General features: G+C 45.3%; 3 protein-coding genes across 3 annotated transcripts; 1 reads left to right on the top strand and 2 right to left on the bottom strand.

Annotated features, from left to right (window-relative positions):
- Nucleotides 1-1,529: 1,529 nt before the first annotated feature.
- Nucleotides 1,530-57,322, bottom strand: TGM6 (transglutaminase 6). The gene is made up of 13 exons (XM_033185908.1): nt 57,223-57,322; nt 43,613-43,786; nt 42,803-43,045; nt 41,631-41,749; nt 40,223-40,351; nt 38,534-38,711; nt 37,835-37,973; nt 34,816-34,919; nt 34,492-34,734; nt 17,810-18,151; nt 4,220-4,374; nt 3,793-3,926; nt 1,530-2,852 (listed from the first exon to the last, which is right to left on the bottom strand). Exons 1-13 carry the CDS (start codon nt 57,227-57,229, stop codon nt 2,699-2,701), a joined length of 2,121 nt encoding a protein of 706 aa, XP_033041799.1. The 5' UTR covers nt 57,230-57,322; the 3' UTR covers nt 1,530-2,698.
- A 38,911-nt stretch (nt 57,323-96,233) lies between these two features.
- On the bottom strand, nt 96,234-143,614 carry TGM3 (transglutaminase 3). Its single transcript, XM_033185910.1, has 13 exons — nt 143,512-143,614; nt 128,265-128,438; nt 127,672-127,911; nt 126,969-127,087; nt 124,737-124,865; nt 120,537-120,714; nt 120,297-120,432; nt 111,395-111,498; nt 109,289-109,534; nt 105,339-105,647; nt 102,092-102,249; nt 97,422-97,555; nt 96,234-96,979 (listed from the first exon to the last, which is right to left on the bottom strand). The coding sequence occupies exons 1-13, from the start codon at nt 143,516-143,518 to the stop codon at nt 96,832-96,834; spliced, it is 2,082 nt and encodes a 693-aa protein (XP_033041801.1). The 5' UTR covers nt 143,519-143,614; the 3' UTR covers nt 96,234-96,831.
- On the top strand, nt 129,758-131,082 carry LOC117068560 (60S ribosomal protein L3). Its single transcript, XM_033185911.1, has one exon. It carries the CDS (start codon nt 129,788-129,790, stop codon nt 130,997-130,999), a length of 1,212 nt encoding a protein of 403 aa, XP_033041802.1. The 5' UTR covers nt 129,758-129,787; the 3' UTR covers nt 131,000-131,082.
- Nucleotides 143,615-144,179: the final 565 nt, after the last annotated feature.

The following is a 144,179-nucleotide window of genomic DNA, read 5'->3' on the forward strand; positions in this document are numbered from 1 at the left end:
AGGGGGACTCAATGGAAGCAGGAGTCCTGAACCTCAGTAAAGCCCTGTTGCTGGTGTCCTTCTAAGTGCCCCATGGCCAGCCAACTCTAAGGCTTTTCTCAGTCTTGATCTACCTGTTCTGCCTTTCCTCTGTTAAGGGCATGGTCAGGGTGTTGCCCTACCAGCTGAAAGGTATTCTCTACCTGCACATTTTTCTTAGTAATTTCCAAAACCACTTTCCCACTCACACTCTCCCTTGGACTTCTAAGCTGTCTTCTGTTAATTTCTCCACCTCTCCCACTCACAAGCAGGGCTTTCTCATTGGCTGTTGAGGCAGCTTCTGCTTTCCACTGGGGCTGGAGTAACCAGTGAGGCCAGTTTTGTCCCATCAAAGTGCTAGTTGAAGGCGCCAAGGGCAAGAGCATTGTACTGGAAACAGAGCTATGTGGCAGGTGGCCCTCACCACCTTCAGCTACGTTCCCCTCCCTAAACACCTACAAGGGGACTTCAAAAGATGCATGGAAAAGTAACGTTAAAACATAAACATAAAAAGTAGAAACTTTATTTCTCAACATGAGCTCTGTCAAGTTAAAGATATTTTTGTAAACAATAATACCTGCCATTTAGTCCATCCCTAAAGAACTGAGGGTCCAAGGGATTTAACCATGTTAACACAGTCTTTTTTTTTTTTTTTTTTTTAATACAATTAACTGAAGAGAAATGGGCACCTTTAAAGATTTTGTTTTTAAGATTAGGAAACAGGCCGGGCACAGTGGCTCATGCCTGTAATCCCAACACTTTGGGAGGCCGAGACAGGAGGATCACTTGAGGTCAGGAGTTTGAGACGTGCCTGACCAATCCTGTCTCTACTAAAAATGCAAAAATTAGCTGGGCATGGTGGCACATGCTTGTAATCCCAGCTATTCAGGAGGCTGAGGAGGGAGAATTGCTTGAACTCAGGAGGCAGAGGTTGTGGTGAACTGAAATTGCACCACTGCACTCCAGCCCGGGTGACAGAGCAAGACTCTGTCTCAAAAAAAAAAAAAAAAAAAGAGATTAGGAAATAAAAGAAGTCAGATGGAGCCAAATCAGGACAGTCTGGTAGATGCTTAATGAATTCCAGTCAACACTCTCACAAAATTGCCTTTGTTTGATGAGAGGAATGAGCAGGAGCACTATTGTAGTGGAGAAGGATTCTCTGGTGAAGCTTTTCTGGGGCTTTTTCTGAAAGCTTCAGCTAACTTTATCAAAACACTCATAATAAGCAGGAGTTCTTACTCTTTGGTTCTCCAGAAAGCCAACAAGCAGAATGCTTTGAGCATCCCAAAAAACAGTTTCCATGACCTTTGTGCCTGACCAGTCCACTTTTTTTTTTTTTTTTTGAGGCAGTCTTGCTCTGTTGCCCAGGCTGGAGTGCAGTGGTGCAATCTCAGTTCACTGCAAGCTTCACCTCCTGGGTTCAAGTGATTCTCCTGCCTTAGCCTTCTGAGTAGCTGGGATTACACACCAAAACGCTTGGCTAATTTTTGTATTTTTAGTAGAGATGGGGTTTCACCATGTTGGCCAGGCAGGTCTCGATCTCCTGACCTCAAGTGATCCACCCACCTCAACCTCCCAAAGTGCTGGGATTACAGGTGTGAGCCACCACACCCGGCCGGCCGGTCCACTGTTGCTTTGACTGAACCACTTCCCCCTCCTGGTAGCCATTCCTTCGACTGTGCTTTGTCTTCAGGACTGTATTGGTAAAGCCACGTTCCATCCTGTTACAATTCTTTGAAGAAATGCTTCGGGATTTTGATCCCTTGTTTACAATTTCCACGGAAGGCTCTGTTCGTGTTTGCAGCTGATCTGGGGGCAATAGTTTTGGCACCCATTGAATGAAGCATTTTCTCAACTTTAATTGTTCAGTCAGAATTGTGTAAGCTGAGCCCGGTGAGGTGTTGGCTGTTGTTTGTGCTGTTAGTCACTGGCCCTCTTCAGATTTGGAGCTGCAGATTTTAGGGGAATGCAATCCAGTTTGGGCCCTTCCTTTATCTTCTTAGATTATCCCAGGCAGCAGTCACGCCTCAGATCCTGGGCTTGTGTCTTCACTGAGGGAAAATCTCCCTTTGCTTAAAATCTAATGCTTTTTAGGATAGGGACTTAGGAGGTATAAATGGCACACACACGGGCCTCAACTCTGCCTCTAGCTCACTCTGTGACCTCAATAAGTTTCCTTCTTCTCTGTAATGGGAGTGTTGAGGGATGGTTAGGTTCCAGCTCTTACACTTTTGGGTTCTCTGTCAGGACTGTGGGGAGGATCCTTGGCTCTTGATGTGGCCAGGACATTTGAGAAGCAAGGAGAGTCCAAGGGTCAGCCAGGGTGACGGTGAGCTGGCAGGGCGGAGTACGGCAGAACTGAGTGGGCCAGGGTTACTGTGATGCTTGGTTCTGTCAGCCTCCCAGCTATGGGGATGAGACATGAAGGTTGGAGAGGCTCCCTAGGTTCTTGCATCATCTATGGTTGTCCAAAAGTTTAAGGATTACTGAGTGCAACACTTCATTTTATAGAAGAGTAAACTGAGGCCCAGGAGGAGAAGGAACTTGCCTAAATTTACCAAGTAGGGCAGAGGTTGAAGCAGGATTAACTGAGGTCCCCTGGCTCCCATGTGGAAGAGACAAAGAATGGGCAGGAGGCAGACAGGGGCCAAATTGCCCCCTCTCAGTCTCTCATGATCCATCACTCGGCAGTGGCCACATGGATGATCACAAAACCCTTGATGTCCGGGAAGTGAGGGCTTACAAGGTCCACCTGCAACTGCCTTGGGCCACTCTTGGAGGGGGTGATGTCAAACTGGACTGAGGCCTTCTCCTGAGGCTCCAGGGTGGGCACGCTAGAGGAAAAGGAGGTAAGAAAGGCAGACTGTCAGTCCTCTTGCCATTCTGAGTCTGGCCTGCCAATCCATGGCTCCCCAAACTCCTCAGGATCAAGTTCACCTTGTGGCTTGACATACAAGACTTATCAACATGTTTCCAGGCCAGGTGCGGTGGCTCACTCCTGTAATCCCAGCACTTTGGGAGGCCGAGGCAGGTGGATCACCTGAGGTCAGGAGTACGAGACCAGCCTGACTAACATGGTGAAATCCCATCTCTACTAAAATACAAAAATTAGCTGGGAGTGGTGGTGCACACCTGTAATCCCAGCTACTCAGGAAGTCGAGACAGGAGAATTGCTTGAATCTGGGAGGGGGAGGTTGCAGTGAGCTGAGATTGCACCATTACACTCCAGCCTGGGCAACAGAGTGAGACTCTGTCTCAAAAACAAACAAACAAACAAACAAAAGCCACAAAAAAAATGTTTCCAATTTAATTTTCTCTTCTACCACCTGCACTCTTCCCATCCAGCCAGGCTAGTTTTCTGTCTGTGCCCTGAACTTCCCTCCTCTGGGCTTTCATCGGCTCTGTTCCTCCCACCTAGGATATTCCAATCCACCCAAGGCCCAAATCAAGTTCTCTTCTTCCAGGAGACCTTCCCTGACAACACCAGTGAGAGAAAATGAATGAAAGTGAGTGAATAAGTAAATGGATAAATAAGTGAAAATATGAATGAATTATGTGAGTGAATGACTGAGTGAACGAGTTATATGATTTGAGTAAATGAATCAATGAATGAAGGAATAAATAAGTGAATGCAGGCTGATATGGATAGGCTGTGGGCTGGTTCCTGGGGGGTCCAGAATCTCTCCCACACCCCCTATCCCTGGCAACTTCTCTTTGGCTCATCCATAAGGAAGGGGGCCCCATTCCCTGCCAACCCCCCAGGCTGGCACTTACTCGATGCTGAGCTGTTCCTGGAGAAAGCCGCTGCCCTCCACCATCAGTGCACAGTCCTTCACTCTTTCTAAGAGGGGGTTGACTACTGTCACTTCCACCGTAACTGCCACTCCCACCATGGCTGGGCCCAGAACCTGAAAGGGGACAACACGGATCAGCCATCGTGTCTACCCCTCCTCCCTGCAGGAAATCGATGGTCCTGGCTGAGTTAGAGGATGGATCATTAGTCATGTCCACCCCTGCCTCCGTATACCCCATTACTGAGTGCCACTATTGCATTCATCCCCTTATGTCCAACCCACTCCTCCCACCTTAGAGAGCTAAAGCTGGAGTTAAAGGCACAAAATGCCCAGCTTCTGACACTCTCCGCCAGCTCTGGGGAGTGGGTGCTGCTTGGAACAGCATGGTAGGTGCAGGCTGAGGTCACCTTGATGGTGATGAAGTCCTCTAGAGTAATGTCCTTCTCCACCAGAAGCTTCTCTCCTTTGGTGACGAGGCACATGGCAGCCAACAGGATCTTCTTGTCCTCTGTCAGGTCTTCTTTATACTTAGAGTAAGATATTGTAATTGGGATTCTCTTCTCTGGAAGGGAAAGCAGAGGTGGGAGTTGGGGCTTGGTGTCTTTCTTCAATGGCACTGGGAAGAAGGAAGGGAATGCCCAACTAATAGCTCCTTTCTCTCTGGTCCTTGCAACCATTCTGTGACAGGCTTTATTCTCCTCAGTTCTCAGATGAAGAAACCTAAGGCCCAGAGCGGGTATTTTCTTGTCCAAACTCATATAGGGAGTAAACCAAGAAATTAGGATGAGGTGGGAGTCAAATTCAGGTCAGGGAGCTACCACAATACCAGACTATTTCTCCAAGAGCCCCCAGAGATGTTTCCAAACTTTCCCTACTTATTCCAGATGGAAATCTCTCAGCCCATCAACCATTCATCCCCTCCTTCACTGTTTATTGAGCACCTATTATGTGCTAGGTGTAGAGAAGAGGAAGACCAAAGGCCTGCCTCAATCTTCCAATCCTGTGAGGCCAATTTCCCTACAACTTTTCCAAATGCCCCCCTCCATGAAGGCCCAGTCCCGGTCAGCCCCACCAACTGAGGGAAGTCTTCACTGACGCCTCCAGCCAGTGCTCTCATGCTCTCTGAGCTCCTGTGGTCCTGGCCATGTCTATCTGCCTCTCACCAGTCACAAACATCCTGCCTAGGTGTTCTGTTCTTGTAAGCATGGATCACCACAAACCTCAGTCTTTTTTTTTTGAAGACGGAGTCTTACTCTGTTGCGAGGCTGGAGCGCAGTGGTGGCATGATCTCGGTTCACTGCAACCTCCACCTCCTGAGTTCAAACGATTCTCCTGCCTCAGCCTCCTGAGTAGCTGAGACTACAGGCACATGCCACCACACCCAGCTAATTTTTGTATTCTTAGTAGAGATGGAGCTTCATCACGTTTGCCAGGATGGTCTCAATCTCTTGACCTCATGATCCGCTCACCTTGGCCTCCTAAAGTGCTGGAGTTATAGGTGTTTTTTTTTTTTTTTTTCCTGACTACTATGTATTCTTTCTTTTAGGTTCAATGTGCTCTTTCTGGTTTGCTCTCAGGCCCCCTCATTCCCTATTGTTCTACTCCCACTGCTTCCTTTATTTCTGTTTTCTTCCTGACTCTGAAGGCGTCTGAGTTTTTAACTCATGGAAAAGGTCCTTAAAGGGCTCAACATGGTTCATGCGCTCTGCTACCCCAGGGCTTTGCGTATCATAGATTCTCCTGAATGCCAGTAGGCCGATTCATGTGTTAAAGCATGATTTTTTTTTTTATGGGCTCCCTTAGTTCGGTAGGTCATTACTGGAAGAACTTTATTATAATAACAGTAATAAGTAATAATTATAGGCCAGTGCAGTGACTCACACCTGTAATCCCAGCACTTTGGGAGGCGAAGGTGGGTGGATCACCTGAGGTCAGGAGTCCGAGTCCAGTCTGACCAACATGGAGAAACCCTGTCTCTACTGAAAAAAAATTACAAAATTAGCAGGGCGTGGTGTTGTGTGCCTGTAATCCCATCTACTTGGGAGACTGAGGCAGGAGAATTTCTTGAACCCAGGAGGCGGAGGTTGCAGTGAGCTGAGACTGAGCTCCAACCTGAGCGACAGAGCAAGACTCTGTCTCAAAATAACAATAACAATAACAATAATTATTATAAATATAAAATATTATAAATTATTATTATAAATATAAAATATTATAAATTATTATTATAAATATATTATTATTATATAAAAATAAATAAAATATATTTTTATATAAATATAAAAGCTAACTTTTACTAAGGGAATAAAGTGTACTGCACTTGGAAGTGCTTTCGCAGACTGACTTGTTTAAACCTTACAACAATTCCATGAGCAGGTATTATTATTTTTATTTTATGGATTTATTATTTTATTGATAATATTATTGATAACAATATCAAACAATATCAAAAACACTGATCATAAACATCATAAATTGAATGTTCATCAGGTAGTAGGAATGATGCCAAATACTTTATATACATTATATCATTTACTCCTTGCATGGTGATAGACCATGGTTCTCCAAGTGTGGTCCTGGGACCAGCAGCATCAGCGTCACCTGGTAACTTGTTAAAAATGTAAATTCTCAGTGTCCAGCATGAAGAACCACCATATGCCACCATATGATACACATGAGCAGAACTCTGGGCATCAGCTCAGACCCTGGGAGAAAGGAGGAGAAAAGCTGCCCTTTAAAATGTTTGGATCAGGGCTTCTTGAAGTCCTTTGACTCACAGACTCCACTAACAATCTAATAAAAGCTGAGACTCCTTTCCCTAGAACAATGGTTCTCAATAGCACCGTCACTCAGCTGGACATAACTGACATTTGTAGAATATTGCATCCGACAACAGCAGGATACACATTCTTCTCAATCTCACATGGAGCATTCACAAAAATGGATCACATTCTGTGGCATAAATGACACATTAACAAGTTTAAAATAATAGAAATTACGCAATATATGCCCCCAGAACACAATGAAATCAAACTGGAAATCAACGACAGAGCTGAAAAATCTAAAATAACTAGAGATTAAACAACACACTTCTAGAAGAACACATGGGACACAGAAGAAGTCTCAAGAGAAATTTAAAAGTATTTTGAAGTAAATGAAAATGAAACTACAACTTATCAAAATTTCTGGGCGCATGCCTGTAGTCCCAGTTACTTGGGAGGCTGAGGAGGGAGAATCACCTGAGCCCGGGAAGTTGAGGCTACAGTGAGCCATGATTGTGCCACTGCACCCCAGCCTGGGTGACAGAATGAGACTGTCTGAAAAGCAAAACAAAACAAACACCCCTCCCCCAACACACACATTTGTAGGACGCAGCAAAAGCAGTGCTTAGAGAGAAGTTTATAGTATTAAATACATATGATAGAAAAGAAGAAAGATCTAAAACCAATAATCTAAATTTCTGCTTTAGGAAACTGTAAAAAGGAGAACGTGTTAAACTCATCTTAAGCAGAAGAAAAAAATAATAAAAATTAGAGCAGAAATCAGTAAAATTGAAAATCAGAGATCAATAGAGAAAATCAGCAAAATCAAAAGCTGGTTCTTTGAAAAGATCAATAAAGTCAATAAGCTTATAGCAAGGCTAACTTAGAAAAAAAAGAGAGAAGGCACAAGTTATTAATATGATAAAGGCAAGAGAGGACATCTCTCCAGATCCCATGAACACTAAAAAGATAGTAAAGGTAACAAGTTTGGGGAGTTAGGAAAAAAACAGATAGTAAAGGAATATTATGAACAACTTTATGCCCACAGGTTTGATAACCTAGATGAAAGGGACCAGTTCCTGAAAGAAAAAATCGGCTAAAATTCACATAAGAAGAAAAAGACAACCTGAATAGGCCTATATCTATTAAAAAATTGAATCAGGACTTAATAACCTTCCAAACTAGAATGCATTAAGCCCAGATGGGTTCACTGGTGAAACATACCAAGTATTTAAGAATAAAAAATTATAGCAATTCTCTACAATCTCTTCCAGAAAATGGAAGCAGAGAAATACTTCCTAATTCATTCTATGAGGCCAGCATTACCTTAATGCCAAAAACCAGTCAAAGACATTGCAGAAAAGAAAACTACAGACCAATATGAACATAGATGTAAAAATTCTCAACAAAATATTGGTAAATTGAATCAACAATGTGTAAAAAATTACATGCCATGATCAAGTGGGATTTACTCTAGGCATGTAAGGCTGGGTCAATATTAAAGTTCAATTAATATAGTCCATCAAATCAACAGGAAAAAAATAACATGATCATATCAATAGATGCAGAAAAAGAATTTGATAAAATCCAACACCCATTCCTGATAAAGCTCTTAGCAAACTAGGAATAGAGGAGGAATTTACTCAACTTGATAAAGAATATCTACAAAAAACCTACAGCAAACATTATCCTTTTTTTTTTTTTTTTTTTTGAGACGGAGTCTCGCTCTGTCGCTCAGGCTGGAGTGCAGTGGCCGGATCTCAGCTCACTGCAAGCTCCGCCTCCTGGGCTTACGCCATTCTCCTGCCTCAGCCTCCCAAGTAGCTGGGACTACAGGTGCCCGCCATCTCGCCCGGCTAGTTTTTTGTATTTTTTAGTAGAGACGGGGTTTCACTGTGTTAGCCAGGATGGTCTCGATCTCCTGACCTCGTGATCCGCCCGTCTCGGCCTCCCAAAGTGCTGGGATTACAGGCTTGAGCCACCGCGCCCGGCAGCAAATATTATCCTTAATGGTGAGAAACTGCAAGCTTTCCCATGATGATTAGGAACAAGGCAAGGATGTCCCCTCTTACTATTCCTTGTCAACATCATATTGGGAGTCCTAGCTAATGCAATAAGGTAAAACAAGGAAATAAAATGTATACCGATTGGGAAGGAAGAAATAAAACAGTCTTTGTTCACAAATGATATAATTGTCTATGTAGAAAATCCAAAAGAATTGTCAACCACAACACACAAAAAAATCCTGGAACTAATGAGTGGTTATAGCAAGGTTACAGGGTATAAGATTACTAATATACAGAAGTCAATCACTTTCCTATATACCAGCAATGAACAACTAGAAATTAAAATTAAAAAGATAATACCATTTATGTTAGCACCACCAAAAATGGAAAACGTAGGCATTAATTTAACAAAATATGTATAAGATCTACACAAGAAGAACTGTAAAACTCTGATGAAAGAACTAAATAAATGAAGAGATATTCCATGTTCATGGATAGAAAGGCTCAATATTGTCAAAATGTCAATTTTTCCTAACTTGATCTATAGATTCAAAGCAATCTGAAGAAGTTATTTTGTGGATATTGACAAACTGATTCCAAACTTTATGTGTGGGTGGGAGACAGGAATGAAGAGAAGTTGGATAATGGGTACAAGATAGTTAGAAAGGATAAGTTCTAATATTTCATAATACAGTAGGGAAATTATAGTTAACTGTGATTTGTGGTATATTTCTAAATAGCTAGAATAAACTGTAATGTTTCCAACACAAAAGATACAGATAAATGTATAAGGTGATGGATATTCCAGTTACCCTGATTTGATTGTTACGCATTCTATACATGTATGAAAATATCATGTGTACCCACAAAATATGTACTACTATGATATATCAATTAAGATTTTTTTAAAGATCCATGACATAAAAAAAGTTTATGTCAAGAGGCAAAAGATCCACAGTAGTCAACACAATTGTACAATTGTAAAATATTGAAGGAGAGGAACAAAGTTAGAGGACTGGCACTACCTGACTTCAAGATTTACTATAAAGGTACAGTAATCAAGACAGTGTGGTATTAGTGAAAGAATGGACAAAGACAGGCATACCTTATTTTACTGTGCTTCATTTTATTGTACTTTGCAGATATTGCATTTTTTACAAATTGAAGGTTTGTGGCAACCCTGAGTCAGGCAAGTCTATAAGAGCCATTTTTCCAAGAGCATGTGTTTGCTTCTATGATCAGTGATCTTTTTTTTTTTTTCTCTTTAAGACAAGGTCTTGCTCTGTCACCCAGGCTGTAGGTGCAGTGGTTTGATCATAGCTCACTGCAAACCTCCAACTCCTGGGCTCAAGCAATCCTCCTGCCTCAGCCTTCAAGTAGCTAAGACTATGGGAGCATGCCACCACACCCATCAGATATTTTTTATTTTAATTTTTGTAGAGATGGGGTTTTGCTGTGTTGCCCAAGCTGGTCTCAAACTCCTAGGTTCAAGCAATTCTCTCACTTTGACCTCCAAAAGTGATTGGGATTGGGATTACATATATGAGCCCCTGTGCCCAGCCCTTGATCAGTGATCTTTGATGCTACTATTGTAACTCTTTGCTGGCACCACAAACCATGCCCTATAAGATGTTGAACTTAATTGATAAATGTTGTGTGAGTTCTGACTGCTCCACTCACTGGCCATTTCCCCATCTCTCTCCCTTTCCTCGGGCCTCCCTATTCCCAGATACACAACAATATTTAAATTAGGCCAATTAATAAACCTACAATGGCCTCTAGGTGTTCAAGTTAATGAGAGTTACATGTCTTTCACTTTAAATCAAAAACTAGAAATGATTAAGCTTAGTGAGGAAGGCACATTTCAGAAAGCCAAGATGAGCCAAAAGCTAGGCCTCTTGTGCCAAACAGCAAGGTTTTGAATGCAAGGGAAAGTTCTTGAAGGAAATTAAAAGTGCTACTCTTGAAGGAAACTAAAAGTGACTTAGGAATTATAAGAAAGCAAAATAGCCTTATTGCTAATACGGACAAAGTTTTAGTGATCTCCATATAAGATCACACCAGCCATAACATTCCATTAAGCCAAAGCCTAATCCAGAGCAAGGCCCTAATTCTCTTCAATTCTATAAGGATTGAGAGATTTCACAGAAGACAAGTTTGAAGCTAGCACAGATTGGTTCATAAGGTTTAAGGAAAGAAGTCATCTCTATAACATAAAAGTGCAAGCTGAAGCAACAAGTGCTGATGTAGAAGCCACAGCAAGTTATCCAGACTCTAGCTAAGATCGTTGGTGAAGACAGCTACATAAAACAACAGATTTTCAATGTAGAAAAAATAATTTTATATTGGAAGAAGATGCCATCTAGGACTTTCACAGCTAGACAGAAGTCAATGCCTGGTTTCAAAGCTTCAAAGGACAGGCTGACTCTGTGCATTAAAGAGCTAATGCAGCTGGTGACTTTAAGATGAAGCCAACGCTCATTTACCATTTCTAAATCCTGGGGCCCTTAAGAATTATGCTAAATCTACTTTACCTGTGGTCCATAAAGGAACAACGAAACCAGGATGATAGCACATCTGTTTATAGCATGGTTTACTGAATATTTTAGACCAACTGTTGAGACCTACTGATCAGAAAAGAAGATTCTTGTCAAAGCATTACTGCTCATTGACAATGCACCTAGTCACTCAAGAATTCTGATGGAGGTGTACAATGAGATTAATGTTATTTTCATGTCTGTTAACATAACATCCATTCTGCAGACCATGAATCAAGGAGTAATTTTAACTTTCAAGTCTTTTTATTTAAGAAATACATTTCATAAAGCCATAGCTGCCATAGATAGTGATTCCTCTAATGGCTCTGGGTAAATTCAATTGAAAACCTTCTGGAAAAGATTCACCATTCTAGACACCATTAAGTATATTCATGATTCATGGAAGAAGGTAAAAATATCAACATTAATAGGAGTTGGAAAGAAGTTGATTCCAACTCTTATGGATGACTTTGAGGGATTCAGGATTTCAGTGCAGGAAGTCACTGATGATGTGGTGGAAATAGCAAGAGAATTAGAGTGCAGCCTAAAGATGTGACTAAATTGCTCCATCTGATGGTAAAACTTGAACAGTTGAAGAGTTGCTTCTTTTTTTTTTTTTTTTTTGAGACGGAGTCTTGCTCTGCCGCCCAGGCTGGAGTGCAGTGGCCGGCTCTCAGCTCACTGCAAGCTCCGCCTCCCGGGTTCACGCCATTCTCCTGTCTCAGCCTCCCGAGTAGCTGGGACTACAGGCGCCCGCCTCGTCGCCCGGCTAGTTTTTTGTATTTTTTAGTAGAGACGGGGTTTCACCGTTTTAGCCAGGATAGTCTCGATCTCCTGACCTCGTGATCCGCCCGTCTCGGCCTCCCAAAGTGCTGGGATTACAGGCTTGAGCCACCGCGCCCGGCCCGAAGAGTTGCTTCTTATGTGTGAGCAAAGAAAGTGTTTTTCAAAGATGGAATCTATTCCTGGTGAAGATGCTCTAAACATTGTTGAAACGGCAACAAAAGATTTTGAATGTTTTATAAACTTAGTTGATAAAGCAGTGGCAGGGTTTGAGAGGATTGACTCCAGATTTGAAAGAAGTTCTACTGTGAGTAAAATGCTGTCAAACACCATCACATACTACAGAGAAATCCTTCGTGAAAGGAAGAAAGAACTTCATTGTTGTCTTATTTTAAGAAATTGCCACAACCACCCCAACCTTTGGCAACCACTACCCTGATCAGTTAGTAGTCATCAACATTGAGGCAAGACCTTCCACCAGCAAAAATATTATAACTCAGTGAAGGTTCAGATTGTTAGCTTTTTTTTTTTTTTTGAGAAAGAGTCCCCCTTTGTTAACCAGGCTGGAGTGCAGTGGCAGGATCTCAGCTCACTGCAGCCTTGACCTCCTGGGCTCAAGTGAGCCTCTCGCCTCGCTTCTGAGTAGCTGAGACAACAGATGTATACCACCATGCCTGGCTAATTTTTTTGTTTTCTTTCTTTCTTTTTTTTTGTAGAGATGGGGTTTCACCATGTTGCCCAGGCTGGTCTTGAGCTCTTGAGCTCAAGTGATCCTTCTGCCTCAGCCTCCCAAAGTGCTGGGATTACAGGTATGCACCACCTGTGCCTGGCCCCAATTGTTAGCATTTGATAGCCATAAAGTATTTTAAAATAAAGGTCTACACTATTTTTTTAAAGGAATAGTGCTATTGCACACTTTATAGACTACAGTATAATATAAACATAACTTTTATATGCTCTGGGAAACGAAAACATTTGTGTGACTTGCTTTATTGCAATATTCCTATTATTGTGGTGGTCTGGAACCAAACCCGCAATATCTCTGAGTTATGTCTGTGGATCAATAGAATAGAAGAGAGTTCAGAAATAGACCTGCACAAATATAGTCAGTTGATCTTTGACAAAGTAGCAAAGGAAATACAATGGAGAAAAGATAGTCAACAAATGGTGCTGAAGCAACTGGATATCCACACGGGGAAAAGAAAATCTAGAGAAAGGCCTTACATTCTTTACAAAATTTACTAAACTGAATCATTGACCTAAATGTAAAATGCAAAACTACAGAACTCTTAAAGATAACATGGGAGAAAAATCTAGATGACCTGAGATTGGTAATAATTTTTTTTGAGATGGAGTCTTGCTCTATTGCCCAGGTTGGAGTGCAGTGCACATGATTTTGGCTCACTGCAAACTCCACCTCCTGGGTTCAAGCGATTCTCCTGCCTCAGCCTCCCGAGTAGCTGGGATTATAGGCACACCACCATGCCCAGCTAATTTTTGTATTTTTAGTAGAGATGGGGTTTCACCATGTTGGCCAGGCTGGTCTCAACCTCCTGACCTCATGATCCACCTGCTTCAGCCTCCCAAAGTGCTGGGATTACAGGCATGAGCCACCGTGTCCAGCCGGTAATAATTTTTTTGATACAATACCAAAGGCATGATCCATGAAAGAAAAAATTGATAAGTTGGACTTTATTAAAACTAAAATCTTTGCTCTGCAAAAACACTGTGAAGAGACTGAGAAGAGAGGACACAGACTGGGAGAAAATATTTGCAAAAGACATCGGATAAAAGACTGTTACCCAAAATACACAAAGACCTTTCAAAAACCAGCAAGGAGAAAATGAACAACCCAATTAAAACATGGGCAAAAGATCTGTACACCTCACCAAAGAAGAGATACAGATGTCAAATAAGTATATGAAAAGATGCTCAATGTCATATGTCATCAGTGAATAGTAAACTCTGATACACTATTACACACCTATTACAATGTCAATAATCCAAAACACACAACGCCGTCTGCTGGATAGAATAGGGAACAACAGGAATTCTCATATATCCCTGGTAGGAATTCAAAAGGATACAGCTACTTGGGAAGACAGTTTGTCAGTTTCTTACCAAACTAAACATACTCTTACCATAAAATCCAGCAAGTGTGCTCCTTGGTATTTATCTAAAGAATTAAAAATTCGGGCCTGCTGCGGTGGCTCATGCCTGTCATCCCAGCACCTTGGGAGGCTGAGGCAAGTGGATCATAAGGTCAGGAGATCAAGACCATCCTGGCCAACATGCTGAAACCTTGTCTCTACTAAAAATACAAAAATTAGCTAGGTGTGGTGGTGTGTGCCCGTAGTCCCAGCTACTCGGGAGGCTGAGGCAGGAGAATGGCTTGAACCCGGGAGGCAGAGATTGCAGTGACCAAGATTGCGCCACTGCACTTTAGCCTGGTGACAGAGTGAGACTCTGTCTCAAAAAAAAAAAAAAAAAAAAGAATTAAAAACTCAAGCCCACACAAAAACCTGCATAAGGATGTTTACAGCAGCTTTATTCATAATTGCCAAAACTAGGAATCAACCAAGATGTCCTTAAGTAGGTGAATGGATAAACTGTGTACATCCATATAATGGAATACTATTTTGCAATAAGAAGAAATGACCTATCAAGACACAAAAACCATAAGGGATCCTTAAATACATATTGCTAAGTGAAAGAAGCCTGTCTGAAAAAGCCTAATTATACTGTATGATTTCAACTAGATGACATTATGGAACAGGCAAAAGTGTGGAGACACTAAAAAAATCAGTGGTTACTGGGGCTTCAGGCAAGGGAAGGAGGGATGAATAGGTGGAACATGGGAATATTGGAGAGCGGGTGCAACTATTCTGTATGATAGTGGAATATTAGATACATACCATTATACGTTTGTCAAAAGCCACAGAATGCACAACACAGAGTGGACCCTAATGTAAACTATGAATTTTAGTTAATAATACTGTGTCAATATCGGCTCATTAATTGTAACAAATGTACCACACTAAAGCAAGATGTTAATAACAGAAGGAGAGGTGTGGTGGTGGGCAGGGATATGGGAACTCTCTGTACTTCCCACTGAAAGCTTTCTGAAAACCTAAAACTACTTAAAAACCCAATAATTTAAAAAATTATAGATTTTAATAGTCTATCATTTGGCCAAAGAGTTTCACTTTTTTTTTTTTTTTTTTTAGACAGAGTCTTGCTCTGTCACCCAGGCTGGAGTGCAGTGGCGAGATCTCGACTCACTGCAAGCTCCTCCTCCCGGGTTCACGCTATTCTCCTGCCTCAGACTCCCGAGTAGCTGGGACTACAGGCACCCGCCACCACGCCCAGCTAATTTTTTTGTAGTTTTAGTAGAGACAGGGTTTCACCGTGTTAGCCAGGATGGTCTTGATCTCCCAACCTTGTGATCCGCCCGCCTCGGCCTCCCAAAATGCTGGGATTACAGGCATGAGCCACTGTGCCCCGCCCAAGAATTTCACTTTTGTGATATAGTCTAACAAAAGTCCAACATCCAGAGGAAAAAAGATGATTTCTTTTTGCATCAAAATGTTTACTTGCTTGCCTGACACTCTGTAGATAAATTAAACAAAAGTTTAGTTTTATTTTTAATAGCAATAAGCTGATAACTACCTAAAAGAAGAGAAAAGATAGGTCACCATATTATTTATTTAAAGATCTATTAAATTTTATTTAAACATCTATTAAAATGATGTTTGCGAGGAGCTCATAAAAATATTTAAAATACAATGTAATATGAAAAGAGCAGGGCATTAATGACTATTTGCAATCTTTAACTAGAACTGTTGTTCAAAAAGCAAACAGGCATTAAAAATTTGGAAGTAAAATTCATTAACAGTTTGTAGGTGGGTGGCAGAATCATAGGTGATTTTTCTCTTTTGCTTTCCAAATTTTTATGAATATGTATTACTTTTAATATGAAAAAAATTGCTAAAAGCCAGAGGGAAGTGTATGTTAATTAAAATTGTATGATGAAGTGTTATTTTGTGATTTAGACTTTGTGAAAAATAAATGACAAAAAAAGCTAAAAAAGTGTGACACCTCCTTCATACATTTTCACACCCTGTGAAAATCCACAAGCTTCACTTACCAGAAACTGGCCCAGAGCAACAACTTCTTTGTTTAATTGAATCCTTAGAGTTCAGAAAGTATGTGAAAGGAGAGGGAGGCAAAGGAGAGACAGAGATGCAGAGATAGACTGAGAGACAGAGAGAGAGGAGAGATAGAGAGACAGGCGAAAAAGCCAAAAGGACAGAGACAGAGAGAGAGACAGGGAAGGAGAGACAGATGGAGAGGGAGACACAGGCAAAAAGACAGACAGACTAGGAAAAAAGTGCAAGAATAATCAAAGAGGACAGATTTAATAAATCATTCATGAAGTGCTATATGTTCAAGGATCACGAAAAAAATCCTTTAACCTCAGCCTCCTGGGTTCAAGTGAGTCTCCTGCCTCAGCCTCCTGAGTAGCTGGGACTACAGGCGTGTGCCACCACGCCCGGCTAATTTTTTGTATTTTTAGTAGAGACGAGGTTTCACTGTGTTAGCCAGGATGGTTTCGATCTCCTGACCTCGTGATCCACCCGCCTTGGCCTCCGAAAGTGCTGGGATTACAGGCGTGAGCCACCGCGCCTGACCTCGATATATTTTTTAAGAAGCAGTTGGAATAAGGTCAGTTAAAAAAATACAAAAACCTTTAAAAAGACTGAAGCCATTCTCTTCTGCTATGAAATACTAAGGATAAATTTTAGGCAAAGGTACCATTAGGCGTGTTGAGCATATTTGGTGTGGGCTCTGACCATTCCATAACCTGCAGTCAAGCAATTGCATCAGCTGAGTAAATGTGCACTGTGGTCAACATCCCTGGCCTTGAACCCTGGCTTTGCCCCTTCCTGGCCTTGGTCAGGAGTGTGTCTCTCATGCCAGACTGCGTGGATTTGGGTCCTGCAACTATGCACACTGACTGTGTGACTCTGAACTCGTGGTTTCACCGTTCTTGGTGTGAGTCTTCTCCTTTCAAAGATGGAGCTAGCACTAGTACCACGCACAAGGTGGCTGGAGGGATTATGCTGTCGCATGCAGAATTCTTGGGACAGGGCTTGGCACATGTAAGCACTTAATAAACATCTCTGGCCTGGCTCAAGCCTGTCATCCCAGTACTTTGGGAGGCCAAGGCGGACAGATCACTTGAGTCCAGCCGGGGCAACATCGCGAAACCCCTTCTCTACTAAAAATACAAAAATTATCTGGGTGTGGTGGTGCATGCCTGAAGTCCCAGCTACTCAGGAGGCTGAGGCAAGAGAATCCCTTGAATCTGGGAGGTGGAGGTTGCAGTGAGCTAAGATCACACCACTTCACTCCAGCCTGGGTGAGAGAGTAAGACTCTGTCTCAAAAAAAATTGAAAACCAAAACAAAGAAAACCATCTGTTACCAGTCCAGCCCTCTCCCACAGATCATCTGGAGCCAAATGGGCTCCAGAATTTTTTTTTTTGGATGTTAGAAAAGTAATGCATGGCATATTCCATGCATGCTGAAATACCCCCAGCATGTATTTATTTGGTGTGTAAATATTCATTCTAATTAAAACAAATAGAAACTATAAATCACATCTTCATCAGATTGCCACCAGATGCATGTGGACTTGTATTACTGTTATTATTGTTTTGCCCCTCCGAGTCTCAGTTTTCTCATCTGTACAGTGGGGACAAGAGGCAAGGCACTGAGCACAATGCCCAGGAATATCCCCTTTCTTCCTGGGGATGAATGCAGATCCTGGGAAATACCCCCGACCTCCACAACTCTCCTGAAAAAGGAGGTGGCTTGGCCTGATTCCACCAAGCCAGGGTACACTTACCTTCTTGCCGCCCCAGCCTCACGGCGTGGGATTCATGCAGGATCTCTGCCACCGGCTTGCGGGTGTAGAGGATGGTGGCACCGCTCAGGTTGACCCTCACCTGCTGGACCCGGGAGGTGAGGTTGGCCAAGCACAGGGCCAGTCTCAGGTCGTGGCCCAGCATGGGAGGCCCTAGCAGCTTGAACTTGCCAGTGATACTGGGCTTGGTGGCGGGCTCCAGGAGGTCATCATGCCAGTGACAGCGCCCCCCAGCCCTGCGGATCCAGGTTCTCCTTCCAGAGGCTTTCAGGCTGAACAACCTCTTCACCGCCTTGCTATACACCTGCCTCTCTTTCCGGGACCCTGCAGGGCATCACACAACGTTAGCAGCAGGCACCCCCTTGCTCCTTTAATTTACCATGGCTCGTGGAAGCCAAACTGGCAGTTCAAGAGCCATATACACACCGGTGCCACATGCCTTGTGTTTGATTCTCTATGTAAATAAAATTTTAAATCAGTTGCCAACAACTTCAGGTCAGGAAATTTCACATAAAAATGCAAATTTCCAGCTTCTCTGACAGCTGGGTCAAAAGCCTCATATAGTAATGATAGCTAGCACTTTTGCAGATTTGCGATGTGTACTATAGCACTTGGTGCTGTGTTTTTTTTTCTCTAGGAGGTGCTACAGAGGTATTATTATCACCTACATTTAACAGACAAGGAAGCCAAGACACGGAGAAGTAAAGTAACTCCTCAATCACACAGCTTATGTGTTAAGTGAGGGAGCTGGGACTTGAACCAGGCAGTAAAGCTCCAAATTCCATTTATGCTCCCTTACCACTCTCCACATGGCAATAATGGTCTTGAGGCAGGAGGCGGGACTTGACTCCGGAGTTGGGGCTCAAACTCAGGACTAGATTAAAGACTAATGGAAACAGGGAGGAGGCAAAAGCACTTCTCTATAAGACACGCCCACCAGTGCTATGGTAACACCCAGAACTTACTACCCCTTTTCAAGGCAATCACCTGGAAGTTAACACGCTTTTCCTAAAAATTTCTGCATAATCTGCCCCTTAATTTGCACGTAATGGAAACTGAGTGTAAATATGATTACAAAACTGTAGGGTATAACAACTTCATTCTTCTGCATGTGGATATACAGTGGTCCCAACACCATTTGCTGAAAAGACTATTTTCATTCTTTCTCCACTGAATTGTCTTGACACCCTTGTAGAAATCAATTGAACATAATTTTAAGGGCTCATTTTTGGACTCTCAGTTCAATTTCTTTGATCTATATGTCCATTCTCATGCCAATACCACACTGTCTGAGTTTCTATATATTTGTAGTACTTTTTGTCTGTCTGTTTTTGAGACAGGATCTCACTCTGTCACCTATGCTGACATACTGGGATGCTGCTATGCTGGGCATACTGCCTATGTGGTAGCCCTGGCCCACAAGGAGCATCACTTTCGCTGTTGCTGCACACTGCTCCTTTAAGAAAAGTTGCTAATACCACTGGCGCATCCTTGAATTCTTTCCTGGGTGATGCCAGGAACCCTCCTGGGCTAAGCCTGCATGCCCTAAATCAGTCTAGAGTTGAGCAATAGCAGCGCCCCCTAGAGGGAATGTACTCTCTGGTTGTCCATGATCTTCACCCTGTAATTCTCACTCACGAGGTTCTATCTGTGGGGCTCCTGTAGACATGTGAGTTTAGGGCCCCTGATACACCACTTTCCCCGCTGCTAGCACAGACCTCTCTTTTGAGCTCCAGAACAATACGAAGAACTGGACAGCACCCCCTAGGTGTCCCACAGGTGCCTCAAATCCAACCAAACCCACCAACTGCCCAGCATCATTCCTCACCCCAGCCAATGGTGCAGCCATGAGCCCAGGTGTACAAGCCAGAAGCCTGAGGGTGTTCTTGACTCTTCTCTCACCTTCATCACTCACAACAGAGCCCTCCCCAGGTCCTGCTGAGCATCCTCCTTAGGCTCTGGAATCTGTCCTCTTCTCTCATCTCTCTTCCCCCATCAGATCACCATACAAACAACCTCACCATGAGGTCAGCGTGTGAACTTTTATTACTGTTTTCATTACTCTGTCCCTGCAAGCTTCAGTTTTCCTCTCTGTAAAGTGGGGACAAGAGGCCCACAGGCAAGGCACTGAGCATGATAATCAAGAATGTCCCCTCCCTTCCTGGGAATGTAGGATCCATCCCGTTCCAGTTCTGTTTCCACTCTGATGATTCCAAAATCCAATTCTGATGGTTCCCCTTCCCTACCTGAAACCTGTGGCATGTGTTCTTCACACCACTCTCCCCAAAAGGTACCCTGATACTGTTGACCCTGGTCAGATCACTTGGTGATCGCTTGGTGTTGCTGTGGACACCAAGGTTCTTTAACACTCCATGTTTTATTATTAAAATGTATGTGAATTCTGCTACTGCACAATATATTTTTACTATGACAATGTTTCATTTCCCTGCCGAAAAATTTAATGCCACCTTCTCATGGAGGCCTTCTCTGATCACCTGATTTTTTAAACAGCTTTATTGTGATACAATTCCATAACATACAATTCACCCATTTTAAGAGTGCAATTCAATGTTTCTTAGTATGTTCACAGAATTGTGCACCCATCACCACAATCTAATTTTCGAACGTTTTGGTCACTCCCCCTAAAAAAATTCTGTAACCATCAGGAGTCATTTCCCATTCCTCCCCACCCCAACCCCAGCCCTAGGCAACCACTAATTTAATTCATAATTTGCCTATTCTGGACATTTCATATAAAGGGAATCATACAACATGTAGTCTTTTGTGAAATTTTTTCCACTTAACATAATGTTTTCAAGGTTCGTTCATGTCGTAGCATGTATCAGTACTGAATTCCTTTTTATTTCTGACTAGTATTCCATCAGATGGATATACACTTTATTTATCATTGATGGGTACTTGGGCTGTTTCTACCTTTTATCTATTTTAAATAATGTTTCTATAAATATTCATGTAAAGTTTTTGTGTGGGTGTTTGTTTTCATTTCTCTTGGACACGTAGCTGGGAGTGCAATTGCCGGGTCACAGTAACACCATGTTTAACATTTTGAGAAGCTGTCAAAGTGTTTCCCAAAGTGGCTGCGCAATTGCAAACTCCCACCAGCAATGTATGAGTGTTTCAATTTCTCCACATCTTCACCAACACTAATTGTCTGTCTTTTTGATGACAGTAGATCTAGTGGATGTGAAGTGGCATCTCATTGTGGTTTTGACATGCATGTTCCTAATGACTTAATGATGTTAAGCATGTTTTTCTGTGCTTATTGGCCATTTATGTATGGTCCTTGGGGAGATGTTCATTCACATCCTTTGCCATTTTAAAATTGGATTATTTATTTATTTATTTTGTAGAGATGGAGTCTTGCTATGTTGCCCAGCTGGTCTTGAACTCCTAACCTCAAGTGCTCCTCCCGCCTTAGCCTCTCAAGGTGCTAGGATGGGCCAAGCATGGTGACTCATGCCTGTAATCCTAGCACCTTGAGAGGCCAAGGTGGGAGAAGCACTTGGCCTTTCCAGTGCTCTTAAATTATTTTTTTAATGGTTGAGTTGTAAGAGTGACATATATATATATATATAATTTTTTTTTCAAGGTAAGAGTACTTTATCCATTCAATACATGATTTGCAAATATTCTCTCCTGTTCCATGGGCTATCTTTCCACTTTCCTGATGGTACTGTTTGCAGGACAAGTTTTTAACTTTGGTAAAGTCCAATTTTCTCCCTTGTTACTTGTGCTTTTGGTGTTGTATCTGAAAAGTCTTGGTCTAATCCAAGATTATGAAGATTTACTCCTGTTTTCTTCCAAAAATTTTATAGTTTTAGCTCTAACATATAAGTCTATAAAGCATTTTGAGGAATTTTTGTGTATCACATGAGATAGGAGGCCAACTTCATTCTTTTTCTTTTCCTTTTTAAAATTTTTCATGTGATCAGTGAGGTATAACAACTTCATTCTTTTGCATGTGGATATACAGTGGTCCCAACACCATTTGCTAAAAAGACTATTCTTATTCTTTCTCCATTGAATTGTCTTGACACTCTTGTAGAATCAATTGAACATAATTTTAAGGGCTTATTTTTGGACTCTCAGTTCAATTTCTTTGATCTATATGTCCATTCTCATGCCAGTATCACACTGTCTGGGTTACTATATATTTGTTGTAATTTTGTTTGTCTGTTTATTTTTGAGACAGAATCTCACTCTGCCACCCAGGCTGGAGTACAGTGGTACAATCATGGCTCATTGCAACCTCAACCTTCCAGGCTCAAGCAATCCTCCCACCTCAGCCTCCTGAGTAGCTGGTAGCCATGCCACCACAATCTGCTAATTTAAAAAATTTTTTTGTAGAGATGAGGTCTTCCATGTTGCCCAGCTGGCCTGAAAGGAGATTTCCTGACCTGGAGGGAGTCTCCTGACTTAGCCTCCTAAAGTGCTGGGATCACAGACATAAGCCACCATGCCTGGTTGCAGTAAGTTTTGAATTTGGGAAGTATGAGCCCTCCAACTTCTTTTTCAAGACTGTTTGGGCTATTTGGAGTCCCCTTGCATTTCCAAATGAATTTAATGATCAGGTTGCTAATTTTGGGAAAAAAACTCAGCTGTAATTTTGATAGGATTTTGTTGAGTCTGTAGATCAATTTTGAGAGTCTTGCAATTTTAACAATATAAACCCTTTCAATCCATGAAAATGGGATGCCTTTTCATTTATTTATATCATTAATTTCTTTCAACAATGTTTTGTAGTTTTAGCATACAAGTCTTGCTCTTCTTTTGTTGAATTTATTCCTAAGTATTTTATTCTTTTTGATACTATTGTAAATGGATTTATTTTCTTAATTTCATTTTTGGATTATTCATTGCTAGTATCTAGAAACATGATTAATTTTTGTATATTGATCTTGTGTTCTGCAAACTTGCTGAACTTGTTTATCATTTCTAATAGCTTTTTAATGGATTCCTTAGGATTTTATATATACAAGATTATGTTGTGTGCAAATAGAAATAGTTTTATATCTTTCTAATTTGGAAATTTCTCTATTTCCATTTCTTCTTTCTCTCCCTCCCTCCCTCCCTTCTTTTCTCTTCTTCATATTTTAAAAATTGTGATAAAATACACAACATAAAATTTACCGTCTTAACCATTTTTAATTGTACACTTCTGTGTCACTAAGTACATTCTTATTGTTGTGTAACCATCACTGCCATCTATCCAGAGCTCTTTTCATCTTGATTGAAACTCTGTACCTGTTAAACAATAATGCCCATTCTCCCCAGATCTTAGCCCCTGACAACCACCATCCTACTTTCTGTCTCTATGAGTCTGGCTAATCTAAGTACTTCATAGATATAAGCAGCATCATAGAATATTTGTTCTTTTATGTCTGGTTTATTTCACTTAGCATAATGTCCTCAAGTTTCATCTGTGTTCCAGCATTTGTTGATATTTTCTTTCTTTTTAAGGCTAAATAATATTCCATTGTATGTATATACCACATTTTGTTTGTTCATTCATTCAATGATGGACACTTGGGTTGCTTTCATCTTTTGGCCATTTTGATGAGATCGGGCGCATTCAGGGTGGTATAGCCGTAGATATTTTGGCTACTTTGAATAATGCTGCTCTGAACATGGGTGTACAAATGTCTCTTCAAGGTCCTGCTTTCAATTCTTTTGGGTATATACCCAGAAGTTGAATTGCTGTATTGTATGATAATTCTATTTTTGATATTCTGAGAAATAGCCATATTATTTTCCACAGTGGCAGCACCATTTTACATTCTCAACTCCCACCAATTCCACTCTCTCCACATTCCTTCTAACACTTTTTTATTTGATAGTAGCCATCTTAGTAGGTATGAGGTGGTATCTCATTGCAGATTTAATTTGCATTTCCCTAAAGATTAGTGATTTTGAACATCTTTTTATGTGTTTATTGGACATTTGTATATCTTCTCTGGAGAATGGCTACTCAAGCCCTTTGCCTATTTTTTAATTAAGCTATTTGGTTTTTGTTGTTGAGTTATAGGAGTTTTTAATATATTCTGGATAGTAGTCCCCTATCAGAAATATCATTTGCAAATATTTCCTCTCATTCTCTGAATTGCCTTTTCATTCTCTTGAATGTATCCTTTGATGAACTGACATTTTAAATTTTGATGTAGTCCAATTTATATATTTTTTGTTGTTGCCTATGCTTTTGGCAACATATTCAAGACATCAGTGCCAAATCCAACATCATGAAATTTTTCTCCTATGTTTTTTTCTAAGAGTTTTATAATTTTAGCTCTCACGTTTAGACCTTTGATCCATTTTCAGTTAATTTTTCTTTTCTTTTCTTTTTTTTTTGAGACGGAGTCTCGCTCTGTCACCCGGACTGGAGTGCAGTGGCCGGATCTCAGCTCACTGCAAGCTCCGCCTCCCGGGTTTACGCCATTCTCCTGCCTCAGCCTCCCGAGTAGCTGGGACTACAGGCGCCAGCCACCTCGCCCGGCTAGCTTTTTGTATTTTTTAGTAGAGACGGGGTTTCACCGTGTTAGCCAGGATGGTCTCGAACTCCTGACCTCATGATCCGCCCGTCTCGGCCTCCCAAAGTGCTGGGATTACAGGCTTGAGCCACCGCGCCCGGCCCAGTTAATTTTTCTATATAATGCAAGAGTCTAACTTCATTCAGTCTTTTGCACATAGATATACAGTTTTCCCAACACAATTTTAAAAAAGATATCTATTTCTTTTTCTTGCTTAATTTCCTTGGTTAGCACTTCCATCAAAATAATGAATCAATGTGGCAAAAAAGGACATCTTGGTCTTGCCCTGCTTTTGGGGTGCAAGTGTTCAACCTTTCACTATTAAATATCATTTTAGCTGTGGCTTTTTTATGGGTGACTACGTCTATTCTTAATTTGCTGAATGTTTTTTCTTTTTAATCATAAAGGGGTATGAGAATTTGTCAAATGCTTTTTCTGCATCTATTGAGATGATCGTGTGGTTTTGTCCTTTTTTCTATTGATACAGTGTATTATATTAGCTGATTTTCAATGTTAAACCCATTTTGCATTCCTGGGATAAATCCCACTTACTCATAGCATATAATCTTTTTTATATGTTGCTGAATTCAGTTTATCAGTCAACTGAATTCATTTCATATTCATGAATTTTTGCTTTCATTATTGATTTTTGCTTTCACATTCATAAGGGAGATAGATATATAGTTTTCTTTTCTTCTGATGTTGTCATCTGGTTTTGGTATCAGGATAATACTGACTTCATAGAATGAGTTGAGAGGTATTCCCTCATTTTCTAATTTTTGGAATAATTCATGAATAATTGACATTAGTTCTTTTAATATTTGGTAGAATTCACCAGTGACATAATCTGGGCCTGATTATTTCTTTGTGGGAAGTTTTCATATTAGTAGTTCAATATGAACTGTTACTAGTTCTTTACTTGTTGTGAATCTATTCAGATTTTCTACTTCTTTTTGAGATAGTTTTGGTAAGTTGTGTCTTTCTAGAAATTTACCCATTTAATCTAAAGTTATCTAATATGTTGTCATACAGTTGCTCATAGCATCCCCTAATAAACTGTCATTAATTATAGCAATTCTGACTCCAAATGTGTGGGGGGTTTTCACACTAACCAGTTCTCCAACTCTCTGGGCACCAACTGGGTCTCCTTCCATTCCATTCCATTCCATTCCATTCCATTCCATTCACTAACTACCTGGAGTTAGCATCAGACTCCACAGGTTTAAAGGCTCATTCCCACAAGACTGAGACTTCAGATTCCAGTCACAAGTATTGGTTACCCAGGGTTACTCACACTTCTGTCTAACTTTGCTACAGGTTTGGGGTTATCACAACTGCCCACAGCCTTAGGTTTGATAATTTGTTAGAGTGGTTCACATAACTCAGAAAAACAGTTCAGAGTTTCATTACATAGGCATGACTGATTAAATCATAGGCCTTTGGTGATTAACTCAATCTTCAGCCTCTCTCCCCTCCCTGGAGGTCAGAGGTGGGGTTTAAAGTCCCAAATCCCTAATCATGTCTTGATTTTTCAGGCAACCAGCCCCATGCTGAAAGTGATCTAGGTGCACCTAGTCATCTCACTAACATAACTATAGCTGATGCTCTTCTCATTCTGAAGACGATGATAACCAAATACTTTTCTTTAAAAACCACACTCTTTATAATTCTTTTCATTTTTGTAGGGTTGGTAGTGATGTCCTCTCTAATTTTAGTAATTTGATTCTTCGCTTGGTCTAGCTAAAGGTTTATCAATTTTGTCAATCTTTTCAAAGAATCAACTGGTTTTGTTGATTTTCTTTAATGATTTTTCTGCTCTTTATTTCATTTACATTTATTTCCACTTTAATCTTTCTTGTTTTCTCTTTCCGCTTTTTTTTTTTTTTTTTTTTTTTTGAGGCGGAGTCTCGCTCTGTCGCCCAGACTGGAGTGCAGTGGCACAATCTCGGCTCACTGCAAGCTCCGCCTCCTGGGTTCACCCCATTCTCCTGCCTCAGCCTCCCGAGTAGCTGGGACTACAGGCGCCCGCCACCTCGCCCGGCTAGTTTTTTGTATTTTTAGTAGAGACGGGGTTTCACCATGCTAGCCAGGATGGTCTCGATCTCCTGACCTCGTGATCCGCCCGTCTCGGCCTCCCAAAGTGCTGGGATTACAGGCTTGAGCCACCGCGCCCGGCCCTCTTTCTGCTTTTTTAGGGGTTTACTTTGCTCTTCTTTTTCTAGGTTTTTTTGTTTGTTTGTTTTTTGTTTTTTTTTTTAGACAGAGTCATTTTTTTTTTTTGTGGCCCAGGCTGGAGTGCAGGGGCCTGATTTAGGCTCACTGCAACCTCCACCTCCCGGGTTCAAGTGATTCTCCTGTCTCAGCCTCCTGAGTAGCTGGGACTACAGGTGTATGCCCCCATACCCAAATAATTTTTGCATTTTTAGTAGAGACAGGGTTTCCTAATGTTGGCCAGGCTAGTCTCGAACTCCTGACCTCAGGTAATCTGCTCACCTCAGTCTCCCAAAGTGCTGGGATTATAGGTGTGAGCCACTGCACCCAGCCATTTTTCTAGGTTTTTAAGGTAGAAGATTAGGCTATTGGTTTGAAATCTTTCTTCTTTAACATAGGTTTTTATGGCTATAAATTTCCCTCTGTGTACTGCTTTAGCTGCATCTTATAAATTTTGGCATATTGTGTTTTCATTTTCTTTCACTGCAAAGTATTTTCTAATTTGACTTGTGATTTTTCCTTTGGCTCATTGGATATTTAGATGTATGTGTTGTTTAATTTTCACATATTATAAATGTATCAAATTATCTTCTGATACTGATTTCTAATTGAATTCTATTGCAATAAGATTATACACTTTGTATGATTTCAATCTTCTTAAGTTTAAGGAGGCTTATTTTATGGCTGAGCATATGATCAATTCTAGATAATGCTACTCTTGTACTTTCCAAGAATGTGTATACGTTGCTACTATAATGTGGAATCTTCTATAGGTGTCTGTTAGTGTCCACCTGATTTTAAATGACAAATGCTCGCGTCCTCTCAACCAGTCCCTAAACTCTTTCCCTTCTTTATTTTCCCCCAGAATACTTATCACTATCTGAAATACTAGTCGTTTTACTTATTTGTTTACTTTTACCTGCCCCACTAGAATGTCAGCTCCTTTAAGATAAAGATCATATGCATTTTGCTCACTGGTTGGCTGGCGCCTGGTAAATGCTCAATAAACACATGCTAATAGAAAACAATGTGAAAATGTGGCTTACATGTCCTGTAGCTTCACATAAGCCAGTCCTACAATCAACAAAGCAAGGCCCTTCTTGATACAGCTCAAACTCCTTATGACATTAAAAGCCCTTCATATGTTGTTGGCCCCAATTCATTCATTCCATGGATCTGTACTGAGCACTTACTATGCAGTTGATGCTGCTGTAGGGGTTGGGGATAAAGCAGTGAACAAAACAGTCAGGCTCCCCGCCATCCTAGAACTCTCAAGTTCTAGGTAGACAATAAAGATTCAAGCAAACATCAAGTTGTGATATGTGCTTAGAAGGAAGTCAGTAGGGTGCTGAGACCCCTGGCCAGGCAAAAGTTTGGGGTGAAGTCAGCAGGTCCTTCCCAGGCAAAGAAAGCGTCTTGTGCCAAGTCCTTCAGGTATAAAAGAGCTGCTAATGACCTTTCCCTCTTGCTGTTACCTGAACAAGCACCGTCCTCCCTGCTGCTGTAACCTGATCATTCTGTACCTCGGCAGCCTGACCTTATCACACTGCATTGGGGTTATCTGCTTTCCTGTGCTTCCTGTCCACCCTCCCACCTGGTATTTGGGGGTGCCCACTAAATGCAAGAAGGGAGGGAGAGAGAAAGGCACAGTAGAAAGGCAGAGAGCAGAATGGCTGGGAGACAGACAGAGAGTGTGGAAGGAGAGTGTCCTGGGCTGGTCACAGGGTCTCTGCATCAACCTCTCAGCAGCTGTAGCCCCACAGCCACTGCACTCACTATTTCCTGTCTGCTTGGCCAGCCAGGCCCTGGGCAGCAAGTGCTTGGTCTTCCCACACAGGCTGCAGTGGGTTGAACAGTGTCCTCCTCAACAATATGCCCAAGTCCTAACTCCTGGTATGTGTGAATATAATCTGTGAATAGGATTTTTGAAGATATAATTCAAGATCTTGGCCGGGCGCGGTGGCTCAAGCCTGTAATCCCAGCACTTTGGGAGGCCGAGACGGGCGGATCACAAGGTCAGGAGATCGAGACCATCCTGGCTAACACGGTGAAACCCCATCTCTACTAAAAAAAATACAAAAACTAGCCGGGCGAGGTGGCGGGCGCCTGTAGTCCCAGCTACTTAGGAGGCTGAGGCAGGAGAATGGCGTAAACCGGGAGGTGGAGCTTGCAGTGAGCTGAGATCCGGCCACTGCACTCCAGCCTGGGAGACAGAGCCAGACTCCGTCTGAAAAAAAAAAAAAAAAAAAAAAAAAAAAAAAGATCTTGGGATAAGATCATCCTGGATTTAGGGTAGGTTCTAAATCCAATGACTTTTGTCCTTGTAAGAGAAAGGAGATAGGAATTTGAAACACATAGGAGGAAAGAAGGCCATGAGAAGGTGGAGGCAGAGATTGGAGTGATGTGACTACAGGCCAAGGAATGCCTGAGCCACCAGAAGTTAGAAGAGTCAAGGAAAGACTCTCTCCTAGAGCCTCTGGATGGAGCATGGCCCAGCCAGCACCTTGATTTTGGACTTCTGGCCTCCAGACTGTGAGATAATAAATTTCTGATGTTTTAAGCCACCCAAGTTTGTGGTAATTTATTATGGCAGGCCCAGGAAACTAATACACAGGACCAGAAGCTGATGGCTGGACAGGTGCACCAGTCTTGCTTCCCTGTTGGCTGCTGGTACCAGCCTTACCAACTGAGATCTTGGCTTTGTATTTTCTTTGCTTGGAAGGTTCATTCTCTGTTTGCTTAGTCTCCAGGCTATCTTAGGAGTATGGGCAAAGCACATTTTACCCAGGGGCTCTGAATCTTTGTGCTCTAGCATGTGTCCTGGTTCCACAGACAGAGCAAGGGCTCATGACTCAGAGAGGCACAAGCCCCTGTCATTTCATCTATAGAATACTGCTCATGCAAGTCAAGGATGTCTTGGCTTCCATGAGCAGTATTGCCCAGCATGAGTCTGGAATTCGGCTGGACCCTGTCTTCCTGGAATGCCTTCTCAACCTTTCATCTCCTGGCTGAATCTTACTCCCTTCAGCATTCCCTCCCATAGGCTGCTTTTCCTGATACCTTCTACCCTGGCCGAGTTAGAGACTCCTCCTCTCTGATCCTTTAGCCTCTGGACACCCCAGTACAGTGGCAGTCACTCTGAACTGTTCTGTGTTGTCAGCTCACCATGTGGTGTGTTCTCTGGGGACCTCTCTTTGTCCCCTTGCCTCTGAAACATGCCTGGCACTCAGGAGGCTCTCTACTTTGAGAGCACAAAAAGCCTAGCATGGTGTATGGCACACCGAGGCCACTCAGTGAAGAGGGGCAGTCTAGCATAGCGGGGAGGGCAGAGGCCCTGAGACTAGACTGCCTCGTTAGAACTCCAGCTCTTCTGGGCTCTGAAAACTTGGAGAAGTTACTTAACCTCCCTGTGCCTCAGTTTGATTATCCATAAAATGACTTTATTTTATTTTTTGAGATGGAGTCTCGCTCTGTAGGCTGGGGTGTAGTGACGTAATCTTGGCTCACTGCAACCGCCGCCTCCTGAGATCAAGCAATTCTCTTGCTTCAGCTTCCTGAGCAGCTGGGACTACAGGCAACGACCACCGCGCCCTGCTAATTTTTGTATTTTTAATAGAGATGGGATTTCGCCATGTTAGCTAGGCTAGTCTTGAACTCCTGACCTCAGGTGATCTGCCCACTGTGACTTCCCAAAGTGCTGGGATTACAGGTGTGAGCCACCATGCCTGGTTCACAAAATGATTTTAAAATAAATATTAAGGCCGGGTGTGGTGGCTCAAGCCTGTAATCCCAGCACTTTGGGAGGCCGAGATGGGCGGATCATGAGGTCAGGAGATCAAGACCAGCCTGGCTAACACGGTGAAACCCCGTCTGTACTAAAAAATACAAAAAAAAAAAAAAAAAAAAAAACTAGCTGGGCAAGGTGGCGGGTGCCTGTAGCTCCAGGTACTTGGGAGGCTGACGCAGGAGAATGGTATAAACCTGGGAGGTGGAGCTTGTAGCGAGCTGAGATCTGGCCACTGTACTCCAGCCTCGGCGGCAGAGCAAGACTCCGTTTCAAAAAAACAATTAAAAAAATAAAATAAAATAAAATAAATATTAAATGAACTAATGCATGGACATTGCTTGCCATTGTGCTTAGCAAGTTCTAGGTACTATTATTATTATTTTTGTTAACCTAGAGGTGAAATCACATTGCCCACAGTAGGCAGTCAATAAACAGTAAACAATAGTATAATTAAACAGTGGTAGTGCAGTGCAGAGTGAGGAGCATGGGCTCTGGATTCTGCAGGGGAGTTCTCCCTTACTAGCTATCTTCTCTGGCTGGGTCAACTTGCCTCTCTGTGTCTCTGTCTTCTCCTCTGTAAAATAAACGCTGTATCCGTGTCTCACTTAAAAGCTCATGGTAAGGGCTTTGTAAACATTTGTTACATAAAATAACTACATAAGTTGTGAAAATGGCCAGCCCACAGCAGGCGCTCAGTGACAGTGATTGCCGTCACTGTCATCATGTAACAGGATGTTAATTTCTCCTGTGGCTTTTTTTTTTGAGATGGAGTTTTGCTCTTGTTGCCCAGGCTGTAGTGCAGTGGCATGATCTTGGCTAACTGCAGCCTCCGCCCCCCAGGTTCAAGCGATTCTCCTGCCTCAGCCTCCCAAGTAGCTGGGACTACAGGCATGCGCCACCATGCCCGGCTAATTTTGTATTTTTAGTAGAGATGGGGTTTCGCCATGTTGGCCAGGCTGGTCTAGAACTCCGGACCTCAGGTGATCTGCCTGCCTCGGCCTCCCAAAGTGCTGGGATTACAGGTGCGAGCCACTGCACCCAGCTGATCATGGTTAAATCTTAGGACAAAAGACCCACAGATCCCATGTTTTTTTGTTTTGTTTTGTTTGTTTGTTTTGTTTTTTTTTCTTGAGACAGGGTCTCACTGTGTTGCTCAGGCTGGAGTGCAGTGACACAATCTTGTCTCACTGCAACCTCCGCTTCCCAGAATCAAGCGATCCTTCCACTGGAGCCTCCTGAGTAGCTGGGACTACAGGCACATACCACCATGCCTAGCTAATTCTTTTGTATTTTTTGTAGAGATGGGGTTTTGCCATGTTGCCCAGGCTAGACCCCACGTTCTAAGTTCCAGAAGCTCCCAGCAGAAGGGACCCAGCCATCAATCTGTAGGTCTTATCAGAGAGGTGCCAGCTCAGAAGAGGCCTTATCACATACTACCCTCATCCATAGCCCACCCCAAGACAGTAAGAAGATGGCTAAAGTGGAAGATGTCTTTGACAGTCCAGAAAGTGCCATGTTCCTGGAGAGAGGAGCTAAAGTGTGAGTTGGGGGTGTGTGTAGGTGTTTAAAAGAATGTGTTAAGGGGCCGGGCGCAGTGGCTCATGCCTGTAATCCCAGCACTTTGGGAGGCCGAGATGGGCGGATCACGAGGTCAGGAGATCGAGACCATCCTGGCTAACACGGTGAAACCCCGTCTCTACTAAAAAAATACAAAAAACTAGCCGGGCGAGATGGCGGCGCCTGTAGTCCCAGCTACTCAGGAGGCTGAGGCAGGAGAATGGCATAAACCCGGGAGGCGGAGCTTGCAGTGAGCTGAGATCCGGCCACTGCACTCCAGCCTGGGCGACAGAGTGAGACTCTGTCCCAAAAAAGAAAAAAAAAAGAATGTGTTAAGATTTGGGGGTATCTTCAGCAAGAAATGACTGGCTGATCAAGATTGGGGGTGCCTACAGAAAGGGAAGTTGGTATTCCCCTCCCTGTGGGAGATCTGTTCATCCCGTCTTACTTACTAAGCTGTGTACTACCTGAGCAGGGAGAAGAGAACTGAAGAGAGACAGCAGGTGGGAGACAGCCAGTCAAGACTGCTCCTCCTACCCACAAGTGTCAGGTTTCAGTTCCCAGCCTTGGAGTGGGAGACAGTGGAAGTTAGGGTGGGGCACCACAGCCGAGGTTTCTGTAAAACCTCGGCAGAACTTGGGGACAAAAGTCACCATGCATCAGAAAGAAGCTGTGTTGAAAAGGCCCAAATAGCACAAGAAATCAGCAGTGTCTACAGGAACAGCACAGAAATTAGCCTTGATGGCAGCAGGTTGTGATGGAGCCACCATCTGTCCTCAGCAAGCATAGATAGGAAACTAGGGCAGCAGTACCCGCCCACTTAGCCGGCACTGAATCCTCACCCAGTTAAGACAAAGGCATCTGCTCTCTTCTCTCCTCTTTTCCTCCCCCTTAGCCTAACAGTGCTCTCAGCATTGGTAGCACACTAGAGACCACCTGGGAGCTTTAAAAAGTCCCGATGCCAGAACCACATCCTGTAGAGACTATGATTCAATTAGTCAGGGGTGCAATCTGGACTGCTGAGGTAGATTAAAAATGGCCATAATGCCTTGCAACTTCCCACCCCTTGAATCTGGGTTGGGCTCATGAATTGCTTTGACTAATAGAATGTGGCAGAAGTGACATGGTGCACATTCTGAGCCAGGCCTCTAGAAACTTCACAGCTTCATCTCTCACCTTCTGGGAATGTTGCTGCTATTGGGACAACAGCAAGGGCTGGCCTGTTGGGACAAGAGAGGCCAAGTGGGAACACAGACCCAGCCATCTCAGCAGTCCCATGTGACAGACATATGTGAGATCCCAGCCAACACCACCTGGAGATGAACCATCCCAGCTGAGCACAGCCCAAATTGCTGACCCACAGAATTGACCAAATAAGTAATTATTGTTTAAGATACATAACTGAAACAGCTCCCTGGATAATTCAAATGTGCAACCAGGGGTCGGGTGCAGTGGCTCACATCTGTAATCCCAGCACTTTGGTAGGCCGAGGTGGGCAGATCACCTGAGGTCAGGAGTTCAAGGGCAGCCTGGCCAACATGGTGAAACCCCATCTCTACTAAAAATACAAAAATTAGCCGGGCATGGTGGTCGGCTCCTGTAATCCCAGCTACTCCGGAGGATGAGGCAGGAAAATTGTTTGAACCCAGGAGGCAGAGGTTGCAGTGAGTTGAGATCACATCATTGCACTCCAGTCTGGGCAACAAGAGTGAGACTCCATCTCAAAGGAAAAAAAATGTGCAACCAGAGCTGTCAAATATGATGCTAGAGAGTAGAAAAGGGAGGTGAGGAGGTGTTCAGAGCAGACTGTGTCTCCTCTTTAGCAACCTTCCAGGGTCATTGCTCTAGCTTGTGCTCAGGGGACAGGAGGAGACAGGGTCTAATTCAAGTTTGAGCTTGAAGTCATAATTACTTGGTGACATGGCTTTAACAAGCAGAAATGGTTGAAAACATGTTAATCAGATCATAACATTGCTAAGGAAACTGTTACACAGTGGGAAAGGGAGATTTTTAAAGTGTATAGTTGGAAGCAGCTGTAAGAAAAAATATAACTGTTTTGTTTTTGTAGCCTAACAAGTAAGGGCTCTTCAATAAACCAGTGGCCATAAATTGGTGTCATGGCACAGGCCCTGGCAGATGCTAAACATGAGATGGTATTATTATTAGTCTGAATTGGGCCTGTGCCATGCATTTGTCCTAGGTGTTCAATAAATAATACCTGCTACTATCATCATTATTACTAGTAGTGATTATTATTGTATGTGAACATACCTAATGCAGTGCCTGGTATATGGCAAGTGTTCAAGGAAATGTAACTATTATTATTACATATAGGAAATCTTCTAAGGCAGAAGAGGTGCTTAGCAAACAGAGCAAGTTATTAATGTAGCCTAAATAAAGGCACTTGGCTCAGAGCACAGAGACAATGTGCATGGAAGCTGCTGTCAGCGTCATACACATGGGGCGGAGCCTGACCCCAGGCTACCTGCAGTGGGATCTCTGCAGCACATGGGCCATCCTGGGGAAGGTAATAAAGGTAATAAAGGCTTCCATGTGGCCCTTACCTTCTGGATACTTGTAGAGGTCAGTGATGTCCACGCGGGAGTTGCTGCCCACCGCCTTGGTGCTGATGCATCTCCCAATCTTCTTCGTGTCCGAGTATACACGCTCTCGGCTCTCATCCTCATGCCATAGCCAGGTGATGTAGTCAGCGTTGACCTCCGCAAACACGAAGGGGCCATCGTGGGCCAGGTGCACATCGCCCTCACGGATGGCGGTGACTGAGGCTGGGCCGCACCGGAACACACCTGGGCAGGAGGGGTGGGCATGAGCAGCATGGGTAAGGGAAAAGCAGAGGTCTGGAACCTATCCCACCCAGTTGAGCATACCTTCACTCTCCTCCTGCGGGGTGGCATCCAGAACCTGCCAGCCATTGTAAGAGGGGCCTAGGTCCTGCCGGGCAAACCAGCTCTCATTCCAGACATGGAAATTCCTGTCACAGAGAGAGGATGGGTGAAGCTGCCTAGAGTGAGGGCATAGGAAGGGAAGATCCTACTGAGAGGCAGGCCCTGGGCTCCCTACTCTGCAAAAGAACTGTGGCTGCATCTTGTGAATCATTCATTCAACCACACTAATGAGCACACGGCATGCATATATGTTTGTATATATGTGTATGTGTGTATACAGATGTGTATGTATATTTATCAAGAACCTGTTGTTCAAGGTACTGTAACTAAGACAGAAGATCCTTACTCTCATGCTGCTCACATTCTAACAAAGGAGACAGGCAAAGCTAAGTCAGCAGATAAAGAAATGCAAGTGACAATAAATATAATGAAGATAAAGAGGAGCTTGAGCTAGAGAACAACCCCTACAGACCTACTCTAGGTAAATGACATTGAAGATGAAACTTAAGTGAGGAAGAATAAGCTATAGGAAGAGTGAAGGTCCTGAGTGAGATGAGAAAAAGCCTAGTGTGTTCAGGGAGCAGAAAGTATTTAAGTATCTCTGGGATATGGCCAGCAGAGAGGGTAGGTAGGGTTCTGATTATGCAGAGCTCTATAGACCCTGGTAATTCCAGCCTTATTTTTAATTCCCTGTGTTAAAGATGAGAATATGAGTAGGAAACATGATATCACTTGCTCAAGGTCTTGCAGAAAGAAAGGAGCAGAGAGAAACCTGATTCCTGCTTTGCCTGTCTTGGCATCTTTACAGCCGGCCTCAGAACTCCTTTGGCAGGCAACTGTCTTTTTTGGGGAAAGTATCTTGATTAGCATTTGGGGATTAAAAGTGGGACCCTGATAACCTGGGTGGTGACAGAGTCCTTAACATCAAAATGAAGTGTCTGTGCTTTCTGCATGAAGAAAAGAGAAGGATGTGAGTATTTTGGGCTTCCAGGGAATGAAGAGAACCAAAAAAGAGGAGAGACCAAGGGGAGCAGAGATGGTCTGAGCTGGAGGCCAGCTTGGGAAGGGTTCCTGGCAGGCTCCCCTGGGGAACAAGGATACAAGGCTCTCTGTGTCTCTGTGTTGTGTTCTTTTCACTGTCTCTCCTAATCTGTATTTTAAAATTTTTATTTATTTATTTATTTTGAGATAGAGTCTCGCTCTGTCCCCTAGGCTGGAGTGCAATGGTGCAATCTCAGCTTACTGCAACCTCTGCTTCCCAGGTTCAAGCAATTCTCACGCCTCACCCTCCCCAGTAGCTGGGATTATAGACGTGTGACACCACACCCGGCTATTTTTTATTTTCCATTTTTAGTACAGATGGGGTTTCACCGTGTTGGCCAGGCTGGTCTCAAACTCCTGACCTCAAGTGATCTGCCAGCCTCGGCTTCCCAAAGTGTTGGCATTACAGGCATGAGCCACCGCGCCTGGCCGTCTCTCCTAATCTTTAGAAAGTTGGCTTTGAGTGGCAGACTTGCACACATGTGAACAGACATTTGAACAAGTTTATTCACTGAAACGTTGTTTGTAAAAACAAACTTATTTTTAACTGAGGCAACTGAAATGTCCATTCATATGCGATGGTTAGATGAACAATGGCTTTTTCATGTAACTGAGAGGCAGACTGGGTTCATACCCTTATGCTTCCATTCACTAGCTGTGTGGCCTTGGATGGGTTACTTAACCTCTCTGTGCTTCAGTTTTATCATCTGCAAAATAGAATCAATGATCTTAACTTATTCACAGGTTGTTTGAAGAAATACATGAGTTAATCTATATACAGCACTTAGAACTAGACCTGGCACAGGCTAGGTGTTTGGTGAGTGTTACGTTATTACTTTAAATATTATGGAAAATAAGGAAAACTTTTTTGTGTATTGATGTGGAATTGTTAAATGTTCCAGCAAGAACAGTATCACATAAAGCTGCCAATACTGTTTAAGTGGGGAAAAGGCAGGGAGGCACTGCAGGTACGGATGTTCTCGTGTCTACAGAGCATCTCTCTGATAGGAGATGTATAGTGATATACAGTGATAGTGTTGCCTCCAGGAGGAGGATGGGGAGGCTGGGGAACTGGGCAAGAGGGAGACATCACTGCAACCCATTTTGTACCTTTTGAATATTAAACCACATAAATGTATTTTCTATTTCAGAAAATTAAGTTAGAATGAATTTTATTTTTGGTTTTTGAGACGGAGTCTCACTCTGTCGCCCAGTCTGGAGTACAGTGGTGTGATCTTGGCTCACAGAGGCAACCTCTGCCTCCCAGGTTCAAGCGATTCTCCTGTCTCAGCCTCCAGAGTAGCTGAGGCTACAGGCGCCTGCCACCACGCCTGGCTAACTTTTGTATTTTTGGTAGGGATGGGGTTTCACTATGTTGACCAGGGTGAAGTGGAATGGGGTGATCTCAGCTCACTGCAACCTCTGCCTCCTGGATTCAAGCAATTCTCCTGCCTGCCTTAGCCTCCCGAGTAGCTGGGACTACGGTCGTGAGCCACCGCGCCCAGCCTAGAATGAATTTTTTAAAGCTTTATGTGAAGAATTTTGTTTTAACTGAAGAAGGAGTCTGTTTCCCACCTGAGACACACAGCACGGAGAACCGCAGCTGATACGGAAGCAGGAGCCTCCTGATCCGATGCGGAAGAGTTACCTGTGCGGATGGAGTTCCCACCCCACCTCAGGAAGCCGCAGATTCCCGGAGAGAAGAACCAGGCGTTCGAGGCAATCAAATCTTGAGGCACCTCCTTACCTCTGAGTCTACATCTCTTGACCTCAGACCTTACATCTTGGAAGAGGTACCACTCTGTCCGCAGGGCGCCTCTCGCTCCCTCCAGAGCCGGCTCAGACTCAGGAGAGCTGGGCTCTGGGCCTGCCGCTCCCTGGTGGTGTTATGGAAGATGAGGCCTTACTCCACCTGCAGGGCTTCCGGAGCCCTTGGGCCTGGACTGGGGGCAGGACCTACCACATGCTGTCTTCTGTCAGGTCCTCCAGGGTCCGCCCGAAGGAGTCCACGTATTTGTCCACACTCAGGTTCTGGTCTGTGTCGTGGGCTGAGTTGAAGTTGGACACCACCCGTGTGGCTATCCCCAAGCACCTGAGGACTGCAGAGCAGAGACTGGGAGGCTCGGAGCAGGCGGGACCCCGGCCCCTGAGGGAGGGGCCTGGCTTCCACAGGTGCCCTGGCTCATTTGTGGCCAAAGCCCTCCGCCCGCCATCTTTGTATGTCTGTCTACTTCGGCAGGTTGCGGGGCTGAGACTCCCATCTCCACTCTCAGAAATGCCACCATCTCCTGCACATTCTCTCAAGGACTTCAGGAGATGCTACTGCCACCTCATGTGAGCAGACAGGCTTTGAGGCTGGCAGGAGCTTGGAAGCCACCTAATAGAGCCCACTCATCTTCCTGAGGGGACTGGAGGCCAAGGGAGCCACAGGGCTCACCCAAAGCACTCAATGAATGAGACAGAGGGAGGTAGGTAACTCCTTCAAAATAAAAGATCAGATGTGAAGGAAATAAATTCTCTGGCTTCTCTCTTCATTAGCCAGACTTGGTTCTCCCCCTCAATGAATCCATCAATGAAGATGGGTTGCAGCATATGCAAATATATGTAAATGAATTTAGATAGAGGAGGCTGGGGGAGGGGCCCTTCTCTCCCAGGGTACCTGTGCACATGACTCCCGCGAAGACCCAGCACTGGCCGTACTTGACGGGCTTGTACCTGCCCTTGAGCCACTTCTGCAGAATGGCCACGCTGCCGCGCCAGTGCAGCGGGCTGGTGCCGCCGCCGTACTTGCCCTGCCACTGTCCTTGCACCACACCTCGGTCATTGTTGCTGTTCACCTGGGCAGAGGAGGGCACGGGTCCACCACCAGACAGGGCTTCCTACCTCAAGAACCGCATCGTGGTAAAATCCTCTCCAACTTTGGACCACCAGGTCAATCGGGGTCACTCTTGCTTTTTAACTGTCTGAAAATTAGGGGCATCTGTGGCCTTAAAATACCTACTTTTTGGTAGCACTTGTCATTTGCAATTATCTTCCATTTGGATACTGCGTTGTAAAAATCATTACAACTTTAGGGCATTTCCTGTGTTAAATGATCTGTTTTGGGGAACTGTTGGCATAATAATTATAGGGACAGCTAACATTTATTCAACGCTTATTGTGTGCCAGACACCACCATGCCAAGAATTTTGTGCACACTATATTAACCTGTTGAAGTTTACAATGTAGGCTTGATTATTATCCTTTTTTTTTTTCAGATGTGAAAACTGAGCTTCAGAAGCATTCAGGGACCTGCCGAAATCACACAGCAAGTTAGTCCAAGTGGTGATCCATGAGTCTAGGACTTGGACTCGGGAGCCTAGAGTTCAGGACTTTCACTGTCCTCAGAGCTGTGATGCTCTGCTGTTTGGGATTGTCACTCATGTTAATTCTCTTTGCTCCAACTGCTCTCTGAGGTCTTGAGGAATTGAGAGTATCAAATAGGAGAAGTATAGCTTTGTGTAATTTTGGAATCTCAGATACCACCCACTGACCTTAATACCTGCATGTGGTAGAGGGAGCTGGTGGGCCCTGCAGACATCTTTTGGGAGGAAACACCATGGCCTGAGGCCTGTGATAGGTTAAAGTTGTCATGCCCCCCATGGAGAGGTGGGTCTACATCCCACTCAACAGGAGGGGTCCTCTTGAGTCTGGGCTGGCCTGTGACTACTTTGACCACTGACTATGGCAGAAGTGACGCTGTGCCAGTTTCCAGGCCTAGGCCTTATAAGACTGGGAGTTTCCACTTCCTCTTTCTTGGAAGGATTGCTTGGGGCAGGGAGGTGGGGGTGGGGGAGCCATTGCTATGCATGAGACTGCCATATTGTGAGGAAGCCCAAGATAGCCACATGGAAAGGCTGTGTGGAAAGAGTGATGACTGGTGAGTCCCAGTTGCTACAGCCACCCCAGCCCAGGGCCTTACATGAGGGTGAGGAAGCCATCCTGGACGTTCCAGTTCCAGGAGACATGACATAGACGACAACCTAGGAATTGCCAACCACCAGAACCAAAGCCCCAGACAGATGTCCTGTCAAACCATCCCAGACATATGCAGCCATTAAGACACCCCCAGAAGAAGCATCTTGGAGCAGAGACAAACCATTCTCATGGCGCCCTGCCCAAATTCCTAGTCTAAAGAACTGTAAGCATAATAAAGGGTTGTTTTACACCACTGAATTTTGGGGTGGTTGGTTGTGCAACAACAGCAAATTAAAACAAGGGGTGATGGGAAGAATCACAGGGTGTGGTCCCAGGGTTGGTTGGGGGATCCTTGAGGAAGTACATGTGCAGGGATGAAGGGGCTTCTCACCATGGCGCTGATGACCCTGGTGACGTAGATGGGGTCGTGGCGGCAGGACACGTCGGTGGCTGGGTTGTTTTGGTGACCGGGGCTTCGATCCAGGATGGAGAGGCAGATGTTCAGGATGTCCTCCTCAAACTGCTCCCCAGAGAGGCTGTGCTTAGAGGCTGTGCTTAGTCACCCATATTCCAGGCCCTCCCACAGCCCTCACCCGGTCAGTCACCCCATCTGTGCAGGGCAGTTTGCTGCCCCTTCCAACCACCAGGGGCAGCACAGAGCAGCCCCTAGTCTTGGAAACCCTTCCTCAGAGAGTCACCTGGGGAATCAGAACCTCAGCCTTAATCATGCCTCTCCCCTGCTCAACAACCTCCCGTGGCTCCCGACTACCCACAGTAAAGTCTGGGCTAAAATCGATGGCTCTTGAGCCACATCTACCTCACTGATATGCTCATTTGGTCTACATGATGTTTTCAAACACATTTGAATTAGTTAACAATATGTAAAAGCTGGGGGATTTTTGCATACACATTTAGGTTTCTGGTCACTGATAATTTGGAAGGTCTGGCAACAAAAACTGGGTGCTGAGTAGTGGCTACCCCTTAGATGGATCCTAAATTCTTCCCTATATCTTCCCTGTCCAGCACACGAATCCCGAATGCTTTAAACCCCTGGCCTGCAGGGCAGTGCGCGACTCCTCAGCCTGACAGTCAAGTCCAATCTTCCTTCTGCTGGGCACCCGGAGCTCAGGCAGACAGAACTCCTCTAGCAGACTCAGGACTCCCTACTTCACACCTCCATGTGGCTCTGCTTCTCTTCCCTATGCCTGGGCAGATCCTGCCTCACTGTAGAGACCCAACCCCAATATCATGCAAGCCTCCACAATGGCCGAGGTGGAGGTTCCTTTCACCCTCTTCTGAACTCCCTTTGCTTCCATCCCTATCATTCTTTTTCCTTCCCCTGGTATTGGAACTACTTATCTAAGCCAGTGGCTCTCAGAGCATGGTCCCAGATCAGCAGCATCAGCATCACCTGGGAACTGGTTAGAAATGCACATTCTCAGGCCCTGCCCAAGACCTACTCAGTGGGCAGCTCTGGGGGTGGGGTCCAGCACGCCATTCCTCCTAGGATTCTGATGTATGCTCGAGTCTGAAAACCACTGATCAGAGCTATTCATTTTTCCACAACAATACTGACCTATTCTGTGTCCATACCATGTCCAAAGCAATTCCCCTTCCCCAGGACACAGTGCGCGCCCTGGCCCAGTGAATAGTAGACAAATGAATGAACGAGTGGATTTTCTCTAGGAGTGAGTACCCCTTGTCCCTCCTGAGAAGAGTGAGCAGACAGAGGGACTCCAGTCCCACCGACCTCCCCATGCCCCAGCCCACGTCCCTGTCTGGCCTGTGCCCCTGGAGACCTGCCCGTAGTTCCAGCCCTGGGCTCGTATGTGCTTCTCCACGCCTCGGAAGATGATGCCGCTGTCGTTGAGCACGTACTCCTGTCTCTCCTCCTCTGAGGCCAGAAACACATCGTCCTCTGAAAAGCAGTCATCAGGCCCGGTGTGGACTGGGGCTCTGGCCTTGCTGGCCTGGGGAAGGGCTGCATCAGGGATCAGCAGCAGGACAGTGCCCGGAGGCTGACTGGGGCAGGAGAGGTCAAGAGGCGGCTTGCGAGCTCCCGTGCTGCCTCCTTGCCAAACTCCATCCCTCCCGGCAAGTCTTTATCCAAGCAGGGACCAATCCCCAAACAGCCCAAGACTGAAGAGTTTTATGGGACCTGACACATTAGCCTCATATTTCTTTTTTCTTTCTTTCTTTCTTTCTTTTTTTTTTGGTTTTCTTTTTTTTTGAGACAGAGTTTTGCTCTTGTTGCCCAAGCTGGAGTGCAATGGCTCAATCTCAGCTTACTGCAACCTCCGCCTCCTGGGTTCAAGAAATTCTGCTACCTCAGCCTCCCGAGTAGCTGGGATTACAGGCATGTGCCACCACACCTGGCTAATTTTGTATTTTTAGTACAGATGGGATTTCTCCATGTTGGTCAGGCTGGTCTTGAACTCCCGACCTCAGGTGATGGCCACTCGCCTCGGCCTCCGAAAGTGCCGGGATTACAGGTGTAAGCCACTAAGCCTGGCCATATTTCTTAAATATTAATTTAGATCCTGGCCACTCCTTACTAAGGCCTTATGATGTATCTCATACGTTACAAGTTTTACCTCTATGGATTTTTACCATAGTCCTAAGAGGTAGGCACTGTTATTTTTCCCGTATTACAGATGAGGAAATGGAGACTGGTAGAGGGGAGCAGCTCAGCAGAGCTGGGACTAAACCAAAGCAATCTGATTCCCAAGTCCTGGCTCTTACCCACCCCTGGGCCTCTCCTGCCCACTGAGTCCTCTGGCACAGGCTTTGAAGCACCTGCTACCAGGTTTCATCTGACCATTGCCTACCTCTGCCTAGGCCAAGTACTTGCCCAGCTCTTGGCATTCACCGTCTTGTCCTTTAACCCACCTCCCAGGCTCCCTCCAAGGGCAGGCCCTCCTCTGAGGATGTCTTTTGGAAACACCTCTACCTTGGACTTGCCCACTCCTACCTGCACACCATGGGTTGAAAAGAAGAACAAACTCGCCCAGCCTCCGGTTGCTATGTTTGCGGTGAGAGGAAAGCCTGATGCTCAGCAGGTAGCGGCCAATGACAGCATTGGGAGGGCTGGCGAGACTGACAGTCAGAGTGTTCTCCATCTGAGCCTCCTTTGCTGCTGTCCAGCCCTCACCCAGCTCCAACTCTGATGTCTGGAACACAGCTTTGGTGTGGAGGGCCTCAGAAGCCTGGGGTCCTGGAGGAGGGGAGAGGGACTCAGGAGACTCTGTCCCTGGGAAACCCAGCTTTAGAGAAGCGAAAAAAGCTACAGGCCTGGAAGCCCCGCGTTCACCCCTGAACTGCTGGGAGGCTTTGGGAGAAGGACCTGACCAAAAGCAAGAAGGCCAGTGGCCGAGTGAGGGTCCACCTCAGCTGCCCTGACACCCCAGCCACTTCCAGGCTAAGGAGAAAGTGACAGCATCCTTTGAAACCAAAGTCTGCCTATGTCGAGCCAGGAAAGGAAAGAAAAGCTTGGGCTTTAAAGTGCTTGATGGTTTTTCATACCCTTCCAGAGCCCTGGGTGTCTGGTACACACAGGGTTCCAGAGACATCATCCCATCCATCCCACTGTCTGCTGGCAGCACCTGCCAACCACCCCCAGAAAGCTGCCACCAGAAGCCTCCAGGGTTCAAGGCTCCATCTACCTACAGGGACTTGCTTCCCCCAGAGCCTGAGCTGCTGACTGCAAGGTCTCAGGTTACTGGGTCATAAGATAGGTCCCTCCAGCTGCGGATGAGAAGGGGGTGCTGGTGAGCCCAGTTACCTGTCTCCACCATGAAGATGAGGGTCTCCTCGCAGTCCGGGGCTCTGCTCAGCTCCAGCGTGAGGCTGAACGACTGGCCCCTGCGAACCACCAGCTCAGGGCAGGGGTACTCCTGGGTGTGGTGGGCAGCGCCATTCCTCGACCACTGCCAGTCCACCTTGGTGACTCTGATCCCTGGGTGGGGAGAGGACAGGGAGATGAGGACACGGCCTTGTGTTTCTCACCCACTCTGGGCTTGTCCTCCCATTCAATCCCAGCCAGTCATTTGTTCATCCAACTGCTATTTATCATATGTCAACAATTCTCTGTTTTTTTTGTTTTCTTTTGTTTTTAACACAGGGTCTCACTCTATCACTCAGGCTGGAGTGCAGTGGTGTGATCTTGGTTCACTGCAACCTCTGCCTCCCGCGTTCAAGCAATTCTTGTGCCTCAGCCTCCTGAGGAGCTGGAACTACAGGTGTACATCACCACACCTGGGTAATTTCTTTGTATATTTTTGGAGAGATGGGGTTTTGCCATGTTGGCCAGGCTGGTCTTGAACTCCTGACCTCAGGTGATCTGCCTGCCTCGGCCTCCCACAGTGCTGGGATTACAGGTGTGAGGCACCATCCCCAGCCTCTTAGTCATTAAGTTCTGTAAAATCACTGCAAAGGTTGAATTAATGAGAACTGACCCATTGCCCTTAGGGAAAATAAATACAGGTTTAGGTTCCTGTGAGCCTCTGGTCCCAACTTATTCATCAATTGATCAGTATATAAGTGTGCGTTTCTGTTTAAAGACACATTATTCAGGCTGGGCGTGGTGACTCACGCCTGTAATCCTAGCACTTTGGGAGGCCGAGGTGGGTGGACTGCCTGAGCTCAGGAGCTCGAGACCACCCTGGGGCCATCATGGTGAAACCTCATCTCTACTAAAATACAAAAAAATGAGCTGGGCGTGGTCGTGGGTGCCCGTAATGTCAGCCACTAGGGAGACTGAGGCAGGAGAATCGCTTGAACCCGGGAGGTGGAAGTTACAGTGAGCTAAGATTGTACCACCGCACTCTAGCCTGGGCCACAGAGCAAGACTCTCCCTCTCAGAAGAAACAAACATTATTTAATATATATTGTTGATTCATTAATATTGAACTTGTGGCCAGCAGCGCTATAGTTCATGCCTGAATGTTCACCTAACACCTATTTTTCATGTAAGGCACATCGCAGCTTTACTGCTCCTGCTTTTCCTGCTTTTCCTGCAGCTTTCCTGGGAACATGAGACAGCACTTTAGTCCTGTGCTCAGCGGACATTTTAAACAGAGAAATCACCAACAAAAAAAGCACAAAAATGCAAAAAAACCCTAGATTTAAATGGACAGACAAAGGTTATTTGTTTATAGTATGAGAGCTGAAACAAGAAGGCAGAATATTGCCTGTTCAGCTTCAGCTGGGAATATGCGTGTCAGGTCAGGTGACAATTTTTCTGCACTCTGCGCATGTCTGTGAATGGCTAAGAAAGTGCAGAGTATAGATTTTGGATTTAAAAATAAATATTAGCAATGTGCATATACAGAATCCACAAGCATTGAGGATTGACTGCATATTCTCTATGCCAGGCTGGTGTCTGGTGCTGAGGATGTAGATGTGGGCTTGCCTTCAATGCATGGTGTGGTGAGACTGTCTGGCTCAATGGTTATGAGCAGGTCGTCTGGGGGCAGCTGATATGGGCTCAGATTCTGACTTGGCCATCTACTGGTTGACCCACCTTCCTTTCTTTGTCTGAAACTGAGTGTCGCTCTGTCACCTAGGCTGGAGTGCAGTGGCGCGATCTCGGCTCGCTGCAATCTCTGCATCCCAGGCTCAAGTGATCCTCTCATCTCCGCCTCCCAAGTAGCTGGGACTGCAGGTACATGCCACCGTACTCAGCTAATTTTTTGTATTTTTGGTAGAGACCAGGTTTCGCCATGTCACTCTGAACTCCTGAACTCAAGCAATCTGCCCACCTTGGCCTCCCAAAGTGCTGGGATTACAGGTGTGACCACTGTTCCTAGCCTGCCTTCTTGACCTCTCTGCCTCTCAGTTCCCTGCTCTGCAGAATGGGAATAATGCCTGTGGCGTGATTGTGAGGATAATGGCCCCTGTCATTTAGAGTCCTCAGAAGATGAGAGCTCAATAAATGTTACTTATTATGTTCCAGGGGTGACACCTAAGTAGGTGAGTCCACGTAACTAATTCTTGCTTTGATACATGCTATCAGGGAGAAGGATGGGAGCTGAAAGAACAGTAATGGAGGGCTTGTCCTGGTCTGAAGCAGGACAAGCAAGGCTTCCTTGAGAAGGCGGAATTGAGGCTGAGTCTTAAATTGGATGGGTATCTCCAGGAAAGAGTTGAGTGATGGATCTAGTCTCAGTCCAAGCATCCTCTTCCTCTATTCAGCATTCATTCATTCAAGTGCTGGGCATTGTGCTGGATGCTACAGACCCAACAGTCCATCAAATACCCTCTGGCCCTGACATCACACAGTTGATAGCCCAGTGGAGAAGACTGGCATTAAGCAGATAGACCTCAAACATTTAGGGCAAGCTTTGAGATGAACCCTACGGGAGAGGCATTGGGAGTCCCAGAGGCATTAGGTGTCACAGAACACCTAAACTAAAGTAGTTACATTAACAAAACTATTCGCCAGAGTACTATAAGCAATAGCTTAAAACTCTAGGATGTGTGCAGCCTTGAGTTCTAGCCAGCAGCTATGGCGCTAGACAGAGAGACAGGAGGGAGCATGGTGACTTCTAAAATTTGAGAGAAAGCAGATGTGTGGGGAAAGCAATGAGGTTGGAGGGGCCCATAGTCGGCAGACCACCAACGCTTGGAGTGGGATGAGAAGTCTGCCTTTTGTCCTAAGGACTGTAGTCAGTCAAATATTGTTTTAAGCAAAGCTGTGATGTAATCAGATTTGCACCTTGGAAAGATCATTCTGGTGCCATGTAGAAGATTAATTAGTGATATCTGGTGAGATGCTTTAGTAAGCAAAGGGATGTTTCATGAAACTGCTGTTTCATCTTGTCAAACATCTGCTCCCAAGCCTCCAATGGATGCCCCATTGTCTATTATGATCTGTCCAAGATCTGACCCCTCCAGCTCACACCCATCCCCTCACAGCTCAGTTACTCTTTGCTCTGGCTGCATCAGACTCTACCTCTGCAACCTCCTGCCCCGACATCCCACACATCTCTTTCCTGTCTTGTGCTTTTCCTAAGGCCCCTCCTGGTTGGGGTGCCTGTGATTGTCCCCTGAGATGTTCCTGCCTCGGCCCTGCCACCAGAGTTCATCTCTCCTTTGTCCAATCAGCTATTAGATTTGGGATAATACAAACAACAATAATAAAATCTTTGTATGTATTCAAGTGCTTATGCCTTCTAACATACACCTAAGGGAGGTACTGTGACCCTTTTCATTTTCTAGATGCCGTCATGCTTACTGGGTTCCCTATTTCGCCTCCCCTGTGCCCCCACCCCCACATGTCCCCAGGGCTCATTCTCAACATGGAAGTCAGAAGGATCCTGTTAAAATCTAAGATCACTTGGTTGCTCTCAAGCTCTCCATTGGTTCCTGTCTGTCTCAGCAGAGTTGAAGTCCTGACAATGACTCTCAAGCCCTTCCAGATTGGGCACTTTGATATCTTTTTGGGCATTCTGTTTCTCTTCCCCTCTTTCATCCCCTTAAGCCACATTGACCTTCTTATTTCTCTTTGAACCTGTGGACAGGCTCCTTCTTCAGGGCTTTTGCACCTGCTGTTCCCTCTACGTGGATTGCTCTCCTTTCAGATTCCTGCAGAACCTACTCCCTTGCCTCCTTCTTCAAATGGCACCTTTTCAGTGGGACCTTCCCTGACCACCCCTTTATAAATTGCAAATCACCCCTACCCTCCTTTTCCACTATTTTCCTCCACGGCACTTACTGACATCTTACGATATATTTTATTTCTTTATTTTAATTGCTTACTTTCCCTTTCAAGAATATCAACGCCATAAGGGCAGGGAGCTGTGTCTGTTTTGTTCATTGATGAATCTTCAGTGCCTGATACATGGAAGGTGCTCAACAAATATTTCTTAAATGTGTTAATGAATGAATGAGGAAACTGAGGTCAAGAGAAGTGAAATAACTTGCCAAAGGGCACACAAACAAGCAAGGGCTGGAGTGGAATCTTCCAGCTGTTGACCACTGGGTCAGTGGTTATACTAGTTTTATTGTGATTGACATAAGAAACAGTTTTAAATGTTCCATACTCCATATACCTGCAAACATATATACATGCACAGATATAAACTGAAACAAAAGTTTCATTACTATTTCCCCTTATTATGAATGATGAACACTGAAATTTATTTTCTTTTCTGTCAAAGCTCTCTAGCCAAAGACCACCAGCAACACATTAGTACAATGAACAGGAAGGGCTCATCGCTCATGGCAATGAGAAAGAATGCTCACCACAAAGAACCACAGAACATCTTGGAAAGAGGATATTAGAGAGGACTTACAGATTGCGACTTGTGTTAGATGGTTTTGGGGAATTTCAGAGAAGCAGGGCTTTGCTCTGGATTGGAGGCTGCTCTTGCAATGAGGCAAGTCTATATCTGAGTATCTTAATAGTCCTACATAGAAGGTGGGAAGAATGAATTGAGGCTAGTGTCATAAGTGATAAAGAAGCAGCCATTATTCATATTAGCCCAGCTTTAGGGCTAATATGTCAGTTAATGGAGACCAGTAAATGGCTTAGACAATGTTCATGTTTTTGTCTGTGTTCACTCATGATTATGAAGTGGTCTTGTTTTTGTCTTGATTCACTACAGTCACAGGATGGCATCTGATCACTTCATCATGTCTTCTGGTAAAGTTTTAATAAGCATTTACATACTTAAGTATGTTTAGTAAAAACTGATTTCCTTTTATTTACTATTTATATTATAGTTAGGATACAATTTTTTAAAAAGTGGCATATAGAGGTAGGTAAGCTGTGTCAATTCAATTTCAGGTTGGTGAAGGGACACTATTAAATATTTGTTATATTGAGAGGGAGGGTATTAGGGACAAAAGAGTTGATGTTTTACTCATCTATTGCTTCTTAACCAATCTGTTTAACCCAGAGTTTAGCTTGGAAAAATGGTAATCATGTTATCCTTCATGGTTTCTGTGGGTCAGGAATTTGGGCAGAGCTCCACTGGCCAGCTCTGAATTGGAGTTGCTTATGCAGTTGCAATCATGTGTTAGCTGCAGCCATACTCATCTGAAGGCTTGACTGAGGCTAGAGAATCCACTTTAAAGGTGACTAACTTACATGGTTGGCAAATTGGTGCTGAATACAGGTTGAAGCACCTTAGTTCCTTTCCATGTGGATTTCTCCATGGGAATGCTTGAGTATCCTCCTGGCATGGTGCTTAGTTTCCCCTCAGCAAGTGACCTGAGACACCATGGTGGAAGATGCAATGGTTTTTATGACATAACCTCAGAAGTTACACAATGTCACCTCCACCTTATCCTATGGGTCAAGGCAGTTACAAAGGCCTACCTAGGTTCAAAGAGAAGAAACATGCCCCATCTCTTGCTGAACATGTACCAATGTCGTGTCCCATTGCAAAAAGAACACTGAGATGAGATGTATACAGATATGACCACCCTGTGAAATATAATCTGCCACAGTTGAGAACCACTGAAGTTGTATCACCAAGTACTCCCCACCCAAGGACGCTTGTCATGCAACTCTTGACTGTATCTTATTTGATGCCAACCATACAGGAAATGTTCAGTAATTGTTGGCTAGACCATTGGATAGGTTTTACTCAATAAAACTTCCTATGAACCAAGTGCTTTTCCAAGTATTTTATAAATATTAGCTCATTTAATCTTAATAAACCATATGAGGGAGGTACTACTGTTAACTCAATGTCACAGATGAGAAAACTGAGGTACAGAGTTACACAATCTGTTTTCTTTTCTTTTTTTTTTTAATTTGAGATAGGGTCTTGCTATGTTGACCAGATTGGTCCCAACTCCTGGCCTCAAGCAATCCTCCCATCTCAGCCTCACAAAGTGCTGGGATTACAGGCATGAGCCACTGCACATGATTCAGAGTTACACAGCCTTCTAAGTGATGGAGCTGGGAATCTGCCTCCTGAGTCTGTGGCTTTTATATCCCCAGGCTATGGTGCCTTTAAGTTTGACTCCATAGGAGTCACAGCCTAGAAGTTCCAGACTATAAAATTCAACATGAGCTTCACCACAGTCATCAGAAGAGTGGCTTGTGTGTGCAAGTGTCTGGACAGGGCTGGTCAAAATGCTTGACTTTTTAAAGATTCCAGCATCTTTGTACAATCTTTTGGTTAATAGCATGTGGCAGACTGCATTTTCCAAAGATGGTTGCAGTAATATCTCCCATCCCACATACTCTTCTTTCAATATGATGTTGATTCTCCTCTCGTTGAGAAGTAGAGTATATATTCCCACCCTCTGGACCTGGAAGACTTGTGGCTGAGACACAGTGACACACTGTGACTTCTAAGGCTAGATTATAAAAGTTAATGCAGCTTCTTTCTAGTTCCCTTGGGTTGCTTGTTATTAGAACCCAGCTACCAAGCAATGAAGAAACCCAAATGGCCCATGGAGAAGCTCACCTGGAGAGCCACCAAGGCTTCCAACCCACAGCCCACTGAGCTCCCAGCTGACAGACGGAACTACTTGGAAGCCATGGGACTGAGCCATCTGGCAAGTGGGTCCTTCAGCCCCCAGGCAAGCTGCCCCAGCTGATGCAGACACAAGCTGTCCCTACTGAGCTCTGCCCAAATTGCAGGTTCGTCAGCAGGAGAATGATTGTTGTCTGAAACCCCTAACTGCTGGGGTGGTTTGCTACATAGCAATTGATAACTGAAACATGGAGAGAGCCAAGATTCTTGTCTAGACCACAACAGCCTCCCAACTGCTCTCCACCTGTGAGCTGTCTAGGCTGGTGCTGTGGTCTCAATACTCAGGCTTGAGATTCATGGAAAAAACTAGTTTTAGCTTAGCGTAGGCTGGAAGCCCCTGCTGACATCATGATATGGGGATAATGACTGAACATGTGGGTAGGAACTCACATGGCTGACACATGTGTCCCAAGATTGGGAGCTCCTACAGCCCCTGTTGTGGTAAGTGAGCAAAGACTGTGCAGGACCAGTGTTCAACAGTGACCCCATGTGGCATGAGCTGGAACAACAGTGCCAGGGGGCTTTCCCATTACCCTTGCCAATTCTCACAACGGAAAGTAGAACCAAAGCTTTCACATCAAGTTAGCCCCAGTCATTCTAGGGCAGGCACAAACCTCTGAAACTCCAAAACTTTGAGCTCAGATGACCTTGGTTTAGTCAGAAAACACAGGCAGGACCCTCTCCCCCAACCAGGCACCTTGTACATAGAATTGTCAAGTCTAATATCAGCAGAGCTGGAAGAGCCATTAGGAGCTCAGGTCTCCATTTACTGACATAGCAACTGAGATCCAGAAGTGGGAAGAAAGGGACTTCTTGCCTGAGGACACACTGGATTTGTAGCCCACAATTCATGTTGCTACTTCCCAAGCAATGTATGTAGGGACAGGCCAGAACAGGATGCTATTTTTTCAGTGGATGAGTCAGAAGCAGGGGATGAGGTTGTTGGGTGGTAATTATCTCAGCCCTGGTATGCCCCAAGGCTGGATACAAGGGGAGTTTGGGATTGGATGAGGACTGCTGGATCCTGGGTCATGGGTTTAAACTCTATGGATCCTGCTCTGGTTTCCCCTCTTCCCTGCCACAGCCCAAAGCAGCTCCCATCACCCTCTGAGGCATCTGCATCCTTATCACAGACAGCCAAGAGGAGATGGTGGGATGAGTCAGAACTGTCATTATCATCACTGTCCTCGAATCTCAGAGACCATCTCTCTCACAACTTCCTGCCCAGGTGCAAATTCCCTTGGCCGAATTCTTGGTGGATACTTGATCATGGTCCCAGCTTGCCATACCTCTGAGAGGTAGCTCACTCACCGCCCAGTGTTAGAAAGTCCTTCCTTCTGCTGAGCCAAGCTTTCTTCTTGCAACTTCTCCTCATTTGTCCCTATTTTCCTCCCTATCACCCCCATAGAACACACTTCTTCCTTTGCTCTTTGATGGGGTTTTACAGAAACATTACCTAGAAATCCCAACCTGCCAGCCCCCGGCCCGTCCCCTGCCCAACTCTACACTCACCCCATAACCCAGGAGGTCGCTGTTATAATCCCTGTGGAATCTGTCCCTGGAGCTGCTGCTTTGGTGATCTAAGTCACCCACACCCATCAGCATCTCACCTCCATGACCTGCCATTTGTGGGATAATGGCCAGGGCTGGGGTCCAAGATTCTGCAGGGGGAACTACTGGTGATTACAGATAAGTTCTGTCCTAGCCAGTGTCCTTCCTGGCCCTCATGGGGACAGTGAGACTGATGGGCATAGGCAGAGGCTCCCAGGTATAGGGCAGCCCAAGGCAAGGAGATAGATGTGCACTTGGGATGGTTTCCAGGCCCCTTGTCAAAATAAACCCAGTATCACCCCTTCCATGTCCTCAGCTCAAATTCTGTTAAGGTGGAGGCTTCTGTCCCTTATCTGTGATCAGGGATGCTGTGTTATAGTTGTTTGCTTGCATATGTCTCTCCCCCACTGGACTGAGAGCTCCATGAAGGCGAAGGCTGAGTATCCTCCTCTCCGGGTTGCTAGAACCTGGCTAAGGGCCCAGGGCATATTAGGTACTCAGTGAATGTTGGTTGGATGAATGGATGAATCTCCTTCCCCATCCCTCGGCTGGGATATGGAAGGGGGAGCTGATGCTCTGCAGTGTCCTGGGTCCGCCCTCGAGAATCAGCACCCACACCCTGTCAGCTGCTCACGCTCCGACAGTCCACACCCCACCCACCCTATAATCCCTCTCTCTCAAGCTGTCACATTCCAAAGCCTGCCTTTCCTTCTTAACTTTTTCCTTCCACAGAGTGTGAAAGAGGAGGGTGTGTGAGGCCTCTGACATGGGCAGGTAGATGGATCACTGACCACCCACCCCCACGCATTGCCTCTCTGGGTCTGTTTTCTTCTCTGTGAAATGACCCAGAAGGACTCTTATGGTTTGGATAGTTTGTGGTTTGCTGAAGCAAGTGCCTCTGATTACCCGCAAGGACCCTTCTCAGCCCTCCTCCCTACAAGACACCTCCCCCCGCACCTCCACCCCCCACCAAGAGTGTGCTGATGTGAAGACTGTCACATCGCCCCTGGGACATGGTTTTCCTGCACTGGTTTTCCCCCTTCTCTGCCACAGCCCAAAGCAGCTCCCATCACCCTCTGAGGCATCTGCATCCTTATCACAGACGTGCAAGAGGAGGTGGGATGAGTCAGAACTGCCATTATCATCATTATCCTCAAATCTCAGAGACCATCTCTCTCACAACTTCCTGCCCAGACACAAATTCCCTTGGCCAAATTCTTGGTGGATACTGGATTATGGTCCCAGCTTGCCATACCTCTGAGAGGTAGCTCACCCACTGCCCAATGGAGGGGATGGGAGAGGTAACATCTGCTTTGAGACTGCTCCAGTTGACAGTGAACCCAAGGCCCTGAGGACAGAATGGGCAGCCTTTTTTCAGCCCCGGGGGCCTTCACCCTTGGGATATGCAGGGTGAACTCCCAGCCCAGGGCTGAAGGCTCGCCAACCCAAGGGCTGAGGCTGTACCCCCTAGGCACAGCGAAAGGATGTGGTAAGAGTGCTCCCTCCACCTGCCTGTTACCCCAAGCCTCATAGCCCCTCCAGCTTGACTGTTCTCCTCCCCTTCTCCCTCTCACCATCTTCTCGGGGCTTCCTTTCACTCTGCACAGCAACTAGGAGCCTGATTTCGGAGGTACACACTTGAGCTCTCATGCAGGCTTTGCCCCTTGTTGGCTGTGTGGCAAGTGAGTGAGCTCTGAAACTTAGTCTCCTGGTGATAATGAGAGTGATGATCGTACCCGCCTCCTCGGGTTGGGAGGATTCACATAGAGTATTTAGACTGATACCAGGCACATACTAGGTTCTCAGGAAATGTGAGTGTTATCATCATTAGTATTTACACAGGACCTCCTGGCTGCCATTCCAGTGCTCTGCCAATTCCTGCCATCCTGAATCATCTCCTTGTTGGCTGTGTGGCCCTGGATCAGTTATTGGGCCTCTCTGAGGATCTGATTTCCTCCTCTGGAACGTGGCAATAATAATATCTTTCTTCTAGGGCTTTGAGGAGGATTAAGTGAATTAGTAATTATAAATAGGGTAGTGATAAAATGCATCACTTAAACCAGGAAATTCTGAGAGTGAAAGCAGAAGCCATTAATAAACATGCTAGGGCAACAGGCTTCCAAAAGGATGAATGTCTCCCTATTCATCGAGTACATAGCCTAGTGCTGGGTCCGCAGTGATGAGCTCTACAAACAGGGATTTTTTTTTTCTTTGAGACGGAGTCTCGCTCTGTCGCCCAGGCTGGAGTGCAGTGGCACGATCTCGGCTCACTGCAAGCTCTGCCTCCCAGGTTCATGCCATTCTCCTGCCTCAGCCTCCCGAGTAGCTTGGACTACAGGCGCCCACCACCATGCCCGGCTAATTTTCTGTATTTTTAGTAGTGATGGAGTTTCACCGTGTTAGCCAGGATGGTCTCAATCTCCTGACCTCGTGATCCGCTTGCCTCAGCCTCCCAAAGTGCTGTGATTACAGGCGTGAGCCACTGCGCCTGGCTTACAAACAGGGATTTTTACATCATCACCTCCTTTCCCCACATCTCCCTCATCACTTTGGTCCTCCTCTCCCCAGTTCCTACATGCACCGGGTTTCTTGTTATTCTCCCCTCTTTGTCTCTTGCTTAAGTGACTGCATGGCCCCAACAGCCTCAGAGTTTTTCAGCTCATCCTGTTCAATCCATCCCATCACTATGGAGAAACTGAGATTCAGAGACGGGAAGGGACTTTCCTGAGTGTCAGCATGTCATTTTCCCTGCTCAATTACCATGGAATCTACAACCATCTTGTAGGCATTCAAGGTCCTTGACAGGCCCTGCCCATCACTTCTGGCCCTCTGACCTCCTCGCCTCCTCCCCATCTCACTTGCTCACCAGCTGGCCCCAGAGCTCCACCTAAGAAAGGGAAGTGTCCATGTGCAGAACATTGCTTCCTGCCCACTTAGCTCTCCACCCATCCCCACCCCAAGGCCTAGCTCATCCATCTTCCTTCTCCTGCCCTTGGGTGACACCAGAGAGCTGAGTGATATAATCCTCCCCAATGCTTTGTCTCAGCCCAGTGGGGTTGAGCCCTGGAAGCTCTGTTGAAGCCAGCAGCATCTCCCAGACTCTGGACTAAGCATAATTGGTTTTTAATGGGCCCCATTATGATCCTATGCTTAGTACGCATCATGGGCACCTGAACTCCATGACTAAATGATTAACTGGGAGTTGCTTGGGGACTTTCTGGGGCCACTGCCCCATTTCCCTTTCCTTCCTGGTATTATTGGAAGCTGCTGGTCTCTCTCTCACCAAGAGGCAGTGACGCATCAACTCCAGCCCAATGTCCCAGCCAGAGCCAGCCTCACACACAGTTTTCCACTCAATTCTTGGAATCTCTGAGCTGAAAGACGATTATAATTTAATCATGGCAAAAGGGTCTCACCTCCTTTGCCAACTGATCAACTGGTACTTGAAGAACTGGGTTGAGCATTCTAGGGCCACATCCAGGCTCCAGAGGGAAGAACTCTGGGGTCAACTAGGGATGCCCACCATGGACGGAGTGAGGGAGGGGGAATAGGAGGAGCTCCAGGAAGATGAATACACTTTCCATCTAGGATCTGATGTCTCAGCCATTCAGGCACAGAGCATGTAGTAGGCATGACCTACTGCTCTGATAAGCAGATCCTCCCAAGAAGCCAAGAGGACCCAGAAGACCCAGGGAATTGAATCCAACCCAACACATAGTCCGTTTACATAGGTATGACAACTTCGATGCTGACATTTCACAGACAGAGAAACAGAGATTCAGAGAGAGGAACCCAGCAAGTTAGTTACAGACCTGACAAAAGGCATCATCATCAACTTTTTTCCTTCCTCAGCAATTAACCTTGGCACTGTTAAGTTTAAGTCTGATAGGTTATCAAAGGCCCAGAGAAGAGGGATCGTCTAGGTGAGCCTTGAGAAGCAGATCTTGGAGGAACAAAGGCAATCCCTTCTGTACCAGGGCCATCAGGGAGGCAACCCCAGCTCTGGAAACAGGCAGTCTGGACTGTGAGCTGGGTTGGCAAGGCCTGGTCTTCAGGAGAACAGACCTATCCTAGGAGCCTGAAGGGCCCAACATGTCCAGCAATGCTGTTAACTGCCAGGAGGAAATATGAAGAGGGAGCTAGACTATGATGAGGAAATTAAAATATCTGCCTTTGAAAGTTAAAAAAAAAATAGTTGATTGATGAAACTGTCACATAATGCTGAACAATTAAAACTGGCAGACACAGACTCAGACAAGCCCCTTGAATACCTGAGTGTAGGACCCCCGATTCTGCTGACTTGCTCATTACTGGGCCCCAGCATCTAACAGAAAATTTCTTGAGGGGGAGTTTGCCGCTCACTATATTGAGGTCATGGGGGACACGTTTTCTTTTTTTCTTTTTCTTCAGACAGGGTCTCACTCTGTTGCCCAGGCTGCAGTGCAGTGGCGCCATCTTGGCTCACTGTAGCCTCGACCCCCTGAGCTCAAGCGATCCTCTCACCTCAGCCTCCCAAGTAGCTGGGACTTCAGGTGTCCACCACCATGCCCAGCTAATTGTTGTATTTTTTTTTGTAGAGATGGGGTTTGCCACATTGCCCAGGCTGGTTTCGAACTCCTGAGCTCCATAATTCCACTCCCAACTCAGCCTCCAAAAATGCTGAGATTAGAGGCGTGAGCCACTGTGCCCGACCCACATTTTCTGAGTCCACTGTTTAAAAGTCCCCACTTGAGATGTGTGGTGGGAGAACAGCACACATGGTCTCACCAACTCCTCACAGCAGGGCTGTGAGATAATTTGCATTATAATCCCCATTACACAGATCAGAAAACAGAGGTACCAAAGGCAAATTTTCTTGCTTAAGGTCATATAGCTCTTCACTTCAGCCAGAGCTGCTCTTGCCAAGTGCTTGGGGTGGGAATCAGGTGAGGATGCAGCCTGTGGGGGCCTCTCACTCCTTCCTACCCAGGCCACAATTCCCAACTATGCCCAGAAAAGTCTCTGGATCCATAGAATGTGCATGGGGTGCAAGAAGATTTTCTTTCTTCTGCCCCTGCCGTCCTGTGCCCGCCTCCTTCAGTCCTGTGAGGCACAGGGGTGAGACCTGGCCCCAGCCCAGAAGACAGCGCTTGAGCCAGCCTCTGCCATGGACTTGCTGGGTGGCCTAGGGCTGGTTTTTTCGTCCTGGGCCTCATGAACACACATGAAGAGTTCATGTGTTCACGGTGGGCCGTCCAGCTATAAAACCCTAACAATCAATGATCAAATGTCATCCCACAGACCCGTGTTTCTTGAAGTCCCTCTCATATGCCCTGGTGCCCCAAGGCCCCAGGCTCTGCCCACTCACCTGCCATGCGATGGCCAGCTGGACTCCTATGTTCCTCCCCACAGTGGTGTGTGCACCGTCAGGGCAATGTGGCGTGTCACAGCAGCCAGCCAGACCAATTTTAACAAGGAAAACCTTGGGACACTCCTAGGCTGGAAAGTCAGAATTCAAAAGAGGAGGCGTGGCCCTCCACCCTAGCAGTGACACCCACGAGACACAAAATCATCCTGTAATTGCACCTAGAGGGGTTCACTGTGGAATTGGCTCCATCCAAGAGATCTTGGAAACATGGAGTTGCAAGTGGGACTGTGGAGAAACTGAGGCTCAGAAAGGTCACAAGGCTGGCAAGAAACAGAACGGGGAAGGAGAGAAGAGTGGGAGGGAACTAGGATTTATGGTTGACTATTCTTAGCCTTCACAACAACCCTCAGATGAGAAAAAGTAGGCCCAGCGCGAGGACCCCAAGGTACATGGTTACACGCTGCAGAGCTGGGTCAGTCTGGGGCTCCCTCTGCCCTCCTGGGTGAGACCAGAAGATTCCTGGGCCTACAGCTCCTCTCTGTTCTGCAGGCATCTAAAGAGGCAGAGGTCCATGATCCTCCTTCAGGGCCACTAGACTCCCCTAGTGGACACTAGATTCTTGAGAGGCGGTAGATAACAAAAAGGGGAGGGCTGGTTCTGATTCAGAAGCTAGGCCCATCTGCCCTGACTTTGTGAGTGGTCTCCAGCCAGGAGCTTAGAGGCCTGGTGGCCATGGGTGTCCTGTGACATTGGGCAAGACCTCTCCCCTCCTGGAACCCTGGTGTTTCTACCTATAAACTAAAGGGACTGGACTCTATTATTCTTCAGGGCCATTCCAGCTCAAAGTCTAAGATTCTGGGCTTGAAGATGCTAGAATTCAAGGCATCTGAAGTCTTTTGTGTAATGAAATAGAGGGGATTTTATTCTCATGGGAGCTGGTGGGGTAGGTTTCTTTTTGCTGGAGAAATGCTTTGATGGATGACTTGGGGCTATCGGAGGCTGGATGTGGCCTGGGCCAGTGAGGAATGGGAAGTGGGAGGGGGTATAATTGAGGGAAAGAGACAAGGAGGAGCAAGGAGACGACTGCTGAGCACAGTATGATGAGGCCGCTCCCTGGGATCACCCCAATATTCAGGAAACTGCATAAAAACCCCAAAGTGTTTGATGTGGTTGGATTTCTTACAGAAAGTGGCAAAGAGGCTGAGTTCTGCTTCCTGGTTTGACGCAGATCAAGCATCTTTAATGGGCTGTCTGCAGGCCCACGTAGCCTTATAATTACTGACATCTGGCACCAGCCCAGGGCAGCTCCTTCCTCAACATCCTGTAGGCTGCTGCTCTGCAGACCCCAGGCCCTGCTGAAGCTGCTTTTCTGCCCATGCAGGGTCAGGCTCCTCCCCACTAATGATGGTCTTATTCAGGGCCCTTTTATCTTTCATCCTGGGCTTGCTTGGACGGGAGCTCCCAGAAGACAGGGCATCAAAATCACTCCCTGCCCTGCTCCTCGCGACCCCAAATAATGATTCATATGCCTCAGTTTTTTTTTGAGACAGGGTCTTGCTCTGTCACCCAGGGTGGAGTGCAGCTCAGTGCAACCTCTGCCTCCCGGGTTCAAGCGATTCTCCTGCCTCAGCCTCCTGAGTATCTGGGACTATAGGCGTGTGCCACCATGCCCTGCTAATTTTTTGTGTATTTAAAGTAGAGACAGTGTTTCACCATGTTGGCCAGGCTGGTCTCAAACTTCTGACCTCAGATGATCTGCCCACCTCAGCCTCCTAAAGTGCTGAGATTACAAGTGTGAGCCACCGCACCTGGCCCATACTCAGTTTAGAAGTGAGCATCATAGCCTGGCAGTAGAGTCCTGGGTTCTGTTATCTCCGGTCCAAACTGGCTGTGTGACCTTCAGCAGGTCGCTTACCTTCTTTGGGCCTTATTGCCTTCATCTGTAAAACAAGGGTGTGAACTAGGTGTTACCAGTTCCAACGTTCTCTGATTCTGATGATCAGGATAGAGATGACAGGAGCCAAAGCCTTGGGCAGCTCAGGGTACCCCAATGCCAGGCATAAAGTGGGTGCTTCACAAATTAAAATCTGTGCCTGGTGCATAATCAGATGCTTTAAAAGCAGTTTAATTGTTCTTCTGGCTATAAAGATAATACACACTCAGGTACAAAAATTCAAGCAATACAGGGAATGAAGAAAGCATACATGCATATTGCTGCATACGCATGGCAATAAATTTACATGAACCGCATCGTACACAGAAGCCGTCTTGTAACCTGTCCTTTTTGCTTGACCAAATATGGTGCTCCCTTTTCTTTTCTTCTCTTTTTTTTTTTTTTTGAGACAGAGTCTCGCTCTGTCACCCAAGCTGGAGTGCCGTGGCTTGATCTCGGCTCACTGCAAGCTCCGCCTCCCGGGGTCACACCGTTCTCCTGCCTCAGCCTCCCGAGTAGCTGGGACTACAGGCCCCCGCCACCATGCCCAGCTAATTTTTTTATTTTTATTTTTAGTAGAGATGGGTTTCACCATAGCCAGGATGCTCTCAATCTCCAGACCTTGTGATCCACCTGCCTTGGCCTCCCAAAGTGCTGGGATTACAGCTTTTTAAATCATAGAGTATAGCTATGCATTGTCATTATTAGACGTCATCTCTTGTGTGAATTTACATAATTTTACTAACCCCTCTTAAATTTACAGGAATTTAGGTCATTTCTACTTTTTTGTCCTTATAAAGAAATATAACTTTTTGCATGTATTTTTGTGTGCTTCTATGATGCGACAATTTCTGCAAAGTGAAATTGTTGAGGTGAACCCACTCTTCAAGGCAGCAGTTCCATGTGCAGGAATTTGTCCGACAGATGGATCAAAAAGCGTGGAAAGATTTAAGGACAAGGATATTTATTGCAACATTAATTATAACAGAAAGAGTGAAAACTCTCCTGTCTTCATTAGTGGGATAAATGATGATCTATCCATGTAATAAAATACTATGTAGTTATTTAAGAAGTGGAGGCGGACTGATACACGTTGATGTGAAACAGTCTCCTAGGTACATTGCCAAGTTAAAAACAAAAAGTAAGGTGAAAAAAAGAAGAGGTGGTAGAAACGAGAAGTCAGGGAGAAACCTAATTTTTGAACTCTTAGAAATGTTTGACTGTGGGTATATACTACCTTTCAAAAACATCATTATTATTATTTTTTAAAATAACAAGCCAGGCATGGTGATGCGCACCTGTAGTCCCAGCTACTTGGGAGGCTGAGGTGGGAAGATACGTTGAGCCCAGTTTGGGTCCAGCCTGGGTAACGTAGCAAGACTGTCTCTAAAAACAAATAAACAAGCAAAATTATGGTATATTTTGCCAAATTTCCCCTAGATACATATGTATTCTCAAACCACCATTTTTATTCTGTTTCATTCCTGGTTCCAAAGGCCCTGTAGCTTCTCACTGCCAACAAGGTCCCAAGTTCAAACTCTTTATGGTGGCCTTCAATGCCTTTGCAAACAATTTTTTTTTTTTTTTTTTGAGATGGTGTTTCACTCTTGTTCCCTAGGCTAGAGTGCAGTGGTGCGATCTTGGCTCACTGCAATCTCTGCCTCCCTAGTTCAAATGATTCTCCTGTCTCAGTCTCCCATTACATGCATGTGCTACCATGCCCAGCTAATTTTTGTATTTTAGTAGAGACAGGGTTTCACCATGTTGGCCAGGCTGGTCTCGAACTCCTAACCTAAAGTGATCTGCCCGCCTTGGCTTCCCAAAGTGCTGGGATTACAGGTGTGAGCCACCATGCTCAGCCAGCAATACAATCTTAATTTATCCCAAGTCTCTTTGTTTCTCTTCATGAATACTTGGCCTCACACAGGCTCAGCAGCAGCCCCCAGAATACCCCCAACTCCACCATGGCATGAAGATGCTGAACAAGCTACTTCCAGAAATCATGTTCTTCTGTCCTATGTGCTCAAGTAGGAGACCACAGCCAACAGTCAGATTCATGAATCTAGAGTTTAGTGGGTTCCTGGCATGTAGAAGATGCTCAGTGTATGACTGTTTAGATGAGTTATCTGTATTTAGATGATTTGCCTAAGATCTTGGCTCTGGAGTCAAACTGCCTTGGTCAAATTTCAGCTTCATCACTCAGTTCCGTATTGGCAAATAAGTTAACCTTTTTCGGCCTCTGTTTTCTTATGTGTAATGTGTGGATAAAAGTAGTGCCTACCTCATAGGGTTGTTGTAAAAATTAAATGTGAATATATGTAAAGCACTTAGAACACTGCCTGGCACACACCCAATAAGTATTAGTTGTAATTATTTTTACTTTCTTCTTTTTATTTTCTGTATTGCTTTACTTTTCTATACAAATCTGTATTATCTTTAAAGTCGGGAAAAAAATAAAAAATTTCTCATTCATTTTGCCCCTTTTTCCCATCCTAAAAACTGAATTCCAGCTCCACGTTCTTCCAGGAAGCCTGATTGCCATAGTCTCCAGGGGTCTTGCCAGCTTGGAGCTCCTGGGCACGTCCATCATCTGTCCATCTGTCTGTCTGTCCGTCCACGCACTGCACACTGCAGTGGCTTGTTTCCTTCCCACTGCAGCCTCCTTGATGAGGATGTCTTGAGGGATTCAGGTCTCTCTGTCCTCTCATCTGCTCCCCAGCACCAAGCCCTAAATCCAACGAAGAGGAGGTCGTGCTAAAGCACCCTGTCCTTTGGGGAGGGGTTCAGAGAAATAAGAGTCTCTTGGGGAGTGAGGATGGAAGAGAGGCTTTCTCCAGGGAGCCAAGCACAAACGCCTGGGCAGGGCCCCACCCCTTTGATCAGTGATAAGTTGTTCACATGCTTAAGACACCAGTAAAGTATGGGTACCAAACAATTTTTTTTTTTTTTTTTTTTGAGACAGGGTCTTCTTGTCTCCCAGGCTGGAGTGCAGTGGTGTGATCTTGGCTCACTGCAACCTCCGCCTCCTGGGTTCAAGCAATTTGATTCTCCCGCTTCAGCCTCTGAGTAGCCAGGATTACAGGCGTGCACCACCACGTCCAGCCAATTTTTTTTGTTTTTAGTAGAGACGGGGTTTCACTATGTTGGCCAGGTTGGTCTCAAACCCTGGCCTCAAGGGATCTGCCCAAAGTGATGGGATAACAGGCTTGAGCCACTGTGCCTGGCCTGAATTTAAAAAAATACTTTACCAGCACTTTGGGAGGCCGAGGCGGGCAGATCACCAGGTCAGGAGATCCATACCATCCTGGCTAATACAGTGAAACCTCATTTCTACTAAAAATACAAAAAATTAGCTGGGCGTGGTGGCGTGTTCCTGTAATCCCAGCTACTCGGGAGGCTGAGGCAGGGGAATTGTTTGAACCCGGGAGGCTGAGGTGGCAGTGAGCCGAGATCACACCACTGCATGGCAGCCTGAGAGAGAGAATAAGACCCTGTCTCAAAAAAAAGAAAAGAAAGACCCTTGAGCCAGAATCTGCATTTTAACAGTTCCTTGGGTGCTCTATCTACATCAGTGGTCCCTAAAGGGCGATCCAGGGTCCTCAAGACTCTTTTAGGGAATTTTTATAATGCTACTATTAAGGTTTTGTTTGTTTTTTGCCTGTTTAACTCTCATCTTCTCCTGAATATACAGTGGAATTTTCCAGAGGCTCCATGATATGTAATGTTTAAAAAATTGAATGCAAAAGCAGCTATAAGAATCCAGCTGTTCTCTATTAAGCCTTCCAAATGGAACTAAATAGTTAAAGAAATTTGCAAAAAAAGTTTTTATCTAAAACAATGCCACTCTTACTAATGCTATTTTTGTTCTTGGACAGTACAATTATTTTTCATAAATACATGTTGTTTGTGTTAAGCTGCAATAGGTTTTTCAGTTTCTAAGTGAATTAATGCATACATTTTTGTAAGTTTCTCATTGTTAGCTTCCAAATCAGTAAATATCTATAGATATAACCCACATAAGCAAGTGCTCTTTGGAATCTCAATAATGTTTAAAAGTGTAAAGGGGTCTTGAGCCCCAAATGATTGAGAACTGCTGGCCTAGAGTGCACTTCCCCTCTAGGATTCCAGGTCTGTTCCTTAAGAGAAAACTTCAGACTGACCCAAATCACAGGGGAGGGGGCCTGAGGCTATGGACTCAAGTAAAGATGAGGCTGCTGGCCAGAAAAATCCAGAGCAGCTATGCTCTGTGGGTGGCACCCCGGGCCTCTCTGCCGCTTGGAACCCTCATTTACAGAGCCCTATGGGTCCAGCAACCACAGACCTGGTACTGCCCATGGGTGAGTTCCAAGGTCCAAGTAATCAGCTGGACACAGGATTCCCTGTGCACTCTGGCTGGGAGTCACCTGTGTTGTTTTGGGAATTCATCCTCACAAGACAATGAGTTAGAACAACTATCGCAGCTAGACCTGGACTGGTCGGGCAACAGGGTGTCCCTTCCCCTCTCTGGGCCTCTGTTTACCTGGATATAAAAGGGAAGACGATACTGCTCTCTCACCCTTGGGTGAAGTCATCGGTCAGCTAATAAAAGACTGTGAAGCTCTAACTCACCTCTACATCACCTCATCCTGAGGGCCATGCCTGTAGCCGGTGACATAGGTGATAGGCAGCTGGCGTTCAAGCTCTTGCAGGGAGGTGCTCACCCAGTCGGAAGGCAAGATGCTCTAGTACTGTCATCAGCAGACCTTCGTCCTTGCCCACCTTATGTAGGCCAGAGCTGTGCGGCAAGCCTGGAGGTAAGAGGTGGCCTCAACCCTGTCACCTGTGTCCTATTGTGGCCCCATCTGCCTTTCCATATATCACACATTGTTAGCACCTACAAGTGGCTCTGAAGCTGCAAAGACCGCAGAGCTCACTGTGTCACTGCTTTAGATGCTCAGGAATCACCTCACTTATTATCTCTTCATTCATGTCATCTATTCTGCATTCATTCATTCCTGTCAAAACTTATTCAGCAAATACTTCTTCATGCCCACTAAAGGCAGAATCACTGTGGAACTTACTGAGATGTCAGTGGTTCTGACACTTTGTCTATCAACGTCTCAGTGTCATCTGATTCTAGATCATCCCCTTGGTTCAGTTCGGCTCAGTCACTGTGATGAGGATAGTGTTTTTGAAATATTTTCAGCCATGTTTCCGGTAAATTATGTTGCCCTGAGGTTCCCCACCCACTGAAGCCAAGAGTCTCTGTGCTTCAGGGAAAGGGCACAGGAGACTAATTATAATAAGTCATCATCCAGCACGGACTGCCCAATCAGGTTTTTTGGTTTCTGTTTTGTTTTGTTTAGTCCTTCATAAGACAATGTTGTTTTTAAAGCTAGGCTTTGCCAAGAAAGGGTTTAGTAAACTCTTTTAGTTTCCATTAACTATCAGGATCCAGGCTTAATGAATCATAGCTCATTGTAGCCTGGATCTCCTGGGCTCAAGTGATTCTCCCACCTCAGCCTTCCGAGTAGCTGGGAGTACAGGCATGTGCCACTATGTCTGGCTAATTTTTATTGTATTTTATTGTTTGTAGAGGCAGGGTCTCACGCTGTGTTGCCCAGGCTTGTCTCAAACTCTTGGCCTCAAGTGGTCCTCCTGCCTCGATCTCCCCAGTTGTTGGGATTACAGGCATGAACCACTGCACCTGGCCTCGATATACCATTTCAGGGAAGTCTTTTCTACCAGGGCACTGAGGGGAGCCTATCTCTGCTGAGTAGGGGGAAGAGAAGTGAGACCAAGGAAGGAGAAGCCTGTAGATTCTCTATCTGGTTTCACCTTTCCGGGGCAAATTTCCATAGTTTCAGGGAAAGGCCAAAATTAAAGGGCCTTTGCCAACCAACCTATGGTAGGAAGAAAATCAGAATGGTGGTTGCCTTTGGGGGTAGTTAGAGACAGAGATTGGAAAGGGGCATGAGGGGAGTTTCTGGAGTGACCATTTGTTCTATATCTTGATTGGAATATTGGTTACATAGGCGTTTATTAAAATGCAGCAAATGTACACTTTAGATTTGTATATCTCATTATATGTGAATTTAACACCAAGAAAAAAAAAAACTGTAAACTGTATATCTCATTATATGTGAATTTAACACCAAGAAAAAAAAACTGTAAACAAACAAACAAAAAAAACTGTAAACAAACTCTAGTTAACCATAGGCATGCTGAAGTATTTAGAAGGAAGTGTACCAATGTCTGCAATTGACTTTGAAATGCACCAAAAATTACTTGGTTGGATGGATGTGTGGATGGACGAATGGACGGATGGAAGAGTGATAAAATAAGCTTAGTAAAATGTTAATGGTAGGATCCTAGGTGATGGGCATATGGCGTTCACTATGAAATTCTTTTAACTTTGCTCTCTGTTTGAAATTTTTCATAATAAAATGAAAAAAGGGTTTTTGCTTCATGTAGCATCATGTTGTTCAGCTGTCCAGTTCTTTTTATTGTTATTTCAATATTTTTTTAAAGAAACAAGGTCTATGCTATGCTTCCCAGGCTGGACTCGAACTCCTGGGCTCAAGAGATCCTTCCATGTCAACCTCCTGAGTAGCTGGGACTACAGGCGTACGCCACTGCACATGGCTTGCAGACTCTTTTGAATGCCTTTGCTGTATTTTGCAAATTTCCAGCCTCAATAGTCTCACCATCCAAAGCCAGAACACAGAAAACTCAAAGCCTAGCCTCCCTGGTAGGTAGGATGCAGGCCTGCCACATGCACTCATCAGATCAAACCCAGGCAAGCAAGACTCCAGCTCAGAAGTGTGCAATTGGATGGCATGGATTACTTGCAGGAAGCAGGTCTGTTGGCATGGCTGGTGGCAGAGACCAGCTTCCATGGGGATTATGGTTTACTAGTAGCTGCAGGATGAGTTCCTGCCCCAGAGGAGCATTGGCAGAGCAGGGGTAGGAGCGTTGGTAGCAGCTTCTATTTCCTCGTCAAGCTGGTTCTGAGGTTCCGGATCTTATTCCTGGAAGCTGAGTCCTCCTGATGATTCTGCGGGTCCTCCTTTATCCTTTTAAAAATGCATTTTTGCAGAGAGAGGAACTTGAGAGGTAGGACTGAAACAAGCCTCCTGTCCATGGCAGGTAGGGATCCAGAAGTTCCCATATGGTCAAGGGAGGGGAATGGAGATGCTGAAAGAACGTGTTAAATGGCTGTAGCCTGGAGTTGGCACAGAAGCCATGGAAAGTGAGGACTTCTCAGCTGGAGGCACAGGGCAGGGACCACAGCCTCCAGCGCTGGGAGCCAGCACCACATCCAGAAGGCCAGATGTGATCAGACACACATCAACTGTCACCAATCAAGGACCAGGCCAAACCAGACAAGTCTATAAACAGAGAACATGTGGGTCCCAACCTCCCTCATAGAAGCTCCCATTCCAGGCTCCCTAGATGCAATCCTGGAGGAGAACAGAAGGAGGAAGAGTCTGAGAGATTAAGCACTTACTCAGCAGGGGCTGGATTATAATTACAAGACGGCTTGGACTGGAAGAGTCTAAGGTATGATTGACACAAGTTTAAAATGTGTTTCTTTTCTGGAGCCCAGTAGGACCAGGGCTAATAAAGATTAGTTCAGTGATTAAAAATAAAGTCATCTTTTCATTACCCACTGGAGAACTGCAGTGCTACCATTTACTATGCACTTTCTATGTGTCAGGAGCTGCTCTAATTTGCATCTTACCTACTACTAGGCACCAGTGTTGTTCCCACTTTGCTGAAGGGAAAACTGAGGCTCAGAAAGAACACACATACTTCTCAAGTTCACAAAGTTGATAATGAATGGAGTCAAAATTTGAACCCAGAGAATCTGAGTTTAGTATCTAGTTTCTTAACCATGGTACTAGCACTAAAATGGGCAAGGATGGGCATGGTAGAAACACAAGGAGGTTGCCATGCTCTAGCTTTGCTGCTCCAGTTATCACTTTGTTCAAGATTCTGCACTTCATTTGGCCAACCACCAAGCCTATGTTAGTGCCTATGTGGGCAAGTCATTGTGGAAGAGTAAGGAATTAGACCTGATCCTGCTACCAGGCATTACTTTGCTCTGAATCTTTTCATTCATTCATTCATTCATTCATTCATCCAGATGATAATTGTGGGGAAGAGGGAAGGATTAAAAATGAATAAGACACAGTTCCTAGCCTTAAAGGAACTCACTATCTATAAGAAAGAAAAACAAACACACCAAAGTGACAGCCCATGGTAGAAGCGGATGATTCCTAAGAAATACATTAACAGAGAGCTGTGATAGCTCAGAGCTGGGAGAGGACATTTCCAGCAAAACTTTCCTGGGAAAAAGAATGAAAGTAATTTAATTCTGTTGGGAGAAGGATGTACTTCTTGTAAATTCTAAGCGTTTTTTAAGGAAATCAGTTGAAAAAAATATTGTTACAATCGAATCCCCAGTCTTTCCTGTGCTTAAAGAATGTTTCAAACTCTCAAGGGAGATGAACAAGGAAGAAAAAGATGAAATGGTTAGGAGTGATAATCTTCCAGCTCTGACTGTGTCCCAGCCAGTACAGCCTGGCTCATCCTCAGGCCAGTCACTCCAGAAAGCCAGACATGAATGCCGCTCCCTAAAACACAAAAATGCCTGACCAAGAGCTTTGCAGAACAGAGGAGTAAAAGGGGCTTCCAGGTATAGATATTGGCGTGAACACCTGCTGTTAGTTTCTGAAACCTCACCAGTATGGCAAGAAGGACTGGGAGCATCAAAGAGAAAGTAACGGCAACAAAACCTCGAAAGCTCAAAAGCAGGGAGAAGACAGGTAAATAATGAGCAGATCTGGGAAAAACAAAAAACAAAAAACGAGTTCTTACCTGGCAATGAGAAATCCAGGCAGTGGTGAAAACCAACCCAATCTTCCTTTGCAGCAAGCCGAAAAGCTCTGGAATTTGACAGATGCCTCCGTAGATGGAGGTTGGGATGGAGGGGCTTGTGTAAGAAAATAAGAATTGAGAGCTTATTTATGAAGTATTGGGTCCCAGGTCCCCTCCACACTCTGTGAACTGAATCACTGCCCCTCCCCTGGCCCAACAGAAGTCTGCGACTTTGTTCTTCAGTGAGAGTAAAAGAGAGGGTCTCTGGGCCAAAGCACAGCAAGCTCAGCTGAGGTCTCGGGCCTATGCTGAAAATGGCGCATTCAAGGGACATTTGTCTACTGGATGCTGAGACACTGGCCCACCCACCTCCACCTGCCCACGTGCTCCACCATGACGCCGGCAGCCAGGAGGAAACAGTGCTCACGAATCTGTCAGCTCCAAAGGAGAGACTTAAAGATACTGACATGCGAGTTTCCTCAGCTCCACAGCCCTGTGTAGTCACCCTACAAGGTCACCCTCAAGCACACACTCCGAACTTCCAGTTTTTTATTTGTTTGCTTGTTGATGTTTGAGAAAGGGTCTCACTCTGTTGCCCAGGCTGGAGTCCAGTGGTGCCATCTCAGCTCACTGTCACCTCGACCTTCCTGGGCTCAAGTGATCCTCCCACCTCAGCCTCCTGAAGAGCTGGGACCACAGACACACACCACCACACTTGGCTAATTTAAAAATGTTTTGTAGGCCGGGCGCGGTGGCTCAAGCCTGTAATCCCAGCACTTTGGGAGGCCGAGACGGGTGGATCACGAGGTCAGCAGATCGAGACCATCCTGGCTAACACGGTGAAACCCCGTCTCTACTAAAAAATACAAAAAACTAGCCGGGCGAGGTGGCGGGCGCCTGTAGTCCCAGCTACTCGGGAGGCTGAGGCAGGAGAATGGGGTAAACCCGGGAGGCGGAGCTTGCAGTGAGCTGAGATCGGGTCACTGCACTCCAGCCCGGGTGACAGAGCGAGACTCCGTCTCAAAAAAAAAAAAAAGGTTTTGTAAAGATCGGGGTCTCACTATGTTGCCCATGCTGGTCTTAAATTTAGTCTCAAGCAATCCTGCCTCAGCTTCCCAAAGCATTGGTATTACAGGCGTGAGCCACCACACCCAGCCCCAATCAGTTTTTTTAGCCCCTCCTTTTAAATATGAGCAGAAAAGATTTGCCAGACATCTAAAGAAAATTTCTAACATGAAACAGAAAGGAAAAAAAATAAACATACTAAAATAAGAAGCTCAGAGGAAACAGCTTATTTGAGGAGAAGAACATTCAGGAAAATAAACTATTCTTGATGTTTTCAGAGCTGTGAAAAAATATCGCAACCATAAAACAAGAGCAGGATATGATACAAAAAAGAAACATCCAAACCAAAAAAAGCTCTAGAAATTTACAAATATGATAGTGGAAATAAAAATATCTCAAAGTATACAGATAGGACAATAAAGCTGAAGATACTGCTCAGCAAGTTGTTTAAAAAGAAAACCAAGGATGTCCAAGAGAGAAAAAGATGATCAGAAGGCCAATTGATATTAACATTGATGTGATCAGAAGGCCAATTGATATTAACACTGATGCAACCCATCAACCTTATGCACATTTCCCCAGATTTTACTCCTGCAGATGCGTGTGTGTTTATTTGTATGCAAATATTATTACATGTGTAAGTTTGTCCACCACAGCCAATGTATAAAACAACCCCATCACTAAAAGGTTCCCTTATGTTCTTTTTTTTTTGAGATGGAGTCTCACTCTGTCGCCCAGGCTGGAGTACAGTGGCCTGATCTCGGCTCACTGCAAGCTCCGCCTCCTGGGTTCACACCATTCTCCTGCCTCAGCCTCCCTAGTAGCTGGGACTACAGGTGCCCGCCACCATGCCTGGCTAATTTTTTGTATTTTTAGTAGAGATGGGGTTTCACCGTGTTAGCCAGGATGGTCTCGATCTCCTGACCTCATGATCCACCTGCCTCAGCCTCCCAAAGTGCTGGGATTACAGGCGTGAGCCACACCGCACCCGGCCTCTTAGGTTATTTTATAACCACATCAACTTCACCAACTTCTGCCCCACACTCCCTCTGTCCTACTGGCAACCACTAGGCTGTTCTTCATTTCTATAATTTTTGTCATTTCAAGAATGTTATATAAATAGAAACATACAGTATGTAACTTTTTAGGGTTAACTTTTTTTTCCTACACAGTGTAACTCCTATGGGATTCTTCCAATTGTTATATGTATTAATAGTTTCTTCCAAATGCTGGCCAGGATGCAGAGAACCAGGATCAGTCATGCATTTCAGGTGAGAATATAAAATAATACAGCGTCTCTGGAAACAGTTTGACAGTTTCTTACAAAACGAAACATACAATTTCCGTATGACTCAGCAATTGTCCTCTTTGGCATTTAACTTAGAGAGATGAAAACTTATGTTCACACTAAAACCTGCACATGAATGTCCATAGCAACTTTATTCTTAATACTCCAATGCTGAAAACAGCCAGTCCTTCCGCGGATGAATTGTTAAACCATGGTACATCTGTACTGTGTTCCTCTACGCAGCTACAAAGAGGAACAAACTATTGATATGCACGACAAGTCAGAGGCCAGTATTACCATGATAGCAAAACCAGAGAAAGGCAGTAAAAAACAAACAGACAAACAAACAAAACTGGGGTAGTGCTGTCTTTTATGTTTCCTACAGAAACGCAAGCCACCTTCAGTTGCTATTCTGGGGCTGGGGCTGGGTAACCTTCCTCTGATGGGTGTGAGTTGTAAGATGCTTGGCTGCTGTGTTGTTCCTCCAGTCCTGGGATCTCTAACTAGTTCCTCTTCTTCTTACCATCTCTCAGAGTTCTCCTTTGGTTGCCTCTTGAGTTATTTCTGGGGCTTATTGTTGTACTCAGTGGGGACAAGTGGGGTGATCAAGTCTATGATGTGTTGTTTAAACTGGGAGTCCTGAGGTGTCATTTTATACTCTGAAGGGTGGCACAGAGCCACAGGTGGGAAGGAAGACAGAGATGATCTAGGGCCAGGGGTAGGGAGTTTTTTCTACACTATTATTTATGAAACAAAATTGGAGCTGTCTAAAATTTACACTGGGTCTTCTAGGTCATTTTGAATATACATATTTGTCAAGGCTGGAGTAGAGAATACGTATTTTTCAGCAGCTTATTAACATGACTTATGACTTTTAAATATTTGCATACCAAATTCATAAGCCTCCGTTTCTACTCTTGCCCCAGCCTGGTAATTGCTAAGGACAGGCCTGATAAGCGTATAAGTCATTAATAAGAAGTAAAAATAAAAATACTTTCTTTAAAAGAGGGAAAAGCATTTTATTGTTTCACCTTTTAGTAAGCTGATTAGAAAAGTGAACTTCGGGGCCAGGCAAGGTGACTCACACCTATAATTCTAGCGCTTTGGGAGGCTGAGGTGGGAAGATCACTTGAGACCAGGAGGTCAAGCAATGTGCAGCACAGTGAGACCTTGTCTCCAAAAAAAAATTTTTTTTAATTAGACAGGTGTGGCGATGAGTGCCTGTAGTCCCAACTACTTGGGAGGCTGAGGCAAGAGGACTGCTTGAACCCAGGAGTTCAAGGTTACAATGAGCTACGATGGTGCTACTGCACTCCAGCCTGAGCAAAAGAGTGAGATCCTGTTTCTAAAGAAAGAAAAAGTGAACTTTATTTTTATTTCATCTTTTCTTTGCATGTTTTTGAAAGACTCATGAGGAATATGACGGGTGGTCAACTTGGAGAATGAGGCCTGGTGTCAGTTTAGAGCTGGGTCTGGCTTCCCATAAAAGATAGATATTATTGCTTAGTATTATGCTAAGAAAAAGGGGGCAGTTGCGTTAAAGAAATATATTAAGTAACAAAATTAAGTACATAGAAGATTCTAGGGCCGTGGAAGAATAAGAAGCACCAGGAATCTGTCTCCTCACCTAGGCAACAATTGAACTGCCAGACTCTGTCTGATATAACTATTTTGAAACTCTGGAGTCTACCTAAGGCTTGTAAATTCCAAGGGAAGGTTTGGATGGTAAATTGCAATTAATTTTACTAAATTTTAGCTTTTAGTGCAGTAGCAACTACCCATTCTCCATAGTAGGAAACTTTGCATGCATTCTGGGAGTAACTTAAAAGAGCCAGAGTGGGCAAAAGGGTGTCCTCCAAATATCAGGAATCTGTGCTCTGATTGCCGATTGCTGCTTCTAATCACAGAGGTACAGCCAAAGAGGTGCGCAATCACTGTTTTTACACCTCCTGTCATTGCCGCAAGCCCCTCTCCCTCCAGCTGAAGCAAATTCCAGGGTACTTAAAGGGGTGAGACATCTGACTTTCCCTTCATTTTTCTGTTTTTGTGATTTGGGGGACCAGACATTAGACACTAGGACATTCAAAAGCAACTGTATTTATGGAGGAAATTAAAAAACGACTGCACATGCTCCCAAAAGGCGCAGGCTCAGCAAAGACCCAATACAACCTTAAGTTTATACCTTAGGCTGATTTTCAGCACAGAGACAGTCTATAAGAAAAAAAGTCAAAAGCCGTAAACAAAACAAAAAACCTGCAAACTCTGGGTTAAGGGGAATTGGATTTCCAGAGTTACCACATTGTTAGATTCAAATGTCCAGTTTTCAACAAAAAATCACAACGTGTACAAAGAAACATGAAAGTATGGCCCATTTAAAGGAAAAAATAAATTTGCAGAAACTGTCTCTGGAAAAGGTTTGATCTACTGGACAAAGACTTTAGAATAACTGTCTTAAAGATACTCAAAGAACTAAAGAAAAATGTAGTGAAAGTAAAGAACAAATGTATAAATAAAATGGAAATATTAATAAAAGAGATAAAAACCAAAAGAGAATCAGAAACTCTGGAACTGAAAAGTACAGGAAAGGAAATAAAAAACATTTGATAGAGGGATTCAAAAGTCTATTTGAACAGGCAGAAGAAAGAATCAGCAAACTTGAAGACAGGACAATTGAAATTATCGAATATAAGAAACAGAAAAAAAAAGATTGAAGAAAAGTAAACATAACCTAACAAACCTGTGGTACACCATTAAGTGGGCCAACATAAGCATTGTAGGAATCCCAAAAGGAGAAGAATGAGAGAAAGGGCCAGAGACGATATTTGAAGAAATAATTGCTGAAAACTCCCCAAATTTGATGAAGATATGAATATAAACATCCAAGAAGCTCAATGAACTTCAAGTAGAATGAACTCAAAGAGACCTACACCAAGACACATTAAAATCAAACTCTCAAAAATCAAAGACAGAAAATCTTAAGAGCAGCAAAAGACAAGCAACTCATCACATACAAGGGAATCTCAAAAAGATTAAAAGTAAATTTCTCATAAAATCTTTTAGAGGCCCAAAGGCAGTGAGCTGATATACTAAAAGGGCTAAAAGAAAAAAACTATCAACTAAGAATCTTGTATCCAGCAAAACCGTCCTTTGGATGAGAGAGAAATTAAGACATCCCCAGATAAACAAAAGCTGAAGGACTGTGTCACTGCTGAACCTGTTCTAGGTGAAATAAAAGGACAGTATATAGTGACTCAAAGCTGTTTGAAGAAATAGCCATCTCAGTAAAGGTAAATACATGGGCAAGTATAAAAGCTAGTATTATTGTAACAGTGGTTTATAACTCCTTTTTTTGTTTTACACATGATTTAAGAGACTAATTTTGTGATATTTACAACTGAAAGGGTGGGGATGGAACTGTAAAGAAGCAGAATTTTTGTGTATTACTGAAGTTAAGGTGGTATACATTCAAATTAGAGTGCTATGACTTTAGGATGTTAAATGTAACCCCTATGGTCACACAAAGAAAATAGCCATGGGGTGCTTTCAGTTATATGAGGTACTTAGAGTAGTCAAATTTATAGAGACAGAAAGTAAAATGGTAAATTCCAGGACAGGGAAAGGGGAATGGAGAGTTATTGTTTAATGAGTATAGAATTTTATTTTTGCATGATGAAAAGAGGTTTTGAGGTGAATGATGGTGATGGTTGCACAAAAATATGAATGTATTTAATACCACTACACTGTACATTTAAAAATGGTTAAAATAGGTAATTTTATGCTATGCATATTTTACCACAATAAAAAATTGAAAAAAAAAAAAACCCCTCTATTTTAGGGAGGAGATGGAAGTGTTCTACATCTTGATTTGGGTGGTATTTACATAGTGTGTACAATTATCAAAACTCATCAAATGTAGGAAGAATCAATCTTGTTAAAATGGCCATACTGCTCAAAGCAATGTACAGATTCAATGCTATTTCTATCAAACTTTTGATGACTTTTTTTACAGAATTAGAAAAACCATTCTAAAATCCATATGGAACCCAAACAGCCTGAAGAGCCAAAGCAATCCTAAGCAAAAAGAACAAAGCTAGAGGCATCACATTACTCAACATCAATCTATACTACAAAGCTACCAGTAACCAAAACAGCATGGTACAGGTACAAAAACAGGCACATAGACCAATATAGCAGAATACAGAACCCAGAAATAAAGCCACACACCTACAACCATCTGATCTTCAACAAAGTCAACAAAAACAAGCAATAGGGGAAGGACTCCTTATTCAATAAATGGTGCTGAGATAACAGGCTAGCCATGTGCAGAAGATTGAAACTGGACCCCTTCCTTACAACATACACAAAAGCCAACTCAAGATGGATTAAAGACTTAAATGTAAAACCTAAAACTACAAAAATCCTAGAAGGAAATCTAGGAAATACCATTTTAGACAAGGGCCCTGGCAAAGATCTCATGACAAAGACGACAAAAATAATTGCAACAAAAACGAAAACTGACAAATGGGACCTAATCAAATTAAAGAGCTTCTGCACAGCAAAAGAAACTATCGACAGAGTAAACAGACAACCTACAGGAGGGAAGAAAATATTTGCAAACCATGCATCTGACAAAGGTCTAATATCCAGAATCTATAAGGAACTTAAACAAATTAACAAGCAAAAAACAAACAACCCCATTAAAAAGTGGGCAAAGGACATAAACAGACACATTTCAAAACAGGACATATATGGAACCAACAAACCTACGAAAAACTGCTGAACGTCACTAATTATTGGAGAAATGCAAATCAAAACCACAGTGAGATACCATCTCACACCAGGCAGAATGGCTATTAGTAAAAAGCCAAAAAAATAACAGATGCTGGTGAGTTTGTAGAGAAAGGGGACACTTGTATACTGTTGGTGGCAATGTACATTAGCTCAGTCATTCTGGAAAGCAGTTTGGTGATTTCTCAAAGAACTTAAAATAGAATTACCATTCAAACCAGCAATCCCATTTTTGTATATATACCCAAAGGAATATAAATCTACCATAAAGACACATGCACGTTATGTTTATTGCAGCACTATTCACAATAGCCAAGACATGCAACCAACCTTAATGCCCATCAACAGTAGACTGGATAAAGAAAATGTGGTACATATACACCATGGGATACTATGCAGCCATAAAAAAGAATGAGATTATGTCCTTTGCAGCAACATGGATGGAGCTGTGGGCCATTATTTTAATTCAGCTAACACAGGAACAGAAAACCAAATACATGTTCTCACTTATAAGTGGGAGCTAAACTTTGAGTACACATGGACACAAAGAAGGGAACAACAGGCACCAGGGTATACTTAAGGGTGGAGAGTGGGAGGAGGGTGAAGATTGAAAAACTACCTATTGGGTACTATGCTTATTACTTGGGGGATGGAATAATCTGAACATCAATCCCCCATGACACACAATTTGTCTATGTAACAAACCTGCACATGTACCCCTGAACCTAAAATAAAAGTTAAAAATAACAAAAACTCATCAAATGGAGCACTTGAGATTTACATTCTATTGTATGTTAATTATATCTCAATAAAAAATATAAAAACATTAAAAAGTTAAGTAAAGACAGAATCAATAGTTCTCAGAGAAAGGTGAAAATTGTGAGGATAGTTCACAACTCACAGAAGTTTGGGATTCATAGATCACCTTGAGGCCATCCTCTCTGAGAGTTCATGAAGCCTTATGTTTGTGAAGAAGCCATTGCTGGTGACAACAGTTGGGCAATAATAACAACCCTCTTGTTAGTGTTTCCAGCACATTATAATTTACACTAAAATTTCAGATATATAATCCTATATGACTTTGCTCAAAGAGGCTGAAAAATATGTGTAATTACTGATGCCTATCTTGGGAAACTGCCCTCCAAAACATTCCAAAGGGGCTTGGCAACTGTTGGGTGGTGACTCTGTAGAACAAATAAAACTTTTGCCTCCCTTGAGCAAACCCCATGGAATGCAATTTCTGGGCACCGTGCTGGCCAGACCTGGCATAGCTAATGTCAAGAGGATAGAACAAACCCGCCCACTGAGTTGGACCATGTGTTAGGAAGCTGGCCCCCCTCCTACAGGTGCTGAAAGGATGTGAGGAGAAGGATGCAGCAGGTACAACATAGGAGGGTCTTTGACACCATGTCTTTCACTCTTTTCTCTCACTCTCAACTCCTACAGATACGTATATATTAAACAACAAATCAAAAGTGTATAAAGTGAAAATAAAAGTTTCTTCATTCCAATACCACTAAAATCCAGCCTTCAGAAGTCACCATGGTTAAAAGACAGTGATTCTTAAATTCTTTTTCTGCTCTAAGCATTTATTTTGAGTGATCTCATCCATGCCCATGACTTTGAATATCACCTGCAGTTTGATGTGTTTCATATATCTTATCTTCTGAGTTCCAGAAATCAATAACCAATGTCTACTGGAGAAACTCCACCAGGATATCCCTCAAGCACCAAAAACACATGCCCCAAGCTGTCTTTTTGTCTTCCCTTAACCTGATTTGATGGTGTCAGTTCCTGTCCTCCAACTCCAGCTGGAAGCCTGTGGTCCTCTTCTACTCCTCCTGCCCCTCAACTCCTACATCTGGTCACCATGGCCTGTTTATCTTGTTTTTCTCATACATAAAGAATTTAAAATATTGTATGAAGTCAACTTTTCCCTGAGTGCAGATGGCTTTCAGAGGTGAGGAGCAAAAGGTTAAGATCATTGAGAAGCCCAGGGAAGGAGAGCTTAAGGCAGTGATTGCCAAACACATTCCACAGAGGAGCCTTCGAGTGTCTTGGGAGACATGTTGGGGGCAGGGTGAGGGGTGTCTTAGTTTGGGTTCCCTTGGAAGCAAACCCTAAGATAATCATGGGTACATAAAGTTGATTTGGGAGGTGAGTCAAAGAAGCAGAAGTGAAGGAGCATTAGGAGTGATACTGGGAAGGCAGGAATGTCAGTCAAGTGTTTGTGAATGAGTAGATCACCGTGGGTAACTGGGGCTCAGTCTTACTGGGGATTGTCTGAGAAGCTGTATGGAATACATCCTAGAACTGTCCCTCTAGAGCTGTAGGGCTGATCCCAGTCTCCACTGGTTGTGTGTCACCTCCAGAGGTTAACACCCCCACACTTCTGGAATGCACAACACATGGCTGCGCAGTCTATTCAAGCTCCTCTAAAAGCAAAGCAGAGAGATGCCATGGCATGCACTTGATATGGGACCCTACAGTGGTACACGGAGGAAGACATAGTGCATCACAATTTTTTTTTTTATTATTATACTTTAAGTTCTAGGGTACATGTGCATAACGTGCAGGTTTGTTACATATGTATACTTGTGCCATGTTGGTGTGCTGCACCCATCAACTTGTCAGCACCCATCAATTCATTATTTATATCATGTATAACTCCCAATGCAATCCCTCCCCCTTCCCCCTCCCCATGATAGGCCCCAGTGTGTGATGTTCCCCTTCTCGAGTCCAAGTGATCTCATTGTTCAATTCCCACCTATGAGTGAGAACATGCGGTGTTTGGTTTTCAGTTCTTGTGACAGTTTGCTAAGAATGATGGTTTCCAGCTGCATCCATGTCCCTACAAAGGACGCAAATTCATCCTTTCTTATGGCTGCATAGTATTCCATGGTGTATATGTGCCACATTTTCTTAATCCAGTCTGTCACAGATGGACATTTGGGTTGATTCCAAGTCTTTGCTATTGTGAATAGTGCCACAATAAACATACGTGTGCATGTGTTTTTGTAGTAGAATAATTTATAATCCTTTGGGTATATACCCAGTAGTGGGATGGCTGGGTCATATGGTACATCTAGTTCTAGATCCTTGAGGAATCGCCATACTGTTTTCCATAATGGTTGAACTAGTTTACAATCCCACCAACAGTGTAAAAGTGTTCCTATTTCTCCACATCCTCTCCAGCACCTGTTGTTTCCTGACTTTTGAATGATTGCCATTCTAACTGGTGTGAGATGGTATCTCATTGTGGTTTTGATTTGCATTTCTCTGATGATGAGTGATGATGAGCATTTTTTCATGTGTCTGTTGGCTGTATGAATGTCTTCTTTTGAGAAATGTCTGTTCATATCCTTTGCCCACTTTTTGATGGGGTTGTTTGTTTTTTTCTTGTATATTTGTTTGAGTTCTTTGTAGATTCTGGATATTAGCCCTTTGTCGGATGAGTAGATTGCAAAAATTTTCTCCCATTCTGTAGGTTGCCTGTTCACTCTGATGGTAGTTTCTTTTGCTGTGCGGAAGCTCTTTAGTTTAATTAGATCCCATTTGTCAATTTTGGCTTTTGCTGCCGTTGCTTTTGGTGTTTTAGACATGAAGTCCTTGCCCATGCCTATGTCCTGAATGGTACTACCTAGATTTTCTTCTAGGGTTTTTTATGGTATTAGGTCTAACATTTAAGTCTCTAATCCATCTTGAATTAATCTTCGTATAAGGAGTAAGGAAAGGATCCAGTTTCAGCTTTCTACTTATGGCTAGCCAATTTTCCTAGCACCATTTATTAAATAGGGAATCCTTTCCCTATTTCTTGTTTCTCTCAGGTTTGTCAAAGATCAGATGGCTGTAGATGTGTGGTATTATTTCTGAGGACTCTGTTCTGTTCCATTGGTCTATATCTCTGTTTTGGTACCAGTACCATGCTGTTTTGGTTACTGTAGCCTTGTAATATAGTTTGAAGTCAGGTAGCGTGACGCCTCCAGCTTTGTCCTTTTGACTTAGGATTGTCTTGGCAATGCGGGCTCTTTTTTGGTTCCATATGAACTTTAAAGCAGTTTTTTCCAATTCTGTGAAGAAACTCATTGGTAGCTTGATGGGGATGGCATTGAATCTATAAATTACCTTGGGCAGTATGGCCATTTTCACAATATTGATTATTCCTATCCATGAGCATGGTATGTTCTTCCATTTGTTAGTGTCCTCTTTGATTTCACTGAGCAGTGGTTTGTAGTTCTCCTTGAAGAGGTCCTTTACATCCCTTGTAAGTTGGATTCCTAGGTATTTTATTCTCTTTGAAGCAATTGTGAATGGAAGTTCATTCCTGATTTGGCTCTCTGTTTGTCTGTTACTGGTGTATAAGAATGCTTGTGATTTTTGCACATTAATTTTGTATCCTGAGACTTTGCTGAAGTTGCTTATCAGCTTAAGGAGATTTTGGGCTGAGACAATGGGGTTTTCTAAATATACAATCATGTCATCTGCAAACAGGGACAATTTGACTTCTTCTTTTCCTAACTGAATACCCTTTATTTCTTTCTCTTGCCTGATTGCCCTAGCCAGAACTTTCAACACTATGTTGAATAGGAGTGGTGAGAGAGGGCATCCCTGTCTTGTGCCAGTTTTCAAAGGGAATTTGTCCAGTTTTTGCCCATTCAGTATGATATTAGCTGTGGGTTTGTCATAAATAGCTCTGCATCACAAATATTTACGACAAGGGGAGGTGGCGTGAGCCCAGCTCCTGGCCCCAACACCCACTAAATAACAGAACTTCCCTATTTTATGTACATCAAAGTTTCATTAGTTGTTTGATTTGAAGAAAGCATTTTGCAGCTGGAATCATTTGAAAGACACTGTTCTTTACAGTCTGATTTCAGCCTAATTAGTAGCTTCACTGTGTGTGCCCCTCCTTGACATATATGATTGTGTATCTCCAGTTCCCTGGCAGATACTGAAATTCCAGCATTAAAATCTCAAGCACTCATTCTATTCACATGAAATCTCTGTTAAGATGCACGTACCCCTGACAGGACCCTTTCTGAGCTGCCATTTACATTTAATGTAATTACTGATAAAATAGGATTTACATCTGCCATTTTGCTATTTGTTTTCTGCCCTGAGTCTGTGTTCTTTTATTCCTCTGTCACTGACTTATTTTATGTTGAATTATTGTCTAGTGTACCATTTTAATTTCCTTGTTATTTATTTCACTATAATTCTTAAGTCATTTTCTTAGTGGTTGCCCTGGGGTTACAATTAGCATCTCAACTTTAAAAATAATCTAGTTTAGGTTAATGCTAACTTAATGTCAATTGCATACACAAACTTTGCTCCAATAATGCTCAATTTCCTCGCCCTTTCATTGTGTAATTATTGTCATACAAATTACATTTTTATACATTATAAGCACATAAACATAGTTTTATAATTATTGCTTCATTCTGTTGTCTTTTTAAAATAATAGATTTTTAAAAAAAATCTGTGGCAAAGTATACATAACATAAAATTTAGCATTTTAACAATTTTAAGTGAACACTTCAGTGGCAGTAAACACATTCACGTTGTTGTTCAACCATCACCACCATCCATCTCCAGAACTCTTTTCATCCTGCAAAACTGAAACTCTACTCATTAAACAATAACTCTTCATTTCCCCCTACCCCAAGCCCCTGACAACCACTATCCTAGTTTTGTCTCAATGAATTTGACTACTTTAGTAACTTACATGAGTGAAATTATACAGTATGTGTCCTTTTGTGACTGGCTTATTTCACTCAGTACTCAGGTTCATCCATGTTGTAGCATGTGTCAGAATTTCTTTTTCCTTCAAGTCTGAATAATATTCCATTGTATGCACATACCACATTTTGCTTATTGAATTCATCCATTGATGAGCACTTGGGTTGTTTTTGCTTTTTGGCTAGTTTTAATAATGTTGCTATAAACATGGGTGTGCAAATATCTCTTTGAGATCTTACTTTCAATTCATCTGGACATATACCCAGAAGTGGAATGCTGGATCAGATGGCAATTCTACATTTAATTTTTTGAGGAACTGTCATACGGTTTTTCATAGTGGTTGTCCTGCCTTCCATTTCCACCAACACAACACAAGTGCACAAAGATTCCGGTTGCTCTACATTTTTGCCAACATGAATTATTTTCTGTGGGTTTTTTGTTTTTTTTTAGCAGCCATCCAAATGAGTGTTATTTTCTTAATTATTAGTCATGTTGAGCATCTTTTTATGTGCCTATTGACCATTTGTATATCTTCTTTGGAGAAATCTCTCTTCAGGTCTTTTGCTCCTTTTAGAATTTTGGATTGTTTTTTGTTCTTGAATTTTAAGGATTCTCCATACATTCTGTATATTAATCCCTTATCAGAAATGTGATTTGCAAACATTTTATCCCGTTCTGTGGATTGCCTTTTTACTCTATTGATAGTGTTTACAAAGTTTTTAATTTTGATGAAGTCCAATTTGTCTATTTTTTCTTTTGTTGCTTGTGGTTTTGGTGACATTGCCAAATCCAATGTCATGAAACATTTGCTCTCTGTTTTCGTCTAAGGATTTTATAGTTTTAGCTCTTACATTTAGGTCTTTGGTCCATTTTGAATTTGTTTTGTATATGTTATTAGGTAAGGGTCCAACTTCATTCTTTTGCTTTTGGATATACAGTTTTCTTAGCACCAATTGTTGAAAAGACTGTCCTTTCCCCCTACTGAATGGTTTGTGTGCCCTTGCCAAAAATCATTTCATTATATGTGTGAAGATTTATTTCTGGGCTTTCTATTCTATTCCTTTGAGTCCATATGTCTATCTTTAATGCCAGTACCACACTATTATGATTACTGTTTCTTTGTAGTAAGTTTCAAAAAGTCAAATAGGAAAAAAAAAGAGTTACAAAAAAAATACACTTGTGCTATCTTTTATATTTGTCTAAGCAGTTAACTTTACCAAGAATCTTTGTTTATTATGTGGATTAATGTTACTTTCTAGTGTCCTTTCATTTCTGCAGATTCTTTTTAGTATTTCTTGTGGGGCAGGTTGGTTAGTGATAAATTCTGTTTTTATTTATTTGATAATGTCTTAATTTCTCTTAATTCTTGGTTGATGGCCTTGCTCTTTCAACATTTTGAATGTGTCATCCTACTAATCTCTGGCCTCCATAGTTTCTAATGAGAGGTCACCTTTTAACCTTATTGAAGATCCATTATATATAATGAGTCATTTTTTAATTTTCAGATTCTTTCTGCCTTTGAACTATTTGATAATAATGTGCTTAAGTGTGATTTCCTTGATTTTCTCCTATGTGGAGTTCATATCCTCTGAGACTCCCATTATATGTATGTTGGTGTGTTCGACGGTGTCATACAGGTTCATTTTTCTTTATTCTTTTTTTTCTTTCTGTTTATCAGATTGGATAATCTCAATTAACTTGTCTTCAAGATAACTGATTCTTTCTTCTGTCATCTGAAATCTGTTGTTGAGCCTCTCTAGTCAAAATTTCATTTTATTTATTTTATGAAAAGTCACTGTGCTTTTCAACTCTGGAATTTCCATTTGGTTCTTGTTTATAATTTCTATCTCTTTATTAATATTCTCTATTTGGTTAGACATCACCCCCATACTTTCCTTTAATTCTTTAGACATGCTTTCACTTAGTTCTTTGAACATATTTTAAAATCTGATTTTAAATTCTTCACCTAGTAGGTACAATATCTATTTCCCTTTGGGGACAGTTTTTATTAATACTTAATTTCTCAGTATGGACATATTTTCCTGTTTCATATGTGTCTCATAATTTTGTTGAAAACTGGACGTTCTACATAATAGAACCTGGCAACTCTGGAAATCAGATTTTCACACTTTTTTGCTGTGCTGCTATTGTTGTTTCTATTCAGTTAGCTTAGTGGTCAGAGATTCCCTTAAATCCCTTGATCAGTAAGTGTTTTCATCCTTTGCTAAGGGGCTCTGTGTGTGTGTTGGGGCACACCTGCATCACTTGGCGGTTCTACAATTTCTGCTTTAGACTTCACTTCCTGCTTGCATAAGACCTCAAAGCCAAATACATGTGAAATAGTGAGGCTTTCTCGAGGCTTCACACAAGCCCGCTGACAAAACAGCCTTCTAGATCCTCAGGAATATGTCAGATCTTTCCAATGTGGATATTTCACTTCTCACATCTTTTTTTTTGAGATGGAGTCTCGCTCTGTCGCCCAGGCTGGAGTGCAGTGGCCGGATCTCAGCTCACTGCAAGCTCCGCCTCCCGGGTTTACGCCATTCTCTCGCCTCAGCCTCCCGAGTAGCTGGGACTACAGGCGCCTGCCACCACGCCCGGCTAGTTTTTTGTATTTTTTTAGTAGAGACGGGGTTTCACCGTGTTAGCCAGGATGAGTCTCAATCTCCTGACCTGGTGATCCGCCCGTCTCGGCCTCCCAAAGTGCTGGGATTACAGGCTTGAGCCACCGCGCCCGGCCTCTCACATCTTTCTTTAAGTTTTTGGCCAGGCTCTTGTTTGACTAAATTGGTATCACCGCTCCAGGCAGCTGTGAGGTTAAATAGGTGCTGCTGATTGTTTTTGAAAAACACTTTGGGGCTAGGACTTTTCCTCCAGGGCAAACTTTAAGTCAGATCATATAAAAACAACACCTTTCCAGGGAACTGCAAGATGGATCAAATAGTGACAATGTTCTGGCCATGGGACTACATGAGGAGCTTCAAACCTGGTCTGCCCCACCTGGTGGCTGCAAGTTACTGGTTTTTAAAGATACGGGTGATTGTGAGGTTTCTGGGTTATAAAGCTACAGAGAAGAGGGAAGGGGGAGGGAAACAGGTCAAATTACAAAGTCACAGATCCTGGTGTTTTTATTGAGATTTTGCAATTTTTCTTGAATGAATGCTCCTCAGATTATTATAAATTTGGTTAATTTTGAGTTCTATAAAACTGATTTTGACAATTTTCATCAGCATTTTCATTGCTTTTGAAGAGGTCCTTATTCCTGAATTTCCAACTCCAGAATATGCATTGTATGTATGTATGTGTGTATTTTCTGTTATGGAAAATTTCAAATACATACACAAATAGAATAGGATAATAAAGTCCCATGTACCCATCAAGACAGGTTCAACAAATTTTAACATATGGCTGGTTTTGTTTCATTTTTTTGTAGCCTGCATCCCAAGAAAGCAAAGGCTCAAGTGAAGATGTAGATACTTTATTAAGGAGGGCTTTCCTAGAGAAAGAGCCAATACTAGGGTGTTATTGAGCTAGCCATTGCTAAGTGCAAATTATTCCCTTTTTTTTTTTTTTTTTTGAGATGGAGTCTCACTGTCATCCAGGCTGGAGTGCAGTGGCGTGATCTCGGCTTACTGCAACCTTCGCCTCCCAGGTTCGAGTGATTCTCCTGCCTCAGCCTCCTAAGTATCGGGGACTACAGGCACGCGCCACCACACCTGGCTATTATTATTATTATTATTATTTGTATTTCTAGTAGAGATGGGGTTTCACCACGTTGGCCAGACTGGTCTCGAACTCCCAACCCCGAGTGATCTACCTGTCCTGACTGCCCAAAGTGCTGAGATTACAGGTGTGAGCCATTGTGCCCAGCCTCCCAACTCATTGCCTTTGAGAAGTCATTATAAGCTGCTTTTCAGGGCTGTGTGCTTCTGTGAAAAAGGTGGAAGAACATATCCATTGAGCCCTCTTTGATGAAAGGATCATCACGAAGGGTATTAACTTCTCCATACTTCCAGTTTCAAGTGTGTGGCTGCTTAGGTGGCTCCTTGGCATCAGAAGGAAAGTCACAGACAGGGAACAAGAGTCCAAAGTACAGGTGCAAAGGGACATGCTGTCACGTGCCAACACCAGTTCCTGCAGCAGCGACTGGCACAAGTGACAGGTGAGGTCAAGAGATTGCAGGGCCTGATACACATCTGTATGTTACCCCAGCTCCCTGTCCCCGCCTCCGATGTTGGATTAGGATCTGCATTTATAACAAGCTTCCCAGCTGCTTTAAATGTACTCCGGAGGGCGCTTATCTCACTCTTGACGCAATTCTTGATGCACCATGCACGTTGAAATCACTGGGTTCCTGAGTCTGGCATTCTCTAGTTGTCAAATTCTGGAGGCTGGTTGTAGTAACTAGGGCTCCCTCTGCTGGTTACAATTAAGATTTCAGCAGGCTGTCTTCAGCCCACAGCTATCCATGCCTACCCCTGTGATTCTCCAGAAAAGGGGGCCTCTGCTGTGCTCTAGGCAGATCCACAGATCCTCAATCTAAGGATCTCACTGATGTCACAGACTCAGCTCTGACTAGACCACTTCTGACCAAAGAAAAATCCAAATCTCACCTCTTTCAAAAGTCCTCTCAATTACCTCCAGTCAGAATGAATTGTACTCTCAAATCCTGGTGCTGTGGGGTGGCAGTAAGGAACCACTTTGACAGAGATGATGCTTTAGCCAATGCATGGCCCTTACTGAGCACTTACTATCTGCCAGGTGCTATTCTGAGTGTTCGACATATATTAACTCACTCATCATCATGAGTCTATAAGGTGAACACCATTATTATCTGTCTTGTACAAATGAGGAAACTGAGGTGCAGAGAGTTTAAGTAATTTCCCCAAAGTCACACAGCCAGTTAAGGGGCAGAGCCAGGATCCCTAGGCTGTCTGGTGCAATAAATATTATTTGTATTATGACTGTGCCCACCAAGGCACTGTTAGGGCCTTGACATCCATGATCACATTTAACTTTGCAGATGAGAAGCTGGGACTCAGAGAAGAAGAGGAAGACATTGCAGCTGACCTGGGTCTGCCTGTGCCCCTGCTCAACAAGTCTGCCCAGTGAGCCTCCTGCATCGGACGCATCTGTATGCCATAAAAATGCATATTCCTCGTGAGTCTCAGCCAGTGAGCTTTGGGAGGAATTGTGAGAATCTGCATGTTAATAAGCACCCCCAGTTGATCCTGATTCACACAGAAGTTTGAGAAACCTTACCACCCTGCCCATCCTCGTCCATTAGAGCACATTCTACCAGTCACCTTAGATAAAAGCTACTCGAGCGTGGATCTCTTTTTCTTTATAATGGTTAAAAATGCCTTCTCTGCAAGTAACAGAATCTTTGACAACAGTGGCTTAAAATCCTAAAGATCTTTATTTGTTTAGTTCATACAATGTCCAGAATTTGACAGTCTCAAGGCTGATGTAGCAGCTAGCAATGGTGCCAAAGGGCCTCGTTCCTTCAACCTCTGTGTTTCACTATCCTTGACACTTGGCTGTTTTCTGTGCTTGTTGCTTCATTGCCACAAGGTGGTTGCTGCAGATCCAGGCATCTTATCTAAACAGTGAGGGCACGGTCACGTGACAGGCTTAGCCTAGCAGATGTTCTCACCCGGAATTTTTACTTGGGAGCTGGTGTCAAGAAGAGGGCACAGTGGGGGCTCCATTCTGGGGGACAATGGTGATGGCCCTGATGGCCAAAATGGATTCTCCTGCCACCTTTTTCTTAGGTCAAGCAATGATGTCGTTACCTGATGGGTTTTGTCATGCAATTTTGGCTGTAGTGCCTGGCTTCATGGTCACTCTTTGCTCCTGCATGTTTTCTAAGCATGATTCCCAGCTAGTCTGTGAGTTTCCTGATGTTCTTTCAATATTTTCTCCTCTCCTTGACTCAGCCAGTGAATGTTCATTGCTACAGACAGACTTACCAGGCTTGGATCCTTCAGGTCTCAGCTGAAACACAATTCCACAGAAATGTCCCCAGGGCTCAGAGGAGAGTTGCCTGTTATTCCCGTAACAAAACCTGTGTCTTTCCTTCATCACACTTACCACAGCCTGTCAGTATTTTGTTCGATTACTTGCTTTCTGGCTCCCCACTGGGATAGAAGCTCCGTGGAGTGATGGACCACTGTCTTCTTGTGTGGATAGCATACAGCCTGACACACAATAGGTGTTCAAAATGGTTGTGGTTGAGTAGATGAATGGATACAGGAATGGCTGAAGAGGGCTTGTTTTGAGATGGGGCTGACCTGAGAGTCACCAGATGGGCAGATAAGCCTCTTGCTTCAGGTCACATTCCTTCCTCCAGAGTCACATGGAGGCTCCAGTTCTGTTCTTTTGTCATCGTTGATCACAAGAAGGCATCATAAAGAGAAAACCCTATTCTTAAGCAGGGTCACAAGGGTTGTCCCTGCCCTGGGTGGGGAGGGTGCCCGCCACTGCAACAAACACCCACTAGCCAAGCATACCAGGGAATAATAATAAAATAATAATTAGATATAGGCTATAACTGGCTCTAATGCTTGTGCATAATGCCTAGTTAGACACTGGTAACCCTGGAAATAACAGGGGGGACATTAATGATACCCGGGAGTTTTTCACCAGGCTGACCTGTGTTGGGGCTTATTCCAGTTACTGTTGTTGCATAACACACTATCCCTAAATGTAGTGGTGAAGAATATTCATTTATTATTCTTATGGGTGAGGATTTCCGGCAAGGGCACAGTGGGGATGGCTTGTCTCTGCTCCACGCTGTCTGGGCCTCAGCTTGAAGACTTGAGGGCTGAGGATAACTGTCAGTGTCTGGCGCTGGTGTTACCCAGAAGCTTAGTTACTCACACGATTGGTAGCTGATTAGCTGATTTGTTGGCTGAATGCCCACATAAGGCATTTCCATGTGATCTGGACTTCCTTATAACATGGTGCCTAGGTTCCAAGGGTGAGCGCTGGTGGAGGTCGGGGCAGGTGGGGGGAGAGAGAGAGAGCGCGCGCGAGAGAGAGCGAGAGAGAGAGAGAGGCAGAAGCCATATTGCCTTTATAATTGATCAGAAGTCACATAGGATCGCTGCCACTGAACTCTACCAGTCAAGGCAGTCTCAAAGGACCCATATTCCAAGGGAGATATTAGACTCCGTCTTTTGATTGAGACAGGAAGAGCATATAGAATTAGAAATACCACTGTGGCCATTTTGGGAAAATATGATCTGTTACAGACCCTCTGCCCACCCACCCCGCACTGCTCTAACCCACTAAATTGGGATTAATTCCAGCCAGTCGAGGTCAGGCTCTTCCCGATCCCTTCCACCTGCCTCTCAGCCTCATGTCACTCTGGTTCATTAACACATCTTCCCTTCTCATGTTTCTCCCCCTGCCTGAATTTGAGGAACTCGTGACGTTCTTCAAGGCAAGCTCTTTTTTTTTTTTTTTTGAGACAGAGTCTCGCTCTGTTGCCTGGGCTGGAGTGCAGTGGCCAGATCTCAGCTCACTGCAAGCTCCACCTCCGGGTTTACATCATTCTCCTGCCTCAGCCTCCCGAGTAGCTGGGACTACAGGCGCCCACCATCTCGCCCAGCTAGATTTTTGTATTTTTTAGTAGAGACGGGGTTTCACCGTGTTAGCCAGGATGGAAGGCAAGCTCTTATGAGAAGTCCTCCCTGATTGTTCCAGCCTCCCAGCTGGGCCTTAGGGCTTCTTTTCCCTCTGAAACCTGCTTTTCCTTCCAGGACTGGTGTGGAGCTCTGAGCACCCGGGACTTTATCAAAGAAGATGCAGCTGTGGCTTTCTGGGCTGAGGCCAGGATTGCAGCACAGTGATTAAGGAGTCAGACACAGAGAGGTGACCAAAGAGGGGCCAGAGTGAGCCTGGAGAGGACGGAAGGAGCTTCCCACATCACAGCTCCCTAGGGCCCACCTCATGGAGGAAGAGCAACAGAGCTGTGCCCCATGACACCTGGAGTCCCTGAATTGCTCAGGCGGAAAAGCACTGGTGTCAGTTGCATGCTTCCTTCCTTCACAGCCCACAGCCAGTCCCTTATCATATCTTGTGGGCTCTGCCTTCTCCACTTCCCACCCACCCATCGCTACCAACCTGGACCACACCACCCTCATCTCTTACCTGGGTGGTTACAACAACCTCCTCCATGGACTCTCTGCAGCAGCCAGAGGGTTTCCTTTAGAACACAAGTCATATCCTGTCACTTCTTTGCTCAAAACCTTCATGGGCTTCCCATCTCAATCACAATAGAAGCCCAAGTTCTTACAACGGCTTACAGGGCTCCACAGGATCTGTGTTCCCCTCCAGTTCCCCTTCCCCTTACTTTTCCACTGCAGGACCATTGCCTCCTTTATCTTCTGCACACATACTGGGGTACTCCCAACTGGCTTTGCTCCCCTGCTCCAGAACCTGCTCCTTCAGATGTTCACACGGCTCTCCCTCATCACTCATGTCAAATTTCTACCCAAATACCACCTGTCAGAGAGCCTGGCCTGCCCCCGACATACTCCCATCCTGACTTTTATTCATCAGTGTACCAATCATTACTTGAATTTGTATTTTAACTTGATTATCCATCTTATCATGTATCTCCCCCTACCTTCTCCCACTTCCATCCCTCTGTCCACCTTCCCATCCGCTTGATGATAAACTTTCAGGAAGCACTAATCATCTGTGCTGAATTGCCAGAACCTGGTCACAGGAGGGGCTCATTAATCACCTGTGATTCAATGAAATCTTGGCCATATAATTTAATGGCCTGGTGCCCTTGGGAAGTCACATATTGCAAAATCAGATGAGGTGGGTTGTCAGTGTCAAACACAAGATACCAAAACCTTTTTATACAGTTATCCTACCTACCCCTACATGTATTTCATGATTAAACAGAAAGCTGGTCCTTCAGGCCGAAGCACTGGCCATCAGATGATTTTACAAATACCTGTAATTCCCCCATCTAGCTGTAGGAGGTGCCCTACTCTCATGCCTAAGGGTTAAGAAATATTGGGCGGGGCATACTTCATACTGACAACAGGCATGTCCTCTGGGGGTAGGAGTGAAAGAGGAGTGGGGAAGGGGGAACTGACTATTTTTTCACTCTCTTACTGGCTTACATATTTAAGGAATTTTTATAATGGGAATATATTTGTATAAAAATAGTTTAATGCATCTATATACTTTTAAATTTTTTTAGAGAAAGCAAATTTATGACAGAATGGCCAGAAAGTCTGACTATATAAGTAATATTACTTAATTTTGTTCCAGATTGAACCTCCTTGATTACATCTTCTGAGGCACACTAAAACTGCAGGTTTATTCCATGAAAGAGGCACAGATCATCCAAGGCACTGTGTGAGAATGATGGAGTTGCTGCATACCACTCCACTCTCATTGCAGTTTTGCACAGCACTGCCAATTATGCCCTGAGGAGGGACAACACACTGAACTTCTCATGTTAAGGTCACTGAACTTATAATGTATTGTAATGTGACATCAATACATCATTTTATGTATATTTACCTGTGTTTCCACCTGTAGATTGGCAACCATTGACACGTAAACAAATGATTTCAATAAAGTATGGTGATTATAAAGGTATATGAAGACTAGTAGGAGAGCAAGGAGTGGAGAGAATTTGCTCTAAGCCTCAGCTTCCCCATTGGTACCAGTGTGTAAAAATTCCACCTTTGAAGGTTGCTGGGAGGAGAAATGACATCATGTCAGGGGGAGTCCCTGGTACTAACATTCATTGTAATGGGACATGTTGAATTCAGCTCTTTGAGGCTGGCTTCCCCAGGCAAGTGTGATCAAGGTTGGGAGGAGGAGTGGTCTAGAGCAAGAAGTAGGACAGGCGAAGAGGCTGCTCCTGGGAATAGGGATGCTCATCAGCATAGGCATGAGAGAGCCAATAAACTAAGCAGTTGCAGGAAAGAAGGTTGGGAGGACGTGTCCAAGAATGCCTCCCTAGGGCTGGGTACCACAGCACAGACACACTCCTTGTTTCTGCTTCATTTTTCCTCTGTATCTCTTTGTAAGCCTGTGATGGGATTTATCAGTGGATACCTCTTTAGAATTTGTGTAGGTAGTACTGCATAACATACAGATGAGGCACTAGAGCCAGTCTACTTGGGTACGAATCCCAGCTCTGTCATTTATTTACTATTTTGTGATCTAAGTAACTCTCAAAATCTCTGCTTCCTCATTTGTAAAATGGGGATAATATCCGTACTTTCCTCAAAGAGTTGTTGGAAGGATTAAATAGATACTTATGATAACCTTAGAATAGTGACTAGCATATTGTACACTCTCAATGAATGTTAGATATTAAAATTCAATCAGTCATTTCATTCATTCATTCCCAATTTCATTTAATTTTTGGCTCTTTTATGAATTCTTATGGGTACTTATCTACACCAGGCACTAGGCTAAGTGAGGAGAATGTAGGGCTAAACAAGACATGGTTTTTGCCCATGACAAGCACATAGTCTAGGACAGGGGAGGAGAGATGTAGGCCAGATGACCTTAAGCCAAAATGGTCTAGAAAGACATGCGCCAAAGTGGTCCAAAAAGACAATGAAGGGAAGGCATAGAGAGAAAAAAAGAGACCTAGTGTGCTTGGATGCAGCGATGTGGGAGGAAGATGGGGAAGGTTTTGCAGAAGAGGAAACATTTGAACTGAGTGCTGGAGAGTGAATAAACATTTTCATGGAGCTAATTAATATAATATAACACAATAATGAATAATATCCTATGCTGCATAACAAACCACGTGAAAATGTGGTGACAAAACAGCAACCAGTGCTGTGGCTGGGAATTTGTGTTAGGCTCAGCTGGGGAGTTTTCTACTGAACTACACTCCAAACTCGAATTTTAAAACAGATATGGGGATACTCTGGATATCTATTTCTTCCTCAATGGGTTTTGATAGTTTGTGTCTTTCAAGGAATTTGTTAATTTTATCTAAGTTGTCAAACTTTTTTTTTTTTTTTTTTTTTTGAGACCGGGTCTGGTTCTGTTACCCAGGTTAGAGTGCATTGGCCCGATCTCGGCTCACTGCAACTTCTGCCTCCTGGGCTCAAACCATCCTCTCACCTCAGCCTTCCGAATAGCTGGGACTACAGGTGTGTGCCACTGTGCCTGCTATTTTTATTTTTATTTTTTTGGTACAGACAAGGTCTTGCCATGTTGCCTAGGCTTGTCTCAAACTCCTGAGCTGAAGTGATCCTCCAGCCTTGGCCTCCCAAGATTACAGGCATGAGCCACCACACCCAGCTACACTGTCAATCTTTTTTGCATAAGTTTGTCCATAATACTTCTAAATTATTCTTCAAAAGCTATTGGGTCTCTTATTCCTGATATTAGTAATTTGTGTCTTTTTTATTTTTTGCTGATCAGTCTGGCTAGAGACTTATCAATGTTATTCATGTTTCCAAATAACCCACTTTTAGTTACACTGAATTACTATTTTGTTTTTCTATTTTCTGCTTTATTGATTTATGTTGTTTGGTATTTCCTTTTCCATTTATTTTAGATTTTAGGTCTGCCTTGCCCTTGCCCTTGTCTTGCCTTGCCTTCCCTTGCCTTCCCTTGCCTTGCCTTGCCTTCCCTTCCCTTCCTTTCCCTTCCCTCTCTTTCTCTTTCTCTCTTTCTCTCTTTTTCTCTCTTTCTCTCTTTTTTTTTGATGGAGTTTTGCTCTTGTTGCCCAGGCTGGAGTGCAATGGCACAATCTTGGCTTACCACAACCTCCGCCTCCCGGGTTCAAACAATTCTCCTGCCTCAGCCCCCGAGTAGCTGGGATTACAGGCACCCGCCACCATGCCAAATTTATATTTGTAAAAATACAAATAATTTTGTATTTTTAGTAGAGATGGGGTTTCTCCATGTTGGTCAGGCTGGTCTCGAACTCCTGACCTCAGGTAATCTGCTGGCTTTGGCCTCTCAAAGTGCTGGGATTACAGGCATGAGCCACCGCACCTGGCCTGGTTTAATTTCTTCTCTTTTTAGCTGCCTAAGGTGGAAGGTGAGTTCATTGATTTTTTTTCTTTGTTTCTAATATAGACATTTTAGTGCTATAAACTTTCCTCTGCTGCATCCTATGCATTTTTATATGTTGTGTTTTTAGTTTAAAATACTTTGTAATTCTCTTTAAAAATTTCTCCTTTGACCCATAGGTTATTCAGAAGTCTTTAGTTTCCAAATGTTTGGAGACTTTCCAGATATATTTATGTTATTGTCATCTAATTTAATTTCTTTGCCTTCAAAGAACATTGACACTATTTATAATTTTTATTCTTGATGGACTGATTCTTTTATCATTCAAAAATATTCTTTTTCTTTAGTAACAATCTTTGGCTAGTTTGTTAAATATTTGGATAGCCACTGAAGCTTTGTTATGGTTACCATTTGTGTGGTATATAACTTGTATTCTTTTACATTTAACCAATTTCAACTCTGTACTCAAATTTGATTTCTTGTAGCAGTATATAGTTGGGTCTTGCTTTTTATCCAATCTGATAATAGTTGCCTTTTAATTGGGTGTTTGGGCAATTTACGTTGAATGTGGTTATTAGTATGGTTGGGTTTAATCTACTATATTGCTACTTATTTTTAAAATCTGTCTCAACTATTCTTTGTCCCCTTTTCTCCTTTTCTGTCTTCTTTTTCTATTAATTGAGTATTCTTTACTATTACATTGTGTTTACATTGTTGGTTTATTACTGATAACTGGGTTTCCTTGTTGTTTTCTTTTTTTTTAAGATGGAGTCTCACTCTGTTGTCCAGGCTGGAGTGCAGTGGTGCTATCTCAGCTCACTACAGCCTCCACCTTCCAGATTCAAGAGATTTTCCTGCCTCAGCCTCCCAAGTAGCAGGGATTACAGGCAGGCACCACCACACCCAGCTAATTCTTGTATTTTTAGTAGAGACAGGGTTTTGCCATGTTGGCCAGGCTGGTCTCGAACTCCTGACCTCATGTCCTCCGCCTGTTTCAGGCTCCTGAAGTGCAGGGATTACGGACATAAGCCACCATGCCCAGCCTGTTTTCTTTTCTTTTCTTTCTCTTTCTTTTTTGAAACAGGGTCTCACTCTGTCAACCAGGCTGAAGTGGCACCATCTTGGCTCACTGCAACTTCTGCCTCTCAAGTTCAAGTGATTCCCCTGCCTCAGCCTCCTGAGTAGCTGGGACTACAGGCACGTGCCACCATGCCTGACCGATTTTTTTTTTTTTTTTTTAGTAGAAATGGGGTCTCACCATATTGGGCAGGCTGGTCTTGAACTCTTGGCCTCAAGTGATCTACCCATCTTGGCCTCCCAAAGTGCTGGGATTACAGGTGTGAGCCACCGCGCTGGCCTTCTTTTCTTATACTGGTTTCTTTAGGTTTATAATATAGACTTTTAACTTGTCACAGTCTGTCTTCAATTAATATTTTATTACTTAATGTATTATATAAGAAATTTACATCAGTGTATTTTTTTCCTTCCTGGCTATTGTGTTATTCTTTTCATACATTTTATAAACTTCTACAATGTTGCTATTATTTTTGCTTTAAATGTAGAGGATGCCACCACTGAATTTCTTAGTGATGTTGATGCCCCTGTCACTACTCATTGCTGATGGCCTCGGTGAATGGTGGGTGGGTCCTCTGGGCCCTCTGAGGGGAATAATCCTTGGGAAGATGCCTCCTGGCCCCTCATAATACGTCAACCCCAGCGTGCCCATCTCCCTGAGCCTTTTGATTTTTTCCTCTATCATGCACCGTAGCAAATCAGCCCCTTCAACGGTACTTAGCAAAAGTCATCACTTCTTCCAGATGTTTGGAGCCACTAAGCCAGTTTGCACCAGCCCTTGGTATCCTCACCTGGGTGTTAAATCTCATATCACAAAAGAATGGCCCCAAGTCAATAAATTTTTCATTGTTTAGGCTAATGTTACAGCTTCCTTGATCAAGCACCCTCAAATCCACTGCCAGAGTTCTCCCATGATCCTGCTGTCACATGATGGCTGGTTTTTCGGATCCTTTAGAATACAGTCCTTTATTTCTTTATCGGATATGGCACATCCCCAACTGAGTTATGCTGCAACTTAACAGGACTTATCAGCCTGGAGGCCAAGAGAAGAGGCAGAAATAAATCCTGAGTAGGGCTCCTGCTGCCGGGGAGAGATTTCTTCGGTGTCTTCCCATATGGGGCAGGAGGTGGGGAGAGAAGTTACTGGATCTTAATAGGAAGGAGGCCAGGCCTGTCTATGGGCTCTGAAGGTCCAGAGGAGTTTGGAAGTCAAAATGTTTGAGGGTGTCCACCCAGATGTACCCAATCCATATTGCCTGGGATAATATGGGATGAGGATGGGTTCATGGCAGCTGGATGGTGAGTGATTCAACCCCAAATCCCTAATTTACTGACTGCTTTTTTTTTTTTTTTTTTAAAGAGATGGGGTCTCGCTGTGTCATTCAAGCTGCAGTACAATGACACAACCATAGTTCACTGCAGCCTTGAACTCCTGGCTCAGGCAACAAGCAGTACAGAAAGCCTGCATTTAAACACTGGCGACACAGAGACCATCACTGGCGGCGTTACATCAGCACCAGTGAAACAGACGACTGCCACTTTTCTTCTTCTCTCTCTGTTCCAACTCTGAGGGATCAAGCAACTTCCCAGGTCGAGGAAGGAAGGGAAGGAAGGTGAGAGATGGACAGTGCCTCCTCCGCAGGCGTGAGTAAGGCCTGCGCTGCCCCCAGGGGAGAAGCTTTGAGCTGGATGTGAGGTTGAGGTTTCTATTTAGATTCTGCTGGTCTCCTGAGTTCAGAAAATGAGGCAGAGTTGTCAAAATGGTGTTAGTCAGCACAAGCGACAGAAAAGCTAATGGGATCTGCTTGAGGTTATTTTAAGGGACAAAGGCTGAGGAACCATCAGAGTGTGTATAAAGGCAGAGAAGGTTCAGGTTGAGTTAACAGCGCTGTGGCTGGCAGAAGGACGCGTTTGCTCCTGGCTGCAAGGGGAGTGTGGAGCCCCGTGTGAGCAGAGTCTGGGCCACCCCCAGAACCAGCTCTGCCAGAGGGTTCCTGCAAACACTGTGAAGTCCCCTCTCACTCTGATGCATGTAGACAGACCTGAAAAGTTTGCCCAGCCACACAGAGAATGTTTGAAGCCTTCTGTGACCAGGAGCTACCTCCCAAGGCAGCCTCATCTATTTTTGGACATCATGTTAGAAAGTTTTCCTAAACTGGCTTGAAATGTTTCTCTGTTTTTGCACCTACAGCCTTGCAGATCAAGCCCACTCCCTTTGGACATTGAAACACAGAGAACGTGGCTTCCTCAAGTTTATTCTCTGCTCCAGAAGGTCATGGCCACAGCCTCCTCTCTCCTTCGCCACCTTAGGTGCGACAGCAGTCAGGTAGAGTCGCTGCTGTGTGATCGCACTTATTTAACATTTATTTTGAGTTAGGGTGTGGGTGCTGGGGCAGCTGGCTAACCATCCCCTGCCCTCTGTGGTGGCCTGAGAGAGGAGCAGGAATGCCCCGTGCAGATTGGGGATCAGCAAACAGTCTAGACCAGCTTTTCTCCTGTATCCCGTTTGGAGAGTCCCTGGGTCGGGGGCCAGTCCATCCTGCAGCATTGAAGGGCTTGAGGGATGAGCAGGGCTGTCGGGCCCACAGAGCAGGCAGCCCTGGGGAGAAGTGGCCAGGGAATGTGCAAAAGTAATCAAGTCATGGGACAGGGTGGACCCAGCCCCAACCTAGGGGAGAGGGGAAGGGGATGTGCTGGAGCCTGGAGGTCCATGTCTGGCAGCCTTGGGAGACGAGAGGGTTTCCCAGGCTGGACAGCATGGGCAGGGAGTTCATTCCATGGTGAGCTCTCCCTGCTCCGTGTTATCCAAGTTTGTACAGGAGGCCACCAGCGCCCTTCATTCGACTACGTCGACAGACAGCATGGCCTTGATTGCACGGAACTTGTTGCAGGAGAAGTCGGCGAGCAGTTGCTTGGTGCCACTCCGGGTGGGCAGGATCTCAAAACGGACCCGGGACCGCTCCTTGGGACGTAGGGTCGGCACACTGATGGGGAGTGCATGGATCAGTGTTGATATGAGACACACAGACCTTGGGTTGGACGGGCCTTCTGCAACCTCCTGTCCTGTTCTGATGGAGGCTGGGCAAGGCCGCTGCTTCTTTAGCTCCCTCTAGCTGTCCTCCGGTTACGGGGCCCCACCAGCCCCAGGACACTTCAGCACAGGAAGAGGGAGAGGGGTCCCATGATCTCCCAAATATTCTAAGCCCTGAAGACCAGCTCTTAGCTCTGGCGACCTGGACTTCTCAGGAGTTCAAGTTTGGTGAACCCCCAAACCAAATGCAAACACAGATTCTAGAGTTCCAAGGCCCCCAAAAGAGTAAAGAACCCAAGGTCAGAGGGAGTCTGTCTGTCCCACCCAGAGGATCTGGAGGGTCCCCCCCGCCCCCTCCCACCCTCCCGCACCGGCCACTTAGGCCCAGGACTCACTCAATCTTCAGGTTACCCAACAGCAGGCCGCTTCCCTCCACCATCAGCACACAGTCCCTCACTGGCTCATCCAGTGGATTGGAGAAGAGCATCTGCACGTTCACAGGCTTCTGTACACGAGCCTCATCCAGCACCTACAGAGGAGAGGGACTGCTGAGTCAGGACTCCAGCTGCTCAGCCCCTGCCTGCACCTTGGTGAGGGCTGGGCAGGGTGACTGAGTGAAGGGGGTGATGTCACTGAGGATGAAGGAAGGGGAGACCATTTAGCCCTCCTAGGTGCCAGGCGTATTCTATCTGATGCCCCCTGCCCCCCAGTACACAGGGTGGTCCTAGGACATTATCCCATGCTGTGGATGAGAACCTCAGCTTTGAGGAGGAAGGGGCCCTCTGCAGCAGCCAATAGCACTGTGGCTTCCCTGTCCTGACTCCAGTTCAGCCCCTGCTTCCCAGGACAGCCTAACTCCACTGTGGGCTCTGTGAGGGTCAGGACATTTTTCATGCTGAATTTATTTTTTTCAGGGACAGGGTCTTGCTATGTTGCCCAGGCTGGCCTCAAACTCCTGGCCTCAAGTGATCCTCTTGCCTTGGCCTCCCAAAGCACTGGGATTACAGATGTGAGTCACTGTGCCCAGCCACATGCTGGATTTAATATCACTTTCCTTGGCTTTCCTGCTTATGGGTCCTGTTTCTTCCCTTAAAGCTTGAAACTCCCTCCCTGGGAGGCCCCACAGGTGTTGAAAAGGGCAGCCCCAGGCCCTGCAGCTGCTCATACCCTGGCTCACACTGTGGTTCCTTAAACTCTTTTCCATGGGTTGGGTTCCCCCAACTCAACCCAGGCTACTGTCCTCTGCTGACGCTCCAGTCTACCAATGTCCTTCTAAACTTCTAGAGCCCAGAGGTTCCCTGTGCACTATTTATAGTCTGAGCAGAGTTGTAGTACCACACTGTCCTTGCTCAGGGATCAGAACAGGTGAAGGCTGGGTTTGGGGTCAGAAAAGCAATTTGGACTATTTATTCAGACCAAAAGATGAAAGCTGTTGTGTTTCTGCCAAGAAACAGCCATAATTCATTCTGAGCAGACAAGTCATCTCTTTGGGCCTCAACTTCCTCAGCTGGTAAAGAAGGACAATCATTTCTCCCCTCCCAGAAGGGGCCAAATGAGATCAAGGATGGGGAAGAAAGCATTTTGGAAATATAAATTGAAATTGTATGGCTATGGGATTTCTTTTTCTTTTGAGAATGACTGGAGGTTGCTGGGGTTTTTTTGTTGTTGTTGGGTTTTGTTTTTCTTGTCACTAATCCTCAGAGCAACCATTTTACAGTGACAGAGCTGAGGTTCAGGCTGATTCAATAACCTGAAAAATTCACACACTAGGAAACAGCAGAGCCCAGCTGGATCTAAAGCCTTTGCTCTTTCTGATAGGTCTGCGATACCTCCCAGTAATTTGTGAATAATTGAAGCATTTTAGACACCATGGTCTATATTATCATCTCTTCCATGAAACTCATTTAAATGTATGACATAATTTGAAGAGTGCAGCATAATTTTATGCTATTGGGTTATAACAAAGCTATACAGATGTTGCCACATTTTTCATGTTGATATTTAATTTGAGATTTCCGTGCATTTTTTTTCTTTTTTTAATGCTGCTTACCACTCTCTCCTATTGACCCAAATCTGCAAATGTACCCAGAGGAGAGGATAAAAGCCACCAAAAACCTCAGTTTGATAGTCACAGATGATGAGTCAATTGGGAGGACATCACCCTTTGGAAACAATGTTCAGATTGTTTTTGGCCTCGTTTCGTGGTCTAAGGTCCTCAATGCTAATTGCCAGCCAGTACCAGGTTAGATAATGGGGTTTCACCCAAATTATTATCTTTTCATACAAACCACCTTCTCCAGTTTAAAAATCCATGCTCTACTCTGAGTGAGCTATGCACTGATCATTCAATAGAGACAAGAATGTCTTCTTGATTTTCTGAAGGCTTAGGTGGAGGAAAGAATGTGTCTTGAAGAAGGAAGATCAGGAGTCATTTAAAAAGATTAAACTTTTAAAAAGAGTTAGTGATGGCACATTTCTAGCCCATATATATTCTGATTTCCTTTCTAAAAGATATTGTAGTATCTTTAAAGATAAGTAGACTTGCCATGGAAATCTGGAAGATGTATAGCAAAAGTGTTGAATAAAAGATGACGCTGGAAGAAGGTTTGAGAACATGGGATAAGGGAATATAATGGGGAATATACTGGGGAAAAACACTATTTTTTTTTTTTTGTCTGAGTCTCTCTCTGTCACCCAGGCTGGAGTGCAATGGTGCAATCTCAGCTCACTGCAACCTCTGCCTTTCAGGTTCAAGCAATTCTCCTGCCTCGGCCTCCCAAGTAGCTGGGATTACCGGTGCCTGCCACCATGCCTGGCTAATTTTTTATATTTTTAGTAGAGATGGGGTTTTGCCATGTTGGCCAGGCTGGTCTCGAACTCCTGATCTCAGATGATCCACCCGCCTCGGCCTCCCAAAGTGCTGGGATTACAGGACTGAGCCACCGTGCCTGGCCAAAAACTAACTTCTTTTAAACACTGATCACTTTAGTACAGAATGTTTTCATAACTGAACTGGCAGCCACCCAGTATCATTTTCTGGACTCAGGAGTTGGAATGGGCACTCTGCTGTCCACCATGTCTAGAGAGATAGGGAGTGTTTCTCAGAAATGTCTTGTGAAGCAGGAGAGGCTGTCACACGCAGGGCACAAGCCTGGACTGGCAATGAAACCTCTCACCTGTGCAGGGAAGAATGCAAGTCCAGAGCCAAGGGGCTCTGTTCCAGTCCTGCCCTGAGGAAGGGGCTACTTCTCTTTTACAAATAGTGGCTATCCACTAAGACACTGTGCCAAGGGAGGCAGTGATGAACTCAGAACAGAGGTAACGCCTGCCCTTGTGGAGTTTACGGTTGGGTAGGGGTTCACAACCAAATAATTGCACGAAGACAGATCATATTCCAGCTGGGACAAATGCCTTGAAGGTAAAGGACAGAAGGTTCTGAGGGTGTATAACTGAGACCAAGCCTAATTTCGGAGCTCAGGAAAGTCTTCCCTGAGGAAATGACACTCTGCAAAAGAAGTGATTGATTGTCCCAATGACAGTTGGAGCAACTGAGACTCAGATTAAGGGACTTGCTCAGTGTCACCACTGATCAATGGAGGGGTTTAAATACAATGCCAGATCCATTTGGTTACATGGCCCAAGGCCTGAACGACTGCCCCTCTCAGCCCCCAGACTGGCTGCCTAGTCACTGGCTCTCTAGCCCCTAATGTAGGGGACCAACTCCCCCAACCTGAAGCACAGTCCAAAGTAACCAGGACAGTAAAAGGGTGCAATTGCAGGCCAACTGTGTGGGAGAACCAGGCCCCGCATCAGAGCCAGCACCCTAGATCCCTCTGCCCTCTCTGAGGTCAGGAACCCCTTCGGCCAGCTTACCGTTTAAGGAGGGATGGGCCAGGGCAGCCATGATTATCTGGCTCCTCCTGGTTTCTGGGGCTTGGGAAACCTGTTGCACTGTGATTGTACAGAGAACGGCAATTTCTAGCTAGACGGGGGTGGGGCAGATGGTGGGCACAGCAGATGAGAGAGGGCAGGGCCTGGCACATGAGGCTCTTGGTTGGACCCCAAGGGAAACCCTCAGGTTCTCTGTCCGTTTGTCTGCCTGTCCTTGTCCAGTCTTTTACCCTTCAGACCTATACTGCCTGGCTCCAGCACTCTCCACCTGGGGCTAGGGGGATCAGGCACAGGGGCTCCAGGGTGAGGGACAGGCTTGGAGTCAGCACAGGTGCTCCTGCTGGTGCTGAGGAAGAGACAGAGTGGCACGAGGGGCCTCCCACGGACCTGCAAGCCCCACCTTCCTGGGCTCCTGAGAAGGAGCTTGAGGGTGAACCCTGCAAACCAAAGGAAGCCCTATGAGCAGAGAAAGAAAGACGGGTCTTTGTTCTCAGCCACTTTGAAGATGCTGTTGCTGGCTGGTGATGTATCAGGACACCTTGGAGGGGCATGGGCTGGGAGTCCCAGGGCCTGAGGCCTAGCCTTGACTCTGGCAGTAGCCAGCTGTTCCCTTCTCTCTGGGCTTGGTTTACTCGTGTGAAGTGAGAGTGGGGCATGTGACTAGGCTCCTAAGAGTCCATGATTCTGTAACTCCAGGGTCTAGACGATGGAGAGATGCTGTAGCTCAGGCCTGTTTCTGACAGGGGGCTGGGCTGTGGCCCTGACACACCAGCTGGCTGTGTGCGGGACCCACACCCGTGCGTCTCTGTGATTCCCAAGCCTGGCATGGCCCAGAACACAGCAGATGCTCAGTAGCTGAGTGAGAGGGGAATGAACTGAAAAGAGTCTCTCCAGACCCCTCCTCAGCTGATGCCCCCAGTGGTTCTGAACTAGAATCCGAGAAGCAGCCAGGCAAATGCACGTGTTTATCCCACCAGACAGGGAGCAGGAACACGGGCCTGAGTGGGAGCTCTTGGCTATTTGGCAGAGGCTGGACCCGGCCGGGCCCAGTTCTCTGCCCCTCCCAGTAAGAAAAAGCTCTCCTTTGCAGTCTGGGAGAACTGTGGCTCACAGGGACGGTGGGGCTCCTGGGAGCTGGGCTGGCTGGGGGCAGAACCCCTTCCCACCCCGTTACCTCCAGGGTCAAGGTGGGGTTGTCCAGGATGATGTCCCGCTCCACCACCACCCCAGGTTCATCTGGGACCTTGCACACGGCTGTGATCCGGATCATGTTGTCGGACTTCAGGTACTTTTCATACTGAGCGTACGAGATCTTTACAGGATGCTCTGCCTCTGGAAGGAGAAGTCGGGGATTCGAATGAGGAGCACTGGGGATGGCTTCTGAACCTTCGTCAGAACTGACGCCAAGCCAAGGCAGGGTGAGCTGGCAGGAGGATCTGCAGCCCCGGGCTTGACTGAGCCCTCCTTGGGCCAGGTCCTGTGGGAAGCCTCCCCCTGGTCAGAGTGGGCTCCAGAGCAGGGGCCAAGGAGGCCCCAGGACTCCGTCTGGCTGGGCAGATTCCCGGGAGGATGAGCTCATAGGGGCTAAAGATACTGCTGCTTCCTCCCCACCCAAATGTTGGAGGGCAAGTGTCCTTTTTTTATTTTTTAAATTATTTGTAGAGATGGGGTCTCCCTATGTTGTCCAGGCTGGTCTCAAACTCCGGGGCTCAACTGATCCTCCCGCCTTGGCCTCCCAAAGTGTTAGGATTACAGACATGTGCACTGCGCCCAGCCACAAATGTCCTTCTGAGGGGCAGTGGAAGAATACAAATGCCACCTGATTGCCAACAACAGTAGCAATCATGACAGTAACACAATAATAGGTAGGAAGGAAAGCCAGAGTATTGGCTAAACAAACACATAGGATCCTCCCCGTCATCTAATAACCTGGGGTTCTACTGTCACAGCATCCCTTTCATTCCTCGTGCTCTCTCCTGCTTCTAAATCATCCACACACTAGACAGACAAAGCTTTAGAAAGCTGTTTTCTGTTTTGTTTTTTTCTAAATCACTATTCTTCATGTCACATATCACTTCAAAATATCTCCGTGGCTCCTCATTGCCTTAGATGAAGTTCAGACCCCTCAACCTGGCCCTGAATCACCTGTCCCTTAAAAGAACCTTCCACACTTCTTGTCCTGCAGACAAAACAGGCACCTTTTTGCTCGCATATTTTGACTCACATGGTTCACCCAGATGGAAATGTCTCGCCTGGCTTCTCTCCATGCATCTGGCTCCTTCCCCATGCTTTAAGTCCTCTCTTCTGACCCTGTGGGCTGCGGGGCCCGATTCCTACCCTGATGGGCTTAGGTGCTCCCTTCCCTCAGGCTTTCATGCTGGGTGGCCTGGGGGTGCCCCAGCACCCACAGTGTTACACACTCTTGTAGGTAAGACTGTAAGGAGGAAGTTCCCTCTGCTTTTAGCACTGGAGGAATTTGCCATCCCTGCCCCAAATGTGGAGAGGACAGGCCCTTGCATCAGCTGGTCCAACCCTTACCATCAGTGACCACCGAGGTTCAGAAAAGGAGGGAGACTTAACCAGGGTCATCCAGCAACTACTTGGCAGATGACCAGACTCTAAGACCACTATACCTGCCTTCTCTCTTTTTTCCATTCCATTCTGCAAAAGGATTTTTTAAAACCATTTCCATCCTGTGATTTTTTTTTTTTTTTTTTGACTTCCAAAATTAGCTCTTTTGGCCAGGCATTGTGGCTCATGTCTTTAATCCCAGCACTTTGGAAAGCCAAGGTGGGAAAATTGCTTGAGGCCAGGAGTTTGAGACCAGCCTGGGCAACATAGTGAGATCCTATCTCTACAAAAAGCTTTAAAAGTTAGCTGGGCATAATGGCATGCCTATAGTCCTAGCTACTTGGGACTACAGCTACTTGGGAGGTTGAGGCAGAAGGATTGCTTGAACCCAGAGTTTGAGGCTGCAGTGAGCTATGATCACTTCAGCCTGGGAGACAGAGCAAGACCCTGTATAAAAACAAAACAAACCAACAAAAACAAACAAATAAAAAAAGCCCTTTCTTTGAGTTTCTAAGGTCAATAACAGCCAGGCAGTTCCTTTTGATATTGAAAAGATTTCTGCTAAAATTCTGCCAGAAGATGGATTGCTAGGGGATGCTGCCTTCTGACAGGTGTGACACCTCTCAGTTTCTCTGGAGACAGAATTCTTTCAAGATGGGCAGTATAATTAATCAGTTTCTATTAGCTCCTTATGTGAAGCAAATAACTACCCCACCCTGCTAATCTGGTTTGTAAGTCCAAACTTTTCATAACAGCTTGAAGGATTTTACCAATGTGGGCACACCTGCATTCTAATCCTTCCACAGTACAACCTTTATCTGCTCCACCTTGTTCCCTTCCCATCCCTGCTACCCAAGGGCAAGGAGTCACTTCCTCCCAAATGATCAGACTTCTTTTTTTTTTTTTTGAGACAGAGTCTCGCTCTGTGGCCCAGGCTGGAGTGCAGTGGCGCGATCTTGGCTCACTGCAAGCTCCGCCTCCCGGGTTCACGCCATTCTCCTGCCTCAGCCTCCTGAGTAGCTGGGACTACAGGCGCCCGCCACTGCGCCCGGCTAATTTTTTGTATTTTTAGTAGAGACAGGATTTCACCATGGTCTCGATCTCCTGACCTTGTGATCTGCCTGCCTTGGCCTCCCAAAGTGGCTGGGATTACAGGCGTGAGCCACCGCGCCCGGCCAATGATCAGACTTCTAAGAAAACCTGTCACTGTTGTCAGGATTCCAGAAGGTCCACTCACCCTGTGGCAGCCGTGGGAGAGCCCTGGGCCAAGGTTTAGGGCCTTGTGGTCATTGCCACTCTCCCGAGGTCAAACTAGGAAAGCGATTTGTTGTGGGGGTGGGGGTGGGGGTGAGGTGGGTAACAGCAAAACAACATAGAAAACAGAGAGTGGCTCTGGACTCAGTATCAGGAAACACAGGACCAAGACCCGGCACTACCGCTACTATCTATGAGACTTTATCTCTGAAGCAAGTCACAGATCTCTCCCAGCCTCACTTTCTGCCTCTATAAGATGGATACTGAAAATCTGCCCTTTTTTAGAAGGTCAAACTGTGTGAGGTGGTGTATAATTGTAAGGGATATTGTCCATAGCTATGAACTGCCAAAGCCTCCCTCCTTCCTCCCTTGGGAAGTAAAAGGATTTTGGTTGGCATCACCCTGACATTTGGTTGGCATCACTCTGTTCATAGAGACAGCAACTTCCAAAGCATCAAGACATGGCTTAACCACAGGGGCTGCTCACTACTCCATTCTTAGCTAACTAACCTGGAGCCCAGCAGACACCCTGCAGCCCCAGAAGGCCATTGGCTACCTCGGATTCGTGGATCCCCTCCAACTGCAGGATGCATTACCTTCCTCAGGGTCCAGGGACATTGTGGCAGAGTCCTTCCACACCTCATGTACAAGTGTGCCGTTGTAGACAATGGTCCAGGCTGTCATGTTCACTGTCACTGTCTTCGTATCGCTGCTCAGGTTTTTGAGCAGTAGGACCAGGTTGACTTCTTTGCCCACTGCCAGCATGCCAGTGACCTTGAACTTCCCGCTGATGCTGGACTCCCGTTCCTCTGCTTCCAAACCCATTGAAGACGTTGCGCCAAATGACAAATTGGGTTTAAGTTTCTCCAAAGCCTTTTGGAACACTCGTCTTTCCTGGTCAGAGCCTGTGTGGTGGGAAAAGACAGAAACACGCTAGGGATGTGGTGGCAACCTGGGCAAAGGACAGTATCCTGCCTGGACAGGTGGCCTAGGACTGGTGCTGGCTCCATTGCTGTCCTAGCAGGCATTCGACTTTCGCAGGTCTCCAGCTCACCTGTCTTAACCGGAGACTCACGGACCAGTTGGTCTCTGGTGCTTTTCCAATCAGCTCTAAATTTCCCAAAATCTGTAGAAAAGCTGTATCAGCACCTGCACACAATTACTATGTGGCTTGATCATTTGCTTGTGTGAATTGGGTTAGATTTCATTTTTTTCTGATAAAATGTCTTTTGTGAGACTTAAAAAACAGATAATTTCAAAATAAATCATAAGAACTGAGCTGAAAAAGATTAGAATACATTCATAAGCCAAAAAACGAGGTGATTATTTAAACTGACCTCATTAAAAAAATTTTTTTTGGTAAACCATGTTCTTCTGCCTTGTTTCTAAAGGTGCTTTGAGAGTCAAGGAGTGACATTTTGATCTGTGCTGGTTGACAAGGACTTTCCATGGTCGGTATGGTTCCGAGTTATAACTAGTTGAAATTGTCAAGAGATTTCGGTTTTCAAAACTGCAAAGGCTGGATAAAAATATGGGTTTTCTGACTCTGACTCAGGCTATGGGTGCTGCTGAGTGTGATGGCATAAGGAACCCACAGAGAATGACAGGGATGTACCTGAAAATGGCTCTCAGGGCACACAGAGCTGAGTAACTGACTGCAAGCCTCTGAGCCAGGGCTGACTGAGCAGTTCACAAAAAGCTTGACCTGAAGACAGATCTAGGAGAAGGTGTTGACCTTCCAGGAACACAGGCAGAGGTACACAAGGAAGAGTGACCATGTTGACATCTGCAGACCATACTTACGGTCTTCCACCCTCCCCAACAACCTGTGAAATACTTAAGGCACCGGATGACTTCCTTGTCTTTTTTTTCTCTTTTCTTTTCTTTCTTCTTTCTTTCTTTCTTTCTTTTTTTTTTTTTTGTGGCAGGGTCTCACTCTGTCACCCAAGCTGTAGTGCAGTGGCATGATCTCAACTCACTGCAACCTCCACCTCCTGGGCTCAAGAGATTCTCCTGCCTCAGCCTCCCAAGTAGCTGGGATTACAGGCACTCGCCACCAAGCCCAGCTAATTTTTGCATTTTTGGTAGAGACAGGGTTTCACCATGTTGGCCAGGCTGGTCTCAAACTCCTGACCTCAGGTGATTCGCTCACCTTGGCCTCTCAAAGTGCTGGGATTACAGGCATGAGCCACTCCCCCAGCCAGATGACTTATTGTAAGCATTTTACGATACAGCAAGCCCCTTCCCATAAATTACATGTGATTTGCAGAGACTTCAGAGGCCAACTCATCCATGCCCATCAAGTTAAGGCCCTAAGAAGAGACACAACTTGTCCAGACCACTCTGAGATGGACTGGGCCAGTCATCTGCAGAGGCAGAGAGGGGGCCAGTTCCCTGGTGTCTGGACCCCTGGTCTAAGTTTCCTCCCACATACCCTGCTAAAAAGGAGGCAGGCGGCCAGATTACCTAAGCTGATAGTTCCTGGTGGGCTGGGTTCCTTTTGATGCCTTCCCATCCTCTAGTCCAGTTGTAAGTCCAACCCAGAGCTGAAGGCAGTGCACAGATCTGAGCCTTCTGTGCCTGGGACCTTGTAGCAGGTGTGTTTGCACAATGAGGCTCGGAGCCTGGATGCCTATATAGGTCACCTGCTGGGCTTACTCAAGGCTAAGCTTCCTCCTGTTGTTTTCTCCCTTTGCTGTTGCTGTTGCATCAATACGTAGCAACCTATTTTATGGGCTTTGCCTCCCTGGGGCCCTCAGAGAGAAGCTAGAATCATTGGGTATGAAGATCTGGGCAACATCAGGCAGGGTGATCTGTCCCGTCATGTAAGGGCTGAGGCATTGCTAGGTGTCCTGCAGGGATCCCCCTCCCCTGCCCCCACAATGGACCTGCCCGTTCTCCATTGTTTAGGAGGTTTGGCTGAGACAGCCAGAGATCAAGGTGTGGGGGTAAGGTAAGGAACCCCACAGGATCATACAGTCATGTAAGCAGCACCTGCAAAATAGTCACCTTGGGAAGTCATTGTTCCAGTGAGGCTATAGAGGTTCAAATTGATAAATAGCACCACTGCTATTTATCAAGTCTTGACTATATGCCAGGCACTGCACTTGGCACTTTGTATACCTTAGCTCATTTAAATCCTGCTAAAGACAGGCATTGCTCTTCTCATTCTTCAGGTGAGGAAGCCAGGGCTCAGAGATCAGAGGAAACTTGCTCGAGGCCACACAATTATGGCTGGTGTAGCTGGAGTTCACCTTCCACCCCCGAGTTTTTACTCCCTGGCCCCCTACGCTTGTTTCTACGTCATAACATTGTTGAAAATACTTGTCCTACATCTCCACACCCCCAGCCCATCTGCAGCGTCCTCTGTTGCATCCCCAAGGCCCAGCATGAAGCAAGCACTCAGTAGGGGCTCAGAATATGTTTATTGACTGAGCGAAGGTCTATCTGAGCTCAATCTTGGGAATGACCTGCAGAGGAAGAGTGGGGCCAAATTGAGGCCACCAATCTCATAACCCTAAAATTGTGCCTCCAAATGTTCACAAATACCAGCACCCGCTTGGACTTGAAGTCAGACCCCATCGCCTGCGCTCAGCTTTCCTTTTTTGTAAACTCGGCCAACACCAATAGCCAACAGTCACTTAGAGATTCAGGGCTTACTTTAGAGGGTACTGTGTGCACATTTATGAGAATGCTTTTCTTGACCCCTCAGAACGAACTGTGAGGATCAATGGAATGAACCATTTCAAAGCATTTTAGAAAGAGTGAAATGTTGACCCCATTAAGGAGTGACTGTGGCCTGCAAGAGCAAGCACTAAATTACTTTTGGCTGTTTCTAAAAATGAACTTCGTCTTCAAATGCAGAACTTTTATCATCATTGAGAATCCTCCAAGAGATGCGCTGCTGGTTTCAAAAGCAACTCTGGGAGGCAAATATAATCGAGTCGAGGCAGCCTCACAGCAACTGGCCTTCCAAGGTGACTTTAGGGGGACCAGCAATGTATGCATGCCTGAGATTTCAGGAGCCCAGGCATTCATACCATGTAGTCACACCTCATCTGGCCTCTTCGGAGACCTCCAAATGTGCACAATGTCTCTAGGTGTCTTTGTCCGTTTCTTTGTTCAGATGGTTTTCTCCCTGAGTTTCTCAGAGGCTAGGGGAGCAGACTGATGGAGAAATCTCTCCCAAAGCCCTTGGGGGCCTTTCACGGGGGCCTTGTCTCTCCTTATGATGCTCAGTCATGGTGCTGTCACCCTAGCTGTGCAGTTGAGACAGGGACACAGCTGGGGCTGGGCTGGGCTGGGTTGACAGCCACCCGTGCCCTGCAGCAAACTTCCACTGGCACAGCAGCTGCCCATGATGGTTTTGTTCCCTCTGGAAACAGTGCTGGGAGGTGGGGGTTAGGTGCTAGGGAACAATCCTATCATTCAGGCAGAACTGGCTGCCAGTGCGGGGGAGGGTAAGGTCTTTTCTCCTCTCCACCCTCAGAGCCATCCTCCCACAATAGAACCCCTCGAAGCACTGCCCCACCAGCGTCCCTCCTACCTTCTGGGTACTTGTACTTGTCCGTGACGTCCATGCGAGCGTTACTTCCCACTGCCTTGGTGCTGATGTACCTGCCAATGGTGCGAGCGTCCACGGAATTCTTTGTCTGTTTGCCGGTGGTGTTATCATACAGCCAGGTGATGCGGTCGGCATTCACCTCCGCGAAGATAAAGGGCATGTCGAAGCTCAGGTTCACATCACCCTCTCGAATACCAATGACCGAAGCGGGGCCGCACTGGAACACCCCTGGAGGCCAAGATGCAGAGGCTGGATATATGCCAAGGCCACAGCCTGCCCAGTGCCCAATTCCCCAGGGCCTTCCAGGACTGCTGCAAAGCCCTGCCTCTGCCCCGCCCAAATTCCTTTATCCCTGAGTGTGTGTCCCACTCATTTGGCATTCCGCAGAGACCCTCCTGGGCTATTATTCTCTTGCTGGTCAGACTCAACCTCTACTTAAGACAACACAATTCTGCATTCCGGGTGCCTAATCCATGCTGACCCACTATCCTTGGTCTGTTTCCTAAAGAGGAAAGTCTTGCTGTCTCGTGCTCAGGGTGGCTGCCTCTCTTCTACCTCTGCAAATCGTTCTGACCTAGGAGCTCATCACTTTCCTATTAGAAGACTTCCCTGAACAGGCAACCTGCAGGGACCTCTTGTTCCTCTGAGTTCCCAAGCCTGACCATTTCTTCCCTCTTCTTAGCACTCAGCATAGGAAGCTTAGATAGATAGATAGATAGATAGACAGATAGATAGATGTCAGTGACTTTCATCTTTTTTCACCACAACCCCTAGAAAGAAATACATTTGACATCTTGGCACACATGTGATACAGAAACAAAAGCTTCACAGACAATGGTCTTTAGTCTAACCACATCTAGTGAGCCTCGATAGTTCATGTTCCTTTCCCCACTTTTCATTCCATTCAATTTCATTTTTCTTTCCTAAAATGATGGCCACAACCCACTAACTAGATTTGACAACCACTAATGGGTCACAATGAAACTTTCGGAAAAGAGTGGCCTAGCAAACGTCTCAGTTACCTCCAAGCCCCCAAATCTAGTAGCATGCACTGATTCTGGCAGAGGAGCTAGGGGTTGGGGGGTGGGGTAAGACTTAATTTTCATTGTTAGTCCTTTTAGAATAGTTTGAATTTTTTTCAACTGCATGCACATATTACTTCATAAATCACTTTTTTATTTTTTATTTTTTTTGAGACGGAGTCTTGCTCTGTCTCCCAGGCCGGAGTGCCATGGTGTGATCGCGGCTCACGGCAACCTCTGTTTCCTGAGTTCCAGCGATTCCCCCTCCTCAGCTTCCCAAGTAGCTGGGATTACAGGCATGTGCCATCATGCCTGGCTAATTTTATATTTTTAGTAGAGACGGGGTTTCACCATGTTGGTCAGGCTGGTCCCGAACTCCTGATCTCAAGTGATCTACCCTCCTCAGCCTCCCAAAATGCTGTGATTACAGATATGAGCCACCATGCCCAGTCCCATATATCACTTTTTAATGTTTCAAAAAACAATTGAAAATGAGGGTAACAGACAAGACATGCTCTACAGGTCAGAGAAGGGAAGAAGAAAGGCTCCTGGAGAACCTGGGACCCAACCCCTGATGGGGCAGGAGACAGAGGGAGGCCAGAGGAGGAAGCAGAGGCCCGGGATGGGGATGGCAGAGGCGGCCTGCCTAAGGAGAAGCTTCGTGTGCCAGAGGGAGCTGCTGTGGGTGGTGACCAGTGGAGAACGTGGAGTAAACCCCAAGGGCAACAGGGAACCACAAATTTTCTGTGCTGGGAAGAAGAGGCTGCTGCAGTTGGTGCAGGAAAATCATTACTGGCAGAGGAAGACTGCTCTCCCTGCTCACCTGGCCTGTGCCAAGGCTCTGTGCAGCAACAGTGGCCATTGTGGGTGCAGGGCAGGCACTTATTTAAACAGCAGCCCGAGTCACACAAAATTAGCAGGGGAGATCTATTTTTAAACTATTTTTGTTTTAATCCCATGATGCACTCCAGAGGGAGAGGGCTTTGGAGTTACTTCCCTATGCTGCTGTCCACGGCTGTAAATAACTGTGAGGCTCACGACTTAGAACCACACCCAGAGAAGTTACCTTGGCTTCTTTCCTGTGGGGTAGCATCCAACACCTGCCATCCACCGTACGAGGGACCCAGGTCAGACCTCACAAACCAGCCTTCATTCCAGACATGGAAATTCCTGCAGATAGAACCAGAGACTGCAGTGCTTGCCCAAGACCACACAGCAGATGAGTGGCAAGACAGCACATCTTCGCCCCGACAGTGCAGCACAACAACATGCATTGAGTGAGTTTGTCCTGTGACAGCTGTTATGCTAAGCCCTGGTGAGCATCGTCTCGTGGAAATCCTCACAGCACTGTGAAATGGGTACCATTTTTTGCCCGTTTTATAAAAAGGGAAACTTGGGCTCAGAGAAGTTAAGCAGCTAACAATGGTAGGGTCAAAATGTGGACCCACGTATGCCTAACTCAAAAGTCAAAGCCTTGACCAGCATGCACCTTTCTAAGGAGCAGAATGAATCCAGATTGGAGCCAGCCACTCAGGGACAAACCCACACAGCTTTCTCCCTGTGCCTGGCGGGTTATGCTTCTGTGCTCAGTGTGGGCTGAAAATGAATGGGGTTGCTGCAGGAGTGACTGGCCTACCTAAGAGCCACACCGTCTCTTGGCTGGGATCTGAACTGAAGAATGACATCTGCCAGTCCTCAAATGTTCTTCATCTTGTGTCTCAATTTGTAAGCCTCAGTCACCACTCACCCCTCGCCAGGCACAACCAGGTAGCCAAGGTCTTACTCATTCTGTCCCCCAATTCTGCCCTCTTTTCTCCTCTCCACTCCCATGGAAACTACAGTCGCACTGGTCTTAGCACTTTTCAGTTCAACATGAAGAAAACATAAGTTCGACATAAATCCAAGTTCTAGTCAACCTGGAAAAAAAATTTCTTTCTTTCTTTTTTTTTTTGTTGAGATGGAGTCTCGCTCTGTCGCCCAGGCTGGAGTGCGGTGGCACAGTCTCGGCTCACTGCAAGCTCCACCTCCTGGGTTCACACCATTCTCCTGCCTCAGCCTCCTGAGTAGCTGGGACTACAGGCGCCCGCCACCACGCCTGGCTAATTTTTTGTAATTTTAGTAGAGACAGGATTTCACCATGTTAGCCAGGATGGTCTCCAGCTCCTGACCTCATGATCTGCCTGCCTTGGCCTTCCAAAGTGCTGGGATTACAGGTGTGAACCACCACACCCAGCCAAAAAAAAAAATTTCTATACTCATAAGGTGGAAAAGATAGTTCTAAGCAGACCACCCATTTCAGAGGCCATAAAGGAAGAGACTCATATATTTGAGTATGTAAAAATATTGAAATTACATGTAAACAAACAAAAAACCTGTAGTTCTGTTTTTAGTATGGAGGATAAGCTCAAAACAGATGAATCTTTTTGCATATAATGAGAAACTGTGGGGGGAAAAATGAAAAACTAGAAAAGCCACCTGAGCATGATCAAAGCACAATGATTTTGGAAAGGAATCAGAACGTGGAGAAGCTGCACTTTGTATGAGTTTGCTCTAAGGAAAGGCCACAGTTGGGGTAAAGTACATGGAGCAAGAACTCGACAGGCAGCCCACAGCTTTCTGACCTGAGGAACCAGGAATAGAGCCTGGACCAACCTGGGTTGCTGGAGAGTGAGGGGGAAATTCTGGAAAGAGTCAAGGAAGCTGCCCAAACCTCTGGGTGACCCTCAGTCATGCACGGATGAGGCAGACCATGAGCGTTCAGCTGGAGATAAAAGTACTGAACTGAGAGCAGAGCCACTGTCTACCGCAGGGGAAACAATTTGCACGTTGAGTCACCCAAGATAAGCAGCTGAAACAAGATAACAGAATTCAGACACATGCAACATCTGGAGTATGAGCCAAAATTACTCAACAAGCAAAGAACCAGGAAAATGTGGTTTGTCCTCAAGGGCAAAAACAATCCACAGAGACCAACCATAAAATAATCCAGATGTTGGAATTGTTGGACGAAGACTAAAGCAGCTATGAGAGCTAGGCTCAATGAAATAAAGGAAAATATGCTCATAACGAATGAAAAGAGATAAACTTTGGGCAGAGAAACAGAAAATATGAAAAAAGAACCAAATGGAAAATTTTTAACTGGAAAAAAGACCAATATCTGAAATTAAATGATAAATAAACTTATTAGCAGGATAGAGATGACAGAGGAAAGAGTCAATACATTTGAAGATAGATGACTAGAAATTATCCAGTTTGAAGGCAGTGAGACAAATGATTGAAAAAAATCAATAAAGCAGAGAAAATATATCCAACATACATGCAAGGGATTTACTGTATCAATATTGTAATGTACTTACAAATTGATAAGAGAAAGCATACTTTCCTTGAACTAAGTGATGAAAAAATAAGAAATAGAAAAAGAAAAACATGCCCATAAATAGCAATGAGCAGGCAATTTTTATAAGAAATACGAATAACCACCGAACATATGAGAATAGTTTTAACCTCAGTACTATTAAAAGAAAATTAAAATGACAAAGAGATAATACGACAGAGATACATAGATGACAGCTATTAGACTGACAGAGATTAAAGCATAGGGTGATACTCATTGTGGTGCTCATTCCGGGTGGGAAAACAAGCACTGTCATACCCCACTGGTGGGAGTTTAAATTGCTATGACCTCTGTGGAAAGCAATTTGGCAACGAGTATAAAAACCTTTAAAAATCTACATACTCACTGAGCCAGCAGGTCCACATCTAGGAATTTCTCCCATGGAAAAACTCACGTAAGTGCACATAGATGTATATCTAAAGGTGTCCACCAAGGCATTGTGTGTAATAGCAAAAGGGTTGGAGCAAAAGTTCATCAACAAGGGAATTGGCAGACAAATGGTGGCAGAGCCATGGAATGGGATATCAAACGGCTGTCAAAAAGAACAAGCAAAATCAATCTAGTACTTACATGGAGAGATGTCTAAGAGATATCATGAAATAAGAAAATCAGTGTGACCAAACATCATATGTTCTCACTCATAAGTCGAGCTAAGCTACGAGGACGCAAAGGCATGAGAATGACGCGATGGACTTTGGGGACTCAGAGAGAAAAGATGCGAAGGGGATGAGAGATAAAAGACTACAAATTGGGTTCAGTGTATACTGCTCGGGAGATGGGTGCACCAAAATCTCACAAATCGCCACTAAAGAACTTATGTAACCAAATACCACCTGTTCCCCAAAAACCTACGGAAATAAAAAAGGAAAAAGAAAAAAACACCTATGTGTATATATGTAGATGTATGATAAATCCATTTGTTAAAAAATTATACATAAAACATTGGAGAAAATTAGTCTCCAATAATTCTATGTTCTTAGATATCCACCATGAACAGTTTGGTGTATGTATCATATATATAGTGCATACAAACTAAGTTTTATGTTACTTATTTCTGTAATGTTTTTATTTTCTATCATGTGAATTACTCATTACTTCTATAATTAGAAAATATACATAAGTTGTATGATCATAGCTAACACAGTGTTAACACAGAAAGTTGTGTTCTAACTGCGTTATTGCATATATTAACTTACAACACCCTAAAAGACAGAAATAATTATTATTCCCCATTCAACAACTCTGAAAACCGAGGTTCAGAGAAGTTAAGTGACTTGAGAGGTCTTACAGTGAGTAATTAAGCAGAGTGGGATTTGAATCCAGGCAGATGGGGTTAAAAAAGGGAAACAGGTTAACAGTAGGTTCCATTTTATGTAACTTAATTTTACATCGGTTCCATTTCATATAACAGAATATGCTGCATTTCTGACATATTTGAAATGATCTTATTTTTGAAGATTTTTTAATGACGTGGGGGAATGCTCATGATATAATGTTTAGTGAAAAAAACATGACTAAAACTACAGGTGAAGTGGTTGGTTTCGAGGTGTGGGAAAAAATGGGATGTATCTATTATATGCTCTGTCTTCTACTCATGCCTTGTAAAATGTATCATCCCAGTTCTATAAATAATAATAACTCATAGAGAAAAGATGAATGGAAAACTACCAAGTGTTGAAGATATGTGAATAAGGTCATAAATGATTTTTATTTCTTTATGTATTTTGAATTTTTCTATAATTATTTTTAAAAGGGCATCATAAAAATGATCTCCAGGACCCAGGAAGTCTTTTTGGACAGGCCTTCATGGTTGGTTAGAACTCACCAAGGAGAAGGCAAGGGAAGAAGTGTGGGAAGATGGTCCTAGGTGGGTGAAAGGGGCAAGGGAGGGATGAGAAAGTAAGTGAGAACACCAAGTTTCACACTCAGTTTGCTCCTGGCAGAGCAACTGAGGGGAAGCGCAGGTTGGTTAAAAAAAAGAAAAAGTGATACGTAGCTGTATTTTAATACTTGCTTGCAAGGCAGGAATTTAAGGCAGAGCAGATAACAACTACATCCTGGTTCCTCCCTCATGCAAAAGTCAGCCACTTCAGTTACACAGAAATATTTGGGATGTGTGTCTTTCTGATGCCCAGTGGCGCCATGTGAAAATTCCGGTGTGAGTTTCTGGTTGTGTGCCACACTCTCTCCCACCCCTCAACCTCGGGCTCCACTCCTTTCCTGAGGGTTTCAGGAGCAGGAGCTCAGGAGAGGACAGGCTGTGGGCATCAGAACTACCCGAGGCATTTATTAAAAAGTGCAGATTTCTGCTGCTCTCATCTTTCCCCACCCATATTAATTCTGATGCAATCTTTGACGTTTATAAACCACTGCTCTACAGACACCAACTATGCTATGCTTACCTCTGAATTCACAGAGTTAGGAGACCTTGCCTAGAAAGTGGCCCCAAATCCCACCCTTCTGTAGGTAAACTCCTATTTGTCCTCCCAAATTTTGTTCAGATACTACCTCTGCCAAAAAAGCCTTTCCTGACACGCCGAGAGAGTGCCAACCATACCTCTGTGCTGTCTCTGAATCTTGCAAGTAATTCATTGATTTCATTGCAACTCCATAATTGCCAAGCTTTTAATGCAGCTGTAAACTCCTCTTTTCAGTCTCTAAGGCCCAGTTATAAAACAAAACAAATAAACGAAAACCCTCCTCCAGCACATCTTGTACCTCTTGGTGCCCAGAGTCCAGTGCAGGTGTGCACGGAATCACGTTTGCTGAATTGAATTGTTTCTGGGCTGAAAGCACTCTCTGTCCCTTCCTCACTAAGGGCCTAGGAGCCAGTTCAGGACTAGTGGAAGCAGGTATTCAGAGACAGAGGCTGTGGAGAGATGGCATGAGGAGCCAGGGGCTTGGCTGAGGTGTAGGTGCTGACAGCTGGAGGCACTGTCTGACTCCACCTCCTTGGCAGGGCTGGGCAATCTCTAGGTGCCTTCTACCTCAGAGTTCTGCGAAGTCTACAGGTAGAGTCAGATCTATGACTCTAGAAATTGGGGGATCAAGTCAAATGAATGAAGAAAACAAGCCAGAAAAGTCAAGATAATTAGACTAGACTGTTCTAAATCATTCGGCTGCTGCTCAGTGGCTGAATAGGCTTCAGAGACCTCCTGTGCAGTGGCCCCCAAGGAGGACATCTCAAAGAAGCATTCCAAACTAAGCTCCCCCAAAAAGTGTCCTGACTCGGAAGACAGTGACTACTCCGGAGCTATGTGCCTCTTAAGCCAAACCACTGGCATGAGCAAAGTGGCTTAGAAAAAAATTTACCCCACTGGCTGCTGTGAATCTGATTAAAAGAAAGGCCTAGAAAATGTCACTGAGGTCCCCTGATCTGGCCCTTTGTTTTACAAGTGGGAAATTGAGGTGTAGCAAAGGCAAGGAACTTACATAATGTTATGCGCTTAAGAGTGTCTACGTGTCTCCAAGTGTTTAATCTTAGACAGCTTACTTCTCTCAGGGCCTTTGTTTTCTCATCCATAAAAAATAAATTGGGGATGAAAATAACAATGCCTACGTCATTTGTGAAGACGAAATGTAAGCACTTAGAACAGTACCTGGCACACAACAATTGCTCAACAAATTATTAGTTGCTGCTGTTACTATTACTAAGCACTTCTATGCTTAACCTCCCTTGATTCTCACATTCTATTACTTTAGGCAAATCTGGGCACAGTTCCAAAGCTTTCAACACTTTTTGGTAACGTACAAAGATTCATATCAGAGGTTTTCTGCCCGAACTCCAGTTGCCCTTATAATAACAGCTTAGTAATTTCACTCCAGGCAGAAACTGGCTCTTGGTTTAGCTCTCCCCTGCATGGGATTTAATGGGGGAAGGAACAGTAGGGCTCCCTTGGTTGGGAGGGCTAGCTCTCTTATAGAAAGTGGAATGGGCTGAAGCTCCAGAGAATTTAAAAGTTTAAGCTGGCAAAGGACTTAAGAAATCATCTAGTCCTAGGCTGACCCTTATATTTCACATATGAAGAAACTTGGGACCAGAAGGATAAATTGCCTTGCACAAGCCTCATAGCAATTTGGTAGTAGGGCTGGAGCTAGTGCTTGGGACTCCCTGTCCTCATGCCCTCCAGGGCGGGCTCCCCCAACCATCAGCTGTAGGGAATGGTGTAGGGAGTAACTATCAGCTCCCTTGGCTTTCTGAGAAGGTTCAGAAAAGGGGAGAGGAAGGGAGGAGTGACAAGATCCTCAGGAACAGTCAGAGCTTCTGCACCTGGCCCCTCCCATGAGGCCACAGAAGTTACCAGGGAGCCATCCTGGAATGTCTCCATCAGCTCCTATTTGTCCCAAAGGTGATGTTAAGCTGATGTGGGGGGCAGTGTGAATCACTAACCAGGAGACCTGGGTTCTAATTCTAAATTTAGCTTAAAAGCCTCACTTTCCTGCTTCCAGGATGCCTTCCTTGAGGATTTCCTCCAAGTTCCCAGTATCCTTGTCTTAATCACTTGTCTGGGCATCACACACCATGCTGTGTTGCTAATTAGCCTCTACTAGTGGCTTCCCCACTCCTTGTCTCCTAACAGCACCATAAACGCTTTCACTGGAGGAACTGAGACTTAAGCTTTCCACGTCCCTGCAGTTCCTAGTGTACAGGATAATCACAGAAAGAATATGCTGAGGGGACCCCCAACTTGTCTGACCAACCATCTCCTTTTGTAGAAGAAACTAAAGTTAGGAATGGCATAGCCCCAACGATCAGAGCTGGTTGTGATGGGATTTTGGACACAAGAACAAAGAAAAGCCCAGGGAAAAGAAAAGACACTCATTCATGAGAAGTTGGAAAACAAAGTGTGGCCACAAGTAAGCAATATCACTGGAGAGAAAGTTGTATATGTGCAGATCAAGAAAGAAACTCCTTAAATAAGCTTTCTCTCCCCCAGTAAAACCCCGGAATCCATTGACCCTGGGGTGAGTTACATAATCCTCACTCTCCTTCAGAAGGGAAGGGATGCTTTTATGACTCAATTCGGTTGTTGGCATGGAGTTGTTATTTATTTGTTTTAACAGTGTTTTCCATTATTAGCTATTTTCCTTTCATTTTATACCCTTAGTTATATTAAGCACATTTCAGATAAGTTAGATATATTTATTCTGGTAATGATGAGTAATACAAATATTTTATGCAGACTATCTTAAAATTGAACATCTGAAAATAAGATGACATCTGTCATATGATTATCTAGCCATATACATGCATGTGAGCAACTATGTGTGTGTGTAGCCTTTGAAATTGATTAAAAGAATAGATAGACGGGTACTTTATATAGACACATAGATATCTATGTGTATAGACAGATATAAACATCATTGCCAATTGCCATCCAGTAATAACTTAGTATATGATGTAACCTTAAACAGTTGTAACAATATCTATTTTTATCTATATAAGATCTATCTATCTAGTGCTCTATGCAGTTACAGATACATGTCTACACATTTCATATAATCTACTTCCTGTGGCATCTATCATTAAATTACGTGTGTGTGTGTGTATTGATAGTGTGCACATGGCTATTTATGGTTAAGAATATAAATGCCCAAATATATATACAACATTTTGGCAGGGTGCAGTGGCTTACGCCCGTAATCCCAGCACTTTGAGAAGCTGAGGCGGGTGTATGGCCTGAGGTCAGGAGTTCAAGACCAATCTGAAAAACATGGTGAAACCCCGTCTCTACTAAAATACAAAAATTAGCCGGGCATGGTGGTGCATGCCTGTAATCTCAGCTACTTGGGAGGCTGAGGCAGGAGAATCACTTGAACCTGAGAACATGAGGTTGCAGTGAGCCGAGATTGTGCCATTGTACTCCAGCCTGGGCAACAAGAATGAAACTCCATCTCAAAAAAAAACTAATTGTTTTCATCCAGAATCCAGAATAAACTCTGAACTTTTGATGTCAACCAAGGTGTATAATAGCTTTCTCTATATATATGCTAAGAGAAGATGTGTTGCTTTTCTTATTCTCTTTAAGAAAGTTTAACTCTGTCTCTACTCAAAATACAAAAAAATTAGCCAGGCGTGGTGGTGGGCACCTATAGTCCCTGCTACTTGGGAGACTGAGGCAGGAGAATGGCGTGAACCCGGGAGGTGGAGGTTGCAGTGAGCCGAGATCACGCCACTGTAGTCCAGCCTGGGTGACAGAGCAAGACTCCATCTCAAAAAAAAAAAGAGAAAGTTTACAAGTCATATGGATTTTTATCTTCTAAAGTAGTATAAGGTCCAATGGATCCCATAAATTCAGAGTGAATTTAGGAGCCCTGTCTTTCACTGGGATCAGACCCTTCGTCTGATGGCAGCAAGACAGACCAGGCTAGCAGACCGCAGAGCACTGAGAAGAGGTGTCTTGGGTGCTGCTAAGTGTGTAATCAGCGTTGCCAGCATTTCCATTCTATGTGCTGTGATGACATGTTACTTGCCTTGCAACTCCTGTGTGGACCTGGGTCCCAGGAGGATGGTGAGATCGAGAAGCCACTCAAATGTGGTGCTCGAGGTTCAGGCAAAAGGTGAGATACTTACCATACACTATCACTACCCCTGTCCAGGGGGTTTCCCATGGGGTCGTAGTACACATCCACACTGAGATTTCGGTCTGTATCATGAGCGGAGTTGAAGTTGGTGATCACCCGGGAAGGAATCCCCAAAGACCGCAGTGCTGCAAGTCAGGGTGGGCGTGAGGACTCAGGTGGTGGAGACGGTACCTTGGCATAGCCCACTGCCACCCACTGACCCAGCCAAGGCACACCACACCCAAGGTACCTGTGTTGAGGGTCCCAGCAAAGACCCAGCACTGGCCATATCGGACTGGGCTGAAGCCAGATTTTTTCCAGTCCTTGAGGATCTCCACGCTGCCGTTCCAGTTCCTTGGGTCACGACCACCCGTGTAAGTGCCACTCCAATTCCCAGCAAGCACACCATTGTCATCATTGCTATTGATCTGGGCAGAAACCAGCCCCCACAATGAGTCAGCACTAATGCCTTTCCTAGAGAGACTGACATGCAGAATTCAGAGGACAAGGTGGGGAGATGAGGAAGGAAGCCAAGGACCATGAATGAACTTTTCTTTTTCTTTCTAGGTGACTTGGGGATGATCATTGTAACACTTAACCCCTATGGGTATGGAGTGGTTTACGAGTTTAGAGGTGCTTTCCCAAACAGGCCATGTTTGATTGTCCTTGATCCATACGTCATTCCTGTGTGGCAGCCTGACATGGGAAACAGACAGCACAGCTTGTCTGTGGCAAGGCAGGGCACAAATCCAGCTTGCAGAGGACTTCCGGCAGGAAAGAATTCACAGGCTATCACTGTTATCTGTCTGCCTGGGAGTCCATGGTTTGAAACTCTTTTTTGGTATGTGGTCTTACAAAAAGATCACTTTATTTATTTATTTTTTATTATTTTCTGATACGGAGTCTCTCTCTCTCACCCAGGCTGGAGTGCAGTGGCATGATCTTGGCTCACTGCAAGCTTCGCCTTCCAGGTTCAAGCAATTCTCCTGGCTCAGCCTCCTGAGTAACTGGTATTATGCGTGCCACCATGCCCGGCTAGTTTTTGTATTTTTGGTAGAGATGGGGTTTCACGATGTTGGTCAGGCTGATCTCAAGTGATCCGCCCATGTCGGCTCCCAAAGTGCTGGGATTATAGGCGTGAGCCACCACACCCTGCCAAAAAGTCACTTTAGAACTTCAGCAACTAACTTCTTCTTGGAAAGAATAAAGATAGAGTATTTCTTTTCTTTCATTCATTCAGCTATTTGTTTGTTTGTTAGTTTACTCGTTCATTTATTCAATTTAAGGCAAGGTTCTTATCTAAGTGACACAACGAAGAGGCAGCCTGAAAAGATCACTGAACTAGAAATCAAGAGACCTGAGTTCCATTGTCTTTTAGGGACACACTTGGAAATATTTACAGGTGAAATGATGACAAATGTGCAATGTCTAAGATTTATCAAATCATCTGTGAAAGAGAGGGTCGGAGATGAAATGACACCGGCCTTGAAGAGGTAACTGTTGAAGCTTGAGATGCATACACAGGAGTTCATTATGCTTTTCTCTCTACTTTTATATAGGTCTGAACTTTTCCATAATAAAAGTTAAAAGAGAAAAGGAGACAGCGAGGTTACAGCCCCACCTTGCCACTTGCCAACTTGATGATTGCACAAAGGTCTGTTCACCTCTCCAGGCCTTAGTTCTTCACCTTCCAATAGGGAAGAGAATTTTCAAGGGAAAGTTAGGACAAAGGCGCTCAGAGGTGTTTTCTGTAGTCAAGGGTCAGGGTTTATGAAACTTTGGCTGTCGTTTATCTAAACTGTGCAATGAGAGGCTGGACCAGGATCTCCGAGGGCTCCTCCAGCCTGTGTGTCTTACCCCCTCTCCTTGGAGTGCCTGTAAGGGGCAAGGCCTATGAAAATGGACAGTCTGGATACAAAAGGATCCCTGCCCAGGACAGGCCATGGCCAGCCTTGCCACCCCTCAGTGCAGTGGTGAGTTCTGCACCCCTTCCAGGAGGGTCTGGGCTGTCATGGCAGAGTCAGGCAAGACAGAGCCTCCTTCGAGACAGAAGGTTGTGCAGTCCTTCCCCATCTCCTGAGTCACCGGTGCTCCAGCCTCCAAAGTGGCTATCACCACGGTCATCTCTGGCTGAAAGCTGAGCATTTCAAAGCTCTGCACAGGCCATAATTAGTTCATGGCCCAGCCCAGCTGGGAGGTCTGAACGGAGCATCTGGGAGGTGCAGCTGAGGAAACTGGCTCCACGATAAAGTGGTTTGGCCCTGGGGTGTGAGTGAGTCAGCGGCTGCAGGAGCCTCTGGCCTCACCCACTCTCTCCTAGGACAAAGAGGCTCAGCTTCCTAAGTCGCCAGGCCTTTAATCAAACCTCTTCCAGGCCATTTGGTTTCAAGACTCTGCTCCAGGCTCACTTCTTCTCCATACCCTCCCTCGGCTACTCAGGTCCTCGTTCATCTCCTTAGAGCCTCTGAGTTCCCCGGGCCACCTTACTCCTTTCCTGCCAGGCTCAGTCTAAGACTCAGCTCTTTCCAAAAGCCCTCTCAGAGGCACTCCAGATATTTATCATGCAGCTGAGAAGTTGTTCACATTTCTAACCAAGTAACTAGCTCATTAGCATGAACATATCCAACTCAAAAGTCAAGAGCTCAAGAAATGCCTAAACCATGAACCATAGAAATAAATAAATAAAGGTTACAGAATTTCTGGGCAATTACTTAGTTTAAGAGGGTTAAAGTAAAGAATTCACTTTGACTTTCCCCCCCCTTTTTTTTTTTTTTTGTTTTGAGACAGGTTCTTACTCTGTCACTCAGGCTGGAGTACAGTAGTGCAATCATAGCTCACTGCAGCCTGCGACTAATGGACTCATGCGATCCTCCTAGCTCAGTCTCCCAAGTAGCTGGGACTACAGGCATGGGCCACAATGCCTGGCTCCTTGTGTGTGTGTATAGATGAGGTCTCACTATGTTGCCCCGACTGGTCTCAAACTCCTGGGCTCAAGTGATTCCCTGCCTCAGCCTCCCAAAATCCTGGGATTACAGGTGTGAACCACTGCGCCTGATCATGACTTTCTGCTTTTTAACTTACAACTTTTGAGCAGGTTGATCTAGGTTTAGATATTTTGGATGAATATTTTTGGAAACAGGGTCTTACTCTATAACCCAGGCCTGAGTGCAGTGGTGCCATCATAGCTGACTGTAACCTCAAGCTCCTGGGTTCAAGTAGTCCTCTTGCCTCAGCCTCCTGAGTAGCTGGACTACAGGTATGTGCCACCATGCTTGGTTAATTTTTGTTTGTTTGAGATAGGGTCTTACTCTGTCACCCAGACTGGAGCACAATGGCATGATCTTGGCTCACCACAATCTCTACCTCCTGGGCTCAAGTGATACTTCCACCTCAGTCTCCCAAGTAGCTGGGACTACAGGCACATGCTACCATGTCCTGCTAATTTTTTTTTTTTTTTTTTTTTGTAGAGACAGGGTTTGCCATGTTGTCCAGGCTAGTCTTGAACTCCTGGGCTCAAGTCATCCACCTGCCAAAGTGCTGGGATTACAGGTGTGAGCCACTGTGTCTGCCTATGCCTGGTTAGGTTTTTTTTTTTTTTTTTTTTTTTAATTTCTGTAGAGATGAGATCTCACTGTGTTACCCAGGCTGGCAGCAAACTCCTGGGCTCAAGCCATCTTCCCACCTCCATCTCCCAAAGCACTGGGATTAGAGGCGTGAGCCACCACGCCCAGACTGGATGGAGACATTCTCTATGCAATGAGTGCAGAGCCATAGATGCCTCCTAGGGGATCTAGCTTGTGTGTGTGTGAGTGTGTGTGAGAGAGAGAGATTGTGAGTGTGTGAGTGTGTGTTTGTGTGTGTATGTTGTAGGGGCACAGGCCTTTTCCATGAAGGCCTTGTTCTGGTCTGACTTGCATGCTGTGTGCCTTGAACAAGCCACTTCAGCTCTCCAAGCTTGTTTCCCCATCTAGATCATGAATGAGGCAGCCTACCGTCTGACGCTCTGGGCTGTGCTCTGGGCTGCGGAAGAGATGAGTTAGGCAAAGGAGGTCACCACCTCCAGCTCAGTAGGGGTCTCACTTCCTTTCCCAGGAGGCCCAGTGATGGAGCAGAGCACTAGATTTGCATTCTCCCATCTTTGGCAGGCACCCAAAGAGCAAGTTCCCTTTTCCTCTGAGAAAAGCTTCATGATGTGGTGGAAAGGGCTTTGAAGCTGGCTGGACCTGTGTCTGGCTCTGCCTCTGCCGCATACTCACTGTGTGCCTCAGGCAAGCCCTATAACTTAGAGGGACCCTGTGCTCCAAGTTGGTGAAATGTGTATGATTCTAACCACCAGCTGTAATTGGTGAGGTTTTAATGAGATGACATATATAAAGAGTGTGCGTGCCTAGCCCACAGGTGGTGTTCAATATATGATGACAATAGTTGTGATCATTTTCCTGTTACTCACCATGGCACTCAGCACCCGGCCAACATATTTGGGGTCATTTCTGCGGGCCACATCAGTAGCAGGGTCACGGCGGAAATTCAGACTCCTATCCAAGATTGAGAGGCAGATGCTCAGAATGTCTTCTTCAAACTGTTCAGAATGAGACCATACATTACAATGAAAGAAATGACAAGGAGAGTTGGCTCAAGAAGGGAACTACACTGGTGAGAACCACAGGAACTGTCAGATCCTTTGACTCTGTGGCCTCTGGAACTGAGAGCTACTGAGGACAGCCACCACACCCAGCCCTCAACCCCGTCCAGAGCACTCACTACACACAAGACCCTGTGTATTTCCTCAAAGGCAGCTTTTGAAACAAAAAAGCAAAAAAGAGAGGAAAGGATAATAAATAAAAAAATTAGGCTGGGCGCGGTGGCTCAAGCCTGTAATCCCAGCACTTTGGGAGGCCGAGACGGGCGGATCACGAGGTCAGGAGATCGAGACCATCCTGGCTAACACGGTGAAACCCCGTCTCTACTAAAAAATACAAAAAAACTAGCCGGGCGAGGTGGCGGGCGCCTGTAGTCCCAGCTACTCGGGAGGCTGAGGCAGGAGAATGGCGTGAACCCGGGAGGCGGAGCTTGCAGTGAGCTGAGATCTGGCCACAGTACTCCAGCCTGGGCGGCAGAGCGAGACTCCGTCTCAAAAAAAAAAAAAAAAATTATAAAAAAGAAAAAAGCTAAGACCTTGTGCAAACTGTCCTAAAGTGAATGCATGGGAGGTGGCCTGGTCTAGCCGACGCCCTGGCTGCCACAGACCTCAGGAGCAAGCCGTTTAGCCTGTCTGGCCTTGATTTCTCCATCTGTATAATCAGGCCAAACTCATCTCAGAGTTTTCTTCTATCTCTGACTCCCATCCTTTTTTTTTTTTTTTTTTTTTGAGACGGAGTCTTGCTCTGTCATCCAGGCTGGAGTGCAGTGGCACGATCTTGGCTCATTGTGACCTCCACCTCCTGGGTTCCTCCTGGGTTCAAGTGATTTTCCTGCCTCAGTCTCCCAGGTAGTTGGGATTGCAGGCCCACGCCACCACACCCAGCTAATTTTTGTATTTTTAGTAGAGACAGGGTTTCACCATTTTGGCCAGGCTGGTCTTGAACTCCTGACCTCAGGTGATCCACCCGCCTCAATCTCCCAAAGTGCTGGGATTACAGGCGTGAGTCACCGCACGTGGCCTGCCTACAATCTTGAACGTGTTATTGAGACTCCTGGAGAACTAGTTATAAAAATAAAATCTCTTGTTAAGTATATGTATTTGAAGCATTTTGCACAAAATAAGACTTAATTGAAGTCATTGCTTCTCAAACTGAGAAGGCTGAGCTCCTCTTGACTTGGGTCTTTGCATTTGCTTTTCCTTCTGCCTGATGCTGTTTCCCAGGATCTCTCTCTGGTGCCCTCATCTCCTTCAGGTTCCTGATCAAAGGCTCCTTTCTAAGTGAGGCCCTCCCTGACCATGCCATCAAAAATAAAATAAAATAAAATAAAATAGCCTCTCTTCCACTCCTAAGGGCACTCTATTCACTATCCTTCTCTTTTTTCCTTCCTCCCAATAAAGGAGATAGCCAACTTGCTCCAGTTGACTACAGACAGGGTCTGTAGATGGTCCAAGCACACATCCTTCTGATATCCAAGGCACCCCGCCCGAGGTGCTTTATTCTAATGCCTTTGTCTGGTGGATAAAATAAAAGGTGGAGGGCATCCCTGAAAATTTTCTAAACTGACCAAATCTGAGAACTCTGTAGACTCAAATGGGGATCACTATAATAAAGGACCAAGAGGGTGTAGCTTGGAAAGGCTGAGTGGGCACACTAAGGAAGTTTCATCACATTTTTACATGGAATGAAAAACAGAAGCTATATCACCGTCCCCAGTGTCTCTAGGGGGCCTTATATCTATGTGTGCACCCTGGCACCAATACTACTTCATTGCGTCAATTGAGTTATGTGTATGTTCTATCTTGCCCACTAGATTGCGACCCCTTCAAAGATGGATCTGTCTTACTCATCTCCTGTATCCTTAGTGTGGATCCTGGGGTCTGACACATAATAGGTGGCCAATGAAAGTCTTCTGAATGCATGAACAAATAGAAGGGCAGGCAGATGGACAGATGTGGGACTTCCCATTGATCTGTGGGGCAAGCTGCTGAGCTTCTTGGGTAAAAGGGACATTACCCTCAGCCTCCTTATGACCCTTTTACCTGTCCAAAGTTCCAGCCAATCATGCTAATTCGATTTGTGCTTCCCACATAGATGATGCCGGCATCTTCCTGAACATATTCTTCTCTCTCAGCATGGTTACCCATAAAGACGCTATCCGCTGTTTGATACAAAAAGCAGACACCAGGGACTAGAATCCTAGGAGGACTGTAGGGATCATTCCTCCTCCCCTCCAACTCCTGAACTGGCCTGGGGGTGGGAGCAAGCCCCACTTTTAGCCCTCCCCTGACCCTTGGGCTGAAATTCTTCCAACTCCAATTGTGGGAACTATGAGCTGGAAAGAGAAGCTAGGATGACTTGAGGGTCTGAAAATGAGACCCTGGGGATGAGACACCTGCTCTTTCTGGCAGGAAGCTATCTCCATGCTGTGGAATTATACTGTGGTATCGTCCCTTAAAATGGACTGTGCTATGCAGTTTGTAAAAGTTCAACGTGATCTCGACAATATTCCCAGAAGAAACAGCAGGATGTCCATTTAATGGTGAGGACTTGGAGAGATAGAGGGACTGCCCAGACTCAGACGCTGCTGAAGTGTCAGAGCTCCTCATTTCTAGCTTCTGCACCCTTTCCACAGCCCATGGACTTTCCCTAATCAAACTTGAGCCTGTGAAGATCATTTCCCCCATCCCCTTTCTCTTTTCTAGCTTAGACCAGGGCTGAGAGTGTGGGTGGTTAGACACCTACCGTTCAGCCAGGGGTTAAAAAGCAGTATGAACGTCCCAAGTTTCACAGAGGAGACGCCGCCCTGGGAGGAGATCTGGAGGGCCATTGTGTACTGTCCTATGGGTGCGCTGGCAGGACTGGAAATGCTAATAGTCAGAGTATTGCCATTGCTGGCCTGAAGCACCGCACTCCAGCCACCGCTACTGCCATTGGAGAGTGGAAACACAGCCTTCGTCATGGCCGACTCGGAGGGGTAAGGCCCTGTCAAAGAAGACAGAGGTTGAGAAAAACCAACAAGCACTGGTCAGACTGTGGAGAGACCAGGTTCCAATAACAACCCCTGTCTGGGGGACATGAGCCAATGAAGCATCATATTCTGCCACTGGAAGTAACTGGAATGAACATACTGGCCAGATCCCTCTTGATTTGAGGATGGTGACTCTCAGTCAGGCTCAGAGATGGACAGCAACTTGCCCAAGGCCACAATGAATCAATGACAGAGCAAGGCTAGAGCCCAATGCCAGTGGTCCCAGTGTGGTCCCCATCATTCTTTGAATGCACAAGGGCTACTCAGGTATGTGTGTGTTTGGGCAGGGAGGGGAATGCGCAGGTACCTGTGGAGACAATGAATTCCAGTCTTTCGCTAGAGCCAAGGCCTTTGTTCATGAGCATTAAGACCTGGAAGTTTTGGCCTCTCCGCAAGATGAGCTCCTGGCTGGAGAACTTGTGTGTGTGATGCGCTTGTCGGTTGAAGGCCGTCTGCCAGTTGATACTCTGGAGTCCTAGAGCTGTGAGGCAGAAAAGAGAACCTGAAGTCCTAGGAGGCAAGGAATGGTGGTGTGGGGGAAGGGTGTAAGTTACCAAAGAGCAGCTTTGGGGTGAGGCTCGTCGAGGGCAGAGCCAAATTCCTGGAAAGAATCACGTTAAAATCCAAAGACCTTGATCTTGCATAGCAAGAACGTCACAACCTATTCCCATTCAGTCTTTCCAGTCTCAGTTATGCCAGCTTCCAGGATGTAAGATCACAGAAAATGCTCTGCCCTTTCAGACAGCTGAACCTCTGTGCATCCTGTTCCCACAGCTAAGAGTGTCTTTTCCCCTCCATCTGCTGAGCTGTCACTCAGCCCTTAGGGAACAGGCCAAATGTTCAGTGGAACTCCATCCAATCAATGAGAAGAACTATGTCACCAGAGCGCCTACATTCTGTCTGCTTTCAGCGTTTCTCATTGCTTTGTGGATGGGGGCTCCAACAGAACTGAAGGGAGGCGCCGGGCATGGTGGCTCACGCCTGTAATCCCAGTACTTTGTGTGGCTGAGGCAGGTGGATCACCTGAGGTCAGGAGTTTGAGACCAGTCTGGCCAACATGGTGAAACCCCGTCTCTACTAAAAATACAAAGAATTAGCTGGGCATGGTGATGCACACCTGTAATCCCAGCTACTCAAGAGGCTGAAGCAGGACAATCACTTGAATCTGGGAGGTGGAGTTTGCAGTGAGCCAAGGTCACAACCATTGCATTCCAGCCCGGGCGACAAGAGCAAAACTCTGTCTCAAAAAAAAAAAAAAAAAAAAGAACTGAAGGGAGGATACTTATCTCACACCCACCACCCTGGTTTGGCTTCTTTGTTGTCCCCTTGTGTGTCCCCAGAGGCCAAGCATGTTTCGCCTCTCCAGCATCCAGCAATGTTTACTTTTGCATCTTTTACCTTCCCTGTATTTGCAACGCCTTGGTGTTGGCCTGGGCCTCTGATGCTAGGGAGGCTGGCGGAGACTCTGAGAAGTGTTTCTAGGCCTAGTGATTGGGGAATCCTTGGCCCAGAGGGGACTTGCAAATGCTCACTGGCAAGAGCTGTTTATAGGGGCAGGTCAAAGGCCATGAATGACCTGGATAAGACAAACATCTCAAAATCCACCCTCCTGATTTCTTCTCACATGATTGTGAAGATGACGGAGCTAAACTGAGAAGGGTTTATGAGAGATGCCACGATGTACCAGATGTTCACTGATATAAACTTTTTGGGAAATCTTCCTATGAGTTATGTTTAAGAGGTTACATCACCCATTCTTCTGCAAACCAAATTGGTCTCTGTCTTTACAAAGAGGCCCCAGCTGCTCTACCGGCGGGATTTAATGGCGTGATGTCTCACAGAAAGTTCTCCGCTCCCAGACATGGGTCCCTCGGCTTCCTGCCCCGGAAGCGCAGCAGCAGGCATCGCGGGAAGGTTAAGAGCTTTCCTAAGGATGACCCGTCTAAGCCGGTCCACCTCACAGCCTTCCTGGGATACAAGGCTGGCATGACCCACATCGTGCGGGAAGTCGACAGGCCAGGATCTAAGGTGAACAAGAAGGAGGTGGTGGAGGCTGTAACCATTGTGGAGACGCCACCCATGGTGGTTGTGGGCATTGTGGGCTACGTGGAAACCCCTCGAGGCCTCCGGACCTTCAAGACTGTCTTCGCTGAGCACATCAGTGATGAATGCAAGAGGCGTTTCTATAAGAACTGGCATAAATCTAAGAAGAAGGCCTTTACCAAGTACTGCAAGAAATGGCAGGATGAGGATGGCAAGAAGCAGCTGGAGAAGGACTTCAGCAGCATGAAGAAGTACTGCCAAGTCATCCGTGTCATTGCCCACACCCAGATGCGCCTGCTTCCTCTGCGCCAGAAGAAGGCACACCTGATGGAGATCCAGGTGAACGGAGGCACCGTGGCCGAGAAACTGGACTGGGCCCGCGAGAGGCTCGAGCAGCAGGTACCCGTGAACCAAGTGTTTGGGCAGGATGAGATGATCGACGTCATCGGGGTGACCAAGGGCAAAGGCTACAAAGGGGTCACCAGTCGTTGGCACACCAAGAAGCTGCCCCGCAAGACCCACCGAGGCCTGCGCAAGGTGGCCTGCATTGGGGCATGGCATCCTGCTCGTGTGGCCTTCTCTGTGGCACGTGCTGGGCAGAAAGGCTACCATCACCGCACTGAGATCAATAAAAAGATCTATAAGATTGGCCAGGGCTACCTTATCAAGGACGGCAAGCTGATCAAGAACAATGCCTCCACTGACTATGACCTGTCTGACAAGAGCATCAACCCTCTGGGTGGCTTTGTCCACTATGGTGAAGTGACCAATGACTTTGTCATGCTGAAAGGCTGTGTGGTGGGAACCAAGAAGCGGGTGCTCACCCTCCGCAAGTCCTTGCTGGTGCAGACGAAGCGGCGGGCTCTGGAGAAGATTGACCTTAAGTTCATTGACACCACCTCCAAGTTTGGCCATGGCCGCTTCCAGACCATGGAAGAGAAGAAAGCATTCATGGGACCACTCAAGAAAGACCGAATTGCAAAGGAAGAAGGAGCTTAATGCCAGGAGCAGATTTTGCAGCTGGTGGGGTCTCAATAAAAGTTATTTTCCACTGAAAAAAAAAAAAAAAAAAAAAAAAAAAACAAAGAGGCCCCAGCTCTGATGAGAGTGTAAGGGTGCATTCCAGTGCCAGACACAGCTCTTTTTCATATGTGTCCATCTCTCTGCATCAGAACATCCTTTTTTAATCTTTTATTCTATTTTATTTTTGAGGCAGGATCTGGCTCTGTTGCCTCAGGCTGGATTGCAGTGGTGTGATCTTGGCTCACTGCAACCTCTGGCTCCTGGGCTCAAGGGATTCTCCCACCTCAGCCTCCCCATTAGCTGGGACTACAGGCATGAGCCACCACTCCCAGCTAACTTCTGTATTTTCTGTAGAGACAGAGTTTTGTCATGTTGCCCAAGTTGGCCTCAAACTCCTGGGCTCAACTGATCTGCACGCCTTGGCATTCCAAAGTGCTGCAATTACAGGCATGAGCCACTGCACCCAGCGCCCTCTTGATCTTTCTATTCTGATGCCTAGCACACTGCTTGACTGTATTAGGATAATTAGATAAATAAATTGATGAAGGAATAAATGAACAAAGAAAAGACTAATGTCATGAGATGATCATCATGACAACAGCTCAAAATTTAGTCTATAAGGAAAAGTGAATATGAAGTATTCATTCAATAAAAATATTAGAGCAACTATTATTCATAGGACATTGTGTGAGGCACAATGTTGGGAGTGTAAACGTGTATGAAGTGTAGTTGTAACTCTCCAAGAGCTTCAGCAGTGGATAAGACAAGCATAAGTGATCATGAATGATGGAATGGGGTAAAACCAGGAAAGGTGTATGAGAGATGCAGGCAGGAAAAAAAAAAATAACTTTCAGTTGTAGGGATCAGGAAAAGCTACACTGAAAATGCTGGGCTTTGAAAGGAGAAAGAATTTTGTCAGGTGCCCATAGAGCAGCCTGCATTCTAGACGGTGGGAAGGAGAGGCTCAAAGGCACTAGAGAAGGAGTGATGTCATTTGTCTAGAGCATCGGCCCTTCGTGGAGAAGAGAGAAAGGTGAGACAGGAGTGAGTAGGGGCCAGAGCAGGACTGGGGAGGGGCTTCCACTCAAAAGCACTGGAGATGGGGTGGAGGGTCACCATAGGTACCCTCTCCAGTAAAATGCAGGCTTCCTGGGATGGTGAACCAACCTGCCGTTGGAGAGAGGGGACTCAAGAGATGAGCTTACTCCCAGTTCAGGGTGCTAAATTCATTCATTCAAACATGCACTCACTCATTCATTTAACAAATATTCATTGAAAGAATAAATTAATAGATGTTTGCATAAATTCAGGGAAACTAAGACATTCATGCAATCAACAAGGATCTGTTGAATGAAGGGAAGAAATAAGGGAGGTCAGAAAGGACAGAGGGAGCAGGGGGAAAATGAGCATTCCTGTACCTGAGTAGCCAACAGAGACAGCCCAGAACTCAGACACTGGCAAACACTGAGCCCTAGATGGCTGTGTACAGCTGATAGATGCCAGATCTCTCTAGGAAAACGGCCCCCAAATTTCTCCCCTCTCCTCCTGCCAATCTTGCTCACTACTTTCTGTGCATCCCAGCCAGTTGCGATTTGGTAGAGCAGAAAAAAGAACGGCTGGCCGGGTGCAGTGGCTTACACCTATAATCCCAGCACTTTGAGAGGCCGAGGTGGGTAGATCATTTGAGGTCAGGAATTCGAGACCAGCCTGGCCAACATGGCAAAACCCCATCTCTACTAAAAATTAAAAAATTAGCCTGGCATGGTAGCGCATGCCTGTAGTCCCAGCTACTCAGGAGGTTGAGGCAGGAGAATCACTTGAACCTGAGAAGTGGAGCTTGCAGTGAGTTGAGATCATGCCACCGCACTCCAGCCTGGGTGACAGAGCAAGATTCCATCTCAAAATTAAAAAAAAAAAAAAAAGAAAGAAAGAAAAGAAAAGAAAACCAAAAAGAAGAGCTCTCAAATAAGAACCTCTGGAAATATATATTTTTAAGAAACAAGAACTCTATGGAACATGTGGTTTCAGACCACTTGAGCCTTCCTAGAGATTTTTCACCCCACCCCCAAATCCCAAAGGATGCATGTCCTTTTCCAGATAAAGCTCACTCCAGACCACGAGTTCTTTGAAAGTAGAAAGTCTGTCTCCAGATGGCTTTGTCCAGCACAGGGGGAAGGAAAGAGGGGCAGGGTACTCAGCATCACTTGCTGGCACCTGCCTCTCCCAACAGGCCCACACCCTTCCTTGCTCCACCAACGCTCATACATTGTTTGCTGCGGCCGTGTCAATAGTACAGGCCCCTCCCATTCATCCCAGAGACCAATGTCTTGTCCCTAGAGAGGATGAAAAAGAAAAGACTGAACTCCAGGGTGCCCCCCAACAGGGAAACCTGCAGAAAGAACATGAGGGGCACTTTGCATGCCCCACCAGGTCAGACCTGGGGTGACTGTGGTGGTGGTGATCATACTATTAGCTGAAGTTTACTGGGCATTTGTGTGCCAGCCATCTTTCAAAGTGTTTATGTGCATTAGTTCATTAACTCTATGAGGCAGGCGCTTGTAGACATCCTGTTTTACAGACAAGGAAGCCAAGGTGTACAGAAACCAGGTACCTTGGTCATGGTCACCCCACTCCACAGTGGAGGACTGCAGGCTCCAGAGCCCACACTCATCATCTCTGCCTTTTCTGACACCAAGCGTGAGCCCCAGCAGCACCATCAAGCCTTGCTCTCTGTTAGGACGGCTGTGGGATGTGTGAGACTGCTCCAAGCTGGAGGAGGAGGAAAAGTGGGACTCACTTTTGTCATCAGCCTTCTTTATGCCAACTGCTATGCGCAGTCCACAGAACACGTTATGTATGTGCTCAATGAAATCTTACAATGAGAAACCAAGGCTCAGAGACCAGGTAGCTTATCTGAGGTCACATACCTGGAAATTGACAGAGCCAGGATTCTGAACCCAGGTGTGGCATAATGAGAAATATATATTTGGTCTCTGCTTTCTCTTGGCACAAAGTTCCTGAAACCCTTGGAACCTCCAAAATGATGAATGACTTTCTGTATGCTAATGAGATGACTGGTACTGGCAGCTCCTGGATAGCCTCAGGATGGGAGCTGGTTGCCAGGGGAGCCAACCAGTGCTTAGAGACTTGGGACTTTCAGCCTCATGCCCACTACCCACTTCCACAGAGGGGAGAGGGACTGGAGGTTGATTTCATCACCAATGACTGATGACTTAATGAATCATGCCTAAGAATGAAGCCTTCATAAAAACCCAAACCCCAAAGGAGGCCTGAGGAGGCTCCAGGCTGAACTCATGGAAGTGCTGGGAGGGGGGCATGGGGGCTCTGCGCCCCTCCCCACACCTTATCCCAGGCATCTTTTCCATCTGGCTGCTTCTGAGTTGTACCCTTTTATCATAAACTGGTCGTCTGTTTTCCTGAGTTCCGTGAGCTATTCTAGCAAATCTTCAAACCTGAGAAGGGGCTGGCGGGAACTCCTGATTTAAATCTGGTCGGTCAGAAGCACAGGTGACAACTTCTGAAGCACTGGCATCTGAAGTGGGGCAGTCTTGTGGGACTGAGGGGCGTGTGCACACCCTGTGGGCTGTGTGCTAACTCCCAACAGTGTGAGAACTGAGTTGAGTTGTAGGACACCCAGTGGTGTCCACTGAGAATCGCTTGGTATGAGAACAAACCCCACACATTTGGCGGCTAGGAAGTATTAAGAGTAGTCTGGAAGAAAAAATGGTATTTCCTTTTCACCAGGCCTTACTGACTCTACCCTGTCACTGTGGTCCTGAAACTTTTTGGAAGAGGGTCTCATGCAGGATTTTGAGTCCAGAAGGTGCCCTAGATGGTAAGGGGCCCTCATGCTGCATTGTACACCTGCTAGCATTTGGATTCTGACAGAGGAGAGACACCGAGCTCCTGGAAGGAAAACATCTCTTCCGAAAGAACTGTCTTCAGGGGAGATGGACAAAGGGGACAGCCTGCCCTGCATCCCTGAGTAGGAACTGCCGGCTGAGAGCATGCTCATCAAGCTTCTGGTGTGATTCTGAACCGTTCACCAGCTGCCTCCCTCAGTCATCATCCTGTCCCTTAACCCTAAGATTGCTCTGCCAGCCCCCAAATAAAGGATCCAATGATCCTGTCTCCCCAACCCCAAAGCCCTTGACATGGCACTCATCACAGCCCACCCTGTCAGAATGTGTAGGAAAAGAGAGGAGGGAAAGGTATTCAGCAGTCTAAGGTTCTCAAGTTTACCGCTTTATGCATATTTATGAGCCTCAGGGCTGTCTTCTGCACCAGTCTGGGTGAAGGGAGGAGAAGAGGTGGTTTGCCCACAGTGTGACATCTCCAAACTCTGATTCCTTGCCACCTCCCTGAGTTCATGCTTAACTCCAGTGTCAGGCCTGGGGCAATCTCTCAGATTTTTTTTTCCTGAGAACATCAGTGCCAGCAGCCATTTTAATGTGGTGGACTGCCAGATAAATATCTATCCTGATGTTCACTTGCTCCTTCTTTCCTGGTAATGAAATTGCCCATATGTACAGGCACTGCTTTCTCAGGCTCTGCTCTGGCTCGGTGGCCATGAGGGTAAATTTGGGCCAAAAGCTTATAGGCAGAAGTTATAGGTATTAACTTCCAGGAAATCTCTCTTTTCAAAAATTGAGGTAAAATTCACAACATAAAAAATGCCATTTAAATCATTTTAAAACGTACAATTCAGGGGCATTTAGTATATTCACAATATGCAGTTATCTCCACTATCTAGTGGCAGAACTTTCTCATCACTCCCCAAAGAATCCCCCAATCTATTAGGAGGAACTCCCCATTTCCTCCTATCCCCAGCCCCTGCCAACCCCAGCTCTGTCTCTATGGATTTGCCTATCCTGGGCATTTCTTTTTCTTTTTGTTTCTTTTCTTTTCTTTTTTTGAGACGGAGTCTCCCTCTGTCACCCAGGCTGGAGTGCAGTGGTATGGTCTTGGCCTCACCGCAACCACTGCCTCCTGGGTTCAAGTGATTCTCCTGCCTCAGCCTCCTGAGTAGCTGGGATTACAGGCGGGTGCTACCACACCCGGCTAATTTTTTTGTATTTTTGATAGAGACGGGGTTTCACCATGTTGGCCATCCTGGGGTCAAACTCCCAACCTCAAATTGTCCACCCACCCGGCCTCCCAAAGTGCTGGGATTACAGTCATGAGCCACCTCACCCGGCCCTATTCTGGGCATTTCATAAATTAACAAATGGAATCACACAATATGTGATTTGGGTCTGACTTATTTTACTTAGCGTAATGTTTTCAAGGCTCGGTCATGTTGGAGGATGTATCAGTAGTTCATTCTTTTCTTACGGCTCAATGATAGTCTATTACATGAACATTCCATGTTTTGTTGATGCATTCATCAGCTGATGGACATCTGGGTAGTCCCTACCTTTCAGCTACTCTAAGTAGTGCTGCTATGAATGTGTACTTGGTAGTATTTGTTTGAACACCTGTTTTCAATTTTTATTTTATTTTTATTTTTTTTAGAAAACCTCTTTATATAAACAGTTGGCAAATGCCCTTTTCCTGTTTACTTCCTCTTGTTCCATCCTGCTATTTGGACATGGACAAGGTTCTAGCGGCCGTCTCAGACCATGCAGAGCCATATATACCCTAGCGATGGTGGAGAGGAGACTGGACAGAGCTGGGCCCTGAGAATGGTGCCACCACCTGGCCTGCCCAGAACTGCCTGCATACAGGCTGCTCATGCAAGGAAGAAATAAACTTCTGTCTTATTTTCCTAAGCTATTTTTTTTTTGGGAGGGGGTGCCATTCACCATCAATCACAGCCAAACATAATCACAAGTATGTTAATGTAACCCCTGCCTATTTATTCTGTGGTCCCTCTTTGGCAGAGGTCATGTGAAAAGCACACAGAAAGACTCCAGATGTGAAAGGGAAGTTGCTATTCTGCCATCTCAATCCTTGTCAGCCTGGCTCTGCAACTGAATCACCTGCAGCAGACGAGTGAGAATAACTTGGTCGCCGGGTATGTGATGGGGCTCTCATCTCCTATTCCAAGGACGACCACCCCCCAGAGGGGCTGACAGGGGGCCCAATATGGAGTGATGCTACTCTAGTGACTGGGACTATCCCTAGCCCCCACCCAGACTCTACTTCCTATATCTTTTCTCTAGACATAGATGCATTTTTATTTTACAGAAGTCTAGAGTTAATGAGGGCTGATAGAAATGCTAAAAAGTGGCTGAGCACGGTGGCTCACACTTGTAATCCCAACGCTTTGGAAGGCCAAGGCAGGAAGATCACCTGAGGTCAGGAGTTCGAGACCAGCCTGGCCATCATGGCGAAACCCCATCACTACTAAAAATACAAAAATTAGCTGGATGTGGTGATGTATGCCTGTAGTTCCAGCTACTTGGGAGGCTGAGGCAGGAGAATGGCTTGAATCTGGAGGTGGAGGCTGCAGTGAGCTGAGATCTTACCACTGTGCTCCTGCCACTCCTGCCTGGGTGACAGAGGGAGACTCTGTCTCAAAAAAAAAAAAAAAAAAATGCTAAAAAGTATCTAGCTGAGTGGTTTTCGAGCTCTATTGAGAGAGGCCAAATCAAGAAATCTAATAGTCTTTACATACATGGATCTGGAAATGACACGAAGTTTCACAGGGCTAATGCTTACTATGGATCAGGGTACTCTGATATTTTCTCTTTGGCTTTTTCTCTTTCTTAATGGCTGGTCACAGTCCACTAAACTGATTTTACAACCTGCTAATGGATGGCAACTGGCAGCTTGAAAAACAGTGATGTAATCTAGTATGCCCACATGACAGGTCAGAAAGCTGAGGTCCTGAAAGTGGAAGCCATCTGCAGAGGTCACAGAGTTGAAGCAGATCTTAGCCCAGAAGCCAGGTCTCAGATCCTGGTCACCGACAGGCTGTGAGTCATCCCACTTCCCACCCCTAGACACTGGGAACATCTTTAGCTCCTGGCCAGCCCTCCTCTGGCTCCAAGGACACAGGTGCTTTCCTCCTCAGCACCCATCTCTCTCTCCTTTCTCTCTTTCTAGCCTGTGCCATTTCCTTTTAACTTCTGCCACATATCCTGACATTTGCAAGCCCTGTGCAGCACAGGTGGCACAATTTCTTGGCATTCAGGCAGAGTAAGAGGCTGGTAAGGATGAAGAGAAATGAGCCCTGGATTGGTGCCTGGACTGGTGAGAGGCCCTGAGCAAGGGTCTCAATGTCTCTGAATTGTACTTTTCTAATCTGTAGAAGAGGGACAGTGAGACCTGAATATCTTCCCTCTTAGGGTTATTGTTGGGATTCAACATATACCCATCACTAGCACCGGGACACCCAGAGATTGGGGGAAACAAATGCCTTGGCATCCCATATATAATGGCAAAAACAAGCATTTTAATGGGCTTTCAATGGGCTGCTATTGAGGACATCTTATGTGTCAGACACTGAGCTAAGCATTTCACCTGCGTTATGTCTTTTAATAGTCACAAAATATTGACTATTAAAAAGATGTTGCTATCCCTATTTCACAGATGAGGGATTTGGAAGTCCAGTCAGGTGAAGTCACTTACTCAACATCACACGCTCAGGCAGAGGCTGGACTCAAGCCCAGACTGAAAGCCAATTTTGCCTGAGCAGATATGACCCCAAGCTGCTGCCCTGCAGCCAATCAAGGCAGCAGTGACTTAGACACAGGTCCTGGAGGGGCCATCCACAGCCTACTCTCTGCCTAGACACCCTATGATCAGGGCAAAACAAGAGGACAGGAGGACTTCTCTTCCTAAGGGAGAGTTTAGAATCTCTGAGACCAGAGGCTGTCAACCCTAGCTGCCCAGAAGAATCACCTGGAGAATATTCTATTGCTCTGAGACCCATCTAGGCAAATTCAATTAGAATCTTTGGATAGGGATGACACTGGCATTTCTTTTCTTTTCTTCTTTCTTTTCTTTCTTTTTTCTTTCTTTCTTTCTTTCTTTCTCTTTTTCCTTCCTTTCTTCCTTTCTTCCCTCTCTCTCTGCCTTCTTTCCTTTATTTCTTTTTTTTTTTTTTTTTTTTTTAACAGACTCTCTCTCTGTTGCCCAAGCTGGAGTGTAGTGGTATCTCTAGGCAAATTCAATTAGAATCTTTGGGTAGGGATGACACTGGCATTTCCTTCTTTCTTTCCTTCCTTCCTTCCTTCCTTCCTTCTTTCTTTCTCTTTCTTTCTTTCTCTTTCTTTCTTTCCTTCCTTCCTTCCTTCCTTCTTCTTTCTTTCTTTCCTTCCTTCCTTTCTTTCTTTCTTTCTTTTTCTCTTTCTCTTTTCCTTCCTTCTTTCTTTCTTTCTTTCCTTCCTTCCTTCCTTCCTTCCTTCCTTCCTTTCTTTCTTTCTTTCTTTCTTTCTTTCTTTCTTTCTTTCTTTCTTCTTCTCTCTCTCTCTCTCTCTCTCTTTCTTCTTTCTTTCTTTCTTTCTTTCTTTTTTTAATGGAGTCTCTCTCTGTTGCCCAAGCTGGAGTATAGTGGTGTGATCTCAGCTCACTGCAACCTCTGCCTCCCGGGTTCAAGCGATTCTCTTGCCTCACTGTAACCTCAGCTTCCCAAGTAGTTGGGACTACAAGCGCACACCAGCGTGCCCCACTAATTTTTGCATTTTTAGTAGATGAGATTTTGCCATATTGGTCAGGCTGGTCTCAAACTCCTCACCTCAGATGATCTGCCCACCTTGGCCTCCCAATGTGCTGAGATTACAGGCGTGAGCCACTGCACCTGGCCAGCATTTTCTTTAAAGCTCTCTTGGCGATTCTAATGTGCAGCAAGGACTGAGACTCACTACCTTAGGCCTATTTATCATCTACACTTATCAAATCTCCTTCACATGAATTATCTGACCAGAGCCACCCGGCAGCTATAGCAAGGAGGCAGGGGAGGAGTCACTGTCCTCTTTTTACAAATAAGGAAAATCAGGATGAGGGAGGGTAAGGCTGACTCCTTCTGACTCCATCTCTCAGCTCCTACCAAGATCCTGGGCCTTGTGCCCTCCACTACTAAGCGAGATTTCCTAACTTCAGCACACACCCCAGCCTGGCACGTGGGCCCTGGGGAGGAGAAGGATTGCTCCATCTGCAGAGACAGCCCTGCGGGGCGGAGCCAGCATGAAGTTATTTGAGGTGAACAAGACGAGCACACAAGCACGAGGACTTTGGACTTGGGAATGGATGATGGGGGAGCAGGGAGAACTTGTGCTAAAAGGTGCTTAATGGAGAGGGTCCCCTGGGAATCGCCCCTGATTGGAAAATGTAATTCATCTCATAGGGGTTTTCTTAAATCCCCCAAGACAAGGAGAAAACAGGCTCATGAAAAAAGTTTCCAGGTAATCATAAGCACCCACGAGGTGGATACTGCAATAACCCCATTTTGGAGATGAGGAAACTGAGACACACAAGTTAAGTGACCTGCCCAAGACTACTCATCTTGTAAGGGGCAGAGTGGAGACTTGATCCAGAGAGCACCTCCGAACCTTCATTCTTAACCGTCAGCTATCCTGTAAGGAATCCTACAGGAACAAATGCTGAAATACGGGCAGCTGCCATTCCTGGTGGAATGAAGCTGCTCATGGGCTGTCTCTAAGGAACAGGGAGTAGCCACTGTCCCAAGTGGAAGAAGGTCACGGAGCCAGGGAGAGAGGACGCAGCTGGTCCTCATTTCAAACACTGAGCAGCTGGAGTCACAAGACTCTGAGCCCAGAGGGGTGATCTCCTTTTCAGAGAGAGGGTGGATATTGCCTTGGTCCCAGTGCCGGATACAAAAATGTGAGGAGGGCCCAGGAAGCGCCTAGAAGATTTACAGAAGAGAAGGAGGCCGGAACCCAAGAGCAATTCCTGACTGCTTCCATGGGAGGGAGGGCAACTGGTGTCCCAGCTCCAAGGAGAATGGTTTCGTGGAAGACCCCGACGCTGGGAAGGTCCTTTGGGAGTGGAGGAAATGAGGCCTTGAGATGGGAAGTCCCTGAAACCAAGGCCAGTGCTCTGCCCAGAAAAGTAGTTGGCAAGAAAGCTCGCTGCCACAGAGGGACAGAGCCATTAGTCCCCAAAACAGAGCTTCTGGTCTTTTGCAGGCAGAAGCCTGTGGTTCGGGTGTGTACCCTGAGGACTCTGCCACTCACCCAGGGCTTCCAAGTAGCTTTGGGGATGGGGAACCTTTCCTCCTCCCCTCCACACTGGGGCCCTCATCTGTGCTCACAAGCTGCTCTCCCATTCACTCTGGGGATGCCAGGCCACTTGGTGCAGACCACTGCCAGGCCTCCCTCTACTACCTTCATTTCTAGCCACAGCCCAGGCTGTCTTCTCCACCAAGGGGCGGAATAATGGAGTCCCTTCTGATTGCAACAAGAACCTTAAATTAGGAGCTGGACACAGAGCCCTCTCAAAGCAGCACACATGTGATCCTGATAATCCCCTGGGTTACACCTGCTCACACTGACATTTATTTTCCTGTTCCCTCTGCCCTGCGAAACCTCTCCAGATCAAGTCCAACTCATTGTCCGTGACCAAGTACCATTCACTTCTCAGTCTTCCCTATCCCAGATTCCAGACGAGACTAGTCTCTTTCTCTTGTTGGTCCCCGTAGCACTTGCTTTGTATTTGTCATGCAGCTTAATAACAGTCTGCCTTGCATGCTACTTACCTACAAAACTGGTGTTACCAAAAAATATCAGACTAAAAGCTACCAAGGGCAGAAACCACATCTCATTCACCTCCATATTTCCCACTGCTCCTGGCACAGCTCTTCCCCCTTAGGTGTTCAGTGAATAAATTCATTAATCCAAGAAACATTGACTGGGAACTTCCTGGCTGAGTGACTTGGAGCTGAGCTAGGAACTGCATGTGGGACAAACTTAAGGGACTGAATGTATTCACCTGTCTCTCCACCACCTTTTCAAAACTGATTTTCTCCCAACCAGCCTCATTCTGTTGTGACCTTAGAACATCTCTGGTTGTTAACAGAGACATTTCATCACGGCTCACAGCGGGCAGGCCATTCCTGGGAGTCCACGGGAGGTCCTGCACAGGGATGGGAGTGCACATTCCCAGGGGCTGGGCACATGCCTGTCCACTCCCTGGCCCTGGTTTCTTTTTGTGGAGAAAGAGAAGTTAGTACTGGAAGGAACCTCAACATGCATTCATTTCAAATCTTTCATCTTGAAAACTTGAGACTCAGGGGTGGCAGAGAACACACAAGCAGTTGGTCACAAAGCTCAAGTGAGAAGCCAGGTTCAGAATTACTTTTCTGTGTTCTGGATATTATGTGCATTTATGTAGGAGTTCAGCTCTGGCAGCAGGACATGGTGGAAAGGGCATTGCTGAGACCTAGCCGGCTCTGTGATGGATTAACTGTGTGTAAGCCTCCACCCCTTCCTGGGCCTCAGTCACCTCTGGAGGGAGGGAGATGGGCTAGATGACATCTGACCTCTCCTCTTGCTATAGTCTGTAGGGTTCAGAGCTCCTCTTCTTAGCATCCCAGCCATGCCATACATTACAGCAAGGAATGGGAGACAGGGGAGGGGACCCAATGTGCAATCACCTTTCCCAGTTTTTGTGGCTTCGAAGTAGCCAGCATTTGCCTGTTGCATCTGGCTCAGTGATTTCTTCGGCCAATCTTCCAGCGGCCCTAATTGCCATTCACGATATTTTACAGGTTTGATTCATATCTTGTTTGGATTTGGCGTCCCTGTCAACCCACTAGGCTGAGCACACAAGACAGATAATAATTAGCATGCTGCTTAGCAGGAGTGCTGATTAACAAAGGCCCAAATCCTCGACAGTAACCACAGAGCTGGGGAACCTGCACTTCCTGTTGTTCTTTGTAACCCCTGTTCCCTGGTGCTCTCCTGTGAACCAGGACATCTTGTGGCACAGCTGCTCCTGTTACGGGGATGCTTCAGCTCATCAAGTCACTTACACAGTCTGTCTGGTGCTTCCGAATGTGTAGTTTGCTCCTAAGTAAGTTGATTTGGAATAAACGGGTTTCTTTCAAATCAACTTACATATTGCCACTGTCGCTCCCTGGTAGCTCTGAGATGTGCTTCTTTGCTGACACTGCTGACAGCTGGATACAGCTCCACTGAGAAACACGAGACCCGAATCCTGTCTGCTTTGGCTTTACGGGAAGTGACGAATGTGTGAAAGAAACACAAACAAGGCAAAGCTTGTCCTCTGCCTGAGGAGATGCGGCCTCCAGCTGCACTGAACACCCTGCCCGTTACTCAGAGCTACCTTCTAATGATGTTCTACCCCAAGAATATGCTAGAGGTACCCAACCACCACTGAGAAAGAGCCGCCTCTCGCTAGCACCCTAAAATGCGAAGTCCGGCCTTCAGAGCCCCCAAGGCAGGCAGCTGTCCTGGCTGGACACTCTTGCTTCGCAGGCTGGCCCAGGGGAAGCACAGGCTTCTGGCAAGGACCTGATGGAGAAGATGCCGGGCACTCACCAGCCATGTTTCGCCCTCCTCTGCCTCTTCGCAGGCTCCTCTGGGAATGGCACGGACAGTGCTGACAGACAGGCTGCCAAGGATTGCCTTACCATTTATAGAAGTCTCTCCTACACACCCCAATTAGAATTCTAATGAGGTGGGCGAGGCACCAGGTCATTCCTGTAGTGCCTGTAAACGTTTCACTTACGACAGACTTGTCACCCAGTGGACATGCATCATGTTTGTACAAGACCAGCTTGGGGAGAAGGGGGCAGATAATAAAGAAACTCAAATAGTTCGCTTTTATAATTTTATAAAATGACAGACTGTTTCCTGGATGGTAGGGTTTAGGAACTGATGACATGCTTTTCTTGTTGATCCTGGGAAGTTCTCTCTGAATCAAAGAAATGTCTCAGCAGAACCCAGAAGTAGAAAAGTGTGAGGTCCTTTCTCATGATACACATATATTAGCATCTTCCACTTGCATAGGGAAGTGAGACACAACACAGTTCGTTTGTTTAGGGTTGTAGTGTGGCATAAACCATTTGATTTGGAATTAGAAGCCGTTGGTTCTGATGCTGGCCGAACCCTCAGCGGTTTCCAACCCTTGAAGCCTGGAAGCCTTGCTTGTGGTTGGGGATAATCACTCCCACCCATCTCAACTCACAAAGCTGTGAACACGATCA

Source organism: Trachypithecus francoisi, unplaced genomic scaffold (genome assembly GCF_009764315.1).
Source record: "Trachypithecus francoisi isolate TF-2019V2 unplaced genomic scaffold, Tfra_2.0 Lachesis_group21, whole genome shotgun sequence".
NCBI classification, from domain to species: domain Eukaryota; kingdom Metazoa; phylum Chordata; class Mammalia; order Primates; family Cercopithecidae; genus Trachypithecus; species Trachypithecus francoisi.

Bases quoted from the DNA above. Each gene is read 5' to 3' on its own strand.
- TGM6 (XM_033185908.1), bottom strand. The intron at 18,152-34,491 runs GTAAGGGCCACA...GATGCCCTGCAG, and splicing joins CCTCTACAAGTATCCAGAAG to GGTCCCGGAAAGAGAGGCAG. The intron at 2,853-3,792 runs GTAAGTGCCAGC...CTTTTCCTCTAG, and splicing joins CAGGAACAGCTCAGCATCGA to CGTGCCCACCCTGGAGCCTC.
- LOC117068560 (XM_033185911.1), top strand. From the start codon at position 129,788: ATGTCTCACAGAAAGTTCTCCGCTCCCAGACATGGGTCCCTCGGCTTC.
- TGM3 (XM_033185910.1), bottom strand. The intron at 127,088-127,671 runs GTAGGTGTCTAA...TGTATCAAACAG, and splicing joins TTTTAACCCCTGGCTGAACG to CGGATAGCGTCTTTATGGGT. The intron at 96,980-97,421 runs GTGAGTCCTGGG...ACTCCCCATCAG, and splicing joins TTGGGTAACCTGAAGATTGA to TGTGCCGACCCTACGTCCCA.